Source organism: Tenrec ecaudatus, chromosome 4 (genome assembly GCF_050624435.1).
Source record: "Tenrec ecaudatus isolate mTenEca1 chromosome 4, mTenEca1.hap1, whole genome shotgun sequence".
Lineage (NCBI taxonomy): Eukaryota > Metazoa > Chordata > Mammalia > Afrosoricida > Tenrecidae > Tenrec > Tenrec ecaudatus.
The window spans coordinates 676,501-809,718 of record NC_134533.1 but is presented as its reverse complement, the minus strand read 5'-3'; the positions used below and the strand labels follow the sequence as shown (position 1 = coordinate 809,718).

Genomic DNA, 133,218 nt, shown 5'->3' with positions numbered 1-133,218 from the left:
TGAATGTACAAAAGTGCTTTACACAATTGATGTATGTATGGATTGTGATAAGAGTTGTATGAGCCCCTAACAAAACGATTATAAATAAATAAATAAATAATCTGAGAGCCATAAATATATTTTTATAAATAAATGAAATCACCAGTATCTGAGTAATATTCTTTATCCAAAACTATGATTGTTTTATTTTCAATTTTTATTTTACTTTGGAGGCATATGTGCCTACCAAAAGAGTCGCATACAGCTGCCCGCTACACTTGGCCCATCCTGATCTAAGCTTTCACCTCGAGAAAGGACAAAACAAACAAACAAAACAATCAAATACAACCCAAAGAAAACAAGGGAGCAAATTGAGAGCAAAAGTCAACGGGCTAGAAAGCAAACAGTAGACAAAAATCAACAAAGCCAAAAGCTGGTTCTGAAAAGATTAGGGAAGTTGATAAGCTCCTAGAGAGAAAAGCCAGGAGAAAACACAAGTGAGCGATGCACAGCATGGAAGGGGGCATCACTACAGATCGTACGGATGTGGAACTGGTGGTGGGAAAGACCAAAACAACCTTCCCACGAGGACGCGAAGAGGACTCCACTAGTGAAGGGAGAAGTAATCACAGACTTTCAAAACCTGGCTCAGACAACACAGAGTGGGTACACTCTGCCCCTGTTTTGTGAGGCCCAATAAATGCCGATACGTAGTAGGTGCATTACAAGAAAAGAGAATTACAGCTCAATACCTCTCACGGACACAGAATCTTTAACAGATCACCAGCCAAGCGAGCCAACCACACAGAACAAGCGATGCACTGTAACCACACATTGTTTGTTCCACAAACACAAGAAAGGTCTGACATAAAAACAAAAAGTAGAATCCACAGTCCATGTGGTTCACTACCCTAATAGACACTCCCAAATCCACCGCCATCGAGTCGATGCTGATTCAGAGCAGCCCTACAGGACAGGGTGGGACTGCCCGTGGGTTTCCAGGACTATAACTTCACACGAGTAGAAAGCCCCGTCCTCCCGCAGAGGGGCTGGTGGTTTTGAACTGCTGACCTTGCAGTTATCGGCCCAACTCAGAACCCACTACCCACCAGGAGCTCCCCGCAACAGAGAGGAGGAGGCAAAATATGACCATCTCCATCCATGCAGGGATAGCATGATTCGAATTCCACGTCCCTTCCTGGGAACCTCTCTGACTCACTCCAAGGAATGGAAGTCAAGTGCCCCAACCTGGCAGCATGTCTACACCCGGCCTGGCACGGTGGACGAGCAGATGCTTTCTTCTAAGACTGGGCACAGGCAAGGATGGCCACTGGGTTACCATTGGTTTTTCTTTAGTTTTTAAACCAGTTCTGGCCAGTTTTATCAAAGAAAACCCCGTCTGCTTTAGTTTCCCCCAGTCTGTTCCAGTTTCTAATGATGGCTGAATGACCTGGGTCAGTGACAGGCAGCGGGCACTGCTCCTGTTTCCTGTACACTGTGCCCAATTTGCTACCGTCGCCACTGTAGTGACGGACACCAGCGTGGGCCAACGTGGTGAGCTGTCTACTGGGCATGTCTCCAAGGACCGGCGTTGCTGGGGAGGATGAACGGCTGGCTTTGCCTGGTCTGGTCACCTTCAGAGTCCACTCACACCCCACGATTTTCCATTGCCCAGCACAAGCTGGCATCCAGAGCCGGTCGGTGGCAGAGACTTTGTCTTCTTGGTGCCCACCATCCTCGTTTCTGCCTTTCAGGGAGAAGGCATCCCGACTACCAGCTCGGTGGCCCCAGGCAGTGCCGAGGCAAAAACAAAGGCTTGGATGAAGCGAGGAGAGATCCTACTTAGTAGAAAACACGATTGTGGGTGCGCAAGCTCCAACTCGCCTACAAACAGGTGGCCCCACAAATTACTGAATTCAGCACGGCCCTGGGATAGTGACCCTCAAACACAAAATCCCGTGTTGGCTTTCCACACACACTGGCAACAAACCACTGCATGCAATCGCGGCATGCAGATGCAGGTCCCGAGAATGAGCGGAGAAGGCTCGGGGAGTAGAATGGTGTGCTAAGGCAGATCTGGACAGGACCGAGAGCATCCATACCCGACGAACCAAGGCCCAGAGCACTTCCACGAGAAGACACAAGTCTTTCCAACACAGCTGGACATCCACCTGGTGACCTCGACTTCACACCGAGCCCATGAAGGGACTCATGATGGACCATAGGCCTAACTGCAAAACTGTCAACGCTGAAGCTTCTAGAAGATGCCAGTGACTTCTTAGACAAGAAACCTTCCCTGGCAAACTAAGCAACATGGAACCAAACCAAACAAGCCCACTGACACTGAGTGGACTCTGACCCACGGGGCCCGGACTGGGCAGAAAGAGCTGCCTCTTGACAGGAGCTGAATACCGCATCTTCCTCCCGTGGGGCGGCTTGAGTGCTTTACTGCTGAGCCCTCAGCTCCTTTTACACTCGGCCTTCCTCAGAAGGAATTACCCTCTCTGTACACCGGAAGGGAGCTATGTGCAGGAGCCGGAAGCGCGGCCCTGGACTGTGTTTCTGAAGCCTATTCCTGGCAAGAGACAAAGAACTCACACCCCGCCATAGCGAGGCGGTCCCGGTGTGGTCAGCGGTTCAAACTCCGCAGCTGCTCCGAAGGAGAAAGACGAGGCCATCTGTCCTGGTATAGAGTTAGCCTGGCCCTGCAGGGCAGTACTGCTGTGAGCCCCAATCCCCCTGATGGCAGTGAGCTTGTCTCTAGTTTACAGTGACCCTATCGCTAGCTGGGGGGCTGACATCGCCTCCACAGGGCTCCGCTTAGCCTTCTCCTCTTTCTCTCTCGCTGGGCCTCAGGTCCTCATCTGGGAGGGGCTTCAAGGCATGCCTGCTCTCTGAGACAGCAGGAAAGGGCCCTACTGGGCCCTGCTCAGGCTGGCCCAAGCTGGGGTGGTCCCCAGCAGATTGCTCAGCTGAAGTCCAGGCCCAGGCCTCTCCGGTGGCATGGGAAGTTCCTGACCCAGGAGGGTAAAGTCTCACCGCTGGGCTGGGCCAGCTGAGCTGCCCGAAAGGGAGGGAGGGAGAGCAGGACTCTCCAGGGCTCTGTGCCCTGCAGTAAGTGCCCCCGAGCCACGGGGAGCCCTATCGATCTCAGGGCCCATCAGCTGAGGGCGAGGGTGTCCGGCCCAGGGGAACCCTGTCACTGCAGGGTTCTTGGACAATGGCCAGGGAGACATGGCAGCTCCCCGGGTGGCTGTCACTGTGGAGTGAAGCTGCCATAGAGAAAGCACACCCCTGAGTCAGCCACCGGCTACAGTGGACATAACCAGCCTAGTGGCCTCAGCAGCACTGCTCCTGGCCTAGTCCCACTGTGCCTGTCCTTGCCCCTGGTCTGAGGGAAGAGTGACCAGTTCTTTCCCATGGGGCCTGCTGGGTGGGTGGGGGCCACAGCTGCCTCCCGTCTCTGACCTCCCCCTCTGTCGTCTAGAACATGATGTCCCCAGGGGGGACCGGAGTCCCCCTCTGCCCCATCCCTGACCTTGAATGTGAGTTTTTGGGGGCAGGGGACCCTGGACTCCCAGATAGGGCAAATTGGCTGAGTCTGGGGCAGTGGCTGCCGAGGTCACACTGGGCAGGCCGCTTCTGCCTGGGCCTCACCTGCACGTGGTACTGCGAAGTCTCATGCATGATGACATTGGAGTTGGAGTATTTCTTCCTCTGCTCTGAAGGACATACACAGCTGCTCAGCCCAGAGGGTGGCCCTTGACCCCAGTCCAGTGGAGGGACAGGGCCCCCGGGGGCACAGGGGGCCGAGGTGAGAGCCCTTCACAGCCACCAGGAAAGACCTTCCCTGAGATACGAGTGGAGCCTCCTTCAGGGCCATCTCCCCACCCCTGCTCTGGGATGACTGTGGGGCATGGTCTAGTCGTACAGGGTGCAGGAGGCTATAGGGGCTGCTCCCCGGGGAGAGATCCAGGCCAAGGCTGCCTCCACCCTAGGAGCTGCCCCCTATAATCTGCCTGGCCCTCCCCAGAGCCCCTCCACTTTCTCAACTGGGCACAATGAGGGGGTGTGGCAGGGGAGGGTATGAGCTGGACAGGAGGGGGAGGGAAAGTGTTGAGGGAAGCAGGACCCCTTGGGACCATCAGAGGTGCTGGCATAACCCACCCACCCCCACCTCGGCTTCCTACATATCTATATGGAGCTGCCTCTGCTGCCCTGCTGCCCAGGACATGTCCGGGGTTCCTTCCAGGACAGGGGGAGGGGGTGAGGAGGGGAGGGCAGCAGACACCTGCCCAAGCCCCACCCCTGCCCAGTGATCAGGTTGCAGTGTGAGGAGCCCAGCGGGATCAATATTGATGCTCCCTGAATTATTTGTGACGGCCTCTCCCCTTACCGAGGAGGCGCGGCCTGAGCTTCGGGAGGGACTTAGACCAGTTGTTGTCTGACCAGGGTCTGGGCCTCCTGGAGTCCCTTAAGCCGGCTTGATTCTCTGGCCCGACAGTTGGTGCATGGGGTGTGGGGGATTCCCCATCACCAGGCCCCAGCATAGTGGGGGACTGAAGCTGCTCCCCACTTTGTCCAACCCATGGGAAGGCAGTGCCCCAAGGACTCACCAAACAGGTCCTTGGCGCTCATCTTGGCCATCCCATCGGACCGGCCCAGGCTGCCCCTGGGAGGGTGGGGAGGGGCTGGTGAGGGCAGGGCGGGCCACCCCTGCCCCCAGGAACTTCGGGTGAGTGGGGAGAGGAGGGCAGGAGAGGGGAGGAGAGAGGAGAGGAGGGCAGGGGAGGGAGGGAGGGGCTCACTTGGCTGCACCCAGGCAGCAGCTCACAGACCCTGACTGGTTCATGGTGTCTTCGTGGTGACCAGCTGGGGGAAAGGCAGCCTTCAGCCGTGGTGGCACAGGCTAACTTCGGGGCCCACACTGGCCCACACCTGGAGGGCAGAAGGACAGGCTGACACCTCCTCCAGACCCACTGATAGCCTCAGAGCTCCTGAGACAGCCTTCTCTCTGCCTCCCTCACCCCAGACCCAGGGACCAGCCCCCAGGATCTCTGCTTTTGGCCTGGTCTAGGCCACTCCCTGCCAGTCAGCGGCGGGGGTGGGGGGGGCATAAGAGCCCGGAAAGGGGCTCCAGTGAGACCTGAGTTGGAGTCCTTAGGGGGCAGCCCCCTGCAGAGCTGTCCCCTCCCTAGGTGCTCCCGCTGGCCCTGCCACCCTAAACCCTGAGCCCTCCACAGGGACCCCAGGGGCAAGCAGACAGAGGGAGGAAGACCCTCCCAGGCAGGGGGAATGGCATGTTCAAAGATGTGGAGGCTGTCACCATGGAGGGCCTGACTCTTGAGAGGGCCAGGAGAGGGACTCTAGGAGGCACAGTGCTGAGAGAGCTGGACTAGGTCCAGCACGTGGACCCAACGCCCTGGGAGACTTGACCTAGGAAGAGGCCCTGGACAAGACGAGGCCATGTGGGTGGGGACTCAGGGGTTCTGGGTGCTGGCTGTGGACCTCTTTGATCCATGGGGGTACAGTCAGGGTTGGGCCAGGAGAACGGCCTTGACCATGGGCTTGTCTGTAGGAGGAAGTGGAGGGGCAAGGCTGTGTCTCCTGAGACCTGAAGGCCAGGAGCAGCCCAGAGACTGTGACCAGGCAGCCCCACCTTCCCTGACCAGGTGGGGGCATGAAGGGGATGGTGACTACTCCCCTGGGTGGAACCTTGGGAGCCTGCTTCTGGGCTTCCCAGTACCATGTTGGGACTGAGGCCCAGCTGCTGGGCTGTGAGCAGGTCTGGCACCCCTGACAAGGGCCAGGATGCCCTGTCCAGTAGGGTCAGTGTCTCCATGGGGACCTGTAGTGTTGGTCTGACCCAGGTCCCTGTAGGGGTAGTGTGGGGCCCTGGGGGTTGTCCCTCTGTGGCTCTGTGACCAAGGGTCACCTGCCCTCCCTCTGTGGCTGCAGCTTTGGGTTCTGCACCAGGAAGGGGCATATCAGGGTGGGAGGACAGGGGTGCTGGTGCCAGGGCCAGGGAGGAATTGAAGGGCCATTCTCTGGAGGTATGTGTCCTGGGTGCTTGGACTGTCACCCCTCACCCATGTCCTGGAGGGTCCCCCTGGCCAGGAGAGTCAGGCCAGATTCCTGGTCCACCTATCCGTGAAGCATGCCTGGAATGCAGGTGACCTCAGAGGGTGAGCTTGAGTACTTGCTTCCTGGGATTCCTGGCTGGCTAACAGCACACAGACCTGCACTAATTAAGCACAGGCCCTCCGTGTTGCCCAGGCCAGCTCGAAGACAGGATGGGCCAGCAGGGACAGGGGTGCTTCTTTGGTGGGGCCTCTGGCCTGGGGAGCCTGTGGCTTTCAGCTGGAGGTGAGGGGGAAGGTCTCAGGGGCAGGAGGAGGTCGGTTGGCTGTGTGGCACCTGCCCTCACAGCGGGGGAAATGGGTGGGGAAGGTCTGCTGCCAGAGTCAGGGCTCCCCCTGCCCGCTCTGCACTTTGGTCTCACTGTGGCCATTTTCCGGGTGCGAAGGGAGGGGCCAGGAGGCCAGGGAGGGCACAGGGCCTGGCTCCAAGTTCAAATTCCAGCCCTGCTCGCCCAGTGACCTTGGGAAGGTGCGGCAAGTCGGGCACCCCATGGGCCCCTGGGGCCGCCCCAGCCGGCGTGGGTGGGGCCTGGGGAGACCCCTTCGCTTGGGCCAGGAGGCGGGACTTAGCCCGGGGGACCCTGCGGGGTCTTGGACCAGCCGGCCCAGGTGCTAAGCTGGGCCCTGGGTTAAAGGGTGTTGGGCCCCTCTGGCCCTGCTCCGCTGCCCCGCCCCCCTGCACATCCAGGGGGGAGCTGCACCCAGGGGTAGAGGTAGAGGTGGTCTGCAGCTGCTTCGCCCCGCCCCCAGCCCAGAGCCACCTGGTGCCCAGGGACAGTCCCGGCCCAGCCCTCCCTGCGCAGGGAGGTGGAGCCAGGGGCGCGGCGGGTGGGGCACCCAGGAGTCTCTGCCAGCCCACCCTCCAAGGGCAACTCCTGGGTCTTCCCACCGTACCCCACGTCTGACCTGGAGCCTGACCCGGCCCTGCACTTCCCCGCTGGGCTTCCTGCTGGCTCTGGCACCCAGGAAGTGCACCTACGGGAGCAGCCATGGGGCAGGGCTGGGTCGACCAAGGGGTGGCCGACCAGTCCAAGTGGGGAGAGGAGGCTTTGGAGGGGCAGGACCGAGGTCCCCCGCCACCACCAGGCCCCTGGATTCTGGGGACCCCGCCAGGCCCCGGGACAGGGAGCGCACTGCCTGGGTCTGTGACTCACCCACCACTAGTTTAAAGGATGGCTGCGCAGCCGCCGCCCCAAGACCCGAGACGAGCGGGCAGGCCAGCGCCCAGGTGAGCTGGGCTGCCAGCAGCGTCTCCGGTCCCCGGCACCCCACTCCACGGGGAAACTGAGGCCCAGCCAGCTGTGCCAGCTCCCTCGGTCCGCTCCTTTACCCAAGCACCAGGCAGGCAACGACGGGGACCAGGGCGCTCTGGTTCCCGAAAACGGCTGGGCGCCTCACCTGTTCACGACGGCCCCTGGTTCTGCTCGGTCGTTCGATCGGTCAGCAGGAGCGTCTGCCTGCCCGTCCGTCCCCAAGGCAGTCTGTGGGCCCCTGGGTTGCGGCGCTCCGTCTGGGCGGGCCTGTGGGATACTGCGCGGGCCGCCGGGCGGGGCAGGCGGAGAAGGAACCTGAGCGACAGGTTACAGAGTAACCCAGAGGCCCCGCGGGTGCGCGGGAGGCGGAGCCGGGGCGCCCCGCCCACCAGCGCCCCAACCTGGGCTCTAGACCCCGCCCGCAGGCCGCCCCGCGGCCCCACCCCTGCACGGATCCTATCCGAGGTCCCGTCAGCGAGGGGACCTGCCAGGGGTCCTGTGGGAGGCAGCTGCCAGGGGTGGGGTCCTGTGGGAGGCAGCGCTGGGGTGGGGCCTCAGAGAACAGGCCAGTGACCCCCACCCCCGTGGTATTGAGTGCAGTTGTCATGGTCCCCCGGACCCTCTTTGGTGGACCTGTCAGGTCTGGTTGGTCCCCAAGGCCACCCAGATGGATATGGAGGTGGGCGGAGCTCCCGGGTGGAAGCCCCTGTCTCCTAGCCACACTTAAAATCTTGCCACCAGCGACTCCCAAGCAACAGGGAAGGGCACACCTGCCTCTGGGGAGCAGGCAGACCACTACCCCCAGTGGCTTCCTCTGTGCAGGGACCCCTAACCCTCCTCCTGGTTCTGCCCCACCCTGATGGGAAGGTGGCCACACGTGAGCCAGTTTGCAGGCTGGGGTGGTGGTGGGACCACATGATCCCTTTCCACCTCATCTGAACTGCCCTCCTCAGCCCCTACCCTAGGCTGCAGCCAGATTGGGTGCCCTGCCCACCCTAGCTGACTGCTTACAATCAGTGGCCCCTTGGGGTTGTCAGCCAGAACACACGGCGGTGTTTGTGGTGGGTAAGGGAGGAGATGGTGGCAGTTTTCTGGAGACTCAAAGGCTCTGCTAATTCCTGGGTGGGGTGGGGAGAGGCCACTGAACACTGAGGGCTTGCAGGCTGGGCTCCCTGGAAGGCTGGGCAGCTGTGCCCTGGGGCTGGTGTGGACCCAGCACTGCCATCATCCTCAGCCTGGGGCCACACTGTGAGGTCCTGATCCTACTACCTGCTCCTAGTGTGACCTACCATCCTGGCTCTAGGCCACGGGCTGTTGCCCCCCTACCTTTGGGCTTCATAGGCATGGAGCAGGGTGGGTGCTGCTTGCTTGGTGGCTGTCACCTACAGGCCTGAAGCTGAGGGCTGGGCTACAGGCCTGGGGGTCCTGTGGGCCCTGCCCCAGCAGGGTGCCCTGGTAGCAGCACAGGGGGGCTGCCGAGCCAGAGTTTGCAACCTGACGTCCTGGCTTGGTAGGGTCTACAGGAAGGCATGGGTCATGCCCGCAGCAGCAGCCACCTGCCTGGATGCCTCACCAGGTGCCAGGATGGCCAGTGCCCCGAGGGGACAGGCTGGAGGTGGACAGTGACTCCCTGACCCGCCTCTGCTGAGCAGGCCCACAAATGTTATGGACAGCAGCACTGGCCACCAGCCCCACAGGTGGTCCCAGCTGCAGCCCACCCCAGGCAGGGAGGCAGGCAGTGGGTGGAGAGGCCCAGCCACCCTGCCCCCCAATCCCTCTGTGACCTGTGGGTGCTCACGGAGGCCAGTCCCCAAGACAGGAGGGGGAACTCCAGACCCTGCAGCCACTGGGGGGCATTGCTGCGGCTGGTCAGGGGCAGCTGACTCAGGCGAAACTCAGCTGGTGCAAGCGTTTCTTTATTTAAGCACTCGGTGAGGGGAGAACAGGCCCCGATTCCAGAGGAAGGCTCGCTGGGGACAGCGGGGACACCGAAACCAGCTTGGTGTGCAGGCTGTCCGTGACGGACATGGGTGCGCACAGCCAGGCTTCTCTAGGTGGCCAGTCAGAGCCAGCAAGGCCCTGGGGTGGCTGAGGGGCCCCATTTCTTCCGGCCTTTCCCTGGGGCTGTGGTGGGGCCGCTGAGGCTGTGCTGGAATTGTGTTTCACTGGAAAGAGGAGAGGTGCCACTGCCCTGGCTGAGCTGCGCGTGAGTGGGGCATCTGCCCTAGTGTCAGGTCCCAGTGCTGCCTGCCCCCACGGGGGTAGGAGGGCAGAGGCTGACCTTTGACTGTGCTGGTTGGGGCCTGAGTGGGGGATGCGCCCATCTTCAGCGCCAGCACGGAGATGCTGGGGGAGAACAGGCCCATCCTCACTGGACAGCAGCACCAGCAAGCTGGTGGGGAGCCCCTTTGGGGAGTGTCCAGCCTGTGGCAGTGACTTGGCCTGCGGGCCCTGCCTTCCTGAGAGTGAACCACCCCTGGGCCTTGGTGGTCAGCATGGGCCCTCAGCTGCCCAGACCTTCAGCCGATGACCCATCAGCTACCACGGCCATGATCTAGAGGAGTTCATCAGCAGGAGGTCCTGACCCTGCCTGCTGGCCATGGCCATGCACCCTCCCTGGTTTCTACGTGCCCCCCGCCCTCAGCCTGATGGACCGGTGGGGCCCAGCAGGAGCATCCTCTCGGCTCAGGGGGAGCAGGTCTCAGAGGCTCTGCCAGAGACGCAGGGCAGCTGTCTAGCTGACGAAGGCAGCAATGGTGACCACCTGCAGGGCCGCCTCGAGGCCGTGGAGAGCCAGGCGTGTGGCACCCAGGGCTGTGTCCGCCCACAGCACCAGGGTCTGCCAGCGCAGGAAGTAGGTGGAAAGGAGGCCTGAGCCCACTGTCAGTAGCAGGCTCACGGCCAGCGGCCCTTCAGCCTCCGTCAGGTTACCCTTGGTGCCTGTGGAAGGGAGAGGAGGTCTGAGACCCAGTAGGAGGCCGCTGGCTGTCCAGGCACTGCCCCAGGTGAAGGTGGGCAACCCTCTGTTTTCACCTCTGTCTTCAGATCCCTTCAGCCTAACAGCCTGGACCTGAGCACAACCATCCTGCCTGTGGTTACAGCTCTCCATTCCTGCAGAGTTCGGGTGGGGCACCCTGTTGGCTGGACCACTGCTAGCGCCCACCCAAAGAGCAGGCCAGGTCAGAAGGGGCTGCTTCCCTGGGGGTGGACGCAGGTCCCCTGGGAGGGTGCAGAGAGAGCCCAGGGGAGGCAGGTCTGCCTCATCCCCACTGGGGCTGTTCAGGGAGGTGATTATCTCTACACACCCCTGGCTACACACTTGCTGCTTCTGCCTAATGCATATCGCACAGTGCGCGGGAGAGCGGCTGCGGACTTGCCAGGGGTGTTTTAGGGTGCCATGGCCCAGCATGCTTCACACACACAGACCTGCCAAGAGTGGACTGATCCCGGGCTGGTGTGGTGGGGGAGGGACCAGGCACCAGGAAGTCCCCTCTGGTCAGTCCCTGCAAATGACAACTCTGGGCCACCTGTTCCACCTGTAGGGGTGAGGCTCCTGCCCTGGGGCGGTGGGGGAAGGGGTTAATAGCACAGGTTGAGGGGGGCTTTGGGGGTGGCAGGCTCTAACTTTGCTGTGCCTGTTTCCTCACATTAAATGGGGATGGGGTGCTGACACCTCCTGGGAAATGCCTGATGTTGGAACTGTCACCTGTCCAACATTCCGGTTGGCAATGCTCTGAGGCTCACTGGCAAGCGGGGGTGGGGTAGGGGGTAGGGCGAGACCAGGAGGCAGAGCCATGCGGCAGGTAAGCAGCATCTGGCATTGCTTATTGCTTCTGTTCTGCTTGAGCCTGCAGCAGCTGTATTTTCGTGGCTGGGCTGAAGGTCGGGAGGCTGTAGGCCTCCATCTTGGCTGTCGTGGGCTGCCTCAGTCCTGGTGCAGTGGGGACGAACCCGCACACTGCCCGGCTCCATCAGCCAGTGCATCTGGTCTGACAGTAGCGAGCATCCTGTGAGCAGTTCAGCAGGAAACCCCAAAGGCTGGGGGCCACTGCGGAGGTCTCCCTTCCTCCCTCTGTCCACTCACCCAAGTACAGCCCCGCAGCTTCCAGCACCCCCGCCGTCACCAGCAGAGCCAGATCAAGGACCAGGTAGCGCTGTGGGTAGCTGAACACCTGACCTGGAGCAAGGAGAGAGGAGATGCCCGGGCGGCCAGCCAGCGGCTCCGCCCCCAGCCTAGCCCATGCCCCGCCCTCTGCCCTTGTAGGCGCCCAGGCAGGAGGTGGAAGGTGCAGAAGGCCCCGCCCCTCACTCTTGTAGAGCAGCAGCAGCAGCGTGGCCAGGAGGTGGAAGGCACTGAAGGCCCCGCTCAGGTACAGCAGCATCTGCAGGGGCACCGACGAGAGCTGGGAGCAGGCGGTCAAGGAGGCAACTTGCAGAACTGCGCCCTCCCAGGGCCCCTGCCTGGTTGCCACACACATACACACAGGTCCATCTGGGCTCACACCTGCTTCCACGGGTGCATCCCCCGGCCACCTTGCTCCGGATGGGTCCATGGGTTGCAGGACAGGCTGCCGGCCAGAGGAAGCCCTCCTACTCCCAGGGCCACCCAGAACCGCCCCCTCTCCCCACACATACATGCCCACTAAGTGACTCTTTCAATTGACATCACCCTCTCCCCACCACCTGGAGCTCCGTGGAAGGCCACTGTTTGACCCTGGCCAATAGAAGTTGGAGGGGGAAAGCGAGCACCCGCCCCAAGCCCTGGACCTGGCACACTGACGCTAAACCCTGCCTTTCGACCTCATCTCCTGGCCTTGGGAGACGTGGCACCCCTTTCCCCACTGTCCCTGAGGGTTATCTTCCTGTGAGAGCTATGCTCTCAATCCCTGTGTGAGCCCCTGCCCCCAGACATGCTGGGATGAAGGAGGTGGGGGAAGAAGAGGTGGGGAGCAGTTGGAGGCCAGGCCAGGCCCAGCAGAAGGATACCACCGTGGAGGAGCTGCCTGCAAGAGAAAATGTCGTTGAGTGGCCAGCAAGCCCACAAGGACACCGAGACCCTGCCCTCCACTACCTCTCCATCAGGAGTCCCACATGGGCCTGCCCGCTGGTGCAGGGCCCCACCTCGCCCACCAGGGGACACCCCCACCTCTTTGGCCCAGGCCAAGGCTCTGGAGGCCGCCTGCGGGATACCTGGAGCTCACAGCTCTCCTCTCCGTTTCTCTCTCACATGCAGGCCTCTTGTGATCCCGGTCTGTAAGAAGCAGCTTCCACTACTAATACTATTTGCTTTCCTGTGAGGTTTTATTCATTGCTTCAAATACCCTTCCCCAAAGAAGAATTTCCTGAAGGGCAGTCTGCCTTTGCATCGTGCAGACACGAAACTTTTGTGGCTGTGCCCCAGCCACGACGGTTCCAAGTTCGAGGCTATGCATTTGAGACACTCGCCCTCGGAGCGCCTGTGGTCGTTTCCTGCGTGGGCTGGGGGCATGGCAGTGGCAGGAAGCACATCCCCCAGAGCCCTGAGTCAGTACAAACCCTACCTGGGGCAATCCCCGCACCACGGGCCCCAGTGGGGCTCTGAGGGGCAGAAAGGGAAAGCTGGCCCTGAGGCCTCTGCTGACTCCTGTGGGGAAGCGGGCTTGCGCGGTGGTGGGGTGTATGTGTGTGTGTCTTCACAGCAGGGGTTCTGGGAGCCAAGGTCAACAGGCCCTAACTGGTGGGCGTGGCTACCTGGACACCTGCAGTTGTTTCTCGAACCCCTCCACTGTGTGTCAGCATGCCTTGGGGGTAGATATTTCAAATTTATTTGCCTGTTGTAACAGACTTGGGGGGGAGTGGGGACCCATCACAACTGGGTCTTCAGTAATTCCCATGAGGGGGGCAGGCTCCGATAGGCTGCTCCAGCTTTGCAGGGCCCGTCTTAGCCTTCCTGAACCAACAGTTCGGGTGACTATTGGGCGCCTGGCTGGAACAGGTGGGGCAGAGGTGAGATGTGGTACTAAAAACGCTCTCCCCCCTTGGCCTCTGGGCTAAGCTGCCAGATGTGCGACCAGCTCCTGAGCTGGCTGTGGGCTTTGTCAATGAATCCAACCTAATTCAGCACAGCCCTCCCGGAAGGGCACCTGCCTCGACTCCCACGGCTCTTCAGTCTCCCCATGGGGGCCCATTGGGAGCCGCCGTGGACAGCGAATGTTCCACAGCTGTGTGAATGGCCACCCTGCCCGAGGGACCTCCAGTTACAGTGTAAAGGAGTGCTGGGCAGAGAGGGGCCCTGGTGCAGCAGAGGCTGCACACTTTCGGGAGCTGTCCTGGGTGAGCTGCTAGCACAAAGTCAACAGATTGGACCTGCCAGGCTCTGCAAGGGGGAGAGGTGCCAGGCTCTGCAAGGGGGAGAGGTGCCAGGCACTGCAAGGGGGAGAGGTGCCAGGCACTGCAAGGGGGAGAGGTGCCAGGCACTGCAAGGGGGAGAGGTGCCAGGCTCTGCAAGGGGAGAGGAGGCTTTCTGCTCTCAGAGGCAGTGCCCCTCTGTGCTCTAAGGTGGCTGTGAGTCCGCATGGACTCGATGGTCAAGTGGTGGCTGGGAGCACAGGGGGTAGTAGAGGTTGGGCGGGAGGGGGACGAGTGCCACGCCTCTCTGCCCAAGCATGGGGTGTGTCTCACTAAATGAAGCAGGTGCCTGGTTCTGTTGTACAAGGGGTCACTGGGTTGGAACGGGCAGCAGCCGACACCTCTGCTCAAAACGCCGCTGGGGTCAGGCTATGGAGGAAAAGCCGCACTCAGCCCCTTCAGAGGGACAGGAAATGGAAACGGTGTAGGGGGAGAATGGTCAACATACCCAGTCTCATGCGACAGACCACTCTGGCATGATGGTGTGAGGGTTCGTGTAGGTCACTGGTTCTCAACCTTCCTAATGCCCTGACCTTTTAATATAGTTCCTCGTGTTCTCATGACTCCCAACCATAAAATCATTTTAGTTGCTACATCCTAACTGTAATATTGCTACTGTTATGAATCGGGGGATCCCTGTGAAAGGGTTGTTCAATCCTCAAGGGGTCTTGACCCACAGGTTGAGAAGTGCTGGTGTACGGGCTGCTCCGTCGGCTTTTAAGGCTGTAATTCTGACAGTAGCTCATGGCCTCTGCTTTCTCCTGCAAGGCAGCTGTGGATTGGAACCTCCAACCTTGGGTTAGCAGCCCCCGTGCTTAATTCCCAGTGCCACCGCGGCTCTTGACTCTGAGGACAAAGGGCCCAGCAATTTTCACTCCTAAGTATGTCACGGGCTTCAAAATGTTTGGGGAAATCCCATTATCCTTTCATTCCATTTTTCCAGGGACTGTTGGGGGTCCCTCCTAGATCGGCCAGCGAACTAAAGCCATGTCCACCACACAGACAACAGTGCACAAGATGACCCTGCAGCAGCACCGACCAAGGCCCCAAAGTGGACACAGCCCAGTGTCCCTCCGCAGATGAAGGGGTGAGCAGTGTACACACGACGGGGCCTCCCTCCGAGAGGAATCGGAATAGCAAGTCCAGAGCGCGGACAAGGAGGTGGGCACGGAGGATAGGAGAGAGGAGTGGAAGGGGCCGGGGAGAGGCATGGGAAGCCGGGGGCGGGCACGGGGCAGGGGAATGAATGGGCGTTTGAGTGGGTGGGCACAGGGCAGGAGGCACAGATGGAAACGGGGGCGTGGCACAGAGTGAGTAGTGGCAGTGTGGGCATGGGGGGAGTGGGCACAGGGGAGGGGACTCAGGGCTTGGCTTCGGGGGGATGGAAAGGTTCCGCAGCTAGGCAGCGCCGTGGCCGCGCAGCTCAGAGGCAGCGCGAAACACCCTGCCCAGCAACCACAGGAAGAACACTGCAGCGCCCGGCTGGCCCGAACGTCCTACCAGTCCCTGGGGTCCCCGCCCGAGGCCCCGCCGTCCAGACCCGCGCCCGGCCGGCCCGCATCAGCGAGTCCCGCAGCCGGCGCGGCGAAGCCCGCTCACCTCGCCTCGCGGCCGCCATCTTGCCCCGCCCCCTCCCGCCGACTCCGCCGCGATCCCGGCAGCCTCTCGGCTTCGCGCTCTTCGCTGCTCTTCGGCCATTTTCGCTTCTGTTCCCGAAGGAGCCCGACCGAGCCGTGGTACAAGGAGTTGACAGCCGAACCGGGGCCGAGGCCCGAGGAGTCTGTCCGGCAGTGCTCGGGCACTTTCGGACAGGAGGCCGTGAAGAGCCGAGCCTCGGGAGGATTCGGACTCGGGAATATTCGGCTGAGCTCGGCTCAGCCTCGGGGGTGGGGGGCGGGGGGGCTCGCGCCCAGCTCGCGGCGAGGGCCTGCGAATCCTTGGGCACAGGATTTTTTTTTCCCCCGAGGCCAAGCTGTGTCTGAGGTCGGCAAGTGCCAGCCCCAGAGCCGGTCGACCCTGTCGGCCGGAGGCGGCAACGTCCTCAGCCCTGTAGGCCCCGAGGAAGGCCGGAGCAGAGCCGCTCGGAAACTCTCGTGTGGTCTCGGACTAACTCGGGTTTTCGATTCGGAGAGCTTCGGCTCTCCTCGGTTCCGGCGTATTAGCTGTCGGCTCAACTGGGCCGCTTCGTGGCGGTTCGGCCCGTGTTCCGGCTGGGCGCTCGGGCGGTCTCGTCTGGCCTCGGCAGGTGTACTCGGGCGGCCTCGGCTGGACTGGGCGTTCGCCTTCGGGCGCACTCGGCTCGGCCGGGCGATTGTCTTCGGGAAGGCTCGGCTCGACTCGACTCGGAAGTAACTTCGCGCGGCCTCGGCTCCGCTCGGCCGGGGGCTGGTGCCGCTTCGGCCGGGCTCGGCGTGCGCTTTCCCGAGGCCCCGCTTTGGGCTCCGTGCGGCCTTCGGGCGGCCTCGGGTGCGGCTCGGCGGGCGCCTTCGGGCGGGCTCGGCGGAGTCCGGATGGAGGACTCGGACTCGGCGGCCAAGCAGCTGGGCCTGGCCGAGGCAGCTGCGGTGGCGGCCGCGGCCGCTGTGGCGGCGGCGGCCGCGGCCGCAGCAGGGAGCGAGACGGAGGAGCCGGTGCTCAGCAGGGACGAGGACTCGGAGGAAGACGGTGACTCTGAAGCGGAGCGAGAGACACAGCGCGTGACGGCCGTGGCGGTGATGGCGGCTGAGTCCGGGCACATGGACATGGGCACCGAGGCCCTGCCTGGCCCCGATGAGGCCGCCGCAGCTGCCGCCTTCGCAGGCAAGTGTCCACCGCGCGCCTGCTTCCTGAGTGACCTGCTCTGTACACCTTCCCGCGTGCGGGCCCCGCCCCCTTGTACCTGCACACCTGCCCTACATGTCTGTCTACACACCCCCTCAAGTGATTGGCCCGCCTGCACATTCGCCCTGCAAAGGTGCCACATGTGACCTGCAGGTACCCCCCTTTCGTGCATACATCCTTTATGACCAGCCCCGCCTCCTTCTGCCTGCACACCTGACCTGCGTGACTAGCCCCACCCCCTTTTACCTGTACACCTACCCCATGTGACCAGCCCCCTTCTACCTGCACATCTGCATCCTTTTACCCATACATCATCTCTGCACCTCTGTGTACACATGTGATGTGACCAACCCCGCCCCCTTCAATCAACATCCCTGGCCCCTCCTCCAGTGATCAACACCGCTCCTTAGACTTGCACACCAGTTCTGCACCAGTCTACTCACCTGACTTGCATGACTAGCCCCGCCCCTTTTTACCTGTACACCTAACCCTTGTGACTACTCATGTCCCCTTTTACCTGCACGTCTTGCCCCCCACAGTGATCAGTCCTGCCCTCTTCTACCTGAACATCTGATCCCCCTTCAGTGATCAGTCCCCTCTCTACCATCCCTCTATGATCAGCCACACCCCCTTTTACCTTCATACCTGCTCTGTACCTCTGTCTACACATGTGATGTGTGCCACCAGACCTGCTGCCTTCTACCTGCACACCTGTCCCTCCCCTCTGTTGCTGCCTCCCTTTACTACATGCACACCTGTGCTGCACAACTGTGTGCATATTTGACTTGTGTAGCCAGTCCTGCCCCCTTCTACCTGCTCACATGCTCTGCACATCTGCCCACATGACTAGCTGGGACCCTTCCTGTCTGCACACCTGCCCCGCACAGCCAGCCTCTTGTGCCAGCCGAGCCTTTCTGTCCTGGCCTGCTCTGCGTAGCTAGCCCATCCCCTCCTTGCCGCCCCCTGCACCCTCCCGTGTCCCACCCTGCCCTTCCTACCTCATCCTCATTCGCTCTGGAAACTTCTCACCTCTCCTCTGTGCTTCCTGGGGGGTGGTGACCCATCACTGGTCACCCAGGGCACCCATGGCATTTGAGGTGGGACCCGTGGGGAGCCATCCCTGAGGGGGGGAGCCTAAAGCCCTTGGGAACTGACCTTTGAGCCAGGTTGGTGCCCCCAGGGAACATGCCACTAGCAGCTGCTGCCCTGAAGGTCCAATCCTCACTGGGCACTGAGCACACTCTGGAACTGATAGCAACTGTGGGTGCTGGGCCTGTGGCGGTATGTGCCCAACCCAGTGCCTCTGGTCATCTGGCCTGGTGAGAACCCTCTCTGACCAGCAGGCTCTTTCCAATGCTGGGGGATGCAGCACCCGGGTGTATGTAACTCAGGGTGCTGTCTGTCTGGCCAGCGTTCCATGCCTCTCAGGGCTGACCTTGGGTCAGCCAGTGCCCTCCCATCTCCTTGGCCAATGTGAGTGTTCTCCCTCGCAAGGATGACACAGGAGGCCAGCTATGGCACAAGTGAGCTGTGGGTAGGTCCACCATGCAGGTGGGCAAGTGCTTCTGCCATCTGGCAAGTGTAGGCTTCATCCAGCCAGGCTGTTCTGAGCACCTACTTGGACCTTCTGGGGACAGAGCATTCCAGAGACCTGCAGGTTGGCCTGGGCTCAAAGTGTCAGTGCAGGTGAGGGGGCTGGCACTATGTCTGTGCCCAAGCTGGCCGGCCTGTGACTCAGGACACATGGCAGGAGGTGAGGTGGGTGACTGCTCCCTTCCATATCCACAGAGAATGCCCGGTGAGGTGGGGCCTAGTGGGGGTCTGAGGAAGCCAGCCCAGGTGTCTCACTGGGCAGGTGGGAGCAGGGCTCTGTGGGGATGCTGCTAGACCTTGTCTAGATCTGGCTAATGAGGGCATCGGAGTGGGCTGTGCCCCACAGGTGCCGTGTAATATGTCATGATGCGTGGCTGAGGGCCAGTGCAGACCCTGGTCAGCCACGTTCTCCTCGAGCAGGGCCTGCGTGGTTGGGGAATGTTAGGTTCCTGCAGTTACAGAGACAGTTGTGGGGACGTCATGCCCTGGGTTACAGGGCCATTTGGGGTGTCACATTCTGGGTTACAGGGACAGTTGGACATCACGCTCTGGGTTATAAGGACGGTTGAGGCTTCACACTCTGGGTTGCAGGGGCAGTTATAGGGGGTCACACTCTGGGTTGCAAGCACAATTGTGGGGTGGCATGCTCTTGGTTGCAGGGACAGTTGTGGGGGCATCACATGGGGTTGCTGGGGCAGGCGCCTGCTAGGGGGCCTGTGTTCACTTTGCTGTTGATGCAGTGGTCTCCCATCTCCAGTCGTGCTCAGTTGGATGTCTTCTGTTACAGAGGTGACCACGGTGACGGTGGCCAATGTGGGTGCTTCTGCAGACAATGTGTTTACTACGTCAGTGGCCAATGCAGCGTCCATCTCAGGACACATGCTGGTAAGGCTCCCCGAGGGGAGGGCTTCGCCCATTCTTTCTGAGCACTGACTGACTGCAGTGTTGGGACCTGAGCCCCAGGAGGCCATGTGTGTCTGCTCCTCACTGTGGCCTCGCCTGATGGCGCCTGGCCAAGCCCTGGGCACTGTTTCTGGAGACTTCTTGCCAGCAGGGCTGTGGAACAAGGCAGGACCCTGCCCTGCTGAGCATCCCTGGGCAGGGAGAGCAGGAGGGCCTGTGAACATGTGGCCAGGTCGACGCCTTGACTCGTGGCCAGGGCAGAGGTGTCCAGCAGGTCAGAGACTCAGTGGTCGCCTTGGTCAGTGAGTCAGGGCTCTGCCCACGTCTGTGCTCTGCTCACACCTCTCACTTCTCACTCGAGTGACATGAGAGAGACCTTCTGCAGACAGGGTCCCAGAGGAAGCCACCTCGTGGCAGTGCAGGCACACGGGTGTTGGGCAGGTAGGCGTGCCCCCAGGTGGTTTCTCTGGGTGCAGGAACAGCTCTGTTCTCATCCCTACTCAGTCCATGAGACTCGGCAGCTGGGTGCCCAAGTAGCCACAGCCAGTGTGGACAGCACGTTACCACCCTGGGACACCCGAGCCACAGTCTCTGCTGCGTACCCCCAGACTTGACTCACCGCCTCTGGAAGTGACCCCAGTGGCCCCGGCAGCATGCTGTGCCGTGTGTGCCATGTCCAGTAGAGTGTGCCGTTGTCTGCCGTGCCTGGCAGTGTGTTGGTTGCCATGTCTGCCTTGCTCGGTGTCAGGGCTCCAAGGCTGGCTGGGGTGGGAGTGTGCCGGCTGGGTCACTCTGGGTCCAAGCAGACTCGGTACTTTGTGCAGGGCCCCAAGGGCGGGGCGGCAGCCTTCACTGCTGACTGCACAGCGTCCACAGTCACACCGTGGTCTGCTGACGTGCATGTGGGTTGCTGGCAGCTGGGAGGTTCATGTGGGGGCATGGGTTGTCATTCTGGGGCTACCTCAGAGGCTGCAGGTGGGCCCGGGGGTGGGTGCACTTTGCACTGAGGAGGTGCTATCCGTCTCAGCCATTCTCCTGGGGTTGGGTGGGAGTGCCTCGGCATCCCCTGAGACCTGTGGTGGCCGGCTCCTCTTCCTGTGCTCACGGCTCTCAGATGTCCTCTTGGCCAGGGCCCTGCGGACGCGGCTGGTCCTGTTGGGAGCTGCAGGCATTGTGGATGCACAGGCGCCAGCAGGTGCGGGCCAAGTCTGTCCTCTCACGTTGCCGCCGCCAGTTTGTTCTCAGACAGAAGTGTTCAGAGCTGCGGGTACTGGATTTGTACCCGGCCTTGGAGGCTCTGGTTGTCCCTGGGTGGGCACGACGCTGGGGGCTGTATGTGCCTGCTGGCCCCAGAGGGTGGGGGTCTGCCGAGCTCACAGGGTGAGTGGGGCCAGCCCAGGCACGTAGGCCTCTGCCCACACTGGATTATGCGTGAGCAGCGTGGGCCACGGAGGGACTTCTGAGGGTTCTGGCCCTGGGAGCCCTACCCCCTCCCTGAGAGCCACTGGGAGGACTCCCACAGGGAGGCTGCTGGCCCATGGGACGCCAGGGCTGCAGTGGTGGCCAGCACCGTGTGTTGTGTCTGCTGACCAGTGGCAGCTTCAAAAAATGGGGGCACTTGAGCAAAGGGCCACTTGCGGCTCTTGCCCTGCGTGCCCTGTGACCCGTGGGGTTAGACCCAGGCAGACTCCTCTCTTCTGCAGTCAGGCAGGACAGCCCTTCAGATTGGGGACAGCCTCAGCACCGAGAAGGCCACTCTGATCGTCGTCCATGCTGACGGGAGCATCGTGGAGGCCACCGGCCTGAAGGGACCGTCGGCGCCTCTGACCCCGGGTAGGCGTCATTGTGGACCCGCTGGCAGTGTGGGCCCTGACACTGAGGCTCTATCTAGTCTGCCGCCCACGGGGTCGGGCTCGCAGGGAGAAAGGGCAGCGATGGTGACTCCCTGGGGACCGCGCGAGCTCACTCACATGGGGCTTTCCCTTCCTGTCCGGTGCCCCCCTGTGCCCACCCCCCTTGTGCCCCGCGACTTCCCTGCTGGCGGTGGATGCAGCTGGTGTTTCTTCTTTGTAAAATGCTCTCTTTGTCTAAGGCCCTCAGTCTCCTCCACCCCCTGTAGCCCCCGGCCCAGAGAAAGGTGGGACCAAGTATAACTGGGACCCCTCGGTCTACGACAGCGAGCTCCCGGTGCGCTGCCGGAACATCAGCGGTACGCTCTACAAGAACAGGCTCGGCTCAGGTGAGGGCGTGGCCGAGGCGAGGGCGTGGCCGGGTGAGGGTCAGGGCTTGCTGTCCAGGTCTGAGCAGCACAGGGCCCCTCCCCTCAGACAGGACCCTGCTTCTGCGTCCCCCTCGGACCTGTGGGCTGTGGTGCGCCAGCGCATCAGTGCCCAGAACCTCTGCCCTGGAGCCCAGGCTGTGGGGAGATGGCGGGCCTGGGCTGAGAGCGCTTTAGCAGCAGACCTGAGAGTAGGAGGTGGCCTGCGGGCTGGGAGGACAGGTCGGTGTGTCCAGCCGCGGGTGGACATTACCGGTGCTGTCTGAGCCTGGGCGACCGGATAGGAGGTGGAATGGGGAGGGTGGTGCAGGGGGAGGGGTCCCCAGAGGCGTGGGGGAACGTGAACAGTTCCCGGCAGGGCCGATCGCGTGCCGTTTCAGGGGGTCGGGGGCGTTGCATCAAGCAGGGCGAGAACTGGTACAGCCCCACGGAGTTTGAAGCCATGGCCGGGAGAGCCAGCAGTAAGGACTGGAAAAGGAGCATCCGCTATGCAGGCCGCCCGCTGCAGTGCCTGATCCAGGTCGCTCCCGGGCGGGGTCCTCCCTGAGGGGTGGGGACAAGGGGTGCGGGGCAGGCCGCCCGCTGCAGTGCCTGGTCCAGGTCGCTCCCGGGCGGGGTCCTCCCTGAGGGGTGGGGACAAGGGGTGCGGGGCAGGCCGCCCGCTGCAGTGCCTGGTCCAGGTCGCTCCCGGGGCGGGGGTCCTCCCTGAGGGGTGGCGACAAGGGGTGCGGGGCAGGCCGCCCGCTGCAGTGCCTGGTCCAGGTCGCTCCCGGGGCAGAGTCCTTGGGGGAGGAGGGGGCGGACGTGATGCAGTGCGGCACTCTGCATCTCCCTGCAGCAGGGCAGAGGGCAGGCCCGGCCCTCACAGGATGCAGCCCTGTAGTGAGGGGTGAGATCACAGGAGCAAGATGAGCAGGATCGGGGTCTCCTGTGAAATGGGCAGGGTGGGGTGAGGATCAGCTGCCCAAGGCAGATAGATTTCTGTGAGGTGAGGTCAGACACACCTCCAGCCTCCAACCTGCCTTTTCTCTGATCGTGACAGGGCACCCTCCCAGGACCCTCCACTTCATTGCTGGCTCTGCCGAGTCAGTGCAGCAGCCGTGCAGAACATGCTCAGGGTGGCCGGGTTTATTGGAGACAAGCAGCTGAATGCAGGCAGGATCAGGAAAGGCTCAGAGTACAGTCTTGCCCACAGATAGCCCCCACTGCCCCCAGCTCAGCCCTGCAGCCCCTCAGCCTGGTCTTTGCCGGCTCCACCAAGGGCTATAAAACTCTTCAGCTCCACCTTCCCTGCCTGTGAGCCTTGGCCAGAGACAGAAAAGCTTTCCCTCTAGCTCCAAGCCCAACTCCTCCAGCAACTTCTCGGGCCTCCACTCTACCAGCGGGCCGCCTCTCCCGCCCTCTCCGCAGGACTGATTTGGGGACGAGGCCTTCCAAGCTGTGGCTGGAACCAGGGTGCTAGTGAAGTGAGTGTAGCAGTATCAAGAAGGACACAGTCCAGTGGACGACTGACCATACAGGCAGCAGCCCCACAAACCTGAGACCAGAGCTGGATGGGAAGGTCCCCTGTGGCTGGGAGACAAATGTGGGACTAAGCCCAAATCAGAGAGGAGACCAGACCGACTGGTCAGATGGAGTCAGGTGGGACCCCAAGACTGTGGGTCTGTAAGAGAAGTCACCTCCTCTTTAGAATGACCACCACTGAAGATGACAGAGGGCAGCTTCATGTAGGCTGAGCTCAGAGGGTCTGGATGGAGGAAGCTGTGGAAACCGGCCAGAAGTGGGGTTGGCAATGGAGCCCTGAGCGGTTATCGGGGTGAACTGAGTCAGGAGGCCTATGACGTGCTGTTGAAAAGCTCAAATAAGTCATTAAATTTTAAGAATAGTTTATAAAAACAGTGATGCAATTGATTGGGGTCAAGACAGGACTTCCTATTGGGCCAGTGTGACCCTTCTCTCTACTTCCCTTTGTGGGAGAGAATGGTGCTTTCGTCCCTGCCTGCAGTCAGCTCTGGTGTGGCCAGTGAATGGACACGGTGGGTCTCTGGGCCTCTCAGAAGAAGAAGGCTAAGTACCCACCACCATTCACGCACGGTCGCTATGAGACAGAGCCGCAGCACCCATTAGCCGGGGGCTGGAGAGAAGACAGTGTGAGGAGGTTCAGGTTCTCCAACAAGCGCCCCGCCCCTCAGAGATGTGTATCCCTGCGCATCCGTCCCCGTCTCGGCTTGCTGATAGATTTTGGTTTCCGATTGCAGGACGGGATCTTGAACCCGCATGCTGCCTCCTGTACCTGCGCTGCCTGCTGCGATGACATGAGCCTAGTAAGTGGTCGGAAAGCTGCCCGGCTCGGGGAGGGTGCCGTGGTGGTGCTGGCGGTGGCTGCAGGTGTCGCCATCGTCCACCCACCTCTCCTCGCCTCTGCCTCGGGCCTTCCCTTTGGCTTCACGCCTTTCCAACCCAGGGGTGATCCCTGTGTCCCCGTCACACCTGTCTCATGCAGACGCTTGTTGTCAAACAAGGACCAGCCTCACACAGGCATGGGTTCAGACCATTAGGGGAGTCTTAAGTCATAAAGGCTCCGACCGTGTCTCCATGCTAACCCAAAATTAAATTGAGAAACTCTATAGTGCTTACGCAGGTGCTACTTGCTGTTGCTAACACTCCCACAAACATCCTGCACTGAATCTACTCACAGAGACGTTTTTAAATCCTTTTACTGGGGGCTCTTACATCTCTTATCACACTCCATACATTCCTCCAGGGTGTCAAGCACATTGGCACATATGCCGCCATCATCATCATCTTCAACGCATTCTCTTCCCACTTGAGCCCCTGATATCCGTTACCTAGAACTTTCCATTTATATTTGAAATACTTATATTTCCCTGCCTCGAGTCAATTGCTTAAAAAAAGAGAGAGCACACTGTCATTGACTTGGCTACGCAGGTTGCTATATAGATTTCAAAAGTGCTATGCTGATTTTGCGCAAGAGCACTGGGCTTGCACTGCTCCGTGGGTCGGGGGGACCATCTCTCTGTCCGCGTCCTGGCTCCCGGTTCTGCCCACGGCGTCACTGTCTTCTGGATCCAGGAGGTTCCTGTGTGGGGACCCTCCACTCCTGGCTCTTGCCAGTGATGACATCCCTCCTCCTGCTTCTAGGAGGACTCATTTCATACCCGGCAGGAAGGCATTCCCAGGAATTCTATTCGCAATCACTCACAGGTGAATCTGACCAATACCAACTCCCTTCTTCCCAGACCCAGGCGGGGAAATGTCGTTTGCTGGGAGTGGGAGATCTGGGCTGGAAGAGCTGCATAAACTAATTCACTGCACCCTCTCTCCACCCCCACCCTAAAAGTCTGTCTGAGGAAACTGAGGCTTCTGGTTCCGTATCGTGTACTGTCTCAGAAACCCTATGTGGAATTGCTGCTCAGAATTGATTCGATGGCAGTGGATTTGGATTTCTGGGTTTAGTGCTGGACATTATAAAATTTAAAGGTTTAAACATTAATTTCATAGCCGCTTAATGAGCTCGCCTTATTTTAACTTGATTACTCCCAAATCCAAACTCACTGCCATCAAATTGATGTCAATTCATAGGGACCCTGTAGGAGGGGTAGGACTGCCCCTGTGGGTTCCGAGACACCATGTAGGACGGGGTAGGACTGCCCCTGCGGGTTCCGAGAGTCCGTGTAGGACGGGGTAGGACTGCCCCTGCGGTTCCGAGAGTCCGTGTAGGACGGGGTAGGACTGCCCCTGCGGGCTCCGAGAGTCCCTGTAGGACGGGGTAGGACTTCCCCTGCGGGCTCTGAGAGTCCCTGTAGGACGGGGTAGGACTTCCCCTGCGGGTTCCGAGAGTCCGTGTAGGGCGGGGTAGGACTGCCCCTGCGGGTTCCGAGACTGTGTAGGACGGGGTAGGACTGCCCCTGCGGTTCCGAGAGTCCGTGTAGGACGGGGTAGGACTTCCCCTGCGGGTTCCGAGAGTCCGTGTAGGACGGGGTAGGACTGCCCCTGCGGGTTCCGAGAGTCCGTGTAGGACGGGGTAGGACTGCCCCTGCGGGTTCCGAGACTGTAGCTCTCTACGGGAGTAGAAAGCCCATCCTTCTCCTGTGGAGTGGCAGTTAGCAACCCACCTCGTAACCAGCCTGCCCCCAGAGCTCCAACTTATTACTAGTCTTTTTAATTATTAGAAGATGTAAGAGCAAGTGTAATCGAGAGACAAACTATGTTTTTAGATGAAAAATGAAATTGTCAGGTTCATATACAGGCTTAGCATGGAAAAACCGATAGAATATTTTTGTGAAAATGAATGAAGTCAATGTTAAGTCCCCCTGGAGCAGCCAATATGTGAGACTCTGAAGCAGTGGCCTTCAACCTTCCTCACGCTGCGACCCTTTCATAGCTCCTCAGGTTGTGCTGACCCTTTTCGTTGCTGCTTCAGAACTGTGATTTTGTGCTGTGATGAATCAATGGAAGTACCTGCTATGCAGGGTGTATTAGCTGACCCCTGTAAAAGGGTCGTGTGACCCCCAAAGGGGTTGTGACCCACAGGTTGAGAACTACTGCTCTAGAGAAAATGAGTCCGGATCTGAAAACTGGAGAGGCACGCCGGGCTCACAGTAGTAGGACAGACGTACAGACGGCCCTGCTTCCCAGATTGCTCAGTGGACTTCATGCCATTCCTGGCCGAATCCGAGCTGAATGCCTGCCGATCTTGACGAGCCGACGAGCTGGTATGCACGCGGGAAGCAAAGGGAATCAAGTGAGAGGAACCGCCCTGCCTGATTGAGACCAGCTGCCAAGCGCGTGGGTGGGGTGGGGGAGGGCACAGATCCGAATCACGGGGAGAGTCCGGAGGCGGAGCCAGTGGGAGCAGCTGCAGGCTCAGAGAGGGCGGCCTTGCCAGCAGGTGCTGAGATCCTTGCAGGTTCATAGGTCAAGGCCTGAAGAGCCGTCTCCGCAGAGTCAACTCAAACGCATCATGGGCTCAGCCGAACAGGAAAGCCGCAGGAGAGAATGCAAGCGAGCCCGTCATCCGGGATCAGGCTCCGCGTTCCTCAGAGTTCAAGCCCCTTCGCAGTCTCCCGGGATGTCAGCGTGGGCAGCCCGCCGAACCGCTCCCAGAGAAGCAAGCATAACTGTCAAAAAAGATTTAAAAAAGAAATCAGTCCCCTTGAGGAACTCTGCTGCGTCTCAGCAAGAGCAGCGGTGCTGGAGTCCCGGAGCGCCGTGTGCGTGCGCCGGGGTGGGCTCCCACGGGAGCCTGGACGAGAAGGGCTCCTCATGCCCAGTGAAGCGCGCGTCCTGCCCAAGGGCAGCCAGAGCTGCACAGACTGAGTTCCTGGCAACGGTGCCTGAGAGAGTGGGGGTCTCCCCGAGTCCTCACTCATGGGCGAGTGCTGGAGCCCATGTGCCCTCACCCCAGCCAGCGTGTAGGGCAGACATTCCGCGCCAGGGAAGAGTCGCCTGCTAAAGGAGCCAGCCAGCCAACAAACGCTGGTGAAACGAAGGCGGCGGCAGCAGCCAGCAGCCACCATTCTGGATGTTCAGTTCATGGGTACCTCCAACCACCAGCACAGAGATGCCCGGAGTACCCAGGGAGACCGCGCCCAAGGGAGCGCAGGAGGGGGCTGACAGTATGTCAGCCAGGAGGCACATGTGTAGACAGACACATGTGTACACTGAAAAGGAACGAAAGCGTACGGGGACTGATCGAAAGCTCCTCGTCAGTGGATCGGTTTGGGCCGGCAGGAGAAAGGCGGCGCGAGCCTGCAGGTTGGTGGAGATTTGTGCCACTGGACAGGGTCAAGGGCTACAGAACCACGAGCAGAGCCTCAGGGAAAGGGAGCGTCACTACCCCACCAACACACACCTCAAGAATACCTGAAGGCAAGAGGGGGGCAGGGACGGAAAACTCCACAAATGTGACGCAGACACGACACGTCCAAGAGCCTCTGTGAAGAGCCAGCTCCACGTGCGGACACGGCCTAGGGAGCAGGCTGGTGGCCCAAATTAAAAGTGTCTGCTTCATTAGTGTGTGTGTGTGTGTGTGTGTGTGTGCGTGCACGCGCGCTGTGAAAAAGGGGAGCAGACACTTTTCATGTGTGTGCCTCAAGGCACCCCTGCTTCATCTTCCATTGGGGTGCTGTCAGCCAAAAGTTTGGGGCCTGGGTGAGATGCTCTTGGTGCCACTGGGCGGCCCAGAGGAGCAGGATGCCACGCCACCTGCCAGGTCTGACCAGCCTTTCCCCCGCAGAGCGGACCCGTCAGGCTCTTTGTACCGTACAAACGGCGCAGAAAGGAGAACGAGCTGCCCACGGCGCAGGTCAAGAAGGAGTCTCCCAAAAACATCACCCTGCTCCCGGCCACGGCCGCCACCACCTGTGAGTCCTGCTGCCAGGAGGACCCCTGAGGCCCACAGCCCTGTAACTCACAGCCCTGTGCCTGTGCCCTGTGGTGGTGGCTCTGACTTGGTATCACAGCTGGAGGGGCAGGGGCGGGGGGGGGCAGTACCTCCTTGCTTCCTCTAAGCACCAGCATGTAGGTGTCATGGTCAGGCGTTTCCAGGCTGGGGAATGGCTTTTCCTGGGACGTGCGTGCCCACGGTGTTCCCAGGCTGGACCACACGGCCCTGGAAATAGCTTTTCATGGAGGAGAGCCACTGTCCCAGGAGACGGGGCCCTCCCCTGCCTCCAAGTCGGCCAGCTTGGTGTGGTCGCTTGTCTGCAGAGCTGGTGTAGTGTCCGGAAGGGGGGGCGGAGGCTTAGAGACAGGCAGAGCCATGTGGGGGCCCGGATGCGGTGCAGTCAGTCTGGCTCTGCCTCGCCGACTCGTGGGCGGTATGGGGTGAGGCCCTGGCATGTGACTCCAAGGCCGCTCTGCACACCCTGCGGGAGGGACCCCGTGCAGCGCTGCAGTGTCCCGAGACGAGGTTGCTGCCCTCACCCAGCCACACGATGGCTGTCATAGGTTGTCTCCTGGCCTGGCCGTGCACATACCTGGCCTGGACCCACAAGCTGGGATGAGTACATGAGAGGCCGAGCTGAGAGTCTCGCCCCACTGGCCACAGGGGGTGGGCGTATGGGGGCGGCCTTCCCAGACCCCCGCTGCCCTGCTGAGCCCAGCTCCGCCTTTCAGTCACGGTGACCCCCTCAGGACAGATCACATCCTCTGGCGCACTGACCTTTGACCGGACGTCCACTGTGGAGGCCACAGCCGTCATCTCGGAGAGCCCTGCCCAGGGCGATGTCTTCGCTGGGGCCACAGGCGAGTGGTCCACCCACATGAGGGCCGTGGCGAGGCCTTGGGTGGCCTGGGGCTGGTGGGCTGGGCATCCTGTGCCCTAGACTGTGGGAGGCTGGCATGGACTGGGCTGTTACTCACAGGGGGGCAGGTGGGTGAGGCTGTGCTGGGACTCAGAGCCCGCCTGCTGGGAGAGAAGTGGACACACAGTCAGCACTGCTGATGCCCAGACCCCTTGAGGCTGCCACCCTCATCCTCAGTGATGGGCACAGCTAGAGCCGGGGTCCTCGCAGCTCTGCTGAGGGCCTGGCCCCACCTCGCAGCCTCACAGTACGTCTGTGCCAAGGGTGGAGCAGGCCCTGCACTCAGACCCTGCGTCTGGCTGTGGGTTCCGTCCCGGCCACCAGGCAGCTTGGGTATTACAGGCCCAGCAGGGGCCCAGCCGCAGGGCACGTGGTGCCAACCTGGGCCACCAATCTGACAGCTCTGCCACTGTGTCATGGACTGGCGTGGCCTCAGACAGCACCACTCACAAGGCTTCCTGTCCTCTCTCTCCCGACAGTGCAGGAAGCAGGTGTGCAGCCCCCATGCAGGGTGAGCCACCCGGACCCCCACTACCCTGGCTACCAGGACAACTGTCAAATGGCACCCTTCCCGGAGGCCGCCCTGCCCACGTCTCACCCCAAGATCGGTACGTGTGAGGGAGGGGCTTCTCAAGAAAGTAGGCTTTTTCCCGGATGCACTAGGGAAGGAGCCAGCAAGCTGCAGCCCCTGCCTGTGGGGTCCTTAGGCTTTATGGGCACACCGCGCCTGGTTGCTGACAAGCTGTGTGCCCTGCTTTGACTCTCACAGCCCTGATGTTTCCTTTGCCCACGGTGGCAGGCCCTGACACCTTAGGAGCAAGGGCCCGAGTGCTGTCTGCTCCTGCAAGCTTATTAGCAGAGAGCGAGAGTGCGTCCCAGGCGAGCGTGGTGCACAGGCCCTGACCCTGGTGCAGGCACACCTGTCTGTGTCTGTGATTTGATGCCACATCTTATAAACTGACCGGTGGCAGTTCATCTTGCTCTGGGGGGGTTGCCAGCCACCACGGGTGAGTCTGTTCCCTGGCATCCCAAGCAGATAGAGGCAGACCCAGAGCGCAGTGCCCTGCTCTGCCTCTTGGCCTGGGGCCCTCGCCCCCAGCCTACCCCTTCATGGTCTCTTCTGGGAGCGTGTCTGTTCTTTTCCCACTTCCTCCAGGCTCACTGCAGCAAGTCAGGTGTCACTCCCTCTTAGCGGGGAGCGCTGCTGCTTGGGGGTGGGGCCCCTACTGCGCTTGTCCATTCACCTGGGCTGGGCCCCTGTTGCCCTCCCATGGCACTCTGCGTCCGGCCTCTTAGACCAGGGTCCGTCTCCTGCTGCCCCTCCTCTCCGACTCTGGGACCCCTATGTACATGCTCCACTACTCCTTTGGTGAGAGCCGTGCCAAGTACTGTTCCTTACTGCAGTATGTAAAAGACCGCAATGACATCTCACTGTGAAAAGTGGTCTCAGATGGACACAGGCACACAGCCACACCTCCCACCCAGCCAGAAAGCTGCCAGCAGCAAGGGCTGTTGCTGCATCAGCTGATGCATGGCCTCTGTTCAGCTGCCCGGAACTCCGCCCTATCCTGCGCCAGCCCCTCACTGTCTACCAGCTGAGTCCACCGTTGCAGCCACGCGGTCCGTCCGTCTCATTGGGCTCCCTCTCTTCTGTGCCCCTCCACGTATCCATCATGAGGTCCTTCTCCAGAAACTGGTCCCGCCTGACGAGGGTCACTGGTGTCGCTGCGAGGGGCATTTGGGGATAGATTGGATTATTCTCTGGCCGACTGTGGCAATGGCGCATGCTTCCCCAAGGCACTGGTGCTTCCGCCGTGCTTATCTGCTGTCCAGGCTCTGAATGCCTGTCTGCTGGTGGAGCATGCCGTGGCTGGGCCAGGGACCCTTGGTCCTCAGGGCGACACCTTGATCTGTGACACATGAAAGAATGGATTTGTGCGGCAGATTTCCTCTGGGCAGTGCATACTCCGCTGTCTTGACTGTTTATCCATCCTCCACAGATGGGCCCAGGGTCTCTCTATCCATCCTCCACAGATGGGGCGTGGTTGTCTCCATCTTTTGGCTGCTACAGAAATCGCTGCAGAAAACGTAGTTGAGCATCTGTGTCTTCGGGGTTCGTCTTTGTTTCTTTGGGGTGTAAACCCAGTGGAAAGATTGCCGGAGTTCTACTCTGTTCACAGTTGTTTGGGGAAGAGCCGAGCTGTCTTTGTCACGTCTGTATGGTCCTGCAGCCTCTCCAGCCATGCACAAGTGCCCAGTCTCCCACATCTCCTCCAGCACTTGTTGTTTTGTGGGTTTTTTTAGTTTTGCTAGAATGTCAGTGTGGGTGGTGTCTCATCCTGGTCCTAATTTGTATTTCTATGCTTGCCAATGACCAGGAATATTTCTTCTTATAATTGTTGGCTGTCTGGGTGCCATCTTAGCAAATTATCTGTTTGTGTCTTGTGCCTTCTTAAAAACGATTATTTGCAGTTTTCTGTAAATTTTTTTAAACGTAAATTTTTAAAATTAGCCTCCTTGTGAGATATCATTTTCCTCCAACCCCTCGATGAAGCCTGGGTGTGCATAAATGTCCTGTTTTCAGAAGGCCCCAGAGCTCCGTTCCACCTTGAGTGGCATGGGTGTGGTTCCTTGTGCTTATGCCTTGTTTCAGGGCCCTTAAGCTTGTCCCCATTTTCCCACTGATGGTCTTTATGCCTCCAGGGTTTATGTTAGAGAGGCCTGACTGTGTCGTAGCTGACTCTGGGCTGCTAGCCCACAGAGTCAGAGTTCGAACCCACCAGCCACTCTGAGGGGGAACCCAGGAGGGGGCAGTTCTAGCCTGTCCTGGGCAGTCACGAGGATGTGGAGCTGACGCGATGGCGGGAGGGCTTGCCTTCAGACCTTTGATCCATCTGGAGTTTGGTTTTGGACATGGTGGGAGGTGGGGGCCCTGGTTCATCCTTCTGCAGGCGGAGATCTGATTTTCCTAGCCCCCTCTGTGCCCCCCGTAATGTGTGGTTGTCCTTTCTTCAGGGTTGGGTGTACAGGTGCCAGCTTGTTTCCCGGAGTTCCCGCACCTGTCGCCCACCACACTGGGCCAGCTGATGGGGCGTCCGAGGCCTCCTCCCATGTGTTTTGTCTGACAGGGGCAGTGACATGCTGACCGTCTCCATTCCCGGCAGCACTGCAGGGGACCCTGTAGAGGGCTCCCCCTCTGGTCTCTTTACCCCCCTTTCCCCTTTGGATGAGTCTCCACCTGAGAATTTCCAACACTAGGATGTGCCTTCATCCCCCGTTTTCTTTTGCTTCCAAACATTCTAGTGTTGACCTCCCTGCCCGCCCTGGCCATCCCGCCGTCCACGCCCACCAAGCCCGTGTCCCCCTCAGTGGTCAACGGGCTGGAGATGTCAGAGCAGCGGAGCTGGCTGTACCTGGAAGAGATGGTCAACTCCCTGCTCAGCACGGCTCAGCAGCTGAAGGCCCTGTTGGAACAGGCCAAGCAGGCCAGCACCTACCGGGAGGCCGCAGCCCAGGCCAAGGTGCAGACCGGTGGTGCCGAGAGGAAAGAGGTGAGGTGCCCGTGTCGGCTTTGCCTGAGCCTGGTCCTGTCGACACAGAGCCGCCGCAGATGCGCGTGCACAGGTCGTGGCAGCTGTGGGGCAGACGTTTTTGGTTTAGGATGTGTCTTGGTGTGGGTGATGTTATGTTTGAGTGCCTGGCGGCCACGGACAGGGACCTGGTCCGTCCCGCTTCCATCTTCCGGGAACGCAGTACCTGGGTCGGCTGTGCTGACCAGGGCTTCAAGCATGTCTTGCTCCCTCTCCAGCCCCTCCCTCAGCAGTACTGCCGCAGCTGCCGCCTCAGTGCACCTGGCCTGGCTCCTCAGCGCTGCGCTGGCTTCTGGAGCATTCTTCTCAGGCAGCACGGGCCAGGCATCACCCGTTTGCAGAGCTCTGTGGGAGGCCCCTCCCGCTGCTCCCAGGGAGCTCGCAGAACTGAGCCTCGCGGCCACCACACCCTCCCACCACATCCCTTGCCATATGGCACCGGCTCACCCTCCCGGTGATGGAGGTGCCAGGTGTGAGAGACTGTGTTCTGGGAACCAGGCACGAGAGGAAAGGACCAGGGAGTGTTGGGTCCACTGCACCATCAGGGACACACAGGTGGCAGCTCTGAAGGTCATTGCGCAGAATAGTGATGCTTTCTGAAACATGGGAGGAGCCCTGCAGTGCAGTGGTTACACGTTGGGCTGCTAACTGCAAGGTCCACAGTTTGAAACCCACCAGCCGCTCCCTGGGAGAAAGACAGGACTTTCCACTCCCATAAAGAGTTACAGTCTCAGACACCCACAGGTATGCAATGCCACCCTGTTGCATCGCATTGCAATGAGTTGGCATCGACTTGGTGGCAGTGAGGCTTTTTTTATGTCAGCTCTGTCAGTTACAGGAACCCTGGTGGCCCAGCCAGTTAAGTGTTGCACCAGCAACGGCAAGGTCGGCAGTTCAAAGCCACCATCTGCTCTACAGGAGAGAGATAAAGCTGACCGCGTCCACACAGATTCACAAACAGCCGCGAGTCAGAGTGGATGCAGTGGCAGTGGGCCTGGGCTTTGTACTGTAGTGTATATGAAAAAAATTAACATCTTCCTCATCCACTGGAGTCGACCATTTAAAAAATGTTTTCTAAATTTTTGTATTCAATCTTTAAAGTTTTCCATCTACTAATATGTTTTATAGATTAGGGAAGAGGGTCAGGTTCTGAATCGTCTCTTAACACATGGCCGCTTTGCTTTCAAGGAAGAAAGCAGGCCGTTGTAACTTTGACGTTCTTTTTTAAAAAGTACAGTCCCGGGGGAAAAAAGTACAGTGCGGGGAAAGGCCACACAGTTGTACGGCCGAGACAGAGAAAGATCATCGTAAAACCACGGAGCAGGAGAGAGAGGCGCAAGAGGGTGACATCAAGAAGTCAGACATTTCATGGTAGCAGGCTCCCCTCCTGGACGGCCATGACCTCAACAGCCTGGTCCGCGCACAGCGTGGGCCGAGGGCAGGATTGCGAGCCGGACCGACCAACGATGATTGCTAAACCACGCTTATCTCTACTCAGGTGGCGTGATTGCAGGTCACCACACGTCACGGGAAGGGGCAGTACAATAGGCACACGTATCATAGGAAGGGGATGCACAATAGCCATAAGCGTGACAGGAAGGGATGAGCTAGGGGTGTGCACATAGGAAGGGGAGGGACTAGGGCTGTACATGTGACAGGATGGGCGGACCCTAGATTCATGATGGCGGCCTAACCTTGGCCACTGTTGAGTGGATGGGATAAATGGGTGTCTACTTGCTCTGGATGGCTGATAACCCGTAGGGAGAATAACCCCTGACCTACTTCTGTTGACTCCAAGTGTATAGTCAGTCATCTGCCATGTGTAGCAAGCAGCTAAGCTTTGCATCAATTTGGGGGAGACAACTTGACACATCCTTCTGTTCCCCACATCACAGGAATGCAGTTCCAGTGCTAAGACGTGTAGCAAGCAGAAAAGCCTCATTCCCAAACTGGACCAAAGCCGCACTGGCTCCACCTGTCACCAGTAACTGCTAATGTCCCGTGGGCTCCTTAGATGGACACACGGGGGCCGTGGCAAAGTCTGGAGTGTGTGGCTGAGGGAGCCTGGTGAATAGTCACTGGCCAGCACAGTCTGGCCAGTCCCCTCCCTGCTGCAGGGTGAACCACATGGCACGGCTCGTGGCCCGGACGGCTGCCAGCGCGTCCAGACGTGCGCACGCTCTTGGACCGCCCTTACAGTGCTCGCGCTGTTAGGTCCCCGAGTGCAGCTGCACCTGTAACGTCACAAACAGCCCTGTGGTCACACACACAGTAGGAGGCAGGAAGCGCAGAGTCCGTCCCTTGCTCGGGCGTGTGTGCCTGTGAGGCTCCCCCGCTCACGGGAGCAGACGGAGCTCAAGTGGAGAACAGGTGCGTCATACCCAGCCAGGTTGGCACGAACTTCCGGGGATTCCATTCTGCCCACGTCATGTCTTTTAGCCATTTATTCCTGGGCATAGTCCACTAGTATTGTACTCTCGGTGTGTCATTATGCTTCCGGTCGCTCAGCTTCCCCTGCTGACGGACACGTAGCCTGACCCCGCCGGGGCCGTGGTCAACAAAGTTGCCCTGGACACTCCTGAGCAGGCCTCTGGACTTTCGTTGGAGTGGCATTGCTGTAGGTCTTGAGGGTCGGAGTCCACTTGATGGCAGTGAGAAGTGCCAGTCACAGCGCAGACGGACGGGCACATCTCTAGGGCATTGTTCCTACAGTGGCTCTGCCACCAGCTGTGGCCTAGGGGTCCTGCTGCACACGATGACATCAGACTCAGAAACTCGTGCCAGCCCAGTGGGGGTAGTGATACCGAGCAGCCGCCGTGTGTTCACGGGCCATTGGGAAGCCTGTCTTTGGGAAATGACCACCTGCTTCGCCCTCTGAGACCCTGGGTGCGGTGTCCCCCGTTGCTGAGTTGGAGGAGTTCTGTTGATTTGCTGGGACCAGCCTTCCTCCTGCTGGCGCCTCGCTGAGCAGCTAGCTGCCCTTTGGTGCAGTCCCGAGCTGGCTGGCGGTGGTTTCCACTTGCCCCAGGGATCTTTGCCCCGGGCCATAAAGCTGTTCCTGGGTTTCTGCCCGGTTTCCTCGCAGGTTTCGTGTCTGGGCGCGTAGTCACCACCAAGCAGTGTCACATGTGCTCTGACCCGTCAGCGAAAGCTCATTTGCCTCCGGTCCAGGATAAGCTGGCCCTTTCCTTCGTCTGTGGAATTGCTTTGGGACATTGGTAGAAACCCCTTTGTTGGATTAAATGTTTCGGGGCTTTTCCCTGGGTTATTCAGAAGTACGCTTAATTTTCAAATATCTGGGGCTTCTCCGGATTTCTTGGTTAATGATATCTACTTTTGTTGTGATTGGAGACTCCATTCTATGTTATTTTCATCATTTTACTGTTTTTCGTGGTGACGAGTTGGGTCGCTAACAGGACGGGTCAGCAACGGAAACCCACAGCCGCTTCTCCAGAGAAAAGGAGGCTTTCCACTCCTGGTGAAGAGTTGCCGGCTCGCAAACCCGGGGCCAGTCCCGCCCCTCCTTTAAGTTCTCTACATGTTGGCACTGACTGGATAGCAGCGAGTTTGTTTTTCTTTTCTAATCATCTTATTGGGGCTCCTATACCTCATCACAATCCATCCATCCAGCCACTGTGTCAAGTACTTTTGTACATTTGTTGCCATCATCATTCTCAAAACGTTTGCTTTCTGCTTGAGCCCTTGGTATCAGGTCCTCATTTTTCCTCTCCCTCCCCTCCCCTCCCTCCCTCAGGAACCCTTGATAATTTATAAATTATCATTATTTTTTTCATCTATTACACTGTCCAATGTCTCCCTTTACCCACTTTCTGTTGTCCATCCCCCAGTGAGGGGGTTACATGTAGATCCTTGTGATCGGTTCCCCCTTTCTCCCCCACCTTCCCTTTCCCTTCCTGGTATTGCTACTCTCATTGTTGTCTCTGAGGGGTTTATCTGTCTTGGATCCCCTGTGTTTCCAGCTCTAATCTGTACCAGCGTACATGTTCTGGTCTAGCTGGATTTGTAGGATAGAATTGGGGTCATGATAGTCGGGGCAGGAAGCAAGTTTGGTTTTTATGGAGAGAGAAAACAGGGTAGAAAAAGTATCTTAAGAAGTTCTGACAGATTCTTCCAGGTGTAGATGAGAAGCAACTTAGAAATCCCAGAAGCTCAGAAAACCCCAAGAAAGATACATATGACAGAAAATCACCTGGGCACGCCACCGCCAGGTTCCCAAAACCTAGAGACGAAGAGAAAAGGCAAGGCTTTTGACCGTCTCAGAAACCCCCTGGCGCCCCTCTTCTGCCCTACAGGGTCCCTGTGGGGTGGCATCGACGCCGGGCAGTGTTTAGTCCATTAAGACTGAAGAAGTACAGCTCGGTGCGTGCTCTAAGGAGCCCTGGGGGCAGGGGGTGAGCATCAGACTGCTAACTGCATGGTCCTTGTTCCAGCCATGCGGCTTCTCCACGGGAGGAAGACGAGGCTCTCTGCTCCCGTGGAGAGCCACGAAGGACACCCTTGACAGGGTAGCTGTCAACCACGGCCACCTAGGTGATGTCAGTGGGTTTGGAGGTTTGTGGGTGAGCTCAGCATAGTAATCTGTAATGTCCTTGGGGTCGACGTGGTTGATAGTGTTCAAGTAGCTCCATCTTTAGCCTACAGACTTCTTTACATTTATTGTAGGTTATGCTGCTCCTGAATTTCTTGATCCCTAATTTATCTGGAAATGGACCTATTTCACCATTATAAGGATATTATGGGATGAGATGGAATTCTGGGTTGTAAATCTCCCACCACGGCACAATCAGATGTCCTTCCACTGTCTTCTGGCCGCCATTGTTTCAGAAAACCTGTCAGCTCTCATATGTTCTGTAACGCACCTTATCCCTCTGGCTGCACTTAACATTTTCTCTTTGTCTCTTGGTCTTGGCAACTTGGCGGTTACGTGCCCAGTTGGTTCCCCCTCATATTGATCCTTTTTGTAGTTTTGTCAGCTTCTGGGATTTCTGAGTTGTTTCTCATCTAAACTTGGAAGAATCTATCAGTAATTTCTTAAAATGCTTTTTCTTACCCATTTTCTCTCTCAACTTCTTCCAACTATGTCTGTGATGGATGGCTTGGCATCGTCCTCTGGCAGCAAGGCCAGCCCCGTGCCATCTCTCTTCCTTCTGCTTTCGAGGTTGGACCCTGCCTCGTCCTTAGTGTCAGGACCTTTCCTTTGTGGTCTCCAAAATACGCTGTAAAGTTTGTTGAATGAGCTTTTTAAAAATCGTTCATTATCGTACTTTTTAGATTTAAATTTCCCATTTAGTTCTTGGAGCAGTCTGCATCCAAGCAGGAGAATCCAAAGCTGGAGTTCAGAGCTCGCTAGAGGAGTGGTCGTCCAGCCTGGAAGGTAGGAGATGCCCTGAAGTGGTGCCAACAGCACCGTTCTCAGAGTGGGTCTCAATGTAGATTCCTACTCCTCTCACCAAAGTGCCCTATGGAATACTAAAGTTATTGATATCGAAGAGGTCTAGTGTATGGACTTGCTGTAGGTGTGGTTGCTTGTGTTTGTGTCCTGTCTAAGAAGCCATCGTCCGGCCCAAGTCTTGAAGACTCCTCTGTGTGTTCTTCTGTGAGCCTCAGCCTCTGCGCTCACGCTTCATGCTGTGTTCCGTTGAGAGTGAGTGTTGGCATTCGGTGTGAGGTGGGACGGTACGCGGATATCCAGTTTCCCCACCCTGGTGTGGTTGTCCTGATGTGTTCCCCTCGGGCAGTCTGAGGTTGTGATTGCCTCAGCTTTTGTCAACAGCTGTGTTACTCTACGAAGCTTTATTTAGAAATACGTCTTATTTTATTTTCTACTTATTTCTATAGGTCAACATTTCTTTAAAATATTTCCAAGGAAGACTCATTTTAGCCTCAGATTTATTGTGACTAGAATTAAAGACGTAACTGGACTCTTTATCATAATAAAACGTTTCAGCGGTCTTTTGCATTAAAGGGTTATTTAAATATTGAAAAAATGTGCCAATATAAACTTTTATACCCCATTTATGCATTTGTTCTGAAGCCAATGTAAAGACTGCTAAATCTTGTTGGATTGTGGGATTAGATGGCCTGTCGGACCAGGAGGCCTGTCCAACCAGGTGGCCTGTCCGACCAGGTGGCCTACAAGTCCAGGTGGCCTACCAGAGTCTTTCTGACTCCTTTAACTAGTCTAATATGACCCATCAAGACTGACCACCTTCTTAAAATGTTTCTAAGATGGACTGCTTTTGTGGATTATCTGAAAAGGTACAAATTCAGTTCACATTTGAAGCCAATTTTACATGTTACACTTGCTTCGGGGTACACAGGATTGAAAGGTGAAAGGACCCAGCTGGCCAGTCTTTCTTTGATTTTTAACCTAGACCCCAAAAGGCCTGCAGGCATTAGACGTCATCAGAGAGGCATGGGGTGTAGTTTGGGTGCTCTGATACCCCTGTTCAGCTCGCGGCAGACACAGTGCCTGCACAGGGGGCTAGTGCTGAGCTGGTCAGGCTGCATCCCTGAGGGAGGCTGGCCGGCCAGAGGGAGGGAAGAGAGCGGGCCTCACCTCCCCAGGGTCTCCCTGCGCGCCCAGAGTGGGCATGGCCCAGCTAGTGGCCAGTGAGCTCTTGCTTGGGGTCTGCCTGTCAGTCGGTTGCGAAGGTTCCATGAAGCTCCATTCATGCAGATGGCAGTAATTCGGGGTTTGTGGCTGCAGGGAGGGTGAATTCTGCCTGGGTCTTTGAATCTTTAGAACGCCTACCTCCTCCTCCTCCTCCAAAGAGCCCAGGGCATTTTGTGTGTAGGAAGGATGTGCAGGACCCACTGCCGGGACTGCAGCTTGCACTCAGTGCTTCTCCTCACCTGTGCCCAGGTACAGATGACCTGAGCAGAGCCGCTGGCCTGCTGCCCCCTGGTGGCGGTGGCTCTGCAGTCTGCAGCTAACAGCAGGAGACAGGAGGCCATTGGGCCCTGTGGAGCAGAGGGCCGCTAGGAGAGCACCCTCAATTCCACACTTCAGGGAGCATTCTGCAGTGGAGATGCCCCTCACGAACCTGCCCACAGGGGCAGGGGGAGCGGGGGTGAACTGCAGGGCAGGAAACCTTCTCTGTCTCTCAGGTCTCACTCTGGGAGCCTAATGCCAGAGAAGTGTCCCCCACAGCACGGGACCCCTGGCCCGCCTGCAAACATCCGCTCCCCACCCCCAGAAGTGTTGCCCAGAGCCCCTGCCCCACTTTGGCCCTGAGGAAGGTGCCCCCAACCGTGTCTGTAGGCAAAAGGCAAGCCTGTGGGCCCCAAGGGTCTGGGCCTGGCCCGCCTGCTTGAGGCGCAGTGTCATGTGCGTAGCCGTGGCACCTTGTAAAGCCCTGAGCACTCAGCCCCTTCAGCATCACCCCTAAATGTGGACAGTCAGTTATGTCCCACCCCTGCCGGGGCACCTGACACAGTTCCTCATCTCCTCCAAGGGCTGGAAGGCAAAGGGCGTGCAGCGGGCGTGGGAGCCTGAGTGCTTGCCCACTGTGCTGCCCCAGCCGGGCACAGCGTGTGTGTGTGTGTGTGTGTGTGTGTGCGCGCGCGCGCACGCAGGGACCTCCGTGCACCCTCCTCCTGGGCCTGCAGGGTGCAACATCTGTCTTCAAAACAGGACCTTCCAGCTGTCCCAGCGCCCTCCTCGCCTCCCACCCCAAGAGCACCGACTGCAGAGTTGGGGAGGCGCCTGTGGTCTGGGGCTCAGCTGGGTCCTAAGTTTCAGTTCTATCTTTCTAACTACTGGTTTTTGTGAACTAACTTTCTTTTTTTTATAAACTGTTCTATTGGGACAGAACCCAAATATCATACAAGCATGTCAAGAAGTGGTCTTCAATGGTCACCAGACCCGATTTTAGAGCATTTTCTTTTTCGTGTGCTCCTTGTTACCCGAGGTGGAGAAACTCCGAGGTGGAGAGGATGGGTCCTGGGCTGTTCCCACGGCAGCAGCTGTCCTCGCGCCCCCGTTCCACCCAGTTTCTGGCTGCCTGACTATGACAAGCATCCCAGGCTGGGGACAAGGACCCGTGGGGACTGTGTGTAGGCAACCCCTGCTGGTGTCATGGGAAAGCCAGACTTTGAGTCCTTGGGGCAAGGGGGTAGGAGCCCCCTGAGGGGCAGGGGTGGCAGAGACAGGAGAGCCCTCCAGGCTCCGAGGAGAGCAGAGGCCATGAAGCAAAACTCTGGTTCCAGGAACTGGGCTCAGGGCCAGTAGGGACTGTGCTCACACTCTGACCAAACTGTGGCAGCAGGCATCCTTCCAGGGCCAGCAAGGACGCCGGGGCCCTTGGGGCCTGGGCTGGGGCCAGCAAAGCACGTGCCCTCCAGCCCAGGCTTCCTGTCCAAGGGCTAAGTGTCCCCTGAGGCAAACATGCTCCTTAGAGACCAGCGACAGGGCTGGCACTTTTTCCTGGAACACATGGTGGCCGCCCCCAGCGCCATCTGAAGGCCTCACGCAGAGCTTCCAGGGCAGCCCAGGGCTGTGGGTTCCAGACCACTGAGAAGGGCCTCCCCCAGGTGGGATCCCCTCTGTGAGACGGACAGCTCCTGCCTGCGTGACTCCAGGGTCCCTGTGTCCCCACGACCCACTACAGACACAGCAGCCGGGGTAGACTCCAGGGGTGAAGACACTGATTTGGCCGGGGGGTGGGGGGGGTGGGTTTCTATTCCTGGTAGGGAGGGAGACAGGTCCTTAAAAGCTCCTGAGCCCATCTGAGGGATGGGGCAAGGCGTGTGGTCCCATGTGTGGGGCGAGCTTTTTTTAAGTCTATATTTTGTCATTGAATGCATCCCGGTGGCACTCTGAGTTAAGCACTAACCTCAAGGTCATTACCATTCCCTCACCCCCATGCAGAAGGGCCTGCTCCGGAGGAGGGCAGCACCTGCAGGAGCAGGCGTGCGGCCTGGACGTGGGGAGTTGTGGGCAGCAGGCGGGGGCTGGGCATCAGCACTGACCGGTGTGTCTGTCCTGCAGCAGTCCTGTGTCAACTGCGGCCGGGAGGCCCTGAGCGAGTGCACGGGCTGCCACAAGGTCAACTACTGCTCAATTTTCTGCCAGCGCAAGGTAGGGGCCCTCCCCACGGACCTGGACCCGCCCACGCCCCACCCCCAGACCCTGCCCCTGTCACCACCACTGACCACTGCACCTTGCTCATCAACCACTGAACCCCACGCCTCCCACATCATGCCACCTCTACCCACCACCTCCCCCCTGGCTCCTCCCACCCTACCCCCCATTGAGCAGGTCCTGGAAGCCTTCCCCCCTCCTCCTTGGGCCCCAACATCCACCTGCAAGACAGCCACTCCCCAGAGGGTGGATGGCAGGGGACCCCCACAGGGATGGGACATGGTGTGGGGTGGGGGCTGCAGGGGGCGGGCGCCCAGGTGTGCCACACCTCTGCAGTATGTGTGCTGCAGGTCTCCTGGCCTCCCGTCTGCTGCCACGCCGGGTGGTGAGGTGCTAAGTCTGAATGCAGGGAGTGGCCGCCATGCCGGGCGCTGCCCTGGTGACCTCGGTTGAACCAGCCATGCCCCTGTCCAGGTGCCCACAGGCTCCGTGTCCTGGGGTAGGGGGCAGGAGCGCTGGTCGCCGAAGGAGGCCACTGTTCATAGGCTCCCCTTCTTGCTACCACGAGTCTGACTGCAGCCCTTGGGGGAGTCCCCACCCCCAACGGCTCCCCACTCCCAATGATGACAGCCCTCTCTGCTGAGTTGCCATGGTCTCCGGTCCCAGATCGCTGCCGCTTCTCTGTGGGGCCCACTTATTTCCATGGGCGTAGCCACCCTGTGCCTGTTTCTTACATGCACGTCCTAAGGTACAGCTGGCCACCCACTGGGCCGGGCACCATCCGCCCAGATGGACCTGGCCTCTGCTGGGGGCAGGGCCTCCCAGGGGTGTGGCTTCCTCTGATGGGACTTCTGCTCAGCTGTGGGGACCCCCATCAGGCTGTGCCAGTTCCCACAGAACCCCTCCCCCCAGGACAGGATGTGCGGGAGAGGGCCACCAGTGGCAGTGTGGGGCGCCCAGGGCCATCTGGGGGCTCAGGAGGATTGTTAGGGGGTGCACCAAGCAGTGAAGTATCCATCGTGCACACTGACGGGCGCCGTGGACGGCCAGCCTGCCTATCTGGGCCTGGTCTCCACTGAGTGCTCCTGGGCAGAGGAGCTAGCTGTTGTAGGCTCCTTGGGTTTTGGGTGAGCTTGGGTCAGCCCCTGGCCCCGGGGGGTGACTGCCCCTGGAGTCTCTGAGGAAAAGGGCACCTGGCTTGTCCACTCCCCACAAGATGCTTCACCGTGTCTCTCAGACACTGCTGGGGAGGGTGGTGCCCCCCTCACGGGAACATCACATGAAAATGTCACAGCCTCTTTCTTGAGTACCATTTTATGCTGCTGCAGCTGAGAGCAGACCCAGCACGCACCCTAACTCGCAGCCCAGGTGCTGCCTGGACCGACGTCCTCAGATGTGTGCAGCCTCTTCTGAGGCCACCGCCACCCCCTGCCCACCGTCACTCACTGCCCCGCCGGGCCTCTGCCTGAGACAAGGAGAGACCGCGGGGGCCCACCACACTCCTGGTACATGTGCAGCCACGGCTGGTGCGGGGTCCAAGCACCGTCAGCCTAGGCGCACCAGCCGTGAGCCCCCTCCCAGCCTGGCCTGCGCGCAGAAGCCGCTTCTGCAGGAGCCCTCTGGCCGGAGCGTTGGGTCTGGATGCAGGTCCCATAAGTATCGGGTGGCCTTCTCCGCCTGGTCGGGCCGACTCCGGGTGTGGACTTGTCCACCCAGGTTTCGTTTCTCACATGGGTGGTGGGAGGTGAAATGGGGTCACTTCCTCTGTGGGTCACTGTACTTCTGGGGCTTGGGGAACGGTCAGATCTGGTGCCTCTATGCAAAGGCTGGGTGGGGGTCAGACACTGGTCTCCAATACCTGTGACCGTGGCAGCTTCCCTGGGGCCCCCGTGGGGCTCCGGCTTCTCACATGAAGGTCAACGGTGGGGTCACGTTCACTGAGGGCTCACAGAGAACATCGCGCGGTCCCCATGGAGACGCCCACCCCTGACCACGGCCCGCTCCCGTAGCCTCACTGCCCAGTAGGCAGGTGTCACAGCCGTGGAGGTGCCTGCGAGTCTGCACATCAAACTTCTACTTTTTGAGCACATGGGCAACTTCTCTTTCCAAGAGGGGCATTTGGGGGAGCATAGGGCAGTGTGAGTGAGGCGGTGGGCGGGGCTTCTGGGATGCTGCTCCCACCACCTGATCCCCTGATCCCTGTGAGGTCCTGGAGACAACCTCTGGCCATGTCCCACTGCCAAGGGCACTGGGGACTCTGGCCGGCTGTAAGCAGTCTGCCTCTGTGTGGTCCCAGTGTGCTGATCTGGGGGTCAGCCTGCGATGCTGCTGGCTAGCAATGGGGCCCCTCACCCTGAGCATCGGGCCACAGGGAGCAAGAGCAGGGTCTGGGAATACTCCCTCACCAGCCTCCTACCTGCCCAGGCCACAGTGGGGAGCAGCCTGTGGGTCATGGCCCCACCCGTGGGCACCCCCAACACGGAGTGTCACCCTTTACAGGACTGGAAAGAACACCAGCATGTGTGTGGCCAGTCGGCAGCGGTCACCGTCCAGGGAGACGAGGTCCATGTGGATGAGGGCGTCATTGAGAAAGTGTCTGTGTGAAGGCGGAGGCACCCCCTCAGGAGTATGACTGGAAACCTGCCGGCAGAGCAAAGGACACTCAGTGGACCTGCCCTCGGACACGCATCTCCTGGACTTGGATAGCTGGTCGTCACCATGTGGACAGGAGAGGAGCTGAGGGGACAGTGGTGGGGACCGGTGGGGACACAGAGGGGTGGCAAAGCCCACCCCCTCACGGTGCTCTCCCCCCCGTGTACACACACAAGTGTCTTCAATAAAGTGAGGCCCTGCCCAGCCAGGGTCCCCTTGGTCTGTTCGTCCTTGCCACACGGAGGGGCCAGTACACAGGCCCACTGCACTGGCCCCAGGGCAGCAGGGACAGCTGGGCCTGAGGCCTCCGGCAGTGAGAAGCTAAGCCAAGCCTATGACCAGCCTCTGTCATGTCTGGTTGGTGGGGACACATGCTGTGGCCAGAGACGGACTCGCTGGACATGCACAGAGCTTCTGGCCAGCAGCCTGTGCCTGCTTTCACGTAGCCAGGTCCATCGTGCCCCTGGGCTTTCAGGGCTGGACGCCAACCAACTTCAAGACGGACCCCAGGACACGCGGGAGCAGGGAGCGCCCTCTGGAGTTGTGTGGGTAGCTCACAAGGGCCATACATCATTCTCAAAGGGGTCACTTTCTTTCACAATGAAGTGTCCATGCCACATCAGCTGGTGCCCAGAACTCCGAGTCCTGTACTCACATCATGCAGTCTCTTGGCCAAAGCCCCCCGTGCCCACCTCCGTGTCCTGGAGCAGTGGAGCAGCACAGGTGTGGACTTGTGGGGGATCCATCTTGCCACCTGCCTCCTGCTGAAGGTGGGGCTGAGCCAGCTGCTGAGAACCTGGCTGGGTGACCCTGACCAGTTCTTGAGACTAGCTAAGGGCAGCCCCCCTGCCCAGCCCCAGCCAGTGCTGGGTTTGGCCCAAAGTCTGTCGTCAATAAGGGGAGCGCCCCCTCCTGAGTGCCGAGGTGCCCCTCTGAGGGCCCAGAGCCCACACCAGTGGCTGCTGCAGCTGATGGCAGGCTGGCCAGATACCACTTACAACCTGTGGGCAGTGGCTGGTTAGGAGGCTTCTTGGCCCTGAGCTGGGGCCGCCTGCCTGGTGGTCAGACAAGAAAACCAGTGGCCAGCCATAGCTGACCCCCTGGGGACCAGCCTGAACTGAGGGACTGTGTGGACAGAACCTCAGCCTGGAGGGGAAGGGTCAGGGACTGGGCAAGCTGAGCCAGCGCCAACCCTCCAGCAGAAGGCCCACCTCTCTCCTCGGGGTGGGGCGGCAGCAAGGCCACGCCCTCCTTCCCAACCAGGCCCCTTCCCCCACGGAGTGCGGAGGGCTGCGGGCTGGAGGATGTCCTGGGAGCCATTCAGCGGCAGCCACCCAGAGCCTTGCGGAAGACGTTGCGGAACTCGGCGTTGAAGGCAGTGTAGATGACGGGGTTGAGGGCACTGTTGACGTAGCCCAGCCAGGTGACAGCGCTGACCAGCCGGGCAGGCACGGCACAGGCTGGACACAGCGCGCGAGTGATGTGCACTACGAAGAAGGGCGTCCAGCACAGCAGGAAGACCCCTAGGGGTACCGCGGGCGTCAGGGGGGGCTCCGCTCCGCGGGGACTTGCCCCCCGCCACCCACCTTGGGGACCGGTACCCACCGACCACCACCGGCAGGACCCTCATGGCCTTGCGTTCTCGGCTGGTGATTTTGGCGCGCCTCCTCCTGCGGGCCTGGGGTGGGGACTGGGCGTGGGCCGGGTCCGGAGGCGGGCTGGGGTCCCTGCTGGGGCTCTGGGGTCCAGGGAGCGCGGAGTGAGGTGGGGCTGGGTAGCTGTCTTGACCCGGGCTGTCGGGCGCCGGTTCCGGGTTGCTGGTGGGGGGGCTGCGGCCGGGCTGGAGTCTGCGCAGCTTGGCGCGGCGCGCGCGATCCCGGCGCCGCAGGCCTCGGAAGGTGGCCCAGTAGAGCAACAGCATGGCGGGGCAGGGCAGGAAGAAGGAGCACACGGACGAGTAGACGACGTAGTCGCTGTCCTCCAGGCGGCACTCGGCCGGGTGGCGGCCGCGCGCGCCGTTGAGGCCGCACAGCACGGGCGCCGCCACGGCCGCGGACAGCAGCCACGTGGCACCGATGAGCAGCAGCTGGCGGGGGCTCCGGCGGTTGTATCGCAGCGGGAGGGCCACGGCCACGAACCTGCGGTGGGGAGGTGGGGCGCGATGAGGGGGGCGGGGAAGAGCGGGGAGCAGAAGGGGCAGGGGTAGCACACCCACCTGTCCACGCTGATGGCACAGAGGTTGAAGATGGAGGCTGTACACAGCATCACGTCCATGGCCATGAGCACGTCGCAGAGGGCGGAGCCCAGCCGCCACACGCCCCCCTGGACCTGGGCATAAGACCAGCTTTAGAGCTGCACCCCACCCTCCTCTGGGCTCCTGAGCCTCGAGAGGGGTGTAGAGGAGTAGAGAGCCTCGCTGGACGCCCGGCCCACTCTGCTCTCCCACCCTGTCCTTACAGAATGAGAAGGGCCTGGGGAGACCCTGGGAGAGGGCTAGACACCTCCTGACCTATGGGGACACCCCTCCCCTCTCTGTCTCTGTCACCGCTCTGTCTCTGCAGACTGGACCGGTCCCCTCCACTTCGCTCAGAGCCTGGGGATGTAGTGGGTTAGCAGTTCTAATCTAGCAATTGCTCTGGGGGAGGAAGATGATGTTTTCTGCTCCTGTAACTATTTCCAGCCTTGGAAACCCAAAGGGGCAGTTGTACTTTGTCCTGCAGGGCCACTGTGAGTTGGGATTGCCTTGATGGCCCAGAGCGTTTGCTCTTTGAATGAGGGTTGTGGTAGGAACCGCCACTTCTTGTCCTTGGCACAATAAGGTGAATGCATAAAGCTGGGGTGAGGTCACTTCAGGGTTGGGGGAGGCTGCTTGTGGCCTCCAAGGACAAAGGAGCAGCAGCCAGCCCCCCTCACCAATCCCCTTCCAGTGCTTTGGGACGATTAGGAGCTTAAGTCATTACGGTGCTGTGTGTGCGTGGCTGGGGGAGGGCAGGTCACGTGCATACGTGTCCTTCTGGCCTTGGCCGCAGCCCGGGCTGGAACGGTGGTTTCCACTTGAGAAAAACCCCGCCCCTCCCCCACGCCCAGGACAGCGTGTCCAGGCCCAGCCCTAAGCAGCTTTTCTCCCCAAAGTTGGAGGCGAGAGGGGCTGGCACCACAGTGGAACCAAGCATGCACAGGCCAGCGCTGGTCTGGGGCAGAAGTTGAAGGCCCACCCAGACCTCCCCTCCCCCAGCAGCCCTCCAGAGTCCCCCGTGCTGTGGGCTGAGTCCTGGGTGTGTGTGTGGGGTGCCTATGTGTGCACGTTCGTGGGCACGCTGGCCATGGTTGGGTGCAATGATGTGAGGATCTGTGCCCAGGGGCATTGCCTGCATCTGGCTGTTCCCAGCTGGCTCCCTTGAAGAGCTGAGCCCAGCTGGGGATGAGGAGTGGGGGGGACGGGGCTGGACTGACAAAGTCGCTGGTCCCTGGGTTTTTCCTGGGAAGCTGAGATGAGAGGAGGGAAGAAGGACCCCGAGGGAGGGGGACACTGCTGGCCATACAGACTGGTCAGAGCGCAAGCAGGGCCTGGCAGCCGCCCCAGCCCAGGGTCCCTGGGAAGGCGTGGCGACGGGCGGGGGCACAGGCTCACCTCGGAGTAGACAAAGAGCGGCAGGACCAGTAGGGCTAGGAGTAGGTCTGCGGCCGCTAGGCTCACGATGAAGTAGTTGGTGGGCGTCTGCAGAGCGCGCTCGGACGCCACGCTCACGCACACGAGCGAGTTCCCCGCGAGCACTGCGCCGATGAGCAGCACGCCGCCCGTGAGCGCTGCCACCGCCCCCGCGCCCCCCGTGTCCGGCCCGGGCTCTGCCAGCAGCCCGGCGGCGTCCGCTGCGCTGCGGTTCCCCATGGTGCACAGTGCATGCGCCCCAGCGGACGCCCAGCACCTCGGACAGCGTCCGTCTGCGCTCCGCCTCTGGACGTCCGGCTCTGGACAAGCCCCGCCCCGTCCCGCCAGACGCCTCCAGGACGACCCGCCCACTATAAGCCTCTCCCAAAAGATCCCTCCAGTGTGCACTGACCCAGAGTAAGCCCCGCCCTGCCAGACCCTCTAGGACGCCCATCTCCAACAAGTTCCATTTCACCCCGCCAGAACCCTCCAGGACGCCCCGCCATGTCAGAACCCGCCCCCTGCAAGGGGTAAAGCTTGCCCCTCCCCACTCCCGCCCTGCAACACCCCTCCAGAAGGCCCGCCCCCGAAAAGCCACGCCTCCTCCAGTCAGAAACTCCTTTCCCTTCGCACCAGTCCCATTCAGTAAGTGCTGACCCCAAGTAAGCCAGCCCTGCGCAGCCTCAGGTCACACCCTCCTGGAATAAGCCCCGCCCCAGTCTCACCTGGTACACCGCTCCCCAGCCTTCCGCCCACCTTGTTAGGGTCCTTCCGCTGGGGTCTGGTGGTGGACGCCCTGCGCTTACCCATCTTGGAGTTTGGTTTAAGGAGAACCTCAGGTAGACAGGAACCAAAGAGAGGACAAGGATTACAAGTGACATTCTGCGGATCCCACGTCGGCCTGGGCTAGGTAGGCATCAGGGTGGGTCCTGCAGGAGGGTGTGCGGGATGCCCAGAGGACAGACCCCTTCATCGCCTGGAGTCAACAAAGCGGGTGCTGGGGTGAGGTCTGCAGCAGGCAGGGTTTCATCAGAAATGTATTATTTTTTATAAAATATCCTTGTAGTTAGTTAAGGAACCCTAGTGAGTTCTGCATTGGGGTGCTAACCACAAGGGCAGCAGTTCAAACCCAGGAGACACTCCATGGGAGACAGAGCAGACTTTCTATTCTTGTGAACCAGTGGTTCTCAGCTTCCTAATGCTGCGACCCTTTCATACAGTTCCTCATGTTGTGATGACCCCCCCAACCATAAAATTATTTTTGTTGCTACTTCGTAACTGTAATTTTGCTACTGGTATGAATCTGACCACTCCTGTAAAAGGGTCGTTCGACCCCCAAAGGAGTCGTGACCCACAGGTTGAGAACCACTGCTGCAAACAGCCGCAGCCTCAGGAACTCAGAGGGGCAGTTCTGCTGAGTTAGAGTCTGCTCCGAGCAGTGCATTTGATTGTTGAGTAGGAATAGTAACAAGACAGTGTTGGTAAGCCGAGCCTGCCTGTATCAATATGCCTCAGGGGCACGGCTCTGCGCTGACTTACCTTTGAGCCTTCTAATCATACCACCACTTGTCTGTGTCATCCTGTGGTGGCTTATGTGATGCTGTGATACACTGGAAGCTCTGTTTGTGGTATTCCAGATGCCAGCAGGCTCACCCAAAGTGAACAGGTTTCACCGGAGCTTCCAAACTAAGATCAGAAGATGACGAAGGAAGGATTAGACATGGGAGCCACTAAACACCTTATGCAAAGCTTTGCAACATGGTCAGATATTGAAGGCCTAATGAATGGAAGCAGAACTGGTCGGACACAGTGCCAGGGGCCGGCCGGGCCCCTCAGGGCAGAGGGCACTGGAAGTGTGCCTGAGAAGGAGCTGAGTCACCGTCAGCACACGAATCGGATAAAGGCCGTGGGAGTGGAGCATTTACTGATGGGGTCAGGCTCAAGGCCAGGAGAAACAGCTGCACACATCTGCTAGTGATCAGGACTTGCAATGTGAGACATGAATCTAAGGAAACTGGCAGTAGTCAAGAATGAAATGGAACCCATAGAAAACAATAGCTTACGCTTAGTGCGTCGAAATAGACTGGTATTGGACATTTTGAATCAGAGATCCATGTGACTAACACATTCGAGAGAACTGGCTGACATTCATTGTCAAAAGGACATTGCAAAATCCATCATGAAGCACAAAGCTGTCTGAAAGTGAGGAGGACATGAAACCCTTCCTGAAGAAGATCAGGGATGGCAGCCTTCTGTATGGATGACAATCCAACGTAAAGAAGACCAAAATCCTCACAACTGGGCCAGTAGGTAACATCATGATATGTGGGAAATTAACACTGAAGGAAATATGACCAGGACTATATTCCCTAACTTATAACAGAGGGAATCTGGAAAGCTAGCATTCCACGGCAGGAAAGCCACTACATTGATAAGTTAGAGATAAAGTCCGAGTACATTATCCTGTTTTAAATAGCAGTTCCCGTAGATTCTCCCCCAACAGCTATGCTGCCTTAAAGTTACCACGTAGTTGATTATATCTCCCTACAGAAGCAGACATTCTTTTGTTATCTCCTCCCGCCATGTCACCCAGCCCCCCTCCTACCTTCCCCAATGCAGGTATTAGGTTTCCTCACCTGTGAGCTCAGAGACCTTACTGTAGTTACCACCGACCTTGTGACTTATGTAACTACTGACTGTGCATGACTTGTGGCCACCTATAAATATCCCAAGAGAGTAAAGACTCCCTCACTCTTCTCCCACCTCCACGTGGACCACCAAGAGGGGCTGAGGTGGACATGCTACCATAAAATGTGTCTGACTCCTTTATTTTACTCTGTCCTATCTGCTGTGATTTTCCTATAACCTTTATATACTATTGCCGCGCAAATGCACCTCCAGCCCCTCCAGTTGTTGGAGGCTGGTTTCCCTTGACAATGAATGATAAACGGAGAAAAGGCTGGCATTGTCAGGAACCTTGTCTTGCTTGGATTCATGATCAATGCTCACGAATGCAGCCGTCAAGAGGTCGCGAAGGCATTGCATGATGTACATCTGCAGCGCAAGACCTCTTTAGAGGATTGAAGAGCAGGACGCCACTTTGAGGCCTAAGGGGCGCCTGACCCAAACCGCGGTATTTTCAATCACCTTATATGCACGTGAGTAACCACTCCAAAAAGGAATCGATGCGTTTGATTGTGGTGCTGGAGAAGAACGCGGAAAGCGACCGTGGGCGGCCCAGAGGACAAACAAGTCTGTCTTGGAAGAAGTGTTGCCAGAATGCTCCCTAGAGGCAAGGACGGCGAGACTGTGGACATGTTGTCGTGTTGTCAGGAGAGACCAGTCCCTGGAGAAGGCCATCCTGCTTGGTAGAGTGGAGGGGCCGGGAAAAGGAGGAAGGCCCTGGACAGGACGGATGGACACCGTGCTGCAGCCGTGGGCTCAGGCCCTGGAGCGATTGTGAGGATGGGGTGAGACCAGGCGATGTTCCCTTCTGTTGTGCATAAAGTCGCCGTGGGTCAGCAGTCACTTGATGGCCCCTAACAGCAAAATGTCACCGTAGTTAAAGGCGCCCTGGTGGCGCCCTGGGTTAGGTGCTGGGTGCTAACCAGCTGGTGTTAACCTGCCGCGGAGCCAGGACACTGTTCGTGTCAAGATCTACACTCGTGGAAACCCGAAGGAGCTCTTGGGCTCGGGCCGAAGAGTCAGGTGGGCTGCAAGGTGGTGGCTTCGTTGTTGCTCCGCCTGCATGCCGGAGCTGTGATGACGGCCGCATCACAATGATGCCCTGGCTCCCCTGGCTTCCCTGCACAGGCCACCAGCAGAGTGCGGCGCTCTGTTCTGTCAGAGTTTCGTTGTCGTTGTTGTTCGGTGCTGTCCAGTCAGTTCCCACTCTCCACCCCGTGCACAACACGGGGAAACACTGCCCGGTCCTGCGCCGTCCTCACAGTGGATCCCGTGCCCGAGCCCAGTGCTGCAGCCACTGAGTCGACCCTCTCTTTGAGGGTCTTCTTTGGTCGCCGGCCCTGCCCTCCCCCACGCACGATGTCCTTCTCCAGGGACTGGTCTCTCCAAAGCCCACGAGGCGCCAGTCTCACCGTCCTTACTTCGAAGGATCACGCCGGCTGTACTTCCTCCGAGACCAAGGGGTTTGTCCTTCGGCCAGTGCGCGGGACCCTCCATCGTCTTGCCACCACCATCACACGTGCATCCGCCCCTCCCCCGGAAGCCCTCCCCCCTGTCCGGAGCGCTCCACTGCGCACCGAGGAAGCTGCACGTGGGTCAAGAGGCAGCGTGTGAACAGAACAAGGGCGCACGGCCTGGGTAAAATCTGAAAGGGGTGTGTCGGGTGTCTCCTCTCCCTTACTTATTCAATTGGTGTGCTGAACCAGTCACCGGAGAAGCTGGGTTCTGGGAAGAAGCGTGTGGCATCAGGGTGGCAGGAAAGGTTTTTTTTGCTTTACTTTGGTCTTTTATTATTAAAGTATTCTGATTGCATTTTCACTATTCTTCTTTTTTTAAAAAACATTTTATTAGGGTCTCATACAACTCTTACCACAATCCATACATGCATCAATTGTGTAAAGCACATCTGTACATTCTTTACCCTCATCATTTTCAAAGCATTTGCTCTCCACTTAAGCCCTTTGCATCAGGTCCTCTTTTTAGGAAAACTTTTTAACGACCTGCGATATGCAGCTGATGCAACCTTGCTCGATGAAAGTGAGGAGGGCCCAGAGCATTCTCGGCCAAAGATCAAGGGTGGCAGCTTTCAGGGTGGATGGCACCCAATGTGAAGAAACCCCAGATCCTCACAACTCGACCCGTAGAGAAGCCTGATGAAAGGCCAAGCATTTGCTCTTGCTTGGCCTCACAATACTCATTAAAGTAGCAGTCAAGGTTGCGACGGACACACTGCATTGAGGAAGGCCGCCGCACAGGTCCTCTGGGAAGGGGTGAAGAGCGAGGATGTTACTTCGAGGAGCGAGGTGCGCCTGACCGCGGCCGTGGTGCTTCCATTCCCCTCATCTGCACAGGACGGTTGGACATTGAGTAAGGAGGGTCCAGGAAGACGCCATGCATTTGAACTCTGGTGTTGGTGAGAATCTGGAAAGTGCCATGGACCGCCAAAAGAACAGGCATCTGTTTGGGAAGGAACACGCCAGAATGCACCCTAGAGGCAAGGATGACAAGACTTCGCCTCACATACTTTGGATGTGTGATCGGGAGAGACCAGTCCTTGGGGAAGGACACTGGTAAAGACGAGGAAGGTCCTTGAGGTGAAGGCTGGATACAGTGAGCGGCTGCGTCGGCGGGCTCAGACCGAGGCCCAAGCACGAGGGTGCCCGGGACCAGGCAGTGTTCTGCTCTGTGGCACAGAGGGTAGCTGTGGCCAGAGCCAACTCGATGGCACCAACAGCAACACTGGTCTGTCCCACCGTCGCCCGGCCTGGTTTCAGCTGCTGCCCCGATGCCGTCGACTTGATTTCCGAGTGTTCCGTATCTGCACAAGCCCACACGTATGACCGACCGCCTTTTGTGTTGTCGTGTTGCCATGAACAAGTCTGCACTGGTCTGCAGAATTCTGTCATGCGATCCCCAACTTCACTTCTCTCACTGAGGCCATATTTTCCCAGCGCTGTTCCTTCCCCCAACAATTATCTCTGCAGCTCGACTGTATGCTTGATCCGTTGCAGACAGAAACCATAGCTGGAATTCTTCCGTGTCTTCATCATTAGTTGCTGGGGTTGGTGCATAGATTTGAAGAATAGTTGTATTGGTTGGATGTCCTTGTATTCAGGTAGACACTTTCTTGTGACAGACAGCATAGTACTTCAAGACTGATCTTGAAACGGCTCTTTTGGTGATGGATGCAATGCTGATCCTCTCGACTGTGTCTTTCCCGGCAGAGTAAGTGTGTTAGAGCGGGCTGACTAGAGAACCAACCCGGGCCACTCGCATATGTGTAGGAAAGAGTTTTATATCATGGAGCAATTGCGTATTGAGAGAACATCACAGCCCGGTCCAGATCAAGTCCATAAGTCGATACCAATCCATCAACCCCTCTTCAGACTCACACAGTCACAGGCAATGTGAAAAATGTACGGAGATGGCAGGCCGGTCAGTGGGCGCCAAGTCTCGTGGAAGCCTCTCCAGGGCTCTGCCATCGGCCTGGCAGGTGAAGGCGAAGCAGCAAGAGTGTGTCCCACCTCCAGGGAGGAAGAGAGGAGCTCCCAGAATCCTCATGAAAAAGCCACGCCCACAGGGAAGCGTCATCAGGCTGTGTCCTGTTTGACAGGCTAGACTCCACCCCTTCACTCTAGTTAATCAAGTTGACGAGAGATTGTGTAACTATCACAGAAAGCATGTGACATTCGGATTCAAAAAGCCCCAGACCCATCCATTTCAGCTCGTTAACGGAAGATGGAGGTTTATGCATTCCATTTTCCTTGTGGTGACTTCCAGATGTCCTCGATGCTACTGTATACAGTCAAAGTGCCACTTACTGATGGAGGTTTCCAGCCGTTTTTTCCCATTTTGAGCTCAGGGAGGCGCCAAGGGCTGTATGCAGTAGGTGGACTCTGCTTGGACGAGGCAGCCCTTCCTGAGTCCTATTCTGGGCGCCTTCCGACCTGAGAGGCCCGGCTTTGGACACTCTCCGTGACAATGTCCCACTTCGCCGCCTGAGCTTTTCAGGGACTGCCACTGTTTCCAAGCTACCCCTGGGGCTTTCCGCGGGGATTTCCTCTGAAGCACACAGCCTATTCCTGCTTTGTGGTCTGTTCTTAGTCCACTTTGGTGACCCTGCCAGCCTTTGGAAGGCAAGCACACAGCTTCCAGCATCACCGCCACACACAAGCCACCACAGCGGGATCAGCAGGCAGAGCCGTGGTGGCACACGCATCATAGCACTGGCAATACCAGGCTGTCAAGCTGTGAGCAGACCCACAAGAGGTGCCCATTGTGGGGCCCGGGGTGAGGGCAGGTTTAGGTGAAGGTGAGGGGCACCTCTACTATTTCTGCAGCTTCTTGTAATTTTATAATTATTTTAGAATACAGTTGGCATTGTTCATTGGCGGACAGAAGGCTGAGGCAGGCCCTTTACCAAGAGAGCAAGGTCCTTCAATATCTAGGGGGTGAGGGGGGGGGCTGACAGCACCGATGACTGTGAAACCCCACTCGAGGGAAGCAAACAACACACAACTGTACGTAAACGGATACACTGGAGGGTGTAAGATGTGGCATAAATAAATAAATAAAGAAGGGTGCCTGAGGGGAGGAAGGGAGAGGGTAAAAGGGAACTGATATCAAGGAATTCAAGAACAAATGGGGGAGACATCAGACAGCGCAAGACATAAAAATATAAAATATAATAATTTTTAAACTATCAAGGGTTCATGAGAAAGGGGGAGAGGGGGAGGGAGGGGGAAAATGAGGAGCTGATATCAAGGGTTCAAGTAGAAAGAAAATGCTTTGAAAATGAAGATGGCAACCTATGTCCAAATGTACTTGATACAATGGATGGGTGGATGGACTGTGATAAGAGTTGTACAAGCCCCCAATACAATGATTTTAAAAAAGAAGAATGCTTTGAAACTGACTGTGGTAGCAATTGTACAATATTGCTCGATGTGATTGAACTATGGGATGTGTTGCTATCTGCAAGCGCTACCAATAAAATGATTTAAAACACACAAAAAAACAAAAGCAAACTCACCTCCACCCTGTGCAGCAGAGAGGGACTGTCCCTCCCGGGTCTGTGCCCTGCTCTGTTCACCAGCACCTGCCTGGGGCGGGCATGGCAGTAGCTAGGGCACCATCGCTGGGCCCTGGAAACAATGCCCCCGCCTGCCCTGACTGCTGAGTCCCAACACACTGCCCTGGGTTCCCGCAGGGAGCCCCACAGCCACTAGGAGCTTGGACACTGGCAGGGTCCAGGCAAACCTCAGAGTTCCTGCTAAGGGAGGGAAAAGAACTTGAACCCTGGGACCCTGGACTCACCACCCAGGAATGTGGGCAGGGCTGCTGGAGCACAGAAGGAGCTCTGGGTGATGTCACACCCTGAGAGAGAGGGTCAATAAAATCCTTGTTACAGATTGAATTGTGTCACCCCAAAAAACTGCATGCTGACACCCACACCCCTAACCCTGTACGATGCTCCTGAGAAGCCTGGTGGCGAGAGACCGTCTCCTGGACTTTGGATGTGTCGTCAGGAGAGACCAGGGTCTGGGGGAGGACCTCGCACTGGGTAAAATGGAGGGACAGTGACCAAGAGGAAGGTCCTCAGGAGATGGACTGGCACGCCGGCTGCCAGCATGGGCTTCACGTCACGGTGCGGAGGACAGCATGGGGCTGGGCGGTGTTTCCTTCTGTTGCCCACTGGGCCAGTGGGGGTCAGAGCCACTCAAGGGCACCCAAGAGCAGGGCACGGCTCTTGTGGCCACGCCCACGTGGAAGAAGGTTTTCTTTGCGACAGAGCAGGGTCATGGCGTCGGAGTGTCTAAAGCCCATGCTCTTTCTGAGCTGTGGAAAGGGCAAATGAGGCCAAGCAGACAAGCAGAGGGGTGGGTCTCTGAGGAATGGTGACAGGAAACTACAGGCCGAGACATTTCCCCCAGCCACACCTCGGGAGGCAACCCTGGGGGCATTGTCCAGTGACAACTGGCCTGCTAACCCCAAGGTAGGCAGTTCAAACCCACCAGCCGCTCGGAGGGTGAAAGATGAGACTGTCAGGGTCCTTCAGGATTTGCAAAGCCCCAGAGACCGGGTTCCTGCAGTGATGTGGGTAAACTGGGAAAACTCCTTTCTGTCCGAGAAACACCCACTCGCGCCACCTTTGTGACGACCAAGACACGCCCTCCTGCAGCCCTCTGAACCGGCCAGAGGTCGTCATCCTGGGGGATCTGACCTAAGTGTTCTAGGTCTGCCTGAAGTCGGCACTTGTGGGCTCAGGAGCCAGGCAGCAGGAGCTCTGCCTTGCCAGGACAGCTGCTCTGATAGCGACCATGAGGGTTTGGAAGAGGACGGAGGCTCCGGGACCCCGTGAGATCCCGCCATGCTGCCCCTGGACGCCCGACCACGGAAACCCAGAGCGCAGAAAAGGGGGTGTGGTCCCTGGCTCCGCAGCGGACATAGTGCGGAATGACGCCATCTTCTAGAGCCTCCTTCCAAGAGTGTCAGGGCTGTACCCCCCCAGCCACCAGGGGTGGAGGCAGGCTCAAGTTTGGGGGGCTGTGGCTCATAAACTCCTCCACACACCTCCCAATCAACATCCCAGAATGCTCACTAAAGTTAAACCAGAGACAGCATCTTACTGACCTCACTGACCGCCAACTGCCTGGTGTCTCAGAATGCAAGGTGCTGCCAGCGCAGGGACCAGGGGGCGGTGTTTGGTTTAGGGCCTCGCTGAAGGCGGAGGGCATTGTTCCACTGGAAATTCATTCCTTTCGGAAATTTCTAATCCGCCAGGTTTGGGTGGGGTGGTCACAATGGCAGCTTAAACCTGCCGAATTTGCTGGATTTGTGGGGCAAGTGCTTCCTAGGAGCCAGATGGTCTGGAGTCCAACTTTAATGAGGCTGGCATTGATTAAGGCAGAGGCATTGATTAAGGCTGGGGTATTGATTAAGGCTGGGACATTGATTAAGGCTGGGGTATTGATGAAGGCTGGGGCATTGATTAAGCTGGCAGCTCAGCACTCCTTAACCCCCCCCCCCATCCCCTGCAGCCCCACCTCAGGCTCTCAGACCTGGGCAAATAAAGCAAAATGTACTGCCTGGGGCCAGTTTAATCCTAGCTGCCTCCCTGCCCACCTGTCACCCAGATGTTCTTGGCTGGCTTGTAGGTCACTGTGTCCCCCCCTACTGGCCACCCTTCTGCCAGCCAGACCCATCTCCCTGGGCGCTAGGTGCCCCCACTCATACTTACCCCCCACTCCTGCCTGGCAGATCTGCCCTGGACCACCCTTGGAAACCTCGCTGCCTGCGAGAGAGTTCCCCTTCACCTGGACCATCTACAACCTGGCAGCTGGAGGTACCTGCCCAGACCTCCCCAGACAGCCAAGGGGCGCCAACGTGGCGCAGGGGACAAGCAGTCGCCAGGAGACAGCTGGGGAAGCCGCCCTGACCTTTTGCTAGATCAATGGGGCCCCGGCAGCGTGGAGCCCAGGCGGAAGCCTCTAGGGCCCCCCAGCGCACAAGCGACCCCGGGCTATAAAGGAGCGTGAGCTAGGGATGCGGGGTGAGCGCTCTGCATCCCAGCGCCCTCCAGCCATGGCCTCTGTGCTGCGCGCCACGCTCCTCCTGCTCCTGCTGCTGCTTCGGGGCCCCGCCGCGCGGCCCTCTGTCCCCAGGTGAGCCCGCGCCCAGTCGGCCTGAGTCCTCCCGCCCGGAGAGGCCCTGCGGCCCTGACCGGTCCCCGCATCTCTCCAGGGCCCCGCGACATTCGGACGGCACTTTCACCAGCGAGCTGAGCCGTCTGCGAGACAGCGCCCGGCTGCAGCGTCTGCTCCAGGGCTTGGTGGGAAAGCGCAGGTGAGCGCCGGGTGGGGTTGGAGTTGGGAGACCGCCCCAGGGTGGCGGAGGGGGGTACCCCATTGCTGCAGAGGGGACACCCCAGAACTGGGGAGCTGGCATTCCAAGGCTGCAGAGGGGGCGCCCCAGACCTGGGGAGGGGGGAGGGGCAGGGACACTCCACTGCCGCTGAGGGTGAGCCCCAGATGAGGGAGCGGGCACCCAGATCCAAGGAAGAGGGGCACCCGAGGACCGCAGAGGGCACAGGATGACCCTTAGAGGTTCAGAAGGGTCCGCACCCCAGATGACGCAGGCCCCCCTCACTCCTGCCCCACATTAGCAAGGTGAGACAACCCTCCCCCCCCAACTCCAGGACTAATTCTGCTTGGGGTGGGTGGGGGCAGTGAGCAGGAGCCTGAGAACAGCACGGCCCAGGTCCCATCCCGGGGGGAGGTCAGAGTCTGTCTGCTGTGGTCCCACCAGGACTCCAACGCGCAGCCCGCCTGGTGAGCTCTGCGGACCCTCCATCCGTCCCTGCATCTGCCCCCACCCCCCTCCCCCCCGGGGCGTCCCTCCATCCCTCCCTCCGTCCCTCCCTCCCTCCCTCTGTCCCTCCCGGACAGTCCCCGCAGGAGCACCAGGCGCGGCAGGGAGGGGTGTGGACATGGGGCTCCAGTCACGAGCTCACGCTGGGCTCTCCCACTCGCTTGCAGGCTGAGGCCCCCGGGGGGCGCGCCTTGGGCTGGGCTCCGAGGCCTGCAGCCAGACACCCCCGCCGGCGGCTCGCGGAGGCTTCTGTGATGCTTGGGGGCAGCGGGGCGCAGACGCTGGTCCTCCGACCTGGCCCAGGACTGGGAATCGAACACAGGACTCCAAGGGGTCTTGGCTTCAATAAAAGACTTTTAAACCCTGGCCCCTGAGCACGCTGTGCGCGCCACCTCGGACCACAGGGAGGAGGGGAAAGCCATCACGTGGGAGGAGATCCCAGGTCACCAGGCAAAGGCTGCTGCCCTTTAGACCCGGGAGCTGCCTGGCTAGGGCCTCCTCCTCTTTTATCTTGGTGTCGGCGCCACCTTCTGCTCGCTCGCCAACCAGCACCTGGGTCACTGTGCTGGCAGCTGCTGGGGGGCCTTACAGCAGCCCCCACCCCACCTCCAGCCCCACACAGATGTCTCTGGCAGCCGGCAGCCAGGCCAAGTGTGCTGGGATGGAGGTGCTTGGGGGCCAAGGAGAGAGAGTGGGGGCCGGAGAGACGGGGTGGCTGACCCCCACAGTGACCGGCAGGAGGACTGGACCTGGGTTCTCACCTTGACCCCTCTGCAGCAGACGACCGGGCGAGCTGTGGCCCTAACGCACAACGACGACCTTACCATTTCAGAAAACTCACAGCCACCCTCTAGGGCGGGGTAGAACTTTTTATTTATTGCTTCAAAACCACTTTATTGGGAGGACAGGGTAGAACTCTATATATCTATAGATATATATATGTATATGAACATATGTGTGTATCTGTATATGAATTTTATTGGGGGCTCCTGTAGCTCTTAGAACAATACATACATGCATCATATATAATCCATACATCAATTGTACCAAGCACATTTGTACATATATTGCTATCATCTTTTCCAAAACATTTTCTTTCTACTTGAGCCTCGATATCAGTTCCACTTTCTTCCCTCCCTCTCCACCCTTCTACGCTCCTGACCACTGATAAGTGATAAATTATTATTATTTTCATATCTTACACTGTGCACATGCATTTCTCTTCACCCATGTTTCTGTTGTTTGGGGGGGGGTTATACATCTGATCACATGGTGATGGGTTCCCCCTTTCTTCCTGGGTAGAACTGTCTACAGGAGTAGAAAGCCTCATCTTTCTCCCTCTGAGCGGCCGGTGGCTTCAAACTCCTGACCTTGTAGTTAGCAGCCCCAGCTGGGACTTCTTTTCGCACTCTAGGAGGCTGGGACCATACTCAGGCTTCTGGCTCTCTGGGGAGTCCCGCCCTTTCGGTGGGTGCTCCAAGGTGGTGCTAACCTCTCTGAGGATCACTTGGGGGAGGGGAGCTGTGGTCAGGGCCCTGGCATCTTCCCTGTTACTGCCTGCCTGGAGCTCACGAGAGGCTGAGTCAAGATGACCCTACCTTAATCCTGGCTCGGGACCAAGACAGCCCTTATCAAAAGGGCTATACCTTCATGTGAAATCAGGGCTGGTCCCATACACCCAAGTCCAATCCACAACATCCCCCGGGGGCGCTGGCATCAGCTGCCCTGAAAACCCGGCCATCCCTGAGTGCTGGGCTTTGCCCGGTCCCACCTGACAGAAGTGGACTTACGTCCTGGAGCCTGGCCATCCCCGAGTGCTGGGCTTTGCCCAGTCCTACCTGGCGGAAGTAGACTTATGTCCTGGAGCAGGCAGGCCTGTGCCATGCAAAAGAGCCTCTCTTTCTACCTGTTGCAAAGAGAAGGGCCTGGTCGTACACACCCCCCTCCACCCACCCACCCCAACTTCCTCTCAGGCTTGTATTAGGGACTTTGCCCCCAAGGAGGTTCTAGAAGTGAGGGGCCAGGGGTACAGCCTGCAACGAGGCAGGAGGAGGTTGTACCATGATGACAGACACAAATCACAGGACCCAGCCCAGCCTCTGCTGCTGCCCAGTAATGCCCTCTGCCCTGGCCCCAGCCCCTGCCTATAGCACCCTCTCCTGGCATCAGACCTGGCCCCCATGCCCCAGCCCCTGCTACAGCGCCTTTCTACCCCTCCCAGGCACATGTGACCCTGAGCAGCAAGCAGGTGAGACTCTAGGTGAGCAGGCTGAGCTGTGCCCCAGCCAGGGACAACACCACCTGAGTAGTGGCAGCCTCTGGCTGGCAGGAGCCCTCCTGGCGGAGGCCGGCTGTAAAAGATCATAAAGTGGGGCGGTGCCTGGCAGGAGCGAAGTCCGCCAGCAAGGCAGGAACTGCACCATGTAGCTGGCTGTCCTGGGGTCCTGGCACCAGAGTGTGGGAGGAGGCCGTGGCTGCCAAGATGGGAGCTGAGGCCCTGCTGCGGTGGCGGCCGCCCCCGCTGCTGCTGCTGCTGCTGCTGCTGACAAGGCTGGTGCACCGAGCCCCAGAGGCCCAGGCCCAGGTCCAGGGTGGGTGGGGCAGCGAGGCCCAGGGCAGAGAACAGGCGGTGGGGCAGGGTGGGGCTGGGGCCCGTGACTGAGGGCCCACAGGCACCAAACCCCCTGCTCTCTCCAGTCTGCTCTGTGAACCCCAAGACCTTTGAGATCGAGGAGAACTCCAGCCTCAAGGAGCCCCTGGTCAACATCTCTGTCCCCGCGGACCAACGGGTGACCCTTGGGGCCTCGTCCACACCCTCGGCCTTTGAGATTCGCAACAACCAACTCTTCCTCACGTTGACTCCGGACTATGAGGTGCAGGCCGTGGGTGCTGACCACCAGGGTCCCTGTGGTGCCCACCCCAGTCCCACTGGCCTGGCCTGAGGGCACCAGCCAGCTGAGCCCCTGTGTCCACAGACAGAAACCGTTTTGCAGGCGAGCCTGGAGTGCTTGAGGGGCAGCCTGATGGTGAGTACCCAGCCCCACCTCCTGCCCTCAGTGAGCACCCCGAAGTCAGCCTTCCCTTCCCTTCCCAGCTAATCAACCTTCCCCACTCACCCCTCCCTGCCCCAGCCTTCAGTCCCTCCCAGGCCGCAGCTTCCTCTCACCCAAAGCCAGCTGTTTGCTGACAGGCAGAAGGACCAGACCTACTTCCCCTGCTGTCCCTTGTCCCCTCTGTCCCAGCCCCATGGGCCCCAGATGATCCTGCAGACCACCCCTCACAATCTCTCACTACCAGCCACGGTTACCATCCTCCTCCCCCTAGCCACCCACATCTCTCATCAGCCCCTCCATCCCCGCCTCCTGCCCCTTCTTACCCCACCCTACCTTACACTGTGGCCCTGTCCTCTCAACTCCTGCACGTCCTGTCCTGGGGACCCTGGTTCATTATTAAGGACATTACCATCACCCCCAAGGCCATCCTCACCAGGGGCCTCACAGCCCTCAGAGACTCCGAAAGAGAGGCCTCCCCGTTTCAAGAGAACATCTGAGGGACGAGGCCTCCCTCCAGCAGCCTCTCAGCCAGGCAGGCTCTGGGTGGGCGGGGTCTCAGTGAGCCCCGGCTCTCCGCTTCTTAATGTGCAGCCAGCCCCCTTGCTCACCTGGAAATTCCAAAGTGGTCTCCTGTTCCCCCACCCCAGCTCCCCCTGTGACTGCACTTCATGCCCAGCCTGAGGGCCACACAGAAGCTAGGACAGGGGACGGGAGCAGGGGGTGGGGCTGCTTGCCTGGGCTTCCAGCCACTGTGGGCCAGCACCTGGGACTGTGCGGGCCCCCAGTCAGCCCCAGGGTTTGTTGAATGTGTGGAGCTATAAATAGATGTGGGACAGACAAGGGCGGGAGCGGGGTGAGCAGGGGAACCAGCCTGGGGAGATCCTCCCCCCTCCACAGGTGATGCAGCTGATGGTGCTGGTGTTAGTGAAGGATGTCAACGACAACGCTCCTAACTTCACCTTCACCTCCCGGACTGTAGATGTGATGGAGGTGAGAGGGGTCAGGGCCACTGGCCACAGGAGCCTGGGGAACCTGGCAGGGAAGGGCTGGGGGGCGGGGTGGTGGCTGGGCCTGCCCCTGCCCCTGATGCTTGGTCCATGGGACATGAATGTGGCAGGAACCGGCCCTCTCTTTGTCAGGACACCAAGGTTAACACTGTGGTCATCCCAGAGACGGACCTGAAGGCCACTGACAAGGACAAAGATGACCGCTTATTCTACAGCCTCCAGGAAGTCGCCCCAGTCGGTACCCCCAGCCCCTGTCCCAACCCCAACCCTCTCGTCCACCCCCTCCAGGGCCCCCTCCGGGGCTCAGGCAGTCTTCCTTTCAGGGGAACTCTGGCTCCTTCTCGCTCTCCGGTGTCAATAACCCCGCCTTGAAGCTGGTCAAGAGGCTGGACTTCGACACCTGTCAAAACATGACCTTGCAGCTGACCGTTCGGGTGAGCAGACCATGGTCCCCCCTAACAGCTGGGCCTCTCAGGCCGGCCGCCGCCCTGCCGAGGCCTGACTGGGTGATCGTTACAGGACACGGAGGTAGAGAGCACAATCCACTCCCACACGGCCACAGCCACCCTCACGGTGAAGGTCCTGCCGGCTGACCTACGTCCCCCCTGGTTCCTGCCCTGTGAATACTCTGACCCTTACGTCTGTGTGGAAGCCCAGTACCAAGGGGGTGTCCCCACCGGCCACCAACTGGTAATCAGGGGTGGGGGCAGCTCTCGGGGACGTGGCTAGGGGGTTCTTGGTAGCCTAACTTGAGACTAGGATCCTCTGCGTCAGGGAGGGCTGGGGTCAAGGGCAGAGATGAAGTAGGTGGAACCAGGGAACAGGACCTAGGATTCCCAGACTAATGGGAGGGGGGCATCTGAGTTTTAATTGTTTAAGCAAACCAAGTTCACTGCCGTCCAGTCAAGGCTGGCACCCAGTGACCTGACAGGGCAGGGTAGAGCTGCCCTGTGGGTCTCCGGGACTGTCAGTCTTGCCGGGCATAGAAAACCTTTCTCCCCTGGAGCGGCTGGTGGTTTTGAACTGCTGAGCTTGCGGAGAGCAGCCCAGCGTGGTAACCACTGTGCCCCGAGGCCCACCACTTCCCTCCATGAAGCAATCTCTTCCCACCACGTTGTGGGCTCCAGGCAAACAGCACCCCCCTGGGGTCCCAGTCAGAGTGCACAGGGGGGCGGTGTCCCTGTCTGTCCCTGAGGCCCTGGGGTCCTGGGAGCCATGTTGGTTTCCCGGGTCAGCTCAGTAGTTCAGCACCCTGTCCCTTGCACACAGGCACCCAGAGGCACACAGGCAGGTGGGAGAGGCCCACATGAGCGCCCCAACCTTGTCAATGTTAACACGCACTCCAGCGGCCTCAGGCAGGACCAAGAGTGGTCAGCTCCACTAAGAGGGACTCCGCACCGCTCCCCTGCTGGCTCCACCCAGGTGGCCCCCACCCTGTACTTCATAGCTCCTAGAGGGGAATAGAGGGACTGGGCTGGCCGCTGGCACCTGCCCATGTGCCCCCTCCCGCGTCCCTGCAGCTGGACCCCCTCACCCTGCGACCAGGGCCCATCTACGCCGTGGACGGGGACCGAGGCATCGGCCAACCCATTGTCTACAGCTTCCTGAAGGGTGAGTGATGGCCAGTTGCCCACCACGCAGCGCCTGACCAGTCTGGGAGTCCCAGGACCTCAGCGGGGAGCCCGGAGGGGTTGGGGCAGGGCTGAGCGCCTGCCTCCCCCAGGAAACCAGGAGGGCACATTCTTCATCAACCAGTCCTCGGGCAATCTCACCATGACCAAGGCTGTCCCCAGCCCCACGACCTTCCAGTTGTTCGTCAAGGTGCGAGCCAGGCCAGGGCTTTGCGGTGGGGGGTGTCTGGTCAGCTCTCCTCTGGCTGGCAGCTCACCAATGGACACCCCCCCCCAGGGCGAACAGATGGACGGGGCCCGGTACTCGGTGACCCAGGTCTTAGTGGAGGCCCGACCCACCTCTGGGAACCCACCACAGTTCCCCCAGAGCCTGTACCATGGCACCGTGGCCCTCCACATGGACCCCGGTACAGCCGTCAGGGACGCGGCCAACCCCTCGCAGCTGCTGAGGGTCCAGGCGAAGGACCCAGACTTCCCGGTATGCAGGGCAGGTGGGGAGGGTGCCCAGCTCAGACTGGGTCCCTGCTGCTGTCCAGGAACACACGGTCTTGCTGGCCCTGGTCTGCATGTGTGCTCCTGTGCACGGGGGCAGGATGAGCACGCGTGTGTGCATGTCTCAGTGTGTGTCTCGGGGTGTGTGTGTCGGTGTGTGTGTGTGTCTCGGTGTGTGCCTCAGTGCGTGTCTTGGTGTGTGTATGTCTTAGTGTGTGCGTATCAGTGAGTGTATGTCTATGTGTGTCTCTCGGTGTGTAAGTGTCTCAATGTGTGTGTGTGTGTATGTGTGTGTGTGTGTCGGGGCAGTGAGACCAGAACTGTCCTTCTTCACACCCAGGCCATCAACTCAGCCATCACTTACCTAATCACCAATGACACCAATTTCAGGATGGATGGGGAGACAGTGCGGACCCTAGTCCCACTGACCAGCGAGGGTGTCATGTATGCACAGGTGTGGGCAGGGGCACTGGCTACGGGGAGGAGCAGCGGCGGGCAGGGGGAAGGGCTGGGGGCAGGGGAGCCGAGCGAGGACAAGTGGCCTTCTCACTCAGGTGGAGGCCACGAACACGGTGACCATGGCCACGGCCACGGCCGTCCTGCAGATCCAAGTTCGGGACCAGGTGCTGCCCCCCACAGGTGAGGGTCAGCTGAGGGCTCAGGGTGGAGTACCCGGGGACAGGCATCTAGACGTCGGGACAGAGGCAAGCTGACACCTTTCCCAGCCCCAGCCCCATCGACCCCCACAGAGCCTGGAAGCACACCCGGACCCTGGAGCAACGCCACCACAGAAGCCACCAGGCCCCCCCGACCCTCTCAGGGACCCGCCACGACCCACTCTGGGGGGCCCACTGGCCCACAGCCACCCTCGGGAACCCCTTCGGGGTCCTCTGCCTCACCCACACCCACACCCGGGGGACCCCCCAGTGTGGGAACCACCACATCCCTCCCCACAGCCACACCCAGCAGCGGGGGGTCGACACAGACCACTGTGCAAGCATCAGCTGGCCCCCCTGGGCCCATAAGCCCCACCGGACCCTCTCAGGGACCCTCCACGACGCACTCTGGGGGAGGCATTGGCCCACAGCCGCCCTCAGGTACCACTCTGAGACCCTCTGCCGCGCCCACATCCGGAGGGTCCCCCAATGTGGGAACCAGCACCTCCCCCACGCCAGCCATTCCAGGCAGCGGCTCCTCCACAACCTCACCACAGACCCCCCAGGAGCTCAGCACAACTCCAGGGGCGTCAGGTACCCGCTCACCCACCTCCTCTGCTGGGGGCCACCTGGGACTCACTCTGGGGCAAGGCCGAGCTTGGGCCGGCCATGGGGGGCGGGTGGCTGGGCAGGGTTGGCATCTCCATGGAGGCTGCTGTCTAGAGGGTAGTGCAGAGGCCAGATTCGGGGACCAGAGCCCCTCAGTGCCCAAGACTGGCCACTCCACTTACCCCCAGTGCTCCCTGAGTGTCCCTCGCAGGGCCCCTGGGGGTCAGTCAGTCATGCCTGTCTGGGGGCCTGCAGCCCTGGAGGCCTGCCCTGGCCTCGCCTGGGGCACAGGTTGGCCAGGGAGAGGCTGACTGCTGGGTGACGGGCTTGTCGGCAGGGGCCCCTGGCAGCGGGGGAGGCAGCACGGAGGAAGGTGGCGTCCCGGGAGGTGGCCAAGCTGGGGACCGGCGCTTCTCCACGGCAGAGATGGCAGCTCTGGGTGGGGTGCTGGGCGCCCTCCTGCTGCTGGCCCTGCTGGCCCTGGCTGTCCTTATCTACAAGCACCACGGCTCCCGCCTCCAGTGCTGCGCCCGCAAAGCTCTGGTGAGGGGCCACAGGGCACTGGGGAGGGGAGGGGAGTGGAGGGCTGGGATGTGGCCTGGTTTGGAGGGCAGCTGCTGAGAGGAGGGAAAGGCCTAGGGCACTGGACAACCAGAGCCCAGGTGCACCACGGCCTGTTGGCGCTCTCCCCCGCAGGAAGCCTCGCTGGGCGGCCAAGACAACCAGGCCTTTGAAAGCGGCCAGGACGTGGCATACGCCAACTGGGAACCTGCGGGCAGCCCCAAGGCCGAGCGCGACTATGACTCGGAGCCCGAGTCGGACCCCGACGCCGAGTCGGACCCCGAGGCCGAGCGCGTCTCAGCCAAAAGCCCGCCCCCTGCCCTGCAGCCTCCCGCGCCCCGCGGCCCCGCGGCCCCCGCCGAGGACAGCCCCGCGGCCGTGAGGTCCATCCTGACCAAGGAGCGACGGCCCGAGGGCGGCTACAAGGCCGTGTGGTTCGGCGAGGACATCGGCGCCGCCGAGACGGACGTGGTGGTGGTCAACGTGCCCAGCCCGGACGACGCCGGCGGCGACTCAGATAGCGATTGGAGCGATGACCAGGACGCCGACCCGGGCCTGGCCGCAGAGTCCAATGACAACACCACCTTCGTCTAGTGCCACCCCACCCTCAGCGGCAGGGCAGGGCGGGGGTCAGGGCCCCGCCCACGCAGAATAAAGTGGCATATTCAAATTCCCTGCGGGGACTGACTAGCAGGCGACTTCACCGGCTGCTGCGGGGCTTTTTTTCCTTGCCAGGGGAGCGGGTTCGAAGCCGGGTCTGGGGGGGCGGGGAGAGGCTTCTGTTGAAGCGGCGCGTGGGGGGGGGGTGTCGGTCCTGAGCGTACGGGCAGCGCGGGACCCCGGCTCCCAGGCCCCGTGGTGGCTTCCTGTAAACCATCTGCTGTGGTGAGGGATGGGGAACCGCCCGAGGTCTGAGCCAGCTGCACTGCCTGCAGGAAGTTCTTCTGGGGTCTAGCCACCGCTCACACCTGGCAGGGGACCCACACCTAGGGTCTTCACAGACTTGCCGGGGGGCGGGGGGAGAATGGGTGGTCCTGGTCCTTCCTGGGGTCAGGTCTCCTCCTGACGTCTGAGTGGGGGCACAGAGGAGCAGGCGCGGCCTAGGGGCCACAGGCTGCGGGGAGGGGGTCCGAGGTTGAGGGGGGCAGAGGCCCTCTCCCGACTGCCAGGAGGGACGACCGCGTGGCTCATGGCGGTTTCCCGTATGCGGGGTCCTAGCTATCCTCTTGGAAGGATCGGGTCTCGGGACTTTTGGGATTCCTTTTCTGAACAATTCTCCCTCCGAATCCAAACGTCCAGGGCCTTTTGTGCTCCCCAACATCCGCTTTACAGCAGAGTCGCCTGCGCTTGTAGGCGTGTCCCGGTGAGTGGCTTGCACACGCCTGCTTCGCACGGGCCAGTACCAGGTGGCCGCAGGGCGCGAGCGGGGCGGGGGTGCCTGAGCCGGCCGCCGGCGTCGCGAGTTCCCCGCCCCGCCCCGCCCCGCCCTATATAGCGCGCTGGCTCCGCCGGCCAGTAGGAGACAAGCTTCCCGACCCGGCGGCTCCGGCACCCAGGTACGCGCGACCCGCGACCCGCGACCCACGCGGACTGCGCAGGGCGCTCCGGGCCCGCTCGGCGCTCGGAGTTACAGAGGGGAGGGGCGGGAGAGAGGGGTCAGCCCCGAGAGATCCGGAGTGTGGACCTGGGGACTGAGTCGCCCCTGAAGGTCCAGGGCGGGTCGGGCCAGGACAGCGACCAGGGAGAGCTGGGGTCCATGGGATGCGGACCTGGTGCTGAGACGGAGGGTTGCAAGGACGGGGCTGCGTGGCGGGCTGGACAGGGAGGGCTGGGGCCCGAGGGTCAGAGGGGCGACGGCGGTAGGACCCGGTGCTGAGAGGGGGGTCGTGACTGGGGATGGGGGTGGATCAGGGGCGAGGATCAGTGCGGGGGGCGGGGGGCTCTGAGGACCTGGGGCGAAGTCGCGGCTGACACCTGAGCTGGGGGCGGAGAAGACGCGACGTCCCACCCATCGCGTAGGTTTCGTTTCCCCGCAGCCTATTGGTTTCGTTTTTCAGGCGCCTGTGCCCGCCTCCTTCCTGCACTAGCAACGCCCATCTTGTCTCCACAGAGTCCGGCTTGCGAACGCTGTCCAAGCCTGGATGCTGGCTCAACATCTGTGACTTCACATGTCAACCACTCGCGACATTTGAAGTCACACCTACGGCCACCTTTGCTAAGAAATCCACTCCTAGGCAAAGTCGGTGGCCACAAGCCCCCAATCCACATGTGTGACTATCACATTCGTAACACCTGAGCCACACCTGTGACACCCGACCCGATCCCACACCTGTCTCACTATCAGCGCCCCTCATCCCGGCCTGTTCTGTTCTGGTGGAGGGCATGGCTGCGTCTTCTGAGAGGTGAGGTTGGCCGGTTCCTACGTGCCCACTCAAGGGTCTCCCGCTCGGCTCTGACCCTTTGGCCACCCGGCCCACAGGGAGACCCCACGTGTGCTGTTTGGAGAGTGGCTTCTGCGGGAGGTTAGCAGCGGCCACTACGAAGGATTGCGGTGGCTGGACGAGGCCCGCACGCGCTTCCGCGTGCCTTGGAAGCACTTTGCGCGCAAGGACCTGGACGAGGCAGATGCTCACATTTTCAAGGTAGAGCCCGGATCCAGGAGGGCCAGTTCGCCGAGCCCTGTGTGCTGCGTTCGCTGGGCCCATGCTCTGCTCCTTCCCTTCCAGGCCTGGGCCGTGGCCCGCGGTAGGTGGCCTCCCAGCAGCTGCATGGGTGCCCCACCACCCCCAGAGGCCCCGGAACGCGCCGGCTGGAAGACCAACTTCCGCTGCGCCCTGCACAGCACAGGGCTGTTCATCATGCTGCAGGACAACTCGGGGGACCCCGTGGACCCGCACAAGGTGTATGGACTCAGCAGTGCTCACGGAGCGGGAGGTGAGGCACCGGCAAGCAGATGATGGTGCAGAGGAAGGGTGGTCCCAGCGCTGTCTCAGAGAATGCAGGGTGGGGTCCAGGACGGGGTCAGATCAGGCAAGAGAGCCCTCTTTCCTTCTTTAAGGCCAAACGGGAGTGGGGAGGGGGTGGAGGTCAACCTCCCTGGCTCCCAAGTCTTCTCAGGGGAGACCCAGAAGGCAGGCTTCGGTCTTAGCCCCAACGCCTCTCCCCCAAGGCCAAGGCAGCAACCGCAGAGAAGAGGCCCTCACAGCTGGCTGGTCCATGCAGGTAAGGTACCCCAGCCCACCCTCTTCTCCTGGACCCTGGACAACCCCTCCTGCAGACTGCCTGCCTCCTTTATGCCTTCCCTGCAGTCAGTGCCCCTCAGAGTATTCCTGGGAGATGCTGGTGGGGAGATGGCCCCACCCCAGGCCGAGGCTGCTGGCACCGCAGACCTCCTGTACCAGGTCATGCAGCAGAGCCATCTTGGTGACCATCACCTGAAATCTCCATGGAGGGCGGAACCAGCCCCCCAGCAACCTCCTGGTGAGAGGGGGGGTGGAGACAGGACCAGGGAGAGGGGGTTGTCCTCAGGGTCTCTCAGGGTGAGTGCTGGGGGTGGGAGGTGGGGGTGGTGAGGCATGTGGCTGTGGGTCCCAATGGGGCAAGGCTTGGGACCCCAATGAGCAGAGATGTAGAACTTTATCCCATGGGTGCCTGAGCTCTCCCCTGGGGAATTGTACTGGCTAGGGGCAGTGGAGGCCCCCCACAGGCGCCCCTCCCTCACCCTCCCCTGAAACCATTAGGGCTGGAGGAGGTGTCAACTTTGGGCTCTTGGTCCTCATATGCAGGTCCCCCACCCACCCTGAATCCCCAGCCAGATGAATGGCTTCACACTGAGCCTTCCCCCTTCCCCTGTGCGCCCTGGGCAGGTGAGTAGCCGGTGGTGGGGCGTGGTTGGGGCCTGGCCCTGCCCATGCCCAGCAGCTGACTGGCAGCATCTACAGAGCCCGGCTTGACCATCTTGGAGGTGACCATCCTGTACAAGGGCCGCCCGGTGCTGCAGGAGGTGGTGGAGCGCTCGAGCTGCGTGTTCCTGTACGGCCCGCCCGGACCGGCAGCCAAGGCTGAGGACGTGCACTTGGTGGCCTTCCCCAGCCCCGCGGAGCTCTCAGACCGGAAGCAGCTGCGTTACACTGAGGAGCTGCTGCAGCACGTGGCGCCAGGGTTGCGGTTGGAGCTACAGGGAGGCAGCCTGTGGGCGCAGCGCCTGGGCAAGTGCCAGGTGTACTGGGAGGTGGGCGGCCCCCTGGGCTCCACCAGCCCTGCCAGCAGCGCCAGCCTGCTGCCTCGTAACGCCAACACGAGAATCTTCGACTTCAGTGTCTTCTTCCAGGGTCAGTAGGGCGTCAGAGCATTGCAGCTCAGGGACCCCATCGCACCCCCACCTAGAGGGTGTAGTTGAGCGCCCTGGTGCTGTCGCTCATTGGGCCCTGCTTTCTCACAGAGCTGGTGGAGTTCCGCGCGCGGCGGCGCCAGGGCTCTCCCAACTATACCATCTACCTGGCCTTCGGGCAGGACCTGTCTGCCAGGAGGCCCAAGGAGAAGAGCCTAGTCTTAGTGAAGGTGAGCTCCGGGCATGCCCTCTTGCTGCCCAGTCCCAGCTTGGAGCCTGGCTGCCTCCTCCCCCTCTGCCACCTTCTCGCTCCAGGACTGATCGCTCCCTTCCCCACTCCCCCTGCCCCGGCATAGCCCCAGCCCTCTCCCCAGTCTCCCCGCTCCAAGGCCTGGCTGAGCACCCACTCACCCACCCACCCCCACAGCTGGAGCCGTGGCTGTGCAGGGCCTACCATGAGGGTGCACAGCTTGAAGGTGCGTCTTCCCTGGACAGCAGCAGCCTCGGCCTGTGCCTGTCCAGTTCCAACAGCCTATACGATGACATTGACCGCTTCCTCATGGACTTCAGGCAGCTGTCGTAGGCTGTACCCCCGCTCCCAAATAAAAGCAGCCCTGACAGTCAATGGTGGTTTAATAAGGAACTGTCCAGGGCTGCTGCCCTGGTGGACTAGTGGCCCCATGCTGGGATGCTATCCACAGCAGTTTGAACTGGGGGACGGGTAAGGGGTTCGACTCTTGTAAAAGACGGTCTGGGGCAGGTCCACCGGGCCCTAGGGCTGGGCACACTCTCGGCAGCGAGCTTGGGGCCAGGACAGCTGAAGGTGGGCTGACCGGCATGGGGCTGTGGGGAGGGGGAGGGCGGGCCACACAGCCCCCATCTCTGCTCAACTGGGAAGCAGTCAAGCCCAGCGTTTTTCCAAGTCAGCTCCACCCACCACGCCGCCCACCCACCCCCTGGGACAGCCCAGCCTATGGTGGCTGGGGTGCTGCCTCACAGGAGGCCCACGTGGGTGTGTGCACCTGAGGGATCAGGAAGACCCTCCCCTTCCCCATCTTCAGAGACCACAGAAGTTTCTAAAGATCGTATGTTTTTGATAAATTAGAACACAATGAAAACAGTGTCTCTCGTGTACATAGAAAAGTCCAGTCCAGGGCTCAGCCCTCCACCTCCTGGGCGGGCAGGCCCTCTTCTGGGCCAGCTTTCTTGTGCCTGCGCATGTGCCGGTACTTGTCCACGTAGGCTCTCACCAGGTTCGCCACCTTCAGAGGGTTGATCTCACCGCTCTTGCTGTGGCAGATCTGGGAAAGACACGTCTTGTCACCAGGACTGAGCCACCCAAGGGGACCGCCTCCCTGCCCACAGGGTCATGGAGGCCCCAGTGCAGGGAAGTCTTGCTCAAAGAGGCGGGGCCAGGCAGACCTGCCCGTCAGCTGCTGAACCCCTTTCTAGGCACTGCACACACACACACACACACACACACGCCCCGTTCAGCTAAGAAGGGTCAAGATGGCCTGGGTCCGTGCCAGGACCTCTCTCCAGTAGCAGAGCCCTGAGCCCGAGCCTGAGGCACCACCTTCTGCACAGCCTTGCGCAGAATGTCCTTGTACTCCTCCTTGGTAATCTCCCGCTTCTGGTAGAAAGGCTTGATGGCCAGTTTCACCTCCTCCACTGCCCGCTCCTGCATGTGCAGCTTCTTCAGGTACTGCGGGCCAAGGACAGGGTGATGACGCCCGGGCCACTACCGCTGTCAAAGGGCCAGCCCCCAACCCCACCCTCACTGCCACTGGCCCCCGTGAGAGGGCTCACCTCCTCGTTCTTGACCTTCTCCCCAGCAGACTTGGGAGCAGTGCCTTTCTCCTCACTGTTGTTGATTGCCGGGACAGGGACAGCCGGCTCCGAGGCGTTGGTCAGGGTGGTCGGCACTGGGGCCAAGCCCTGGGCCCCCCCACAGCCTGCCAGGGGGAGGCTGCTCTGCGTGTGAAACTGGATGGCGGGCTGGCTGACTGGTGCATAGGGTAGACCGCTTGAGGGCAGGGGCAGGGCCACAGGCAAAGTGGGGCTATAAACCTGGTAATGGACAGAGAGCTGGAGAAAGCTGCCCACCCGGATGGACCAAAATGAGTTCAGCTGGGCTCTGCCCTGAACACCCACCTGAGAGACATCTATATCGGGGAACACGGGCTCGGGAAGAGGCTGGCCAGGAGGCAGTGGCTCAGAGAAGGGAGGCACCTGGCAGAAGGCAGCTGCTACTGGACCCGCACCTTCTGCACCCCAGGGCACTTCCTTGGGCTGCTGTAGCCTGTGCGCTGGTACCCCTGGAGGACAGAGGAACAGGGGTGGATGTCAGCACTTCCCAGCAGCAGTCTCAGGCTTGAGGTAGTACCCACCCCGTACCCCCACCTGAGCTGGGCAACGGGCGACAGGGCTCACGGGGCACTTGGTCTGCAGCAGGGGTGCCGCTGGTCTCCTCGCGCAGGTTCCACGTGACCCTTTTCACAGGGGCCTTGGAGCGCATAAGGGGCATGGGAGGGGCCGCTTCCTCAGGTTTGTCCCCCTCTGCTGCCCAAAGCCCTACCTCCCTCCTGTTGGGCAGCACCCCAACAGCCGGGCTCCCTGCAGTTGCCTCCTGCCCGTGGGGGCCCTCAGTGGAAGGTGGGGGATGCGGGTCCTCATCACCATGGATCAGAGACACCTCCCTCTGAATGACAGCCAGGGCCCGGCTGGGGTCCAGGCCTGGCTGGCAGGGGCGGGTGGGAGTGAGTGGGGTAGGGGTAGGGGTAGGGGTAGGGGCAGGGGCCAGCAGGGGCAAGGTGCGCTCCGGGGAAGAGTCGGAGCTCTCCGGGGAAGGCGGGGAACTCATGTCATCCAGCTGGAAGACAGCCTCGGTGAAATCCTCGAAGATGTGGCCTGCCTCCACTGCGTCACCATAGTCCAGGTCATCCAGCACATCCTCACTCAGGCCCTCCGGCCCTTGGAGGGCCTCTGAGGGGGCCTCGGCCAGCTTGGCCACGGGCAACTCTGGCGAGGCTGTGGATGCCTCAGCTGTCACCTCCACCTGTACGGGCCCGGGGGGCCTGGACAAGGGCCCTTCATCTGAAGCGGGGGCGTTGGGCACCGGCGGTGGAGTCTCCTCCTTGGCCGGTGGCTTCCTGTCTGGGGAACAGGAGTGAGTCCCTGGCAGCCTCTCACGGGAGCGGGGCCTTCGCTGCTCCCTGGCCCGGTGATCGGCGCTGGGAGAGCGAGCCCGCCACTTGCTCCGCTCCCGCGAGCGCCTCCGGCCCCGTGGCCTAGAAGCCCCCTCCTTGCGCTCGGTCCTGTCGCGGCTGCGCTCCCGCCTGCGCTTGTGCCTGTGCACGCGCTCCAGGCTGCTGGCTGGGGAACCATCGCGAACGCGGGACCGAGACGCAGAGCTCCGAGGCCTCTTCCTGCGGCCTTCGTGGTGCTCATGTGAGGAGCTGCCAGCGCTGCCCGAGCGCGAGCGCCTGCGCCCATGGCCCCAGGAGCCGCGCTCCCGCTCGCGGCCCTTGACCCTCTTCCGCCGGGCGCGCTCCCGGCTGCTGGAGCCCTCGCTGGAGGAGCGCCGCGCCCGGGCCTTGGGCCGCTGCTTCCGGGTGTGGCCAGCAGGCGGCGAGGCCGAGCGGGAGCTCCTCTCGCGGGAGCGGGACCCTGAGCGGCTGCGGGAGCCCGTCCTCTGCGGCTCCTTGGTTGCGGCCTCCGCGTCGGCGTCGGGGCGGGCTGGCGATGGTGAGCGTAGTTCCACGACTCGGTGGGTGGTGGGTGGCAGCGCATCCGGGCTCAGCGGGGCATCAGGCGCCACCACCGTCACGCAGGTCACAGTACGTGCCTCCGAGTCAAAGAAGGCGCTGCGCCGGGGAGCCCCTGGGGCCTCGGGCTCCAGGTCAGAGGCGGCAGCGTCCTGGGGGCTGTCAGACTCTGGCCGGAAGGCGGCATGCACTGTGTAGGAAGTGACACAGCGCACGGTCTGGCCGCTGGGGGCCGTGGGATTGTGGATGGAGATGGTCCTGGTGATCTCGGAGGGCAGCAGGCCAGCGCCCGGCCGCTCAGGGCTGCTGCTGGGGGAGCTGGAGTCGGACCCAGTGGGGTTGAAGGGATCGTAGATCTCGCTCTTGAGCTGCTTGGGCTTCTTCAGTGAGAAGAGGGGGGCTGGGTTCTCCTTGCGCTGTACCTTGTTGTCCACGGGCCGGAAGGTGTTACAGAAGCCTGGGCTAGGGTGCCGGCTAGAGTGGGCCACATTTCCAGGAATATTGATCCGGAAGCTCTCAAAGGCAGATCCCATGCCCTTGCCCCTGGCAGACCCAACTGGAGCTGGAGCTGGGCTGCCCTGGGAGCTGGGGTCCGAGGGCTGGGGCTCCCTTGGACCCTGGCGGCTAGGCTCAGGCTCAACTCGTGGCCCTCGCCCAGGCTGCGCAGGGCCCTCTCTGCCCGTCAGGCGGCTGATGCAGGAGCTGGGGATCTCCACACTCGGCCCACCACTCGGGAGCGAGCCCGAGCCTGCATTCCCACTGCTGCCCACTTGCTTGATCTTTGGTATTCTGGGAAGCTCTGAGATGTCCCTTCTCCCAGGTGCCGGCTTTAGGGACCGCCCCAGCCCTGGGCGTCCAGGGGGTGAGGACACGCCCCTACTGGAGATCTTGGGGGGTGTAGAACTTGCAGCAGGCACAGGCATGCCGGGTCGGGCCGGTGCACCTCCGCTGGCCAAGGCCTGGCTGGGCCTGGCCTGTGGGGCCCCAGAAGAGGTCAGCCTCAGAGCTGGCCCCAGTGTGTGCGCAGGGACTCTGGGGGTTGGGCCTGTGGAGGGGGCAGGACTGGGCCAGCTACGGGACGGTGGAAAGGCCAAGCTTGGGGGCCCATGCCCAGCCAAGCCACCCTCGGGGCGGGCTGCTGATTGTGGACCATCAGGCCTACAGTCCGTGGGCCCACCAGGCCTGCTGAGGGAATGCCGAGGAAACACAGCTGGAGCTGAAAGAGAGGGTGCAAGCAATGTCGAGAGCAGGCCTCCCAGAACACCTGCTGCCCTGCTGGGTCTAAGAAGGCCTGAGGGCAGTGGTGATGCACACACACCCCCTGCTCGGTGGGGGCTGTGGGTGCCTCGGCAGTGCTCACCTGCCCTCTTGGCGCTGAGGGAGCCGTCGCGGTGGATAACCACGTCCTGGCCACTCATCATGAGGAGGCTCTGGCCGCACAGGATGCTGCCCAGCAGGTCAGGGACAGGGGCCGCCTCCACTGGGGGCTCTGGAGCGGCCGCAGCAGCAGGAGCACCCCTCCTGCAGAGACCAGATGGGCTGCCACTGCTGCCAGCCCATGCCAGGGGCCCAGAGACCCATCCCGAAGCTTGGGCACCAGCCACCTCTGCCTCCACTCATCCAGCCCACATGTCCCCACCTTCACAAGAGCACCCAGATGGGTCCCACCCAAGCTGGGGGAGCACTGTCCAAGGGAGGTCCCGAGGGACTGCAACCCCCAATTCATTCCCAGGGCTGGGTACGTGAACCAGGAGGAGCAGTCAAAGCCCAAGAACACACACATACAGATGACAGACACAGGCACACCCAGACCCACACCTGGACAGCGCCATGGAGACAGGTCTGGCCACAGGCTGGTGGGAACGCAGAGCCGACTGGGACAGGACCCTCCTCTTGGCACTCAGAGGAGAAGCAGGGCTTGTGGCAAGCTCATCACTGCTGAGGGGACACAGGCCAAAGAGAACTGGTAACTTCATGACCCATACTCCAAGGTCCAAGGTGAACCCTAAGACTTCAACAGCAGAGTAGGGGGGAAGAGAGGGGCACGACCAGGTCAGGTGGGCGCTGCACCTGGGGGCAGTCACCTGTCAAAGGGATCCAGCTGATGAGGGTCTCCAAACAAGGACAGAGGCGCAGCTCCAATGTCTGCCCGCATCAGCCCCAGGGAGGGGTCGGCAGGCTTGTGCACAGACGGGAGGGAGGTGCCAAACAAAGGCTTCCGCAGGCCCAGGGTCCTGGCAAGGCGGGCATGCGTGGTGACCTCGTGTCTGACCTGGGGAGCAGGGAGAGAACGGCACTGGCAGCTGAGCAGAGCACCCAGGTGCTGAAACTATGCCTTGCTGCCAAGGCTGGAGTTGGCTGACAACAGCCCTGACACCACCACCCAGGAGCCAGACAGTGTGGGCACCTTCGCCCAGGACGGCTGTGTCTATGGCAGCCTCGTGAGGTCGGAAACCAGTGGTCGCCTGGGCCAAACGCTGCCCCTGTGCAGCACCACCCAGAGTAGACGTGCTGTGAAGGCTCTGATCACGATGGCTACTCACTGCCAGCCCTCTCCCCTGGTGCCACCCGAGGTCCCGCACCTACCTTCAGCCTTCTCCCCTGGCGCCTCTTCAGGCGGCCCTGGCGGCGCCTGGCCCTGGCCCCAGAGCTCCTGCTCCGTGCCGAGGACCTGGCCGGTGCTTTCTTCCTGCCCAGCACTTTTTTGCGTCTCCCTGAGGAAGGGAGAGAGGCATGAGTCACCGTGGGTACAAAGCCCACTCCTCCACTGTGTTCTAGACCCCTGGTTTTGTAGAATTTATTGTTGACCATGGAAAAGGTTAGGAAAAATGACTCTTAGACCAAAAAAGCTGTGTTACTGTCCAGCGGGGAGGGTGGACATGGTTGGCACAGCAACACAAGCTGTAACCAGGGCCTGCAAGCCCTCACAGCCCCTCCTGACCAACTGTGAGGTGGGCACCCACAGGGGTCTGTGCCTGACCCTGGGCCACCACAGCAGGGTCAGCTGGAGGGTCAGTGCTATGGAGGGCATGGGAAGAGACACAACCAGCCCCAAGCCCCAAGACGGGTCCTGGACTGCACACTTGGCCCTCAGGACCTCATCCTCTAGAAGGGCTGATGCCCACTCACTGAAGTGTGGAAACTCAGAGCCGCCAAAGATGACGAAGCCACAAAAGCTCACGCAAGGCAAAACCACTGAGGCTAACCTCCTCAGAGCCAGCCACTCCTGCGCTTCACGGCTGCAGCACCGTGCAGGGCCTCCACAGGTGGTCAGACAGCTAGAGAATCTGAATCCGGTGGAAAGCTGCCTGCACCAGTGTTCTGGGGCGGGAGTGCCCATGTCGGATCAGTCCTCCACCTCCATGAGCGCCCTCAGCCCGGGAACCACCCTCACCCGTTCCCAGGCAGCCTTGGCTCCAAGCACTGAGCAGTAAAAAGCACCCTCTGGAAGGCTGGGACACTGGGTGTTCATTCAAACACAGGATGCCAGTGTGGGGTCTAAGGACTCTGGTCAACAAAATGGGCTCTGGCTACACACCACCACAAGCAGGATACTACACGGCGCGAGTTCACGGGGACCCCAACAGCAGACAAAGCGTCCTGCCCACCTCTGGACACCAGCAGGAGCTCAAGTCCCAAGGCCTGAAGCTCTTGGCGGGTCTCCTGTGGGTGCCAGCTGCCCAGAAAGAGTGGCATATCCAAAGGGTGCGCTTCTTCCTACCTCTTCCCACCCCACCCCTCCAAGGAATACCTTCTCAACGTAGAAAAACCACTGGCACTGACCCACAGACCAGAGGGCCAGGCGGCCTGACAGAAATTAAACCAATTTACCAGGCACTCCCGGACCCTTTGCCAGAGGCCTTCACAGGGACGCAGTTCAGCACCCTGCCCACAGGGGGTGCCCGTGCCCGAGGGGGGCACGGCCCACCCCTCCCACAGTCATCCATCCCGCAGGGGAAACAGAGTCCCCCATTCCACAGCCTTCCAGCAGGGGAGACAATCTGCTTCTTCCAGGAGCTCTGGGCCACCCTGAGGTCTATGCCAGCCAACAGGCACCAAGATCAATCGGCGCAGCATGGTTCACAAAGATAACGTTCTCCACCCTCGTTGGTGAGTGGTGCCTCAATCTTTAACCTCCTGACTGGCTATTGAAGGAACGGAGTTGACAATAGAATGGTACATGGAAATGATTAGTCCAACGAGCTGTGGGCCAGGCAGGCACCAGTCTCCACAACCTGAGACCAGAAGAACTAGATGGTGCCCGGTGCCAATAACCAACCTCTGACAGGTGCTGGAGAGTGGGAGGAAACTGCAGATCAGAACTCAAATTGGTAAGGGAGCCCAGGGCCAGTGGTGGGACTGGCCAGATGATGGCCCTTGGTCACCCTTCGGGTCTGAGAACCACCAAGCAGTCTGCGATCAAAAGGGCAGCATCCAACCCAGGACAAGGCCAGGAGCTGGGCAAGGAGGCGGGTGGAAGTAAGGAGAGGAGGGCAAGTGCTTAACATAGATGCTCTGAAACAAAACGTGTGCGAGTTGTGGGACGTGAAACTGTAGAACTTTGCCCAACTCACAACAAAAAGCTACACATGGTGGAAGACTGATAGCCTTCCCCGAAGATGAAGAGCCAGCTAAGGACGTTCTCTCTCACCAATTCCCACTTGTCTACACAGTGCTGTCGGACACACGAAGGACAGGCATCCAGACCTCAGCACAGGGGACACACCGGGGTCGGGGTCACTGCTCCAGCCACAGGTCTCTAAGTCAGAACCAGCTCCACACCACAAACAAAGAAACCGTGAATTCGCGACCAGCAAGGACCGGAACCTAAGGGCTGAAGCGTCCCGAACATGAGAAGAAAACCTCCATCCTCCAGCAGAACCCCCCAAGAGGAGTGCAGGGAGTCCACCACCTGCCATTTCCAAAGGCAGGGACGGGTGGACGGAGGCAATGTCCAGCACTAGCTCCAGACAAAGATGACGCTGGCAGAGGTGAATGTCTTCATGGAGACGGGCCTGTGCTGGACTTGGGAAGGCACCACCACCAGTGTGTGCCCGGGCCTGCCCTGAGCTCACGCTTGACTGCACCTGCCATGTGGCCCCTCGGCATCCAGGGGCTGAGAGGAGGCTCCGTACCTTCTCCACTGGGTTAGGCCTACGGCCGATGGCAGATACCCTAAACCCCACACAGGCTCCAGGGTCAAGGCCCAGCCACAACGGGCACAACCCCTGGAGAGATGCTGGGCCCCAAGGAGAGGAAAAGCCGGCCCTGGGGACTCAAGTGCTGGTGTGATCGGGGTCCACCATAGCTGTTACAGCGCCCCCCGCACCCTTCCACACGCCTCTCCCATACACACATTCCTGTACCCCCCAACCCCTACATACATACAAATGCCCACCAATACCCCTTGCGCCCTCATAGACATGCACATTTCCCCAACTCCTAACCTAACTCCCGACATACACACATGCCCCCTACACACACAGAGACACACCCCACCCCCACCCCCTCCACCAGCTCATTCCTGTGCAGGAGGCAGAACAGGCGAAGCAGGCTGTCAGGAGGTACAGGCCCACAGGTGGCCACCATCAGGCACAGGATTACCTGTCTTCCTCCTGCGTCTCATGGGTGCTCTCGGGGTCAGAGGTCGCTGATACACAGCCGTACTCAGTCCAGAGGCGACCGCTTCAATGGTCTCCTCAAGCAGAGATGACATCAGGTACCTTGGAACATGCTGCACAGCACAGGAGACAGTGCTGTCACCAGGGAGCCCACCCCCTTCACGGCCCCCACAGTTCTATGGGCAGTCACAAGGGATGAGCTGCAAATTGGGCCCCAGCAGGGAAAGGCCCCTCTACTCTGAGCCCACCTAGCACCCCGGCCTCGCATTTCCCACTCTCACACCACAACCAGACCACTGGTCAGGGCTCCTGAGCTGAGCTGCTGTTGTGGCTGTGTCCTGCACCATGTGCTTGTGGCTCCTGTCAAGCTGGATGGGGGACCTGACACACCCCGGGGCCCTGGGCCCATGCTCACAGAACACTCGGGACGGGAACTTACCTGGGCCCTCTGAGCGGTAGTGATGCGGTTCCGGTTCACAGTGGCCCTCACCCGCTCGCTCTGCCGAGTCCTAGCAATGGCCCGGGTCCGGCTGGTGGTGGGCCGCAGCCTGCTGCTAGTGGGCACCACGTCGGCCAAGAGCAGAGAGACCTCCTCCTCACTGATGTGGCCGGGGTCTTGGGACAAAAGATGGAGGCTGCATACCTGTTACCTGCACCCCACTCCAGCTGGCCCACCCGTCAGATCCCAGCCTGGGCCCCATAAGTAACCAGGCCCCCAGCGGCCCCCTCACCAGAGCTGGTGCTTGGGGCAGCGCACTCCGGGCAGAACCATTCGTCCACAGGCACCTCCTGCAGTGGAGGATCTAGGCACTCCATGTGGTACCTGCGGAGCACAGGACAAGAGCAGCCTGCTGCACCTCCTGCAACAACGTCCAGAGAAGGCAATCCGAGGTACAAGTGAGCCCGCCCAGGCAGGCCTGGTCGCTGTGAGCCCGACACGCACGATGAACTAGCTGAAGGGGTCTAGTGTCGCCCTGCCTGCCTTCGGGACCTCGGTGCAAGTCCAGTGCGGCCACGCCCAGAGACCAGCCACTGTGCCAAAGTGTTCAAGCAAATCCACCCCCGGCGCTGCAGGCCCCTCCTCAGAGGCTGAGCCCATGTACCAGCAGGGGCGCCAGTGTCAGGCAGCCAGGGATGTGAGCTGCCTGGACACAATGACACGAACACAAGGAGGACACCCAGCCTCAGGAGGGTAAGGCCGGCTGTTGCTCACTGCAACATCACCAGGCGAGGTGTGGAACTCCAGGGCCCAGTGGTGTACACACGGGCTGCTAACCATGCAGTCACAGCTCAGCCCACCAGGCTGCTCCTTGGGAGGCCTGTGATGACTTCCAGTCCCAGGCCAGTACATTCTACCCTAACCAAAAGATGGCTGCAGGTCAGCGTGAGCTTGGTGGCGGTAGGTAGAGATAGGACGCTTGATGGTCCCTTGCAGATAAGACATTTTCATCCAAAACTGAAGGTGGTGGCACCCCTGCACCAAGCAAGTCTGCTGGCCCCCTTTCTCTGCAGCCTGTGCCCACTGTTGTCTGTCACCTTCTGGTGCTTCTCCCAAGACATCACACTGGTGCGAGCACCATTTTCCCCAGGACCACACCCCCACCCCTCCTGCGGCTGTGGCAGTCTGGAGGGGCACTGAAATGTCTGTGAGGCTGGTCTGCAGAGTGCAGCCTTCAACAGCCCCCCACCCGCACAGACCCCCTGCTACGCTGCCCCAGCTGTGGAAGGAGATGTGGGTGAAGCCAAGAGCAGCACGGGAGTGCGCCCAGCAGCTGACCAACTGCAGGAAAGACCTCAAGTGCAATTCCAACATGCAGCGCAAGACAATTAACCTGAGGCTGCAGAGCCCATGCCCGAGTGCAAGTGAGTGGCCCCAGCTCCAGAACAGGCTTGCCACACTGAATACCAACGACCAAAGTCAGACGAGGGCAGGGTGGCATGCACATGGTGGTGGAGAAAGCCAAAGACAGAAATGACACTTGTGCTTGACTAAGTGCTGGGAAGAGACAAGTACAAGGTCAAAACAGAAGCCTGCCAAGGCCGGCTCCAGAGATGCAAGCAAGTCCAGCATTTGGAGAAAGAGGTGCCCAAGATTTCCAAGGAAGGAAAGCACCAGCCCTGAGCCAGCCCTGAGCCAGCCCTGAGCCTGCCCTGAGCCTGCACTGAGCCAGCCCTGAGCCTGCCCTGAGCCAGCACTGAGCCTGCCCTGAGCCAGCCCTGAGCCTGTCCTGAGCCTGTCCTGAGCCAGCCCTGAGCCTGTCCTGAGCCTGTCCTGAGCCTGCACTGAGCCTCCCCTGAGCCTGCCCTGAGCCAGCACTGAGCCTCCCCTGAGCCAGCACTGAGCCAGCACTGAGCCTCCCCTGAGCCAGCACTGAGCCTGCCCTGAGCCAGCACTGAGCCTGCCCTGAGCCTGTCCTGAGCCTGCACTGAGCCAGCACTGAGCCTCCCCTGAGCCAGCCCTGAGCCTGCCCTGAGCCAGCACTGAGCCAGCCCTGAGCCAGCACTGAGCCTGCCCTGAGCCAGCCCTGAGGCTGCCCTGAGCCAGCCCTGAGCCAGCACTGAGCCTCCCCTGAGCCAGCCCTGAGTCTCCCCTGAGCCACCACTGAGCCAGCACTGAGCCAGCCCTGAGCCTGCCCTGAGCCAGCCCTGAGCCTGCACTGAGGCTGCACAGGCAAGCTACTGAGCCACCAGGGTGCAGCAGAGGCACCGAGCTGACAGGACCGGCCAGCTGTTGGCGTTCCCACACAGCCTGCAGGAGGAAGGGGTGCAGGCTGCACTGAAACGTCGCTGCTTTACTAGAGGCTGCAGCAGTGGCAGGACGCGGGCAGGCTCCATGTCACAGCACATGGTGCCCCACTAGTCGTACTTTCCATCAGGAAACCACAGGTGGAGAAAGACCCCACACTTGCGCCCATCCAGCACCACTGTGATGGTCGCAGGCCAGATTTGGAAGAGGTTGTGGGCTAAGGGGAGTTACTGACGTCCTTGGAGCAGAACAAGTGGACAGAAAGCACAGGATCCAAAATCATAGTGCTTCACGGAGGTACCCAATCTGGAGGTTGCAGATGTAGAGCAGGCTCCTAACAACCTGAGACACACAGGTGGCACTGGTGCTGCTGGAAGCAAGGTGTACGTGAAGCCCGTCCAGGTGACACACTCAAAGCAACACCCTCAGAAACCCAAGTTCCTCACAAGGGGGCCAATAGGTCACTTGCGTTGTGACCGTCAGCGAAGGCTGGCATCCCTGAGGGCTTTATCACACTTGATCTGCAATCAGTGTCCATGAGGAGCCGCCACACAGTCTTCCCAGTGCTCAGGGCCAACATGCTGCAAGCGTGACACACTGCAGGACTAAGGCACACTTGTCCCCAGCCGTGGATTCAGAAAGACGACAGAGAGGAAGAAGAGTGAAGCCCATGGGAGCCCGTGGAGTGCAAGAAGAACACAGGCACCTATCTGAACTGCTCTGTAGAAGAGAAGCCCCGCCCACGGTCCCCAAGCATCACCAGCCCCTCAAAGAGTGGCAGCACAGGCGCATGGAACACATAGGCAGATCCCACACAGGAGTGGCACTGAGGTGTGACCCCAGGACCTGGGCATCGAGGCGACCCTTAGCTGACCCCAGGACCAAGGAATAGAAGCAGTGACCCTCAACCAACCCCAGGAAATCGATCCCACACAGGCACCAAGGCAGTGACTGACTGCCGGGTGGCCTCAGGACACAACCCCTCCCTGCCATGCACAGGCCCCATAGTCAGGTGGTCTAAGCACCATGAAGAATGGTGGGTCCAGGCCATTGCCAGACAGCAAGCCCCCACCTCTGACAGAGCAGCACCGGGAAGCCCTACTCCTGGGCCCCCTGCACGCAGCACCTCGTTTGCGGGGGGTGTCTTACCCAGCATCGCAGCCATCACAGAGAAGGAGTCGGTCCTCTCGATCACTGCGGCCACACACCTCACAAAAGGTGGGGTCTTCCTCCTCCGCCTCAGGAGCGGCTTTAGTGTTCTCTGTAGGGATCTACCAGCAGGCAGGGGTTCCAACATTAGCACAGGTGCCCCCACCCTGGCCCAGCATCTGGGCGCAGAGGGCCCGTGGCCTTTCCCAGCTCCAGAGGCAGCAGCCTCATGGGAGAAGCTTCCCAACATGGGACGACTCCGCCCGTGTCACCCACCTAGCCCAAGGGACTGCCCGCCCCAGGAGAGAGGGACAAAGGCGCAAGCGGTCAGGAGGACGTCCCAGAAGCTGCGGGCCTCCCACTCGGGGCTGATGGGGGGTAGGGAGGATGGGGCCAACTTCACAGTTGCGGCTTCACGCCCAGGCTGGGGTCTGTGAACGGACTTCTTAAACGGTTCTGGTCGGTGCCCTCCTCCCTTCCTGACCAGTGCCTGTGGTGCCCCAGTCAGCGGCAGCTGAAGGCCAGGCAGGAGGCACGTACCTTCCTCAGGATTTTCCCACCAAACTGGGCGCGGACACAGATGCACTGGAACACGGTTCGGTCCACTGGGCAGGAATTGGCATTCTGAAGGACAGACCCACAGTTCAGGTTGGCAGGGCTCATAACCTCCCCAGGACTCACTCAGGGCCAAATCCTGTGCACTCAGCAAGCTGCGGAGGTCACAGCGAGGGCCAGAAGACAAAGCAGACAGTCTTTGAAGAGGACACCCAACCAGGACCCTTCCTTGCTGACTGAGGCCTCACCCTCAGCTTCTGGGGACTCCCCAAGGTTCAGGTTTCTATTCACATGGCAAGCAGTCCTCCAACGCCTACTGCACCTTTGGGGCCAGCACTGCCCGAGTCACTGAGCGTCAGCCCCCATACGCTGCAGTTTTACATCAAATGCAGGTTTCAACCCGTCGGGGGAAGCACGCGTGCTCTTGGCTGATCCCACCGCCACAGCAGGTCTCCACCATCTGTCTTCCTGGTCCCCGGGCGCTGGCTCTCGAGGGGAGGTCGGTGGGGCAGTGTCTTTCTTGTCAGGTGGGCAGTCCACACCCCTGTCACTTTGCAATGCGTGCCCCCTCAGGTTGGTTGGGGTGGGCTGCACTGAGGCCCCTCCCATCAGGCTGCCTGAGCAGGGTCTTGAGGGAGACCATTCCTGCAGAGGACCTGGCTTTCAGTCCACACTCGGCATGGCCGGGGCATGACATCGGCCTGGCCAGGCCTTCAGCCTGCTCCTGCGGGGACAGCACTGCACAGTCACAACAGAGTGTGCTCATGTCCAGCCTGGGCGGGATCCTGGTGGAGCTCACTTCACAGTCCCGCAGCACTCTGCAACGGGCCCGTGTGAGGCCCGTTTGGGAGTGGCACGGCACACCTCTGCTGCTTCAGCCTCTTCATGGATGTCCTGAGCCCGGTTCTCTAGTATTCCCTCCAAGGAGCTTCTCGCCGGCCAGGCCTGCCCGCCTCCCTCCCTCTCACCCCCAGACATGGACAAGCAGACAATTGGAACTGGGCCACAAGGGGCTCCAACAAGCTTCTTGATAGCCAGCACTGCCTGCCTACCTCCTCCCCTGGGATACCAGCAGGAAGCTCCCCTGGGCTACAGAGCCACCCACCCTGATGAGGGCATGCGGCACCAGGGTAGGAGTGCTTAAAGGCCAGACTTGGGCCACTAGGCCTGGTGTCAGAGGACACGTCATCATTGTCAGGGCTGGAAATGACGAGGCGGTGGTCTGCCGATACCTTGCCCTGCCTGTTTCCAAGTGCCTCAGTTGGGGGTGGGCATCTAACTCCTCCAGGAAAGGGGGTGGAGAGGTGCACTATACAGCACAGTGCTCTTCACCCACCCTGGGTTGGGCATGTCTCTGAAATTCCCTCTTATAAACATTTTCTTAAGCAAGGCAGGACGGGAAACAGCACGTGGCTAACTGGTGCAAGGGCAGGCCCCAATGCTGTACCCACTGCCAGGTGCTGGAGGGCAGCCAACGGGCTCACTACACCTACTCAGCCAAGGTGGGACTTCACCCCAATGCCATCACACTCGGTCCCGGCAAGCCCCCCCCAGGCAAGACTTCACCCTCAGGGGACACAATGCCTGCCTTCTGAGGTCTGTGCAGCCTCAGTCCTGGAGAGCCACCCACTGCCCTCCTCCCACTTCTCCACAGCTGGTGCACAGCAAGACCTGGGGGCAGGCAGCCCATCCCATGCCAGATGTGCCCACAGCCCCATGAGCAGAGGCCAGCAGCAAGTGCTCACCTTGGACCACTCCAAGATGCAATCCAAGCAAAAGTAATGGGCGCAGGTCTCCGGGGTGCCCACAGCCTGGTCCCGGAACGCATTGAGACAGATCGGGCAGCTCTCCCCCTCACTGTCAGAGCTCAGTGCACCATCAGGGTCGAGCCTCTTCTGAGTGTCAGCCACCCAGGCCTCCGCGTCCTCATCCCCAGAACCTGAGGAGGACAGAGTGAGGAGAGTTCTTGGGCACAAGGCAATGGCCCAGTGTGGGAAGGCACAGGCAGCCCACCCTCAGCTGCCCTATTAGGAAGGCTGGCTTCCAACACTAGACGCCACACTATGCTGGCCAGTGCATTGTACCCCACGGGGGCAGTGTCCAGTTGAGCCCTCCCCACTGCCTGCACCCCCAGCCTGACAGTCAGCAAGGGAGCCAATCAGGGTGGAGTGTCAGAGCCAACCCCAGACACCCTAGGTCACCTCGGGGGGAGCCTCGGAGAAAACTAGTGAGGGGCTTCCACGAGAAGCAGGAGGGTGACAGACCTGTGCCCACCACTGGCTGGGCCACATGCCAGGTGACCTCACGGTGAATCTCGAGAGGGGGTGCGGGGCACGGAACTCAGGCAGTCAAGCTGAGGCAGGGCAGCACTGCCTCTGAGCCCATCCACGGCTGACGGCAGGGTTACCCTCCAGAAAGGTAGACAGGGCTGTCAGAGCTGCAAGCCAGCTAGGGGCCCAAACCCTGGGTCACCCGGAGGAAGAGCTGAGTGACAAGAGCTCTCACTGCTGTCCAGGGACGGTGGCTCGGAGCGACCCTGCAGGGTAGGGTAGACTGCCCTGCTTCCAAGACTGAGAGCCTCATCTTCCTCAGCATAGCTGGTGGTTTCCAACCTGACACGGAGGCCACTCTGCCGCTGGGACCCCCAGATCGAGTCCAGGAGAAGGTAATGCAGGCACCATCAGTCTGGTTCCCAAGGCTTGCCCTAACACTGGGACCCGAAGAAGACAAAGGCAAGAACCCTACCATGACAAGCCACAAGGGTCAGTGCTCAGAGGTGGCCGAAGGGTCACCTGCCCAAGCCGTCCCACCCCATGCCATGTGGCTTGTGCTGTCACACTGAACTCTGAAGCCAGAGGCGGCCAGAGGGAGCCACCAGCCCTGCTTGTCCTGGAGTGCTGGAGGCCAGCAGCAAGGCCCCAACCTTCACAACCACCAGGGTGTGTGGTCCCTACCAGATCTGTCCTCCAGGTCCTCAGACGTCCCCTCCTCTTCCTCCTCCTCTGTGCCACCCAGCTGCTCGCTGCCAGTGTCATCATCGGAGTCCCCACTGTTCCCATCGCTGCTTTCTTCTAGACCGGGGACACACACAGGAACACACGCACACGGGTGTGTGTCAGTAGAGCAGGGAGGCGTCCCAAACATACCCTTCTCCTCCCCTCTGCACTGCTCTCTCGGACCACAGGAAAGAACACAGTAGGTCCAAGAGGGACAATCCAAAGGCCCAAAGGCAAGAGATGGAAACTTGAAAATCCAGAGCTGCGGGTGCCCCCCAACCATGGGGCCCTCAGCTTCTCCTGGAGACTAAGATCCATCCCCACCCTCCCAGGGAAGAGAGAGGGCACCGCAGCCCTGGAGGCCAGCTCACCGACATCACTGGCCAGGATGGCAGGCCTCTGCCGCAGGCGTCTGCCAGGTCCCGTGACCCGCTCTGCAAGCTCATCCAGGCTGTCGTCGTCCATGGCTGGGCATCAGCGCGCCAACCTGCAAGAGAGCAGGCCGCAGTCAGCCCACACTGCTCCCAACCGAACTGGTCCCTTAAAGCCCCCTGCCGGTGCCCTGCACACACAAGCTCAGGTTCCCACTGACAAAGCCCCGGGGGCAGGAGGTGACAGGCCAGAGCCCCTAGCTCTGACACACAGAAGGATGACCTCAGTAGGGCTGCCCTCTCACCTGGCCACTACCCAAGCTCACACTGGGGCCCAGAGCGGGCAGTGGATGGCAACCCCACTTGGTGCTGTGCCCACTACCGTGTGTGCTGCCCACGCTGCTGCTACAAGGCCACCATGAAGACACCTCCACCACCAGCCAAAGCCAAGACCCACACACCTCCTGCCACACTCAGCAGCAAGCTGTCCATGCTGGGGTCCCCCATGCCAGCCCTGAGAATGGCTACCAGCCCAGAGTGCTTTCCTCAAGCACACATCCCAGCTCACAGGGCATCCTGATGGGAGCCTGCTCACCAGGTCCCAGAGACCCAGCGAAGCAGCCCCTTGGGGACCACAGTGTGGCAGGGACACCGAGCCCAAGGCCAGAGAAGACCTTGTCTCAACTGTCCCTCTTCCTTGCTTGGTGTCTGTCTGCCCCAGCCTCGAACAAACGGACGGAAAAGCCCGTGAACAGCCCACAACCTATGCTCCATCTGTCTTGCGCTTAGAGGGGCCTGAACCTTTCTCGTGGCTCCGGACCCTAACCTCCCTTTAGGTTGGGCTCAGGGCCCTCACGGGTGTGAATATTAGCACCCTACTGTGCAGCAGGGTGACCAGCACTCCTGTTTGTGACAGCACCTCTTGTTGGCTACCCTGCCCCACATTGGAGGACGAGGGTGGTCAAAAAGCGCAGACCAACTCCCAGCCCAGGGCCCAAGTGACCTGACCACACAGCATCCTGGTTCTGCTTGGAGCAGCTGGTGACGGGCCAGCAGGGAGCAGGTGTGCAGGCTCTGGTGCCGAGACAAGGCCCAGAAGAGGTCAGAGCTTTCAGGTGAGCAAACCTTCCAGCTCTCTGGCCAGAGCTGTGGAAATTCCCACCAAGAGCCTTGTATCATCACCTCCTCTGATACTACCCTGGCTCCCACTGGATGAAGAAAAGTGGGCTTTCACCTCGTAGGAAAGCCAGAGGTCCACTCACTGAGGTCCTGCTTCAAGGGATGCTGCTGTGACCCAGGGCCAGGTCCTCCAGTCAGAGCAGGCACCTCATGTGCGCCCCCACCCAGAGACCCTACGGCAGAACTTGACTCAGGATACAACATTCTTCTCGCCAGGCTGGCAGCAGTTGGGGCCTGTCAGGACCCCAGGAGGCTTCCAGCAGTTCCTTTGAACAAATCCACAGATGAAATTTAGGGTAACCACCAGGAGCCCAGTCAATGGTCTCATTTTCAGCCAGGCTCAGACCCACCTGCCTGCCAGCATGACACCTTGGGGAGGGGAACCCAGCTCTCCCTGCAGCTAGCCATCCTGCTGTCTTGAGGTCAACCAACCTGTGGGTCGCAACCCCTTTAAGGGTTGAACGGGTTGAACGATTCTTTCACAGGGGTCGCCGGATTCATAACAGTAGCAAAATGAGTTATGAAGTAGCAACGAAAATAATTTTGTGTGTTGGGGGGGGGTCCCCACAGCATGAGGAACTGTATCAGAGGGTCGGCAGCCTTAGTAAACTTGAGAACCACTGCTGTAGACTGTCCTGCTCGTCTCCAGACTTGGGGGAGGTCCCTGGGAATAGGCAACCCACTTCCTTCTCTTGGCACATTCAAGAGCTCTCCTCAAGGACTCGAGAAATGGGAGGGGGTGGGGGGAACACAAGCTGCCCGCGGGACGCGGACACAAAGGCAGCCACCTGTCACTGCATTCACCGGCTAGCACACTGGCCACAACACCGCAAGTGCTGGTGGAAACCAACCGCTACCGGGCTCCACGAAGGTCCCCGTAGGCTGCGTGGCGGTCGCTCCAGCCCGAGGGCTGAAGCGCGCGGTTCGGGGGCTGGAGCGCGTCTGCGCGCACAGATGCTGGTGGCTGCTATTTTGACTCGACACGCGATCCATTAAAGAAAACCAAAAAGGGAGGAAACAGCTGACTGACCCAGGGCGGAGAGTGGACGGGGTGCTGGTCCTAAGTCCACCGTCCCCGTGGCAGGTAGAACGCCCAGGGCTCAGACCGGCCACAATGCAGCTGCCGTGTCGCCGGCCGTGCTGCCACCGCGGAGCGCGTGCACTGGCCGGGCTCCCGGCCCCGCTGGGGGCCGGCCTGTTCGGCTGAGACGCGGCTGCAAGACGCCGGCGCCGGGCGCTCGGGGCGCCGAGGCCGCGGGTGCCCGGGCGCGCAGCAGCTGAAGCGGTGGGCAGGTCACAGGGGGCCGCGCAGGGGCGCCGGGCGCACGGCGCTGGGGCGGCAGGAAGGCCCCGGAGCCCCGCCCGCCCGCCAGGCAGGCCTCACCCCGAGGCAGGCCGCAGACAAAGCGCGCGGCGCCCCGAGGCAGCCCGGAGGCCGGGAAGCGGTTGGGCTCGGGGCGGACGCGGACCCACACGTACCCGAGAACCTCGCGCCCCGCCGGCCGCTCTTGGGCGCTCGCCGTCGCTGCCCGAGCTAGAGCCACAACTAGGCCCACCTACCGCCGCCGCCGCCGCCGCCGCGCTCCCGACCCGGAAGTGCTGGCGCCAGCTTCCGGGGCCCCTCCCGCCCCAGCCGTTGGCGCGCACCACTGGGACCAGGGTCAGGGAGAAAGGCCAGAGTGGGGGTTGGTCCGCTCTGCGTGGTCGGGGTCCATCCCTCGAGGAAAAATGTAACGCTGGGCTCCACCAGGAGGAAAACTCTCTGAGAAGAACTTGTAGTGTCTAAGCAGGCGGGCTGGTCCGGATTGTCCTCCCCCACGGGGGAGTTGGTACAGTCTGATTCCCGGCCCTTCTCCTGGGCCAATGAGAGAAGCCACCGCCACCGCTGGGGTCCCGCCTCTCAGGCCTCAAGCCCCGCCCCAGCCCCGGAACCCAGTTGTAAACGCAGCCTGTCCAGCCTCGGGTTCAAGACCCTTGGGCTGCGGCGGGATGTTGGCGCAGTGGACTCGCCGGCGCCCCTGGCGACGGGCAGCTCAGCCCCCGTCCTCCCCCGCCCCCTCACTGACCAAACCCAGATGAAGCGCTCTGTGTGCGGTCTCTTCTAGGGCCGAGGGGGAGGGACGGGGGGGGGGGGTAGTAAGTAGCGAACGAGACCCCACCCCACCCCCGTGACCCGTCCACCGCCCCAGGAGACCCACAGGAAACAGGAAACACTGAAAGACAAAACTGCAGGATCTGGGAGTCCGCGGTTCGGTCCCAGGGGAAGGAAGTCAGGGTAGGGCCTGGTGGGTCAGGAGCACATGAGGTTCTGGCAGGTGAGGACTGAGTGACCACATGGCCTCAGGGGGAGGGGGAACTCACAAATACCTGAATGAGGTGAACTCCTAAGCCACTGTCCCGGCAATCCCTAGGGAGGCCCATTAGGGAGGCCCATGTGACCTTGGGTTGCGGTGTCAGAAAGAAAGGGTCTGGGAGGTCCAGGACCTGGACTGGGGGTCAAGCGCTGGCTAGTGGGCAGCACAGGTGTGGGAAAGCGCCAGGCAACTGGACAGATTTGAAGACAGTTGGCAAGATTTGTTGAGCGATCGGCCTGTGAGACACACAAGACAGACGGGTGCACTCCCCCGTGGAGATGATGGACCCTGAAATTGAGCAGGGTCTCCCAGAAACCAGGGCCAAGGAGGCTGAAACCAGGCTTGACTATCCCCACCCACCTCAGGAGGGCAAAGGAGGCAGAGCAGAGTGGGTGGGCAGGGGCAGAAAGTCTGACTCAGCTAACCTATAGGGCGGGGTAGAACTGCCTCTTTGGGTCTTTGGGTTCAAATTGCTGACCTTGAGGGTAGCAGTCAGTCCCCTGAGTAGCCCATGACACCACCAGGAGCCCTTGATATTTGGACCCCATAGGGCAGGGTAGAACTGCCCCCTGAGTTTCCCAGACAGAATTGTTTCTGTCTTTCTCCCAGGGAGCGGCTGGTGGTTTCAATCCCACGTGCACAGAAGGAAACACCGTCCTGTCCAGCGCGGTCCTCACAATGGTTCCTGTGCTTGAGCCCATCATGGTGCCACTGTGTTCACCCATCTCATGGAGGGCCTTCCTTTTTGCACTGCCCCTCTATTTCACCAAGCATGAGGTCCAGGGACTGGTCTCTCCTGACAACATGTCTAAAGTACTTGAGACGCAGTCTTCCCACCCTTGCCTCTAAGGAGCCTTCTGACCGTGCTTCTTCTAAGACACCTTTGTTGCCCTGGCAGTCTCAGGAAGGGAGGGTAACACCAGTGGGATTGGACAGGGTGTAGGCAAGGGAGGGACAGAGTCGTTGAGTCAGGGAGCAGCAGGGTAGAGGATGCTGACAGGAGGGCCCTGAGGAATGACCAGAGGAGGGATGGAGATTGTCCATCATAACCCCCACCCTTTCGAGTCCAAAGGGGTGTAGGGGAGTGGGAGGCAGGGAGTGGGTCCAGTGTGTGGTTTATCTCCTGAGGAATAACCTTACTCAGACTCCGGGGAGTAGAAAGGGGCAGGGGTGGGCCAGGGCAATTCTTTCTCCTGGGCTAGGTGGAGGGGAAGCAGGGGGCACACCCCTGTGCTTGTGGCCACTGGTTTGGGGAGCTTTAACTCTTCATGGGAGTAGAAGGCCCGTCTTTCTCCCAATACCCAATTCGGGATTCCTCATCTTTTCTACTTGCGACCTCTTTGCGCTGAGAAATTTGCAACATGGGCAAATGCTGCCAGAAACACCTTGGATTCATGACGCATTTGCTTTTGAAATAGTTTTGATTGGGTCACGGTCAAAAACTCTTTACCATTGCCGAATTTTCCACTGATGTGTGGTCACAGTGGAGTAAAACCGCCGTTGAACGGTGTTGACAGAACAAGGTCGGGGCCCATCACACCAGACCATCCATTGTTCATATTCAAGTTTACCTGTAAGCTGAGGAAAATGATAACAAGCTCAGGAAAGCCAAGTATGCCTTTGAATATTCCCCTCTGAGTTTAGAGACCATCTCTAAATAGACGACCCCTGGTGGGGGGGGGCACATGCGTATGGGGTTGCTAACAGCAAGGTCAGCAGTGAGAATCCACAGGGGCAGCGCTCCCCAGTCCTATCAGGTCACCATGCATTGGAATCAACAGGAAGGCAGTGGTTTTTTGGTCCCACAACAGATTTGATACATGTAACAGACCAGAGGAGTTGTGGGATGGCCTCACACAGGAGGAGCCAATCGTGGAGAAGGATACCACATTCGGTGTAGTAGAGGGGTGGTGAAAAAGAGGAAGGCCTTCCGGGAGCGATGACAGAGGCTCCTGCAGATCTGGTAAGGCACACATCAAAGGACCCTGTGAAACAGAAACGAGTTATGAACAAAGGACTCTGAGAACCAGCGTGGTAGACACCTTATGCTTGAGACCAGGCCTTACTGGAAACCCTGACGCTGACCATACTGGGAGATAAGCCTGAAACCTTGTGACCCAGAGCAACAGGCCAGATAAAACTGAGAAATCGTTCCTGAGACGCCAGGACAGACCGAGTCTTAAGACAAGCTTGGTCACCTGCAGAATGGCAACCCCCTCGCATGTGAAAGCACCATACAAGAACTAGACGTGCTCCCCCGTATCATGTCCTCAACTGGAGGGGGGACCCACTTCATCTCTTTTGAAGTGACTCTATCCATGCTTTGATGAAACGGTGACTTAACTCTTTGCTGCTGCTGTGTGTTTGTGTGAGCGGCTCATCTCTGGGCCCTGACAAACAACACGGGTGTGGAGTTTGCTGGTTCCCCAGTGGAGAGTCGCAGGGATTAATAGCCCTGGTATTGAACTTCACGTCTGGGGTCCCGTCCAGGATCGAGATAGACCCTGTAGAGATTAGCAGGCTCTATCTGTCATTCATCTACTTTCATCAGGTTTGTGAATTCCTCCAAAAGTAAGCCATTGGAGAATTAAATGGCTCTCCCAGCAAAATGAGTGTCACACATGAAGAAAGTAAAAGATTAAAAAGACAGGAAAGAGAAAAACACAAAAGGATGCCAGAAGACACGCTGACCCTTGCTCTGCCGTGTCGAGTAACTGAAGCAGGTGGGGGACATGCTCGAGTAACTGAAGCAGGTGGGGGACATGCTCAGAGGAGCAGCCGAGCCAGAGGCTGTAAAGGAGGGAGAAGAAGACACAGTGAAGGGTCGCAGTGAAACGTGGAAATATCCGGAGTTATAAAACCAGAAGAAAATAACTCATTCAACATTTCTCAAGCTGAAAGAATTGAAGGAAAAATTCAAGCCTTCAGTTGCAATATTGAAGGATTTTATTCCTAACCTCTTGGAAAAGTTGCATAGTTGTGCCCATTCCCAAGAAAGGTGACCCAACAGAATGCAGAAATGATCGAACACTATCATGCCACAGGCAAGGAACATGCTGCTGAAGATGATGTTTTAAATGTTTATGGCAGTACCTCACTGCCAGAAATGCAAGCCAATTCCGAAGAGGAAGTAGAACATGAGATATTGTTGCTCCAGAGCACCTTGGCTGACAGCAGAAAATACCAGAGAAATATTCACCTGTTTCATTGGTTATGTACAGGCATCTAACTGTGCCCGTCATCACAAACTGCAGATAAACATTACAAAGAATGGGAATTCCAGAATGCTTCATTGTGTTCTTGTGGGACCTGCACACAGACCAGGAAGATGTGTATCAGGATTGTATTCCTTCAGCATACTATGTACTGAGCAAATACTCCAGAAAGAGGCACGGTATGAAGAATGAAGCACCAGTACTGAAGGAAGGCCCGTTATGAACCTGCTGCATGCCACTGACACAACCTTGCTGACTGAGTCAAGCGGGTTTGAAGCATTCACGGATGAATATCAAGGCCTGCACCCTTCAATGTGGGTTGCACCTCCACATAAAACAAAAATCCTCACGTTGGATCAATGAGCAGTCATGATAAACAGAGACAAGCTGGACGTTACCAAGGACATCTTTCCCTTGGCTCCACAACCAATGGTCCAGAGTAGTAGTCAAGGAATCAAAAGGCAGATGCGCTGCAGACGAGCTCTTTAGAAAGCTTACGGGCCACGATGATGTCACTCTGAGGACGAAGGTGGCGTTTCAAACCGCACGCGGAAGCTGCGCGGTGAATAAGGCAGGCTGGAGGAGTCGATGTGCTGGGACGACGGTGCTGGAGAAGAGTATTGAGGGCATCGTGGACGCCAGGTCAGACTGCAGCCAGCTGCGAGGCAGTTCCACTTTTCGGATACTCTGGACATGTCACCGAGAGGCCAGCTCCTGGAAAGGGACCTCAGCTTGGTAAAGTAGGTCAGCCAAAAGAGAGGAAGGTCTTCAAAGAGATGACTGACACAGAGGTTTTGACACTGGATTAAACAAGGCAATGAGCATGTGGATGGTGCAGGTCCAGGCCAGGATCACTCTGTTAGACGCAGGGTCACCGTGAGTATGAACTGACTGGAACACACATGGCAACAACAGCGGGTCATTCTGAGGGTGGGGACAGTGCTTGGCACGAGGTCTACCCTGACCTTGCAACAGGCCCTTACCCCCTTCCTTCCTGGGTTCTCTGCTGACCCACCAGTGCCCGAGTTCCTACCTGCTGACAGAAAATAGAAAACTGCTCAGATCACATAGTGGGGTTGGAGGCACTGCCACCAAGGCAGGGAAGAAGAGGGGGAAAGCTGATGGCCACTTGGAGCCCCCTTGGTCGGGGACCAGTTCCTTCCCACCTGGTGGTCGCTGCCTCTGAGAGGCTGCTGTGAGAAAGACAGGCACCTACGATGAGAGTCAAAGAGCCCTTCCTCAGAGGAGACTCAGGTGTGAGACCCTTCCCATGGGCTCCCAGAGTGCATCTGAGCGCACGTTCCCTCTGGAGAGGCGTGCCTGGTCATCTCCCCTCTATTGCTGCCAACTCTTCCAGCTGGCTCCTTCCTGGAGCACACAGTCCACAGGTACTGGCATTCCCTACACCCCCCGCCCACACACACAGCTATTGTCACCTCCCAGACACACTTATAGGGCAGCCACCTTGACACATCTACATGTATGCATGTGAGCATGTGCACACACACACACACACACCTGTGCCCTGAGCTCTGAATTCCATTCCTCTCGGGGGTAGACACCAAATGCACCCAAGGGTGGAGCTAGGCTGGTGGCTGCCTGGATTGTGTCCAACCCTGCCTTCATGTCTTCAGTCTTTAGGGCTACAGCCCTCACAGGACAACCAAGGGCTCCTTCAGAGAATCCAGGCTGAGGCAGCAGGAGGGCGGGGTGACAAGCAGGCTGTTCTTAGGCTCAGGAAGGAAAGGTGGTGGTGGTGGTGTGTGTGTGTGTGTTGGGAGTGCTATAGCAAATCGTTACCAAAAAAAAAAAAAAAAACCAAAAACGCCATACCAGACTCACAGCCATCAAATTCATTCCAACGCATAGTGACACTATAGGACAGACTGTAATGCCCTATGGATTTCAGAGGCTGCCACTCTTTATAGGACAACAGCCTTTCTTCTGAGGACAACAGCCAGCCTTGCAGTTAGCGGTCTCACACTAAACCACTACGCACTGGGGCTTAAAACCACAGAGATTTAGTCTCTACTCCAGGCCAGAAGAGAGAAATCGTGCTGGCAGGGAAGAGAATGTCTGCCCCCACCCCACCCCATTGCACGTGGGTCCAGGCTCTTCCTGATGCACAGTCATACCCTTCCACCGCTGCCTCCAGGGTCCCCTTCCTGCTTCCTGGTTGCCTCGGTCAAGGACCCTGTGTTCATGAACTCCATACTCCAGCCCACTGCAGAGCATGACGAGAAGTGCAGTTTTATGTCCCTCTGCCTCTTGCCCATTCCTGTGTGGCCACATCCCCATGACACCTGGAGCTCCTTCTCTGCTGAGGTTCAGCGCATCCGCCGCTACCTCCTGGGCCCCAGCACAAGGCACCCAGCCACCTGTTCTGCATGAAGGGGCCGGCTGTGGGCTGTCCAGCAGGGATTGTGGCCAAGTGGGGAGCCCTGTCTGGGCATAAATGGGGTATAGGCCAGACACCGAGATCTGCGTGGATGAGAAGCAGGATCCTCCGGGCATGTCCGGCTCTGGTTGAGGATCGGTGGAAAAAGATGTAACAAAGGGTTTGAGGGCCACTGTACCCAGATGGGGCTTTCTACCCCAGTGAAGAATTTACAGTCTCAGAAGCTCACAGGGCAGTTCTACCCTGTCTTGATGGTCAGTCCCTATGAGTCAGCATCTACTGGCCGGCAGTGTCCCCAGAACAGATGGGGTGCAATCACCTTCCTTTGGCCGTAGGGGCCAGGATGCCTCCGGATTTGGCCTTGGCTGAGAGGGTGGGGACAGGGATGTGAAGAGAAGGGTCATCCAGTCCAATAGCTCTTGTCGGAGGCTGTCCCTGTGAAGGCGGGGGGGGGTAGTCTGAATGGCCCAGGGCCGGAGCCGCCAGCTAGGAGCCCAGTCATGCTGCCACCTGGGCTCCAGAAGACCCTCTCTTGCCAGCACACCGATCTGGATGTCCCTGGAGACCCCCAGGTCAGTGTGTGTGTGTGTGGGGGGGGACACACACACGCAGGCAGTACGTGTGTCCCGAGGGCCCCGCGTCCGGGCTTCTCCTGGGTCAGGCATGGGCTTCGTGTTTCTGGGGCCGCCAGGGAAGGTCAGTTCCCTATGGCCGGGAGGCAGAATGGGCCAGAGGGCTGGCCTGGAGCGCAGACCCCACTGGTCCAGGAGCAGCTCCCACCACGCCCCGGGCCGAACCACCGCGGCAGGCCGGGCGGGGGGACGCGACCTGCTCGGGCCGCACCAAGCGCCCCAGCGGGGGAGCTCGCGCCTGGCCGCGCCCGAGCCGGTGCCCCGCCCGGCAGGTGGCGGCCGCCTTCCCGAGGCCGACGTGCAGAAAGGAACGCGTCGGCCTCGCCCGGGAAGGGACGCGCGGCGGAGGGGCGTGACGGCCCGTCAGCGCCCGCCCACCCTTCCCACCCACTGGCTGCGGCGCGGCAGGGCGGGTCCGCTCTGGCCGGCCATTGGCTGCGGGGCACGATCATTTGCATATAGGGCTGGGCTCCCGGTGATACTGTGGGGCCGCGGCCGGGGCGGCCGGGGGCGGGAGGGAGGCCACCGAGGCCACCGCAGAAGTTGGGCAGAGAGCCTCGCGATGGCTCTGCTTCGGGGTCGCAGGTGATGCGTGGAGGGGGTCCCGGGGCGGCGGGCGGGGGCGCACCCCTGAGGCTACTTTTGGAGGGGCTGCTGCGGGGGTCCAGCCAGGCAGGGGAGGTGAGCGTCTGACGCAAGTTGGGGACCAGGGAATGTAGGGGTGGCCCCTCTGCCCGCGTGGCCGGACAGATGGCCGGCCCTCCAGGTGCAGGGCAGCCCCTGCCCACCGCACACTGCGCTGTGCCAGACCCACTGTGCGTGTGACAGCGGCTGATCTGTCCCTGGGCTGCACGATGGCCTGGCCCCTGCGTGACCCAGGCGGGCAGGGGGGCCGACACATGGGGGGGCTCAAGCAGAGACCAGGAGTATTGAGGGCCAGCAGCCACCCCAGGGGCACCCAGATGGATAAGAACTGCCTGTCCCCACGTCAGCACAGGATGGGGCAGGGGATGTCCAGGGGCTTCTTCCAAGTTGGAGTTCAGAGCTCAGGTGGGAGCCAGACACCCTCTGTGAGGGAACTTTCTTGGTTTGTGTGCCTGGTGGGGTGGAGGGTGGGGGTCGGTGGCGGCTGGGTCTGGTGTCTGGGATGTCTTTTCTGATGCTACCAGGGGAGGACAGCACTGGGCAGGCCCAGCTGATGCAGTCAGGACCTCCACCAGCGGGACTGAGCTACTGGCAGCAGCTTCCTGACAACCACCTCTGAGGCCCTTCTACAGGAAAAGTTGAAATCGGATTCAGCTCTGTCCAAGTCCTTCGAGAGCCGGACACTGCACTGACTCCCTGATGACCAGTTTGCTGATGGCCTGTATTCCCAACCAGTCTCCTCTGCTGTGGGACAGGGAGAGTCTCTGGTCTCCCCACGGAGACCTACCGGCCACTGGCGCCCGGAGGTGGCATCGGTGCCCCTTGTGGGTCCGTGGGGTGGATGTTGGGGCAGGTGTTGCTGAGCATGAAGCTCTACTCACCCTTGGGGACCCTGCTCAGGACTCTGCACACCTCGGATACTTAAGTATCACCCCTAGGCCACTTGGCTGGGGCCAGTCTTCAATGGAACAGCAGCTATGGGCAGTTTCTCGAAAGAGAATAGGGGGCTTAGTGGCTTGCTGAGAAGCAACTTACAGTAGTAGGGCACCCTCCGTTAACCCCGGTGTTCCCTGCTAGCCTGCCATCGAGTCAATTCCGACTCCTGGGGCCCTATAGCACGGAGTACAACTGCCCTGGTGGGTTTTACGGATGAAAGCCTCGCCTTTCTCCCGTAGGGCAGCTGGAGGGTTCGAAGCCTGACCCTGCAGAGAGCAGCTCGGGGCTTACCCAACAGCACCACCTGGGCCTCCCTTCTGCCTGCCACCTCAGCCTAGGAAGTGGACCTGGCCTAGTCCCGCCCTGCTGGGGATGATGCATTTGGTGGGCGGTTAGCCTTTCCTTAGCACAACTCTCACCACTGTAGTCTAAGTACTGTTTAAACTGCAAAGTAAACCTCTGCTACTCAAGTCCACTGAGACTGAAGCTCTCTGGTAGCTCCTCTGGGTGTATGTGGGGCAGGGGCCAGAAATTTGGAGGAGGGTGGCAGCCCCTGGGGTGCAGAGCTGCCTGGAGCCCCTTCTCAGCCTCCAGTGCCTTCTGCTCAGTGAGGCTCCTTCGCCGCTCCAGAGCCAGGCACAGGCAGGGCCCTCAGGAACGGCCGCACAGCCCGGGGAAAGGGAAGGTATGCACTGTGCTGCCTGCCCACTGGCCTGGGGAGGGGGAACTCCACAGGCCTTAGAGCCTGTGCACCGGCATGTCCAACCTTCCTGGAATGGGGAGTGGGGTGGCCCATGGGTGAGAGGTATCAGTACTTCAGGGGGCAGAAGGGTCCAGATGGGTACCTTGGCCTTGTAGGCAGGTTGTCCAGGCAGGTCTATATACTGCCCCCTGTCCTCCCCCCACCCCCCACTCGTGCAGGGGCACCTCAGAACTATGTATGCAGAACAACCAGGGGTCAAGGGACTTCTCCGGGAAGAGATCAAATCTGGCCCAGGAGCCCCGTCCGCACCTCATATAGCACGTACTCATACAGCACCTCATATAGCACTGTGCTCCCTTCTTGGAACTCCCCTCTGATTGCTCCTTGTGCCCCCGAGTGATGGTCCAGACCCACGGCCCACTCAGAGAAGAGCCCTGAGCACACTGTCCACCCTCCGGCCTCACAGAGACCCCTCTGTCCTAACGTCATCCAGTTACCCCCACCTTGTTGCTAGTGATCTCCAGTCCCAGCTCACCAGAGATGGGGGACAGCAGGCTAAGGGCCAGGCAGGCTGTGGACACAGTCTGCCCACCCTAATTTCTACACTGGGGCCACAGGTCCACAGAGGAAGCAGCTGGGAGGGCCGAGCGGGCCTGAGCCACACCCACACACACACCCAAGGAAGCCTCCAGCTCCCTTCTGATGGACTTCCTGGACCTGCCCCTGTAGTTTAGCTGGCTTGTGGGGAGACGCCCTAAGAAACCTGATAGGCGGGTCTGGCAGCCAGACCTCGGCCACTGCCTGAGTGGCCCTGGTTCCTGGGCCCCTACATGTAGGCAGAGCAGGGTACCCAGGCAGCAGAGGGTGCAGACAGGAACCCCAGGAAGGCTGGAGGCCAGGCCCCACACATCCACCATCAGGAAGTAGTCCCCCAAGCCAAGGAGGACCCCAGGGTGGGCGGTGCCGAGCTACCAGGACGTGGACAATAGGAGCCTCAGCCTTTGACCCTACTGACCCCTGGTCCCAGAGGGAGTCCTCCCAAGAGGTCTGCCCGGGGACCCTGTACTCACCTCCACGACCCTGGTGCGAGAAGCCCCCAGGCCCTGCACAACACAGCCTCTGGACACATGCAGGCCACAGTGGGCAGTGAGTTTATTGGGGGGCAAGGAGGGGGTAGTGAGGTTGCACACTCACCACATGCACGCGTAGTCACACAGTGACGGGACACTTCAGACATGCACACACTTGCCACTGGTCCCACACTGTCCCCGTGTCCCTGTCGCCAGCAGAGCACGACCCAATGGGTCTGAGAGTCCTGGGCTGGCCCGCCGACATTTTTGTGGGGCACTTGGCAGGCTTGGCACAGGCTGGCAAGCTCCCTGGGTGGCAGGGGTCCTACTGTACCCCCAGGCCTACTTGCTTCGTGAGGAAAGGGCCCGTCCTGGCTGCCAGCTCCCCTCCATCACCGGGTGGGCTGACAGGTGACGCTACTCGCTCCCTTGCTCGGTGCAGGAACTGCTACCTCCAGGAGTTTTGTCTCATGGGGGCCACTGTGAGGAGGACACTGCTGTTGACGGGGCTAGGAGACCCAAGGGGAAGCCCCCAACCCAGACAGTGCAACATACCCTCTGGACTCAGGCTGGGCACCAGGACAGGGCTGCGGGAGGGTCCCAGGGGGGGCCTGTCTCGGGCTGGGGGCAGGAAGTCCTGTAGAGAGAGAGCAGCTCAGAGCAGGGTGGGCCCCAACACTCCACCCCCTTCAGAGCGGCTCTGACCTGTGCACCAGGGGGCACCCTTTCGGGCTGGGGGGGCGGCGGCAGCGCAGCACCCGCCTGCTGGATGAACTGCTGCAGGTTACACTGGCGCAGCTCCCGGTTCAACTCCTCCAGTTCCTGGGCCTGCGCCTGTGGCACAGGGGACACTCAGGGGGCTGCCCAGATACCTCTTCTCCCCTGTTGGACCTGAGTCCGCCACCCCTAGGTGTGTTGGCCAGTGGGGACACTGGGGGGATGTCTCCCGCTGGCTCACCTGCAGGGCATGTTCAGCGGCCTCTAGAGCCCGGCCCAGCAGGACCAAGCTTCCTTGCACCTCCATGCTCTGTCGCTCCTGGGCAGCCAGGTCCTGGCGCAGCCGTTCGGCTGCTGAGGCCGTGGAGGAGGGAGAGTCTGGGGCCTCTTCAGCCAGCCGCAGCTCCACCTCCAGGGCACGGGCTTGGGCGTCCAGGGCCTGCAGCCGGGCAGCGTGCTCAGAGGTGGCTGCACTCAATGCCTGCAGACGGGCCTGCGCCTCGCGCTCCCGGGCCTGCTCCCGACGCAGCTCCTGCTCCCAGAAGGCCTCCTGGCCCAGCTCGGCCGCGTTCCTCTGAACCCTTCTCTCCAGGCTCTGCAGGTCTGTGCAATACCCTGGTGTGGACACTGTGGTGGCCGAAGCATCGGGTGCCAACTCGGGACGCCCCAGGCTGAAGGTCAGCGCTTTCCGGGACTCCAGGCCCAGCCCTGGCCGTGGCTTCGGGGGGAGACTGGCACGAACTGGGCAGCGTTCGGGGGGTGGGCAGCTGTCAGAGGAGGGCCTCCCAGCCAGGCTGGGCCCTGTCCGCCTCAGAACAAACTGGACATCGCTGGCAAACTGGCCGCAGGTGGCCTGGGCACCCACTGGACACTCCTGGGGCAGCATCTGCCGTTCCTTCTCCCGCAGACGCTGCACAAGGACAAAGCGGCCAGTCTGACCTGCAAGGAGGATGGGTCAGTTTGGGTGGCCCAAGACGGCCCTTCCCAATTTCACTCATTTGGCTCATTGATCTCCCAGGGGACTCACCTATAGCTTGGGCAAGAGCAATAACCACTTCTTGGCAGGTAGTCTGCTCTGAGACACCGCAGACGACACGTTGGACGCCATCCACCCATACTTTCAGCTCCATGGCAGCCAAACCCAGCAGCATCCCGATGATGTCTTATGTGGGGGAGGGGGGTGCACGCCAGGTCAGGCCTGAGGGGCCACTGCAGATGGCTGGGTTCTCTCCTAGGGGCCCCTTCCCCATTTCAGGACTCCAGGTCCTCCACATGGGCCCCGCCCTCTAAGGCTCAGCCCAACCTGCAGGCCAAACATTCCTGGGGTGGGGAGGGTCAGTCAAGAACAGCTCCCCGAACTCCAATGTCCTTCCCAGACAAGTCCACCCAGGCAACCCCATTCCCCAGCTCCTGCGGCCCCGCCTCCACTCCCGGAACAAGGCGAATCATTAACCAGATCCGGGATTTCCTGCTCCCACCTCCCCAGAGTCACCTGGCTCCCAGCCGCTGCCCTTCCCGCGGGGAGGCATGGAGGGCGGCAGTCCCCGGGCGCCCGCACCAAAACACAACGCGGCCTCCTTCTGCTGCCATGGGAACGCCCCCTCCCGCAGAGAAGCAGCTTTCTTAGGTGCTTGGGACACTCGAGTCCCAACCCAGCCCTCGGACTTCCGGGCGCACTAACTACAGGCCACCCCCTCCACAGCCCGCACTCTGAGGGCATCCCGCAAGCGGGCGAGAGCGCGAGGACCCCCAAACCCAGACCAGCTCACCCTCCACTCCCGGGGCTCCCTTCGCCCACCAGCCACGCTCGCCTGAGGGTGTCCCCATGAGGGGGGCCGGACCCCGACCCCAGCCCCACAGGGTGCAGGTGCGGCCCCAACGGGCGCCGGGCCTGCCCTCCCCCGCGTCTCCGCGGAAAACTTTCCGCCTTCCCAACTCGCCACCCCAGCGGTCCCGACGCCGCGCTCGGCACTTGGTAGCTTACGGGGTCCGCGCAGCTCACCTGGGCTCTCGCGGGGCTCAGGGACTTGGGCACCGAGAGGGCCCTTCCTCCTGCGCCCCGGGCGCCGCCGCAACCTGCCGCTTCCAGCGCTGCGGGTGTGCCCGGCCCTGACCCCATTGGCCCGCAACCCTCACGCCCCGCCTCACCGCGCCCCCATTTGTTCTCCAGTGCCCGTAGCCCGCCCCAACCCCCACACCCATTGGTCTGCTGCTCTCCACCACGCCCTATTGGCTCTCCGCCCGCCCCGCCCCCAGCAGAGCCCAGGTGTAGGCGGGGTCAAGGGCGCTGGGGGCGGGGTCTCCAACCCACGCACACTGAAAGCCCGCGAACAACGCGGAAGCGCGGCGGCTAGCGCGCAGCGCGTCGAGGCAGGTGCTTGGCCCTGCGCCCGGCCCGACTTCCCCAAGACAGCCGCGCTTGACGGGTCTCCCATCTAGGGAAGGGAAGGGGCGCCGACCGGCGACCCCAGGACCTGGGCCCCATGCATTGGAGGCAGCGGGGTGAGCCAGGCACCTAGGAAGTCCCCCGCTGAGCCCGCGCCATCGGGCTCTAGACGGGAACCCTGGCATGCCCACTGGGCATGTCCTCTGGGGACTCCGAGGCCTGCGAGAGAGGTGGGCCGCGTCAATGGATTTCCGGCCTCCCCCCCTCCTCTGGCAAGACTGTGCTGGGGCCCCTGCTCCCCCGCCATGGATGCCGGGTTTGATGCCTCCTTTCGCCCACGCAGCCCGGCCCACAGCGTCCCAAGACTTTACAGAGCACAGCCCCATTTTTCTCCAAAGGGTTCCACCACCTGACTGCGCTTAACACAGTGCGACACCAGGACTCCGCCACAGCCAGCCTTGGCCTCTGACTACCTCTGGGGAGGTGGGGCAGGCTGTGCAGGTCAACATTGTCTGACCCAGGACTCAGCCTTGCAGTTGAGGGTGGGGGCGCTACAGTAGCCAGCACTGAAGGTCTAAGGGCAGGTGGCCTAGGTCTCTGGCCTCATCCTTCCTTTGGTCTATGACAGCAATTCTGAATGTCCCCTCAGCTCTAGGAGGTGGCCCAGGTGGTCAAAATGGTGTGGCCTCTTCTACATGAGCCTGAGCCAGAGGCACACCCCCTCCCACAGCCTCTCCCAGAGTCCACATTCCTAGGAGGGCTGCCTACCTGCTTTCCGACGCATCCACAAGCACACTCAGCACACACTCACTGGGCACCAATGCCCAGTGCCCAAGGGAGACTGGGTGGGGACGTGAGCAGGGCAGAGTGGGTGGCTGTGGGAGGCCCTGTTGGTCACTCAGGTCCCTGGAGTCTGCTCAGGTTGGCCAGACGGTGGCTCAGCCTTTCATGGCTTCTTGGCAGGACTGGGCCCCAGGAGGAAGCAGACCCCTAGCTCACTCACTCTGTGCTCCAATCTGGGGTCTCCCTGGAAGCACCCAGTAACAAACAGCCCCTCCCTTTCTGGGGGCCAGTATCTATGACAACAGAGAGAGCCCCTCCCTCCAGGTTTGCTCACAGCTTAGGCCTGGGTGAGTTTTGGAAGTGGAGCCCTGGGACTAGGGAGGGGACTCAGGATTCCTCTCTAGGCCCTTGCTAATAAGCAGAACACCAGGACCACAGGTCCTAGAGGGCAAGGTGGCAGGGAAGAGACAGCAAGGACTATTGGAGCGTACAGGTAACAGCTGCCTGGCCTGGACAGGGACTCGGGTGTGGACAGCCACATTGTGTCCTGCTGAGGATACACACACGGAGGTTGGAGACCTTAGGACCACCCCTCCACCCCTCTCCTAGTCCCCTAAAAACAGCCAGGATGGACTCCAAGGCCCAACAGGACACTGAAGAGGTGGAAGAAGAGGCCCACTCCTCTCTGGACAACCATGAGCCTTGTTGTGACCACCTGGGACCTCCAGCTGGCACCTCAACTCCCGGGGACAAGCAATATATCAAGCCCTGGTCCTCACGGGTCTCCTTCCCCACTAACCTGCAGTAAGAACATTGGGGAAGGGGTGGCAGTCTCAGGACAGGCTCTGCCAGAGGCAGAAAGCAGAGGGTGCTGGCATTGCAGGACAGACCCTGTGTCCATGGACCCCCGGACTCTGCGGCTGCTGTGGGAACAGCGGGAACTGGAGATCCAGGCCCTGCAGTGGGTTCTTCGGGGCGGCCGGGACGCTCACTACCACCAGATCCTGGAGGAAGTGGTTGGCATCCCCCCAGAAAGGTCAGGAGCCCTGTCCTCCAACCCTAACCCAGACATTGTCCTGGCCCCATTCTGGCTTCCTGTCTGACCCTAGCCATGGAATCCAGCAGTGACTCCACCTGGTACTGTAGCCCTGACCTTTGTCCCTAGAACTAGTCCTTGCCTGACCTTAACCTCACTTGGATCCTTGACAAACCAGTTCCTGGAGAGCCTGATCCAGACCCTCATGCCGTATGTCAGTAGGAGCTGAGCCCAGAGTTGGCTGCATCCAGTCCTTGTCCCCACTAGGAACCCACCTAGACCTGTCCAAATCCAATCTGGCCTGGCCCCGGCTGGCCCTTCAGCCAAGGAGCCCAGTGGCTCCTAGTCCTCTTGCTTGGCTGTCCAGCCAGAGGAAAAGAGGAAACCTCCGCCCTCCCCGGCTACTGAGTAAAGGCGGAGCCGCTACAGTCCCATGTTCCTTCCAGGACACCGTCAGCTGCGACCATAGCAGCCCCAGAGGGGATTTCGAGGGTGGAAATCATTATGGGAGTATATTGTTGTTAGGGAACATCGGGTCAGCTCTAACCCATAGTGGCCCTATGAACAAGTAAGCAAAACACGGTGTGGTCCTGCACCCACTGATGCAGCCACTGGATCACTCCGCCTTCCTAAGGCCCTCCCTGTCTTTCGTTGCCCCTCTCATTTCCTGAACCAGATGTCCTGAGAGTAAATAGCCTCCTCTTTCTCCTACAGAGCCATGGGTGGGCTTGACCGGCCGATCCTGAAGTTAGCAGCCCAATGCTTGCTTACCCGATGTCCTCACCACTGCTTCTCCCTCCCCCCAGGGGCTCCCGAAACCAGGAAAGGCTGCTGCAGAACCAGGTGCAGAAGCTGACCTTGGAACTGAAAGAACAGAAGCAGCAAGCTCAGCTAGTAAGGGGCCACGGGTCCAGGGGTTGGGCTGGGGCAGAACGGAGGTGTGTGAAATGTGGGGAGAGGGGCTGAGTGGATGCCACTCCCACTGGCTCCACCTTTCCTCCCGCCCCTATGGTCCCCTGCTCGCTAAGCAGGAGAAGGAACAGCTGGAACAGCAGCTGGTACAGACCCTCCAGACAATGCAGAAGCTGGAGCAGGAACTGCAGACTTTCCAGACGTCCTGCCTCCTGCAGCTGGCTGGCTCCTCCTGGGTGGGCCGCATCCTGCGCTCTCAGACTGGCAGTGTGGAGGTGAGCCTATCCCTGGCCACCCACTGACACCCCCCACCCCCCAGTGCCTGCCCTCTGCCCTCCTGGGACTTCCCAGGGGCAGCCAACCTGCTCGCTGCAGACCTGCCCTCTCATGGGCACCCTGGGCTGAAGTCCAAAAGGAAGGGGCTTGCCCTCTGGTTTCTGGCCCCGCTGTAGGTGGTGACAGCAGAGACTGTGATGGACACACTGGACACCTCAGAGAATGAGAGGGCCCCCGCGCCCCAAAAGGTGAGCGGCCTACTGGCTACCAGAGCCTGGCCCCCACAGGCACCCTGGGGCATCTGCAGGGTGCTGGTTCTGCTGCCTTCCTGGCAGGGTTTCCAGCTGAAGGATGTGGACTGGAACAGTGTCGCCCAGCGCTACCCCAACCTGTTTACGGAGGCCGCCGTCTCAGAGCACAAGTAACACCCCCCACACACACACCCTGCTCCCTGCCTTTGGGCATGACCAGGAGAGGCCTGGGCACCTCTGGGCTGGAGCTATGCCCTTCGGCCTCCTCCCTCTGCTGGGTAAAATGGGCGGGGGGCTCCCACCCTGTGTTCCTCTTTCACAGCTTCCTCCCCCCCATCCCCCCTGACCCTGTTCACCACCTTTCTTCACCGGGGTAGAGGGTGGGACAGGGCTGGGTGTCTGGGTCAAAGTCAGAGGCACCTGGTGAGCAGAGCCTGACCCAAAGGCAGCCCCGGCCGGCCCCACACCCGCCTGCAGCCACGTGGAGCTCCCAGTCCTACCACCGGACGCCCATGGAGGGCCACAGCAAGAGCATCGAGTGGAGCATCCCACTCTCAGGCTCCAGCAGCTCGCCCACCTCCTGCACCCACTCAGACACCTGCAGCTCCCAGCCGTCCATGCCCTCCACGGTGCAGAAGGTGACCGGGCACCCTCCCGGGGAGCGCAGCTCCTTCCATGCTCAGCGCATCAGGGCCAAGGAGAATCGATTCTGCAAGGACCGGCCTGGGCAGCAGCCAGCAGGTGCCCTGGACTGGCTCCCTGGTTCCCAGCACCCAGTATGCCCTCGGGACCAGAGCCCAAGGCCCAGACCTGCCCAGACCACTCTGAGTTGACACTGTAGGGGTCAGCAGCGCCACCCTGCACACACAGATGAGGGGGCTTCAGAGAGTTTGCAGGAAAATGATACTAATGGGCCTTGGCACCCCCCATCCCCAGCCCAGCCCCATGGTGAAGTGGCAACTCCACATGGGGATTCCCCAGCCCACTGGCTTCTTTTCCCAGCTCTTCAGAAAACCCTACGGCACAAGCCCCACCAGGCCGATTCCAGGCCCGAAACCAGTCCAGACACCGGCCACCCTCCCCTGGAGCTCGTGAGGGACACAGCCCCGCTCCCCACACCTGCGTCCCACAGGCTGGCAGGGTCCAGCCTGAAGATCATGGCCGTCAGCCGCCGAGACAAATTTATCCGCATCCTCAACCAGTCGCTGGAAGAGACGGTCGACCTGGGTGGCTTCGTGCTACAGCAGCTGGTGCGCGACTTCCCCAAGGGCCGGTACCGCTTCCCGGAGGGCACGGTGCTGGAGCCTGGGCATCACGTCACGGTGCGTCCCACCCCCGCCACGCCCGGGCCCCGCCACGCCCCTCGCTTGGCCTTTACCCCACCCCCCCCCTGCAGGTGTGGGGCGTGGGTGCCAGCAGTAAGAAGCACCAGCAGGCATCCGTGGGCGGGGAGTTGGATCGCATCCACTCCAGCCATGGCTGCGTGACCCTTCTCCTCAACTCCAAGGGCCAGGTCAGTGTTAGGCCAGGCCTGGGGCACTCGGGGGGGGGGTTGGGGGGAAGGGGGAGGGGAGAGGCCCGGGTGGGACATCCCCCCATGGAACGCCCCCACCACTTTGTGACCACCGCGCCGTGCCCTTCCCCTTCCGCAGGTGCTGAGCGAGTTCCACACCCCACCCTCCGTGGCCCCGGTCTCCCGCTCCCGGGTGTTCTCCGACAACATAGATTTGTCCATTGACCGCTTCCCACTCACGGAGGCCCCACTGGACATGGACAGCCATGAGCAGCCCCAGCAGCGGCCGAGCCAGCCTGGGTCCCTGCGCAGGGGCCAGGCGAAGGGCTCCCAGGGAAAGCTCAGGAAGCCCAGGTCAGGGCAGGGTGGCCAGGGGTTTGCACCTCCCCCAGACTCTGCCCCCACCGGTTGGGACCAGGGGCCCAAATTCTGCTGAGACCACCTCCATCTCCCTAGATCCCACCCACCTTCCCTTCCTGGGGGGCGGGTGGGGGCGGGGGCAGCCCTCAGGCCCTCTTCACTCCACCAGAAGGGATGTCTTGCCATTTCTGAGCCCCCAAAAGCGGGAGGCGCCTGGGTGGCCTGCGTGTACCAAGGCTGTGAAGCCCCTGCCCAGCTTAGGGGGTGAGTGTGCCAGCCGGCAGGGGGCTGGGGGAGTGGGTAGGAGCAGCCCTGAGGGACGGCCAAGTGCCTCCTCGCTCTTCTTTGTTGCCCTCAGATGCCAGGCCCAGCCTTCAGGGCAGAACCTCCAGGAAGGAGCACAGGGTCCAGGTGAGAGGCAGAGGGCCCCTGTATTACCCGGACGTGGGGACCCTTCACCATCTCACCCTCTCTATACCCCCCAAGGGCCCTGCCCCTGCGCACCCCCACCTCATCTTACGGAGCACTCTCCTCCATGCCAGGGTCTGCCCTCTCAAACCCCAGCACCTGCAGATGTCCTTCTGCCCCCACCCCCATGTCCTGGGTTGTGCCCCCCTCTGCCCACTGCCCCCCTCATCCTACCGCCTGCCATCTCAGCACCCCAGCAATGATCCCCCTCTGACTACCCTGGCACCCATGCCCCCACCCCAAACACCAGGCCTGAGCCCAGCCACCTTCCATGCCCAGGTGTGCCGGAAGGGGGTAGATTGCAGCTGCCCGATGGTGGCCTTGTCCGTGCAACGCACAGCTGAGAGCAGATACGGCTTTCGCTTCCTGAGCTGTCTGCCCTTCACCGTGGACACCTGCGGGCGCGTGTGAGCACCGCATGGGGACTGATGGTCCGCAACCCATCTTGGCGTCCGCTAGTGACAGCGCTCCAGAGAACAGCTGGGAGACCTCGGTGCCCGCTGAGCGAGGACTTTATTAAACCAACACTGCCCACGCAGGGCACACATTTCTGTTCACTGGAGAGGTGAAGTGTTACCTGTGATTTGGGGACATCCCCACACACCAAGAGGAGGGACATAACCACCCCCTCTCTGCACCAGGAAGCCGCCGGCCACCTAGGAGTCCTGGGGCTCATCTTGAAGCCAGGCCACTGGAGTCATGGGGCAACTCTGCTGTCAGAGCCCCGGGTTAATCCCGGGGTATAGGACAGAAGGTGGGTGGGGCAGCTAGAGCACCCTGCACCCCTCCCGGCACAGCCACACGGGGCGCCCCTCTAGACTTGAGCTGTGGTGGGAGCAGGCTGTGTCATCTTGGTGGGCCTTCTGCCACCTACTGGCTACTCCCACCCTCTAGGGGGCCTTCTCCAGGAACCAGGCCCACCCCACCAGAGTCCAGGCCACATGGTCACACAGGTGCTACAGGGTGGCAGTGGAGGAGGGGCTCACACTAGGGGTGGGGGTGGGCAGGAATGATGGGGCCGAGGGCCTGGAAGCACTGGAAACTGACTTGTCGTCTGGGGGGCGGGTCCAAGATGGGCTGTGGGGTGGGGCATCCATGGGCTCTCAGGCTCTGGCCTGAGGCCACGTCCTGGCCTCTCAGGGCAGTCCCACCTGCCAGCTCTGGCCCCAGGCCTCTGAGTCGGCGCCCCCTGAAGGGCTTCTTAGTAGACCCCCAGGAGCCAGAACCAGGACCCGGCGGTGCCCGGCTCTTGGGGGGAGAAGGCATCAGCTCACGGGCGGGGCCTGCTGAGCACTCTGAAAGGCAAGGGCAGGTGGGGCCTGTGTCCACTGGTTCCAGGGGCTGGTGCAGCCAGGGAGGCAGCTTCCTAGGCAGCACCCCCACAGACACACACACCCTATGCCCCCCACCACCCACATCACTGTCCACTGTGGCATGCAGAGAGGCCTGGACCTGATCCCAAATCAGTCATCTCTATCGAACCTCCATAAGGCAAAACCTAGAAACCCCCTCAGCTGATTGGCTGCCTCTCGACCCTGTCCGAGCCTACCCTGCTTGTTCTCTGTCACCCTGTCAGGCCCCTGCCTTCCTCTGACCCTGCCACCAGCCAGCATCGCTGCAGATGCCAGGAGGGTAGGCAGCCACCCTATTCTCTGGCCATGGAGGGCAGCCATCTGTCTAGCTGCGGCCCTGAGCCCCACCATTCCTGATAAGGGCAGCCCCACGGGGCAAGCGGTCCCTACCCTCCTGCCCTCCTCCTACAGCCAAAGCCACTCAGAAGCCTCCCCTCCCCACCAGCTCTGTTCACAATGCTTTCTGGAATTCCTTTTCTTAGCCAGGCCAGAAGACCTCCAGGTTGTGAGAGGGCAGTGGGGTGGGAGTGGGGGGTGACTGGTACCACATCCCAAGGCAGCCCCCCCCCTCAGGGTCTCAGGCCATCCCTGTCTCAGCCCCTTGGGGACCCCAGCCCCAGGAGGGTATTGAGGTCTCCAGAGCCCAGGGGGACAGAGATTCAGTACCTGGGGCTGTGCCCGGAGGGTCCTCGGCAGCCTGGGACCTGGCCTCCTCCTGCTGCTCTGTAGAGTACCTCCGAGGACCCTGCAGGGCTCCTGTCCCTTCCTCTGAGGGTTCCCGATGCCTACAAGGAAGGGGACTGTGGGGCAGAAGGGGGGGAGGTTGCAGCATTCCCTTGGCTGCTCCAGGGTCTGTCCCTCTGTCCCCCAGGCTTTGGAGGGGCACCTACCATTGGGATAGCTCCCTCCAGATCAGGAGCTTGGACAGGAGGTCAGGGCTGTCTGCAGGGTCCAGCCGTGAGGCAGAGGCGTGGGCTGCAAGGTCCCTCAGCTGGTGGTGGGGCAGGGACAGCTGTTCTGGGGGCACCCAGGTCTGGGGAGGGAGAGGGCTGGTGTAGGGGGCGCAGTCCTCAGCAAGAGGGGTGGCAGCTCACAGGTGGAAGGACTCAGCTGGGTTGAGGCTTGGAGGACTGGTGCCCCAGGCCTGGACAGAGGCTTGGACCTCAGTCTGTGTTCACAACCTTGGCCATGAACTCCGAAATAGGTCTTTGAGGAGTAGAGTCCTGGATCCTGACCACTGAGGACTGGCCCTGAACACTGGCCGTGGAGGCAGGGTAAGCTGGGTTGCTGGTCCATGGGGAACTGGGGCCCTGGACTCAGGCCATGGGGGTGGAACTGGCATTGTGGATATTGGCCACAAGGGGGACTGAGTCCCTGGTCACTGGCCCTTGATGCTGGCTCGCTGGGAGGACCAGGGCCCTGATGCTGGCCACAAGGACAGGGCAGAGCCCAGGATGCTGCCATGGGAAGTGCAGGGTACCTGGCAGTGATGTCTGCGTTCCCGAAGGCCTTTGGTAGGGTTCCCGCAGAGGACATGGCTGACACCTACAGAAGAGAATGGGGTTGGACCTGGGGACTGGGGAGCTTTGGGACCCCGGGGCTGTGGCAGGGGAGCTTCGGGACCTGGGGGTTGTGGCAGGGGAGCTTCGGGACCTGGGGACTGGGGAGCTTCGGGACCCCGGGGCTGTGGCAGGGGAGCTTTGGGACCTGGGGGCAGTTACCGTGGGTCAGGTTGCTGACATTATCCTCTGGGGCTGGGTCTTCAGGGTGCAAGCTTTCCAGCAAGGGGCCTCCAGGAATCAGGAGGGACAGGGGCCACGGGCTGGGGGTCCGGGGCTGGGCCTTGGGCACAGACAGCTTGGGGCTCTGTCGCTGCCTAGGGGCCCCATGAGGACGGTCTGTGGAGGTCAGAATGGGAGGTTCCCTGGTCACTGTGGCCCATGCCAGCCATCTGGTTCCCAAGCCCACCCAGACAGTCTGAGGCTCGGGTCCCGTCAAGGCCAGGCCTTTGAGTCTCAAACCCTCCTCTCTGGGCCGGGCAATGGGAGAGCCTGGTAGGACCAGGCTTCCGTGGCAGTGGCTTACGGAGGAGGAGAGGGTCTGGTGAGCAGGTATGGGGCTCTGGGGATGGGGCAGGGGGTGAGGTACTACATGGTCCCCGTGAGGTCTGGGGAGGTGTGCAGATGCCACTGGGGGAAGTAGTGTAATGAGGGGGAGGGGAGGGTGGGACTGGCACAGAGACCTCTCCTGGGGGCCATGGGGAGGCCTCCGGGCCAGGTGGGCGCCCTCTTGGAGGGGGTGAGTGGACCCCATACCCAGCCCGGGCAGCAGGCCGTCCAGCATGCCACCCTCCCTGATGGCCTCTTTCACCATGAGCCAGTCCTCTGTCAGTGTCCTGGTGGCTGGCAGGCCAGTCTGTGCAACCGGGGCCTCGTCCAGGACCTGCAGCTGCGGGATGAGTCTGCACACCTCTGCCCGGTAGTTGTAGTCTCGGGGAGCCTGCAGGAGGCAGGCATGCCAGGGTTGAGTGTGTCCCCTCCAGGTTGGCCTGGCCATTCAGCTGCCAGGCTCCAGCGACTCTAGGCTCATACCCACTAGAGAAGTGCCACGTCACCTGGCCAGGGGACCGGTGCCCCTCTGGCCCAGCAGGCTGCCCGGACCTCTATGCACTGGGTGGGTGCCGGCCAGGGCCTCTGGCAGATGGCTTCACTCACTTGAGGCCAGTGAGGGAGGGCAGGTGACTTGTTCCCTGGTGGGCGATGGGGGGTGGGGGGACAAACCTTATGCACAGCTGTGTGTGGAGCAGGTGGGATCTCTGTGCTGGACAAGTGTGTGTGTGTGTGTGTGTGTGTGTGTGTGTGTGCGCACGCGCACGCGGGCATACACTAGTCCATGGTTCTGTGCAAACCCAGGGCGGGCGGAGCTGTGAAGTCTCGTGTGGTGCAGGTCTGGGGCTTTGTGTGCACATGGTGGTGTGGGGTCTTTGTCTTGGCACTCCTGGGACTGAGGAGAAAAAGCTCTGGGGAAGTGAGGACCAGGGGCTGGAGGGTGTGTTTGAGGGGGAAAGGGGACAGTCCCCTCAGCCTGCCCATGCCACCCACCTTGTTGGAGGGGCCAGGGTCTGGCCGCAGGCACACCAGGTTGCCCTGCAGGGTGAGCGTGGCCAGCTGCGGACACAGCTGCAGGTAGCGCACCTGGCCCAGGTCCTCCACGCTGTTGCCCTCCAGGTCCAGCACTTCTAGCTGCTGGAGCAGGCACAGCGGGCTCAGGTCTGAGACGTTGTTGAAAGAGACATAGAGTTCCTGGGCAGCAGGGGGGGGAGGGGCTCAGCCAGGGCGGGGTTCTGTGCCCCTCCTTGCCCAGGGTGTTATTACCCACCCACCTTCAGGGCTGGGAAGGAGCCGATGCCGTCCAGGTCAGGCAGGCCACAGCGAGCTAGCCAGAGCACCTGCAGGTGGCCCAGGGATGTGCCTAGGTCCCTATAGAAGGCAGAGGGGTAGTCAGTGCAGTCCTGAGGTGCAGGGCCATGCCCCTCCTCACCTGCTGCCCTCATCTGGCTGTCTCGAGGGGCTGGGAGGGGAGGCTGTGGCAGGGAAGACCTCAAGGGTTCTAGACCGCTTGCTCCTGCCTCCTGGCCTGGCCATAAGCCAGAAGTGACGAGGAGGGTAGAGTGTTCTCCACCTTCTCTGTCCCCTGGAGGACCTGAGCTTGTGCCAGATGGTCTGGCCTAACCTCCCTGTTGTTCATTGGACTGGAGATGGGTGAGCAGCTCCTTCCCAGGAATCTGCCCAGGCAGCGGAACTTGCCTTCCAAGCTGCCCCACCCTCTGCCAGCTCTTCCTCCGAAGCCGGATGGCCAGGTTATGGGATATTTTGGCCGGTGGCTGCTTTGGTGTTCCTCATCCTCACCGATCAGTCAGTCCCTGGAGACTGCCCCCACTCTCTTGCCATTTCTCTCCCATTGCCACCTCTTTGCCTTTTGGGCTCTCTGGGAGGTTTCCTCTTCTTTGTCTACTTATTTTTAAGCTGTTCTCATTGTTTAATTTCCAAGCACACAGCGCTCAGGCCCCTCTTCAAAGCACACCTTTCTTGTTTCTTGGAAACAGTCTTCTCTTGCTCCACGTCCCTCACAGACTAGTGAAGGGCCCTTGGGAGTACAGGCCCTCACCTGCCACTGCGGTGCCTCAGGGTCCCCGTGGGCGTGTTTCAGCTTCTCCCTTTTGTGATGTAGCTGTAACAATGTTTCTCATGATGGCTTTTCTTGGACGTCCAGACTTGGAAGGGAGACTCTGAAGGCTGCCCAGAAGCTCTGAGCCACAGCGGATAGGGGGGGGGGGTTGTCCTTGGGGTGTGGGCACCGATACTGGAGGTGGCCGCAGACCTTGGGTGCACATGTTTTCTGCTGGGCCTGGTGCCCTCTATCTCTGTCCATCCTCTATTCCAGCCTCACTGGCCTCCTTGCGTTCACACTTACAGACCCCCACTTGCTTTTCCTCCTCCTCGGAGGTGCTCAGACTGGCTTCCTCACTTCCATCATGTCAAAATGCCTCTTATCTTGTAGGCTCTTCTTAATGAACTTCAGCTTTCTGCATGCTAGGCTAATTTCTTTAGATCTACCTTCCAGTTCACAAATTCCACCTTTGGTTACATCTCATCCACTGGGTACATTGAGATTTCAGGGCATGTCATCCACTGTTCAACCTCCCCATTGAGTTTTCTCCATGTCTGCTTTGGTCCTTGCTCTTCAGTGTTGCATAGGCCCACTGCTTCCTGACATACAGGGTCTTCCCAATCATCTCTTGATTGACTGATAATTACTGTGCTACAAGAGGTTTTCTTGGAAACTATTTTCCCAGATTACCCGTTCACTCTGTGGCCTCCGTAACTGTCTGGCCATTTGGCTGGGTATAAAAGTCTTGCTTCAGACTTTCTTTCCACTCGGCTTTGGTGGCAGTGTTCCCTGCCTCCTGGCTTTGAGTGTTTCTGTAAAGGAGTTTAAGGAAGGGCTCAGGGACTCACTTTGTTTCTCTCTTTCAAAATTGATATGATCTCTTTTTCCTGGCCGCCTAAAGAATTCTATCCTCTAGATAAATTCAGTAACTACACTAGTTAGGATTTGCCTCAGTGTAGCAACCTTCCCTCTGAGGCATGGCATGTCCTTTCAATCTGAAGATGAAAGCCTGACATGTTTTCCTTGATCTTTAAATGCCTGTACTGTTTCATTCCATTTACGTCTGTGGAGATCCCAATAATATACATGTTAGAACTCTACCTGCCCGCTCTACTTGACATCTCTGAGAATCCTTTTAGGCTCTGGTTATTGACAGTTACTTTTCTCCATTTTTACCACTCCCATCTACGTATCTCCCATCGAGTTCTCTGTAGGACTGCTTCTGAATGAATCCCCCATTGCTGTCATGGCATTGTTGCTTTACCCCAGTGGTTGTGCGCATCCCTCCACTGGCTGAGCCCATCCATGCAGCCACGCCTTGCTGTTGGGGAGGCTGGGAAATCGCCTCTCCTTTGCATGGTAGCATGCCCAGCTGTGACTACGGAGTCCTATCACTGCAGGAAACTAAATATTGGAAAACAACTAGCAGACTTGACCACTTCTTGAATTAAAGGAAGAATTAACATGAAAACCACAGACTAGACGGCACTAAGGATAGGAGCTAGGCTTATAGGCACAGATGTCTGTACAACTTAAAGCTTTAGACTTACCAGAATAAAAAGGAATTAGAAAAACCGAGCAAAGCATTCAGTGTAAGGAGCTAGAAAAATTAAGATAATGAGAGGTAAAAAAGAAAGAACATCATAAAGGACAAACCCCTTAACAACCAGAAAAACAATAGAGAAGACTGAGAGTGTGGTTATCAATTGAGGTGTGGGGCTCCCCACCCCCACCAAAATGTGTGTCAATGTGGCCATAGCAGTCACTGTCACATCATTGTCCACCACCTTGTAATGGCCCTGATGTGGTGCCCCTGTGTGTTGCCGACCCTCACCTCTGTGATGTGAAGGAGGCAGAATTAGAGGCCGTGGTGTCGGTGAAGTGGGGTGTGATCCACAGGATTAGGCTGTATCTTAAGTCAATCTCTTTTGAGACTGAAAGAGGATAAACAAGCAAACAGAGCCCTCAGATTCATTTAGAAAGAAGAGAAAGGAGTGGAACTTGTCCTTTGGCCATAGTTAGACCTGGGGAAGAATGATGCTGTGGCCTTCCCCCAGAGCTGGCAGAGAGAGAGAGCCTTTCCCTGGAGCCAGTGCCCTGAATCTGGACCCCTGGCCTTCTCATCTGTGAAAGAAAAAGCGTCTCTTGCGAAAGTCACCCACTGTGGTGCTTCTGCTAGAGCAGCCCCGGATCACTAAGCCAAGAGCTGAGGGCTATGCTTTCCAAAGATGAGCAGATGGCGCTCTGGCAACACTGGTCAAGGGCTGGAGGACTGAGAGTAAAGTAAATGTGCCGGCTTCAAGCAGAAACAAGCATAGGTGGAGCAGAGATGGAAAGCAGATAAAAGGCCCTTCATTACGAACAAACTCTCCGCCCACAATTGTGAAAACTTAGACAAAACTCTCAACAAAAGGAGCAGAAGACAAACTCGATTCAATGAATAACCATTAGAGAAGCAAGATGCTGATCAGGGATCCTCTCCACCTGCAAGATTCAAGAATATGAACTTTTTGCAAGCAAACTTTAGTGAACGATCATGGGATAGATATTTCTATTTTCTACCACAATTTCTTAAGTAAGAAGTTTCAGTAGTTAAAAGGAAAAAGCTCTAAAGAGAGACATCGTAAGAATTGATCTTTGATTCTAGAGTAAATTAAGGACAGGACTGAGAAATTAAAAGACCAATTCATTGATTGAAATAGATGTGGAAAACTGCTACATATTATTTTAATGTTACGATGGTTTTGAAGTAATTAATGCATTCTGATCAGGTAATTCAATACAGAAATACAACCGTCATAAAAATATCACTGGAGTTGACCACTGTGGCAGTTACATAATCGCCTGTCAAATTGGGAAGAGGTGGAGTCTAGCCTGTCAATCAGGCCATAGCCTGTGAGACCTCTGTGTGTGCGTGGCTTTATCCTGGGGATTCTGGGAACTCCTGTCGTCTTTCCTGGAGGTGGGACTACTCTCTCTGCTTAGTCTTCCTGCTGACAAGCCACATGGGGCTACACTGATGCAGCCAGAGCCCTGGAGCTGGAGGAGCCACGTGGAGACCCACACCAGCGCTGAGACGCTTCCACCACCACTGGATCCATAAGACTCTCCACCCACTGGCCTGTGATCTTCCTGCATTCAGCGCCATTGCATGTGTTTCGTGAGTCTGAAGAGGAATTTATAGACTGGTATTGGACAAGTGGGCTAATATTGGACTTATGGACTTGATTTGGTCTGGGCTGGGGTCTTTTCTTAATGTACAATTGCTCTTTGATATAAAGTTCTCTCTCACACATGAGTCTCTGGGTTTGTTTCTCTAGTCAATCCACACTAACACAGCCACATTAAAGAGTAAGGGAGGAACACCGTGGTCATGTGTGTCTATAGTGAACAGGTCTGACACATGCCCATTACGATGAGGAACTAAACAAGGATGTCTGCTGCCACTCAATATGGCTCTGCTGGTCCCGGCCAACTCTCTGAAGCAGAAAAAAGAAGAGAGGCCCAAGGACTGGAAGTGAGGAGAGAAGGCTCACGCTGTTGACGATGGGATAATCAATACTGAAATGACTTGGACAAATGGGATAGTTGAACCATATGAACAGATACAATACGCCAGGTTTATACAAATCAACAAGGGTTCCCTATATTTCCAACAACCAGCAGGAGCACTGCTACAGAAACAAGAACTCACTCATTTAGTCGTGATATCAGGGAGCCACGTGCTTCAGAAGAAGCCGACACCCAACCCTGTCCCAAAGGGCGGTGCAGTGGGGACATCCTGGACAGTCTAAGCCCATCATCATCCCATGCCCTTGCCTGGGACTGTGGTAGGGGTGTGCATGCGATGCCCTTCTCGCTGGGGAAGCATGCAGGAAGGATGCTGGGAGCATGTTGATTGTTCTAATGGGTGGGCGGAGGAGGGAAGGAAGGAGAAGCGATGTGCTGACAGAGACAGGAGAAGGTAATATTCCTAGAGAGGAGGAAGAGAGATAAAGGGAGCAGGGAAGGTACTGGGACGTTTGATAAGCTATGTCATTTGTCCAATACGAAAATGAAGACTTGAAAGGTAACCTCCCGCCGAACAGTAAAAAGATTTTTTTCATAAAATAAGTGTTCATAGTAGCTAGGTCACTATGGACAAAGGAAAGCAAACAGGAAGGTACCATCTGTCTGATCTCAGCGCGCATTTCAAAGCCAGCCAGGCAGTACTGCGGCACGGGCCTAGGAACAGACAACCGAGGAAACGGAGCTTGAAAGGGTATTTACGCAGGTATGCGAACCCAGCCAAGGATGGCGGCGACAGGGCCTTGATCGGAACAGAAGGGACAGAGTACCTGGCAGGTGATGCTGGGAAACTGACTCATGGGTTGGTGAACGTTCAGCTGGGTCCCCACCTTGTCACCGCCATCAGAGTGACCTTAAAGACGAGTAGGCGTAAGGACTTGAACGCGACAGGCGAGACCACAAATCGAATTGAAGAAAACGACCTCTCCATGACCGCGTGGGTGCAGGTGGGCCTCTTCAGCCGCACTCCAGGCGCGGGCAGACCGTGGGTTTGCTCAAATGGAGACGAAGGATTTCTGCTCAAGTGAAGGAGGCCTCGGGCCAAGTGAATGGAGAGAGACTGGGTGGAGGGCAGTGCCATTAGAAGCTACAAGACCCCGAAGACAGTATGGGCAAATACAAATCGTGAACGGAGGCATGGCCCCTCGACACAGGGAAACAGCAGCCATGACACTGTCGTCAGACTTGACCTCTGGGTCAGTCCAGGTGGACCAGAGAAACCAATTCATAGACATTCATCTATGTATAAGAAAGAGCTTTCTATACACGAGCAAGTGAATATTGAGAAAACATCCCAGCCCAGTCCAGATCAATCCAGAAGTCCAAGATTAGCCCATATGTCCAATAACAATCCATAAAGTCCTCTTCAGACTCACGCAACACATGCAATGATGTGGAATGCAGGAAGATCACAGGCCAGTGGGTGGAAAGTCTTGTAGATTCAGTGGCAGTAGAGGTATCTCAGCACTGGCAGGGGTCTCCACATGGTTCCTCCAGCTCCAGGGCTCCAGGGCTTCAGCGTAGCTCCATGTATCTTGTCAGCAAGCATGCCTCCCAGGGAGTGAGTTTCTTTCCTGCCTCCAGGGAGCTGTTGATCTCCTTAGCACCTCCAAATGAGGTCATCAAGCTGTGACCTGACTGACAGGCTAGATTCCACCCCTTCATTCTCAATAGTCTCAAGTTGACACCAGATTGTGTAACTACCACCCAGTTCCTTCTGCGGATCCCAAGTGTTGGCTGGTGTTAGCACTTGTCAGGGTGCATTTTCTCTCTACTTAGTTCTCACCCATACTGCTGAGGAAGCGCTGCCCCACCCCGACCCCTGGCTGAGGAAAAGGACACTGAGGCGAGCTTCTCTGAGCCAGTGACCATTCAGCCGCTCTTGTCCCATCAACAAAGAGCATTTGACCTCGCAGTCAGTGACAGGGCCCTTCCTTCTCGCTCTCCAGCTCCTGATGCATTCTCTCCCAGCCCTTACATAGACCCCGCGCTCAGGCGTCCTCTGTGAAGCCACCCATGCATTACCGGCCGGCCAGCCCTCCTTGGGTCGGCGGCTTACTGCCTCTGGTTGGCCTCCAGCCATCGTGAGCCAGCAAGCACTGTGCGGCCTGTTGAATCCGTAAGAAACACCGTCCAGGTTCGAGTGGTTGTCACTGTTGGGATGGGAAGGCACACGCATTTCCCAAATACAATCTGATCCGATGGCTGTCCTTGGATCCGTGACCATGTGGGTGTTTTGGGTGGCACGTGGCATTGCTTGGCGGTGGGAGTTTTGTATGCGGGAAGGCCTCTGTGGAGCTGAGTTGTGACCTCAGCAGTGGAGTTTCTTCGTCCTGGTCAAGCTAGAGAAAGACTGCCAACCCTGCTATGTAGCACAGGGGCCATCGGTCACGGGTAAGATTCGGGAAGTCCGGGTCCCAGTCCTGACCCACTTCCATTTCCACACCGTGCCTCCCCTGGGCCCCCTGTCTTCCCTCCTGCTCCCTGGCCGTCCTGGTCCCAGGAAACCTCAGCAGTTTCCTGGACAAACAGAGGAAATGTCGCTCCTCTAATGCCTGCCTCTCCGTCTGTGCAAGGGGACCCTGCAGCCTCAGCCGCACCCTGCGGGCCACGGCAGCTGGGGCCACACAGAAATGTCTGGGGACGCTTGGGGCCACACAGAAATGTCTGGGGACGCTTCTAGAAGGCTGGCCTTGGCTGTCAAGCCCGGCAGTGCCCCCTTGAAGAGTCTGCTGTGGTTTGAGCTGGGAGATGGCCACGCCAGTGATGGGCCACAGCTCCAATCTCCAGTTCCTCAGTCCCACACACACAAGAGTGAGGTGCAGGGGCCTCGGCAGGCGGGCCCTGCTCTCCTGCTCCTGGAGACAGGTTTTCTGGGCGTTTCCCTGCTCAGCAGGAAGGCTCCGGCCCTGATCCTGGACCAGCGGAGGGCAGCCCCCATGGGCAGGGCCATCCTTGTCCATCTGCTCCCCCCCCCACTGAGCACAGGGACTGGGGACACAGTGGGGACTCCTGGCTCTGGGCCTGGGCTCCCGTGTGGGCACAGAACCCATGACTCACTGACGCTGTGATTAGTCTGTGACCAACCCTGAGTGCCACCCCCTCCCCCAGGCTCCTGATGTGCTGCCCGCTTCCCTGGAGGCCGGTGAGTGCCTTTGGGGCCCCAAATGGCCGCCCTGACCTCCGACCCCAACTGCTCAGGGAGGGACGGAAGGAGGGAGCAAGAATTCTGTGGCAGCCCTTAGGGAGAGGGGGTGCTTAGGGCTCAGGGCTCTGTCTGGGTGCCGCCATCCAGACCCTTCCTCTCCATGTCTGGGAACGGCAAAGCAGTGACAGGCGGCTGGGGGCAATCCTGGGTCCCTGTCCACCCTAAGTCCTCACGGACCACTTGTCTCACAGCGCCGCCCCCCTCCCAAGCTCACACACAGGTCGCTCACCTCACGGAGGCCAGGCGGCTGCCATTCAGCTTCAGTTGGCTCAGGTTGGGCAGGTGTACCCCTAGCGGCCACAGGAAGAAGGCTGGAGGTGGGAGCCCTGCCCCTCTCTCCAGCCCCCACTCTGCACCCTGCAGGGCCAGGCTGGGAGAGACACTGCAGCCTCACCCCTGCAGCCCAGCCTGGTGCCCGGAGCAGGGCAGGGCAGAGTGAGGGGGCACACCAGCAGACAAGGACCCCTGGGCTGCCTGCCCTGCCCCATCCATGCCCCCCAGGAGCCGACCACGGCTCCCCAGAAGTGAGAATGTCCATATGGCCTGCAAATCATGGTCTTCCAGAAGGGTCTCTCCTTTGGGGGGGACTGGCCTGGTGACTCAGTGTCCCTGGGCCCTGGGGGCTGGTGAGGAGGCTGCAGGGACCACAGATCCACATGTCCCCTCAGGAACTGAAAGTGTCCCCAGAAGGACACGGGCTAGGTGACAACTGGGTCAGGCTGCGGAAGGGGGAGGCTACATGGACATGGGGTCCTGACGGGTCACTGCTGAGAGCGGATGGTCCTTGTTCTCAGGAAACACCCCTCACGTGTCCGTGGATGAAACATTGTGTGTCTGCAATGAGTGGTGGTTCAGGGACACGCTTGCCTGAGTGCGTGTGCTGTGTGCATGTGTGTGCATGCATGTGTGTGCATGCATGTGTGTCGATGTGCACTCCCATGCGTGAGTGCGTGTGCTGGGTGCACATGTGTGCGCACATGTGTGAGTGTGTGATGTGTCTATATGCAGTCCCATGTGTGAGTGTGTATGCTGTGTGCGCGTGTGTGCATTCATGTGTCAATGTGCACTCCCTTGTGTGTGTGCTTCTGTGTGCTGTGTGCGCGCATGTGTGTCGATGTGCACTCCCAAGTGTATCTTCATGCGTGTCTATATGCATGGGTGTGCACGTGTATGTGCACACATGAACAGCAGAGGCATGTGAGAGGCTCAGCAGCATTCTCGTGACTTTTCTCCAAGCTCAGTTACTGCAAAATAAGTTTCGAAAGCACACGGGCAGCGTGAACCTCCCGGGGGCACTGTGTCCTCTGGTCTCTGCTTGTACCTCACACAGAGCCTTTGGGCTTGGGCCTGACATCATCCGGGTGGACACTGGCTTGGCTGCTGGTCAGCAGAACCAGCCCTCGCCCTGGGGAAGCCATGGATGGGGGCAGGGGGACAGGCTCTCACCGAAGTTCCCCAGGCTGTTCCTGTGGGTATCCACACACATCTCCAGGGTGCGGACGGTGCGCAGGTCGTCCACCTGGGCTAGCGCCTGCTGCAGACACCAACAGGCCATCAGCCAGGACACTACCTAGAGGCACGGCTGTCCCCCTCCTACCCTCCAACCAGGTATAGGGCCCAGCGGGCACCCTTAGCTCAGAGCATGGCGATGCTGGCTGTGTCAGGAGACCCAGGGCTTCCCTCCAGCCAGCTGCCCTCCACTGGGTCACAGCTGGCGGTGGCCCAGGATGAAGATGCGCTTAAGCCACAGCTGCAGCAGCAGGACCTCAAAAGCTGCTCCTTCGAAAGGTGGGGCCCACGTGCCCGAGTGGAAACAGCGCACATGGCTGTGCTGTGTGTCTGTGCATGTGCATCATGCGTGTGCCTGCATGCACATGTTCATCTGTGAACACCATGTGTCAGGCATGTGCACACACGCAAATGTGCCTGCATGCACATGTGCTCCCCTGTGCATGTGTGTCGTGTGTGACCGAGTGGAGTGGCGGAGGTGATGTGTGACGATGGTGGCCTGTCCCTCTCTGCTGAAGCGTCTGGGAAAGGGGTCTTTCCAAGGCTGGCAGGCGGTCACATGGCACTAGGTGGGTGCTAATTCCACTGAGTAAGTCCTTATGAAAGAGTGGAAGAGACACAGAGATGGGGACCCCTGAAAGCCGCAGTGGGTGCCAGGAGAGAGGGCTTGGCGTGGCTGACACCCCGCCTTGGTCTCCCTGTCCCCACAACTAAAGGAGTGTGCATTTATGTTTCCACAAGCCCCCCGCTGGTAGCCCCTTGTCCCTGCCAGCCAGGAGATAGGGACAGGGTCTCTTTGTGGAGTGCGGGTTGGCATCGATCACTGGTTGATCCTCCCTGGCCGAGGTCCTACTCACTGCTGTGGCCGGTGTGAGTGACAGCTGCTCTTTTTACTTCTGTTTGGGTGGCTGGACACGTCGTTTGCAAACACTGTCTCCAGGGGACCCTGGGCTCCACCTGGCCTCCGAGTGGAGGGAGTTGAGGGGCAGAGGGTCTGGCCTCTGCAGGGCTGTCTTGGTGCCCAAGACTGACAGCGAGGGCTGTGTACGCCACCTTCAGAGTTGCAGGGGGTGCCGTTGGAATGAGACTGGCCACCAACCTTGCTGGGGACAGTGTTGGTAGGAGAGGGTGGGCCAACTGCCCACCACAGCCTGGCGACCTCCCCACCCCCAGCCTGAGCTGGGAGACTTATTCCTCAGCCCTGGTGACATCAGGGCACTCAATGCCTGAGCAAACCCCCCACCTGGACAAGGAGACCCTGCCCCAGGACCAGTGTCCCCTGAGGACCGCCCGAAGGCCTGCTGGTGGGCTATACTGACCGGAGGTGGAGGCCCTGGGACAACGGCAGGCATTCAAGGCCAGCACAGCCTGGGACAGCCTGGCCCCTTCCCTCCTTGTCCCACCTGCCCAACATTCAGTCTTCGGCCTCCTCTCACCCGCCAGAGGAGCATCACCCCGGGGCAAAGCCAGTGGTTTCCCGGACTATCAGGTCCTGTCTCATCGCCTACCCCCTGCCCCAGGACTCAGCCAATCAACCAGCATCACCACCCTGCCCTGAGGCCCAGGAGGTGGACATGTCGACAGCCTCCACTCACCAGTCTGACGGGCGACAGGCACCCCTCCGTCAGTCGCTCGCTGAGGCCTGTGCTCTGCGGGCAGGGGTTGTGCAGGCCCGGCCAGCTCAGCTCCCGCACCCGCACGCTGGCCATGCCTGACCGAGGACTCCACACGCCCTTTCTGGCCGGCTCCATCTATTGTCAAACTGTGGGCAAGGCAGAGGGCAAAGCGGGTAACCCATGCGGCCCCCGGCTCCTTCCGCTGCCCCTAGCCCGAGACCCTCAGACCCTCACACCATCCACGGAGCCTGGTTCAGGAATCCTGACGGGTCCTGACCGGGGTCTCTCGCTGGGGCTCTCATTCTCCAAATGAAGCCCCTGGAAAGGTCCCTGATCTTTCTGCCCACTCTGTGGGCTCTGTCTGCCAGGGGGCACGTTCCCGGGCGTGTGTGGGCTGCAGGTGCTAGGTGGGCTGGGAGCGCAGTCAGCTTGCAGAGGACCCCAAGCAGGCTCTACTTGCTCTAGAAGCAAAAGGCCCCATTGGGCCTCCTGTGCTGAGTGTGGTAGCACCTGGGACACACACCCCCAGGGACCCCAGGCTGGCCTACTCCCCACGCGAAGCCTCTCCACGCTTTTCTCTGCCCTCTGTGCTACCCTAATTCTATGGGGAGTCACAGCCCCCGAGCCAATGGTCAGGGAGGTAGGCTGACCAGGGCCTCTCTCTGCTGTAAAGAGACCATGAGAGCCAGGCCCGACGCTAGGTGGTAGTGGGGCGGAGGGGGGCAGGAAGGGCCTGTGGCTGGGCTGCCCCTGGGAGGAGGAAGGCGGGTGGCCAGCTGGGGGCAGAAAAACAGGAGGGCCGGCTGGTCTGATTGCACCTACAGCCCGTGAGACCCTCCCCCTTCAGCCCACCTCATTCAACCAGCTGACAGCTCCATCGGGGCCTGCAGCTTCCTGTGGACACAGTGACTCTGGGCCAGCCCGGGGAGTCTCACCTACTTGCTTTGTAGCTACCGGGACTCTGGCCCTCACACAGCAAGTCACTCTGGTCTGACCTCGCCGTGGGTGTCTCAGGCTGGCAGCACCCCACATACCTCCCCAGCCTTGAATGCCAGTCCCCCTGCCTGGGACTGACCCTGAGTCTCTACCCTCAGGAGCAAGCAGCTGCCAGGGGCTCCCAGGCCAGCGCTGGCCCTGTCCTTTGGGTATACTTGCTACCTGCCCCCCTCCCCACCACACACACACTTGATGGTCATCAGGCCAGTGTCAGGACCAGAGTCTTGGGGCAACCCCACAGTCCAGCTGAGCCCCTCACCTTCAGGCAGTCAAACATCTGGGCGTGTGGGTGGCATGTGGTCCCAGACAGCACCTGCAGGAGAATCTGTTCAGGATCCCCAAACCCAAGCGCCAGGTGGGCTAAGTAAAACCTCCACTGCTCAGTCACCACTGGGTCTGGGTGGGGGGCCAATTCTGGGGTCCCCTGCCCTCTGTGCAAATGTTTCCTCCTCCAAACCCCTTTCTTCATCCCACTGGTCCAAGCTCTCCCCAAAGGAGCCCTTGCCTGTGGCTCAATGGGATGCCTGGGGTTGGGGGGCTGCCCCAGAAGCCCAGCTCAGGGTTGGCCCTGCCTGTCCCCCCCGCGATCCAGCCCCTGGGGTGGTGGTGACCCTCATGGCGAGGACTTCCCTCTGACCCCTTGGAGGCCCGATTGCGGGGTGCCCTGCTCACACCCTGCTTCTCTGCCTGGTACAGCCAGGTCTATGTGCAGCAGCCCTGCTGGGCCTGCCTGGCCCGGAGCCCAATGTCCACAGGCTCCTTGGGTGAATGAATGGATGGATGGATGAATTAACGAACAAACGAATGGTTGAGGGTCTGCCCTCCGGAAATCTGTCCTCTCCAGGGCTTAGGGTCAGTGGCTCAAACAAGTGTGTGCCCACACCCCTCAGAGCCAGGCTCCTGGTCGCTCCTTCTTTCCAGAGTTCGGTCACAGCCAGGGAAAGGCCCCAGGGTAACCCTACAGCTACAGTCTCCTGGGGAGCTGCTCCCCAGTCAGTCCCCTCCCCACAGGTTCCAGCCCAGGTCCCCCTGAGCAGAGGAAGGCCCGGATAGGTGCCCCCACCCCCGAACCCCCAGCCCCAAGGGGTTGCCTCTGCCTCTCCTTCCTTCCTGAGAGCAGCTGACCTGGGGGTCTGTCTGAACCCGAGGGTCTCAGGGCCAGAGGTCAGGGTCCGGGCTCTGGAATTCCTGCCAGACTCTCTCACAGACCCTCTGCACAAGCCCCTAACCCATGACTCCCGGCCCTTCGCGCCCCTAGGGCCAGAGGGTTCGCAAGGCAGCTGGTGCAAACTTGCTTGGTGGGTCACCCGACATTGTCCCCAACCCCAGGTTGTACCCCAGAGACCCTCCTTCACCCCTTTCTTGACTCACAGGGATGATCCCAGTCCCTTCCACTTCCCTCCCCCTGGGGGAGGGCAGAGCCTGCTCCCTCCTGTGCCGTCCCCTACCGTCAAAGGGCAGGGCCTGGTTCCTTCTTCAAAGATCCCAACATGGACACACCCCAGAGCTGACCTGGGTCCCCCAGCTTGTCTCTCCTCCCCAGGGACAGGGCTTAGCCCCTTCAGCAAGGCCCTCCACCCCCGCCCCAGGGTGCCGCAAGACCTGGGTCCCCCGGGATCAGCGGCCTCAGTTTCCCTCACCAGCACAGGGGGCGGGCGAGGGGATGTCGAGGTCCGAGTCCCGGCTCTACACACGCAGGCGCTCACCCCAGGCTCGGCCCAGGGTCCTGGGCGCCCTGTGCCTCCAGCGTCGCAGGGACTGGGGCCTGTTCTTTCAGCCGCAGGTTGTGGGCTCTGGGCGCCATGGCAACGGGGCGTGGCCTCATTTAAATACTCAATATTCATGATCTCCGGCCCGAGCTGCCCGCACGGGCCGAGGCCTAGCGGGTGGGGGTCCGGGAGGTGTTGGGCCCCGGGACGGCCTGGGGGAGCCCGGCGGAGGGGAGTCCGACGAGGTGCGGCCTGGGTTGTGGGGACCCACCTTTCCCAGGTGGGGGTCGCCCCTGAGGCTAGGACTTCGGGGACTGGCCGGGCCCGGAAGCTGGGTCTGCGGGCCGACCCCAGCAAGGCCAGTGGGGAAGGGTCCCCAGAGCGAGGGCGTCCCATCGGAGCCGGAGACGACCCCGCGTGTCCGAGCGGCCTGCAAGCAGGGCCTGGGGCGCGCGGCGGGGGCCGCGTCCGTCAGTCTGTCCCCGCCCTGTGGCCGCTCGGGGCAGCAGCAGCGAGGGGCGCGGCGGTGGGGGCGAGGAGGCGAAGAAGGGCTGCTTCTCTGGGGGACCTTACCTTTCGGTTTCCCCGGCCCGCCATCCGAGTCTGAGATGGGCCATGAGAACTTACTTTGTATTTCTTTTATAACAGCAGTCCCGGGATAATATTTGTCGTGACGCATTGGCCAAGTCAGCACATCATCCTCCAAACATCCTGTCATGAGACAGTTGAGTGTCATCCTCAGGCTTCAGTGCTCCCCTGTCCCCGGCGTGTAGGGACCACAGGTCGCCCAGCCGGGCCCTCGCCCAGGTGCACAGCGCTGCGTTCACGTTCTCCGGGCGCGAAGAAGTTCTGCTATTTCCCCCGGTAGTGGGTGTCCCTGAGTAGAGAGGTGGCTGCCGGGTTTTGGTGTTTCTTCTTCTTTTTTTGTTTTATTGGTACATATTCCACATATAATACGACCCAATAGTTGTAGCGTGTTAAGAAGAATTGTACAATCATTACCACGATGAATTTTAGAACATTTTAGTGATTAAATCACATTTAAAATGAGTTGTGTAATCACAATCAGTTCTAGTGCTCCCTCCTCCCTCCCTCATTGTTTGCTCCCCCAATCTCCTCACCCTCTCTATCCCCCCCACCACCCCCGCCCATTAACCCTTGCATCAGTTCTTATCTCTAGGCACCCACTTCTTCTGTGCTTCACAACCTGGAAAAACCAACAGAAACCATTTTAAAAAATGAAATAAAGTGGTAAGGCTAGAATAATAATAATAACATATAGATAAAAATACAAATAATGAGTAGGAAAGAAAAGACCACCATTAACATTTTTAAAGCCAGGGAAAATTTTTTTGGTCATGAACAAGCAAGAAATATTTGCACCAAGAACAAAATCAGGTTGGGTCCAAGTATCAAGTTCGATCAAGCATAATCAAGACTACAACAATCTCTAGCTGACTGGGAAGGCTGTTTGAGACTCTTGCCTTTGGGAACTAGAGGGCATCTGCCAGCAGCTTCGCTTCATCTGACTACTCACTCCCAGACCTCCATGGCCTTCTACAAATCGGGTGTTCATAATTTAAGCTCTGACACTTTTTCCTTTGCCATATTTGAATTTTGTTATTGCCGTCCTTGGTTCACACAAGCTGGTGTGCTTCTTCCATGTGGACTTCAGTAGACTTCTTGCTTAGATGGCTGTTTGTTGGAATGCAAGCCTTGAAGATCCCAGACACTATTCTGCTTGATAGCCGGGCACCATCTGCTTTCCTCCCCACCCTTGGTTGTAGCACCCTTATCGTCAGGCATCATTTCATGAAGGTGAGTACTGAGCAGGACCATGTTATCAGAACTATGTGTTCCTGGGTTGGGGCGAGAGTTAAGTGGGAGTCCGGAATCCATCTGCTTGTCCATGGGATATGCGTGACTTGGGTTTACTTTGGTGGTCATTGGATGACAAAATCAAAACCCTGTATGACACAATAGCAACCAACCAACCAGCAAACAAACAAGCTAAAGGGAGGAAAACTAAAACCCAAAGAAACAAGTAAGGACAACACTGTCAGTCATCCTCCTGGGTTCTAAGGCGATGACACTGGGAACATCATCAATTTTTCCGATGGCACACCACTCCAGGAACTGTCGGTCTGAGTCGCCTATGGGAAGACAGCTCTGCCCTGACTGCAGTTCGAGCTCCCACTCCACTGAACGCTCTTTGCCCCAAGTGTGTGGATTGGTGCCAGGGGAAACTTCTGGATCCATTCTCTCTTTCTTTTTAAAAATCATTTGATTGGGGGGGGTCATACAGTTCTTAGCACAATCCATACATCCATCTGTGTCAAGCACATGTACGTATGTTGCCATCATCATTTTCAAAACATTTTATTTCTACTTGAGCCTTTGGTATCAGCTTCTTTTTTTTCTCTCCTTCCCCCACCCTCCCTCATAAGTCCTTGATAATTTATAAATTATGATTTTTTTCCTATCTTACACTGACATGTCTCCCTTCACCCACTTCTTTGTTGTCCATCCCCCTGGGAGGGGGTTATATGTAGATCATTGCAATCAGTTCTCCCTTTTCCCCCACCTTCCCTTTAACCTCCTGGTATCACTACTTTCAGTATTGGTCCTGAGGGGTTTATCTGTCCTGGATTCTGTGTTTCCAGCTCTTATCTGTACCCGTGTACATGCTGTGGTCTGGCCAGATTTGTAAGGAAGAATTTGGGTCATGATAGTGGTGTAGAGGGAGTAAGCATTAAAGAACTAGAGGAAAGTTGTATGTTTCATTGGTACTACACTGCACCCTGACTGGCTTGTCTCTTCCTTGTGACCCTTTTGTAAGGGGATGTTCAATTATCTACAGATGGGCTTTGGGTCTCTATTCCGCATGCCCCCTCATTCGCATGGATAGGATTTTTCATTCTGGGTCTTTGATGCCTGATACCTGATCCCATCGACACTTCATGATCACACAAGTGCCTTCCATGTGGACTTTGTTGCTTCTCAGCTAGATGGCCGCTTGTTTATCTTCAAGCCTTTAAGACCCCAGATGGCATATCTGTTGATAGGTAGACACCAACAGCTTTCTTCACCACATTTGCTTATGCACCCGCTTTGTCTTCAGCGATTGTGTCGGGAAGGTGTGAGCATCATGGAATGCCAGGTTATTAGAACAAAGTGTTCTTGTGTTGAGGGAGTTCTTGAGTAGAGGCCCAATGTTTGTCTGCTACCTTAATACTTAACATATCTACATACATCTATTTCCCAATCATTATATAAAAATATATTTACATATGTACATGCCTGTATTTAAACCTCTATAAATGCCCTTTGCCTCCTAGTTCTTTCATTTCTTTTTACTTTCCTCTTGTCCCACGATCATGTACAGCCTTCAGTTGGGTTTCAGTAATTCCTCTTGGCTACATTGCCCTTGATCGAGCCCCACCAGGCATCCTATGCCCTCCTTGCCATCGATTTTAGATCAGTTGTTGTTCCCTTGTCCCTGGGTGAGTTGACACCCCCATTCCTTTCCCCTGCCTCCCCCTCTCCCGTGTACCCCCTAGAACCATCAGTTCTGTTGTTTTCTCCTCTGGATTGTTTATCCCACCTAGTTTATCTAGATAGACATGAAGAGACAATAATAAGTCCAAAAACAAGATAGAGAAAAACAAAGCAACAAAAGAAAACAAAACACCAAAACAATGACAAAAAGAGAAAAGCCTATAAATAGTTCCACACCCCTCAGGTCCAATGACCACCACTTCCGCCATCCAGGGGCGGCCACGTTCTGCTTCCTCTACCACCTGAGCATCCAGTCCTCCGTCCAAGGGTGCAGACAACTCCAGGGCAGGGCTCAGTCCATTCAGCCGGGCTTCTATGTTAGGTCCTTCTGGTGCAGCTCCTGCATCATGCCATGCTGCCTGCAAGGTCAGCTTCCATGATCATCTTGGTGCTTAGTCCATGGCGAGGTTCACTGAAGTTTAGCTAGAAACGTAGTCAGTGTCTACCACACTGGTCCCTTGTCCCCCTTGGCCCCTGCAATCACTGTTCAGCATCCGTTCCTGTTGTGAGGTCATTTCTCCCCATTCACCCACCATACTCACCCAGAGCTATCAGCGGCAACTCTGAAGTGTGGAGTCTCCTCGCCCTGGGTCTTAGCTTGATTGTCTCCGTCCATTCCTGGGGGGAGGAGGGCTTAATTTGCCCCAGCCTTGCCTCAAGTGGATGGTCTTCTCCCTTTTCCTCCCTCTTGAAGGAGTGACCCCAGACAATGTGAGGTCCCCTCCTCCAAGGTGACTCCTGTGGAGTGTGCAAAGGGCGGGTGGTGTGTGGATCACAGCCAGTAGGTAGTCTTCTCCCATTTTGTTCAGGAATTGGTCTCTTCGATTTGTTTAATTGGTGTTTCTACTTATAATAGTGGACTTGTCCTTTTGTAATTGACGGATTTCACTCAGTATAATGGCTTCCAGGTCCCTCCATGTCATGTGGTGTTCCATGCTTCCATCACTGTCTTTTAGGGATAAGTAGTACTCCATTGGGTGTAAGCATCATCATTTCTTTATCCATTCTTCTACTGATGGGCTTGTGTGATTGCTTCCAGTTTCTTGCTATTGGGAACTGCGCTGCAGTAAACATGGGAGAGCATGCATCCACTCGTGTTGTGTCTCTTACGTCTGTAGAGTCTATGTCTACTAGTGTAGTGCTATTGCTGGATCACATGGGATTTCCATTCCCAGTTGCTTTAGATACTGCCATATTGTTTTCCACAATGGCTAGATGTATTGACAAGTTGACCAACAATGTATATGAATTCCAATCTCTCCACATCCTCTCCAGCATTTGATGTTTTCTGTTTGGTTGTTTTGTTTTTTGGGGGTGGGAGCTAGCATGGTAGGTGTAAAGTGGTATCTCATTGTAGCTTTAATTGGCAGCTCCCTGATGGCATGTTTCTTCATGTTGGTTTGTCAGCTATTTGTACTTGGT

General features: G+C 59.6%; 10 protein-coding genes across 21 annotated transcripts in view; 4 read left to right on the top strand and 6 right to left on the bottom strand.

Moving 5' to 3' along the window:
• The window catches only part of EPS8L2 (EPS8 signaling adaptor L2), a 15,196-nt gene extending 10,365 nt beyond the window's left edge, over positions 1–4,831 (bottom strand). For both annotated transcript variants that reach the window (XM_075547939.1, XM_075547941.1), the window contains exons 1-3: positions 4,788–4,831; positions 4,596–4,651; positions 3,637–3,701 (exon numbers count right to left, since the gene is read on the bottom strand). In XM_075547939.1, the coding sequence (XP_075404054.1) occupies positions 3,637–3,701; positions 4,596–4,651; positions 4,788–4,831 (165 nt within the window). The remainder of the gene's footprint in view (positions 1–3,636; positions 3,702–4,595; positions 4,652–4,787) is intronic.
• Positions 4,832–9,280: 4,449 nt separating this feature from the next.
• Positions 9,281–16,174, bottom strand: TMEM80 (transmembrane protein 80). Its single transcript, XM_075545149.1, has 5 exons — positions 15,359–16,174; positions 12,359–12,375; positions 11,682–11,775; positions 11,457–11,549; positions 9,281–10,312 (listed from the first exon to the last, which is right to left on the bottom strand). Exons 1-5 carry the CDS (start codon positions 15,375–15,377, stop codon positions 10,107–10,109), a joined length of 429 nt encoding a protein of 142 aa, XP_075401264.1. The 5' UTR covers positions 15,378–16,174; the 3' UTR covers positions 9,281–10,106.
• DEAF1 (DEAF1 transcription factor) lies at positions 15,209–44,226 on the top strand. 4 transcript variants are annotated; one of them, XM_075545146.1, is made up of 13 exons: positions 15,209–16,558; positions 18,960–19,057; positions 20,779–20,908; positions 21,168–21,314; positions 21,734–21,873; positions 23,612–23,677; positions 24,516–24,578; positions 27,613–27,739; positions 28,494–28,622; positions 29,161–29,289; positions 31,985–32,232; positions 41,288–41,374; positions 43,877–44,226. In XM_075545146.1, exons 1-13 carry the CDS (start codon positions 16,270–16,272, stop codon positions 43,979–43,981), a joined length of 1,758 nt encoding a protein of 585 aa, XP_075401261.1. In that variant the 5' UTR covers positions 15,209–16,269; the 3' UTR covers positions 43,982–44,226. The 4 variants fall into 4 exon arrangements, with proteins under 4 accessions (XP_075401261.1, XP_075401260.1, XP_075401262.1 ...); XM_075545145.1 differs by having other exon boundaries at positions 15,215–16,558; positions 41,285–41,374; XM_075545147.1 differs by having other exon boundaries at positions 15,218–16,558; positions 21,195–21,314; positions 41,285–41,374.
• Positions 44,227–45,349: 1,123 nt separating this feature from the next.
• Positions 45,350–47,918, bottom strand: DRD4 (dopamine receptor D4). The gene is made up of 4 exons (XM_075546424.1): positions 47,661–47,918; positions 46,245–46,357; positions 45,635–46,167; positions 45,350–45,552 (listed from the first exon to the last, which is right to left on the bottom strand). The coding sequence occupies exons 1-4, from the start codon at positions 47,916–47,918 to the stop codon at positions 45,350–45,352; spliced, it is 1,107 nt and encodes a 368-aa protein (XP_075402539.1).
• An 8,765-nt stretch (positions 47,919–56,683) lies between these two features.
• On the top strand, positions 56,684–67,336 carry CDHR5 (cadherin related family member 5). The gene is made up of 20 exons (XM_075546418.1): positions 56,684–56,812; positions 57,624–57,708; positions 57,946–58,027; positions 58,107–58,208; positions 61,188–61,324; positions 61,431–61,615; positions 61,709–61,759; positions 62,684–62,776; positions 62,926–63,031; positions 63,082–63,227; positions 63,313–63,483; positions 64,314–64,404; positions 64,517–64,614; positions 64,702–64,902; positions 65,257–65,370; positions 65,471–65,555; positions 65,666–65,844; positions 65,962–66,013; positions 66,519–66,724; positions 66,878–67,336. The coding sequence occupies exons 1-20, from the start codon at positions 56,684–56,686 to the stop codon at positions 67,334–67,336; spliced, it is 2,772 nt and encodes a 923-aa protein (XP_075402533.1).
• An 893-nt stretch (positions 67,337–68,229) lies between these two features.
• On the top strand, positions 68,230–71,850 carry IRF7 (interferon regulatory factor 7). The gene is made up of 9 exons (XM_075546389.1): positions 68,230–68,298; positions 68,853–69,144; positions 69,222–69,384; positions 69,469–69,676; positions 69,912–69,964; positions 70,051–70,222; positions 70,675–71,073; positions 71,184–71,302; positions 71,500–71,850. The coding sequence occupies exons 2-9, from the start codon at positions 69,125–69,127 to the stop codon at positions 71,653–71,655; spliced, it is 1,290 nt and encodes a 429-aa protein (XP_075402504.1). The 5' UTR covers positions 68,230–68,298; positions 68,853–69,124; the 3' UTR covers positions 71,656–71,850.
• Positions 71,851–72,145: 295 nt separating this feature from the next.
• PHRF1 (PHD and ring finger domains 1) lies at positions 72,146–91,037 on the bottom strand. Of its 5 annotated transcripts, none has more exons than XM_075545139.1 (18): positions 90,936–91,037; positions 88,278–88,393; positions 87,865–87,981; positions 86,656–86,849; positions 84,896–84,979; positions 84,356–84,477; positions 81,192–81,283; positions 80,900–81,075; positions 80,444–80,573; positions 77,426–77,553; positions 76,924–77,111; positions 76,658–76,777; positions 76,200–76,360; positions 73,476–76,055; positions 73,227–73,390; positions 72,882–73,142; positions 72,649–72,777; positions 72,146–72,373 (listed from the first exon to the last, which is right to left on the bottom strand). In XM_075545139.1, exons 2-18 carry the CDS (start codon positions 88,369–88,371, stop codon positions 72,230–72,232), a joined length of 4,884 nt encoding a protein of 1,627 aa, XP_075401254.1. In that variant the 5' UTR covers positions 88,372–88,393; positions 90,936–91,037; the 3' UTR covers positions 72,146–72,229. The 5 variants fall into 5 exon arrangements, with proteins under 5 accessions (XP_075401254.1, XP_075401259.1, XP_075401256.1 ...); XM_075545144.1 differs by having other exon boundaries at positions 73,506–76,055; XM_075545141.1 differs by having other exon boundaries at positions 76,658–76,774.
• A 10,415-nt stretch (positions 91,038–101,452) lies between these two features.
• RASSF7 (Ras association domain family member 7) lies at positions 101,453–104,246 on the bottom strand. Of its 2 annotated transcripts, XM_075547938.1 has the most exons (6): positions 104,129–104,246; positions 103,154–103,288; positions 102,368–103,065; positions 102,115–102,243; positions 101,965–102,046; positions 101,454–101,889 (listed from the first exon to the last, which is right to left on the bottom strand). In XM_075547938.1, the coding sequence occupies exons 2-6, from the start codon at positions 103,275–103,277 to the stop codon at positions 101,858–101,860; spliced, it is 1,065 nt and encodes a 354-aa protein (XP_075404053.1). In that variant the 5' UTR covers positions 103,278–103,288; positions 104,129–104,246; the 3' UTR covers positions 101,454–101,857. The 2 variants fall into 2 exon arrangements, with proteins under 2 accessions (XP_075404052.1, XP_075404053.1); XM_075547937.1 differs by having other exon boundaries at positions 101,453–101,889; positions 101,965–102,243.
• A 1,948-nt stretch (positions 104,247–106,194) lies between these two features.
• Positions 106,195–110,522, top strand: LMNTD2 (lamin tail domain containing 2). The gene is made up of 12 exons (XM_075546336.1): positions 106,195–106,331; positions 107,138–107,225; positions 107,363–107,518; positions 107,696–107,767; positions 107,855–107,940; positions 108,216–108,511; positions 108,773–109,092; positions 109,167–109,283; positions 109,423–109,637; positions 109,813–109,907; positions 110,002–110,054; positions 110,391–110,522. The coding sequence occupies exons 1-12, from the start codon at positions 106,195–106,197 to the stop codon at positions 110,520–110,522; spliced, it is 1,767 nt and encodes a 588-aa protein (XP_075402451.1).
• Positions 110,523–110,605: 83 nt separating this feature from the next.
• Positions 110,606–129,063, bottom strand: LRRC56 (leucine rich repeat containing 56). 3 transcript variants are annotated; one of them, XM_075545138.1, is made up of 13 exons: positions 128,866–129,063; positions 126,789–126,842; positions 125,513–125,679; positions 123,855–123,942; positions 122,638–122,698; positions 114,846–114,942; positions 114,565–114,765; positions 113,779–113,962; positions 113,185–113,361; positions 112,944–113,008; positions 112,354–112,496; positions 112,130–112,263; positions 110,606–111,406 (listed from the first exon to the last, which is right to left on the bottom strand). In XM_075545138.1, exons 3-13 carry the CDS (start codon positions 125,666–125,668, stop codon positions 111,099–111,101), a joined length of 1,614 nt encoding a protein of 537 aa, XP_075401253.1. In that variant the 5' UTR covers positions 125,669–125,679; positions 126,789–126,842; positions 128,866–129,063; the 3' UTR covers positions 110,606–111,098. The 3 variants fall into 3 exon arrangements, with proteins under 3 accessions (XP_075401253.1, XP_075401252.1, XP_075401251.1); XM_075545137.1 differs by having other exon boundaries at positions 113,185–113,962; positions 128,812–129,063; XM_075545136.1 differs by having other exon boundaries at positions 113,185–113,962.
• Positions 129,064–133,218: the final 4,155 nt, after the last annotated feature.

Excerpts from the sequence above, each read along its gene's own strand:
- TMEM80 (XM_075545149.1), bottom strand. Across the intron at positions 11,550-11,681 it reads GCTGCTGCTGCTCTACAAGA|GTCAGGTGTTCAGCTACCCA; the intron begins GTGAGGGGCGGG and ends TCCTTGCTCCAG. Across the intron at positions 10,313-11,456 it reads AGCTGCGGGGCTGTACTTGG|GCACCAAGGGTAACCTGACG; the intron begins GTGAGTGGACAG and ends TCCCTTCCACAG.
- DEAF1 (XM_075545145.1), top strand. The coding sequence starts at position 16,270 with ATGGAGGACTCGGACTCGGCGGCCAAGCAGCTGGGCCTGGCCGAGGCA. Across the intron at positions 21,315-21,733 it reads CAAGAACAGGCTCGGCTCAG|GGGGTCGGGGGCGTTGCATC; the intron begins GTGAGGGCGTGG and ends GTGCCGTTTCAG. Across the intron at positions 28,623-29,160 it reads TGTCTTCGCTGGGGCCACAG|TGCAGGAAGCAGGTGTGCAG; the intron begins GCGAGTGGTCCA and ends CTCTCCCGACAG.
- DRD4 (XM_075546424.1), bottom strand. The coding sequence starts at position 47,918 with ATGGGGAACCGCAGCGCAGCGGACGCCGCCGGGCTGCTGGCAGAGCCC. Across the intron at positions 46,358-47,660 it reads CGCTCTTTGTCTACTCCGAG|GTCCAGGGGGGCGTGTGGCG; the intron begins GTGAGCCTGTGC and ends TCTTATGCCCAG. Across the intron at positions 46,168-46,244 it reads TGTGCCATCAGCGTGGACAG|GTTCGTGGCCGTGGCCCTCC; the intron begins GTGGGTGTGCTA and ends TCCCCACCGCAG.
- CDHR5 (XM_075546418.1), top strand. The coding sequence starts at position 56,684 with ATGAGGGTTTGGAAGAGGACGGAGGCTCCGGGACCCCGTGAGATCCCG. Across the intron at positions 61,325-61,430 it reads GGCCCAGGCCCAGGTCCAGG|TCTGCTCTGTGAACCCCAAG; the intron begins GTGGGTGGGGCA and ends TGCTCTCTCCAG. Across the intron at positions 64,903-65,256 it reads CGAAGGACCCAGACTTCCCG|GCCATCAACTCAGCCATCAC; the intron begins GTATGCAGGGCA and ends CTTCACACCCAG.
- IRF7 (XM_075546389.1), top strand. The coding sequence starts at position 69,125 with ATGGCTGCGTCTTCTGAGAG. Across the intron at positions 69,677-69,911 it reads CAGTGCTCACGGAGCGGGAG|GCCAAGGCAGCAACCGCAGA; the intron begins GTGAGGCACCGG and ends CTCTCCCCCAAG. Across the intron at positions 71,303-71,499 it reads AGAGCCTAGTCTTAGTGAAG|CTGGAGCCGTGGCTGTGCAG; the intron begins GTGAGCTCCGGG and ends CCACCCCCACAG.
- PHRF1 (XM_075545139.1), bottom strand. The coding sequence starts at position 88,371 with ATGGACGACGACAGCCTGGATGAGCTTGCAGAGCGGGTCACGGGACCT. Across the intron at positions 87,982-88,277 it reads CATCCTGGCCAGTGATGTCG|AAGAAAGCAGCGATGGGAAC; the intron begins GTGAGCTGGCCT and ends TCCCCGGTCTAG. Across the intron at positions 81,284-84,355 it reads TGTGATGGCTGCGATGCTGG|GTACCACATGGAGTGCCTAG; the intron begins GTAAGACACCCC and ends TGTGCTCCGCAG.
- RASSF7 (XM_075547937.1), bottom strand. The coding sequence starts at position 103,277 with ATGCTGCTGGGTTTGGCTGCCATGGAGCTGAAAGTATGGGTGGATGGC. Across the intron at positions 103,066-103,153 it reads TGCTCTTGCCCAAGCTATAG|GTCAGACTGGCCGCTTTGTC; the intron begins GTGAGTCCCCTG and ends TCCTCCTTGCAG. Across the intron at positions 102,244-102,367 it reads CCGCTGAACATGCCCTGCAG|GCGCAGGCCCAGGAACTGGA; the intron begins GTGAGCCAGCGG and ends CCTGTGCCACAG.
- LMNTD2 (XM_075546336.1), top strand. The coding sequence starts at position 106,195 with ATGGACCCCCGGACTCTGCGGCTGCTGTGGGAACAGCGGGAACTGGAG. Across the intron at positions 106,332-107,137 it reads GTTGGCATCCCCCCAGAAAG|GGGCTCCCGAAACCAGGAAA; the intron begins GTCAGGAGCCCT and ends CCCTCCCCCCAG. Across the intron at positions 109,908-110,001 it reads GCCCCTGCCCAGCTTAGGGG|ATGCCAGGCCCAGCCTTCAG; the intron begins GTGAGTGTGCCA and ends TGTTGCCCTCAG.
- LRRC56 (XM_075545137.1), bottom strand. The coding sequence starts at position 125,668 with ATGGAGCCGGCCAGAAAGGGCGTGTGGAGTCCTCGGTCAGGCATGGCC. Across the intron at positions 113,009-113,184 it reads TGTCAGCAACCTGACCCACG|GTGTCAGCCATGTCCTCTGC; the intron begins GTAACTGCCCCC and ends TCTCTTCTGTAG. Across the intron at positions 111,407-112,129 it reads CCCTCCGGGCACAGCCCCAG|AGTGCTCAGCAGGCCCCGCC; the intron begins GTACTGAATCTC and ends CTTGCCTTTCAG.